Below are 144,179 nucleotides of genomic sequence, written 5' to 3' on the forward strand. Positions count from 1 at the left end.
CTTTATTTCTGATGCAGGTTAAAAAAAAAGAAATAGTGCAACTTTAAAATAGATTCACATTAGATACATTCTTTATACGCCAACACTGCTACATTAAGTATTTCTGAGTGATCTGGAGTCATTTGGGTAACATTTTTAGCACAGTGTTTTGATGCCGGGATTCTGAAACTTTTTCTATAATACCCGAGCTAGGGCTAGGGTTAGGGTTTAAACACTCCTGGAAATGTTTTGATGCATTTTCTGTGCTTTCAGATGCGTTTAAATTCCAGGAAAGGTGTTGTTTTGTTGTTTCCTCAACAAATACATTTTGCCAAATTTTGCAGTTTTTGCTTAGCCATGTACCTGTCAATCAAAAATGGTCAAAAATCCAAAGTTTGCAAACACACTTTCTGCATGATAATCTCACTTATTTTTTCATTTCAGTCTATATAAAATGATGCTTTGCGGTAAGATTTAGTGGCAATTGTAATACGAACCTTTACATGGAACAATATATGCTTATTGTATACTTTATTTCTGATGCAGGTTAAAAAAGAAGAAATAGTGCAAATTTAAAACAGATTCACATTAGATACATTTATTATACTCCAAAACTGCTACATTAAGTATTTCTGAGTGATCTGGAGTCATTTGGGTAACATTTTTAGCACAGTGTTTTGATGCTGGGATTTAGAAACTTTTTCTATAAGTACCCGAGCTAGGGTTAGGGTTAGGGTTTAAACACTCCTGGAAATGTTTTGATGCATTTTCTGTGGTTTCAGATGCATTTAAATTCCAGGAAAGGTGTTGTTTTGTTGTTTCCTCAACAAATACATTTTGCCCAATTTTGCAGTTTTTGCTTAGCCATGTACCTGTCAATCAAAAATGGTTAAAAATCCAAAATTTGCAAATACACTTTCTGCATGATAATCTCACTTATTTTTGCATTTCAGTCTATATAAAATGATGTTTTGCGGTAAGATTTAGTGGCAATTGTAATACGAACCTTTACATGGAACAATATATGCTTATTGTATACTTTATTTCTGATGCAGGTTAAAAAAGAAGAAATAGTGCAAATTTAAAACAGATTCACATTAGATACATTCTTTATACGCCAACACTGCTACATTAAGTATTTCTGAGTGATCTGGAGTCATTTGGGTAACATTTTTAGCACAGTGTTTTGATGCCGGGATTTTGAAACTTTTTCTATAAGTACCCGAGCTAGGGTTAGGGTTAGGGTTTAAACACTCCTGGAAATGTTTTGATGCATTTTCTGTGGTTTCAGATGCATATAAATTCCAGGAAAGGTGTTGTTTTGTTGTTTCCTCAACAAATACATTTTGCCCAATTTTGCAGTTTTTGCTTAGCCATGTACTTGTCAATCAAAAATGGTCAAAATTCCAAAGTTTGCAAACACACTTTGTGCATGATAATGTCACTTATTTTTTCATTTCAGTCTATATAAAATTATGCTTTACGGTAAGATTTAGTGGCAATTGTAATACGAACCTTTACATGGAACAATATATGCTTATTGTATACTTTATTTCTGATGCAGGTTAAAAAAGAAGAAATAGTGCAAATTTAAAACAGATTCACATTAGATACATTTATTATACTCCAAAACCGCTACATTAAGTATTTCTGAGTGATCTGGAGTCATTTGGGTAACATTTTTAGCACAGTGTTTTGATGCTGGGATTTAGAAACTTTTTCTATAAGTACCCGAGCTAGGGTTAGGGTTAGGGTTTAAACACTCCTGGAAATGTTTTGATGCATTTTCTGTGGTTTCAGATGCATATAAATTCCAGGAAAGGTGTTGTTTTGTTGTTTCCTCAACAAATACATTTTGCCCAATTTTGCAGTTTTTGCTTAGCCATGTACCTGTCAATCAAAAATGGTCAAAATTCCAAAGTTTGCAAACACACTTTCTGCATGATAATCTCACTTATTTTTGCATTTCAGTCTATATAAAATGATGCTTTGCGGTAAGATTTAGTGGCAATTGTAATACGAACCTTTACATGGAACAATATATGCTTATTGTATACTTTATTTCTGATGCAGGTTAAAAAAGAAGAAATAGTGCAAATTTAAAATAGATTCACATTAGATACATTTATTATACTCCAAAACTGCTACATTAAGTATTTCTGAGTGATCTGGAGTCATTTGGGTAACATTTTTAGCACAGTGTTTTGATGCCGGGATTTTGAAACTTTTTCTATAAGTACCCGAGCTAGGGTTAGGGTTAGGGTTTAAACACTCCTGGAAATGTTTTGATGCATTTTCTGTGGTTTCAGATGCATATAAATTCCAGGAAAGGTGATGTTTTGTTGTTTCCTCAACAAATACATTTTGCCCAATTTTGCAGTTTTTGCTTAGCCATGTACCTGTCAATCAAAAATGGTCAAAAACCCAAAGTTTGCAAACACACTTTCTGCATGATAATCTCACTTATTTTTGCATTTCAGTCTATATAAAATGATGTTTTGCGGTAAGATTTAGTGGCAATTGTAATACGAACCTTTCCATGGAACAATATATGCTTATTGTATACTTTATTTCTGATGCAGGTTAAAAAAGAAGAAATAGTGAAAATTTAAAACAGATTCACATTAGATACATTCTTTATACGCCAACACTGCTACATTAAGTATTTCTGAGTGATCTGGAGTCATTTGGGTAACATTTTTAGCACAGTGTTTTGATGCCGGGATTCTGAAACTTTTTCTATAAGTACCCGAGCTAGGGTTAGGGTTAGGGTTTAAACACTCCTGGAAATGTTTTGATGCATTTTCTGTGGTTTCAGATGCATTTAAATTCCAGGAAAGGTGTTGTTTTGTTTTTTCCTCAACAAATACATTTTGCCCAATTTTGCAGTTTTTGCTTAGCCATGTACCTGTCAATCAAAAATGGTTAAAAATCCAAAATTTGCAAATACACTTTCTGCATGATAATCTCACTTATTTTTGCATTTCAGTCTATATAAAATGATGTTTTGCGGTAAGATTTAGTGGCAATTGTAATACAAACCTTTACATGGAACAATATATGCTTATTGTATACTTTATTTCTGATGCAGGTTAAAAAAGAAGAAATAGTGCAAATTTAAAACAGATTCACATTAGATACATTCTTTATACGCCAACACTGCTACATTAAGTATTTCTGAGTGATCTGGAGTCATTTGGGTAACATTTTTTCACAGTGTTTTGATGCCGGGATTCTGAAACTTTTTCTATAAGTACCCGAGCTAGGGTTAGGGTTAGGGTTTAAACACTCCTGGAAATGTTTTGATGCATTTTCTGTGGTTTCAGATGCATTTAAATTCCAGGAAAGGTGTTGTTTTGTTGTTTCCTCAACAAATAAATTTTGCCCAATTTTGCAGTTTTTGCTTAGCCATGTACCTGTCAATCAAAAATGGTCAAAAATCCAAAGTTTGCAAACACACTTTCTGCATGATAATCTCACTTATTTTTGCATTTCAGTCTATATAAAATGATGCTTTGCGGTAAGATTTAGTGGCAATTGTAATACGAACCTTTACATGGAACAATATATGCTTATTGTATACTTTATTTCTGATGCAGGTTAAAAAAGAAGAAATAGTGCAAATTTAAAATAGATTCACATTAGATACATTTATTATACTCCAAAACTGCTACATTAAGTATTTCTGAGTGATCTGGAGTCATTTGGGTAACATTTTTAGCACAGTGTTTTGATGCTGGGATTTAGAAACTTTTTCTATAAGTACCCGAGCTAGGGTTAGGGTTAGGGTTTAAACACTCCTGGAAATGTTTTGATGCATTTTCTGTGGTTTCAGATGCATTTAAATTCCAGGAAAGGTGTTGTTTTGTTGTTTCTTCAACAAATACATTTTGCCCAATTTTGCAGTTTTTGCTTAGCCATGTACCTGTCAATCAAAAATGGTCAAAAACCCAAAGTTTGCAAACACACTTTCTGCATGATAATCTCACTTATTTTTGCATTTCAGTCTATATAAAATGATGTTTTGCGGTAAGATTTAGTGGCAATTGTAATACGAACCTTTACATGGAACAATATATGCTTATTGTATACTTTATTTCTGATGCAGGTTAAAAAAGAAGAAATAGTGCAAATTTAAAACAGATTCACATTAGATACATTCTTTATACGCCAACACTGCTACATTAAGTATTTCTGAGTGATCTGGAGTCATTTGGGTAACATTTTTAGCACAGTGTTTTGATGCCGGGATTCTGAAACTTTTTCTATAAGTACCCGAGCTAGGGTTAGGGTTAGGGTTTAAACACTCCTGGAAATGTTTTGATGCATTTTCTGTGGTTTCAGATGCATTTAAATTCCAGGAAAGGTGTTGTTTTGTTGTTTCCTCAACAAATAAATTTTGCCCAATTTTGCATTTTTGCTTAGCCATGTACCTGTCAATCAAAAATGGTCAAAAATCCAAAGTTTGCAAACACACTTTCTGCATGATAATCTCACTTATTTTTGCATTTCAGTCTATATAAAATGATGTTTTGCGGTAAGATTTAGTGGCAATTGTAATACGAACCTTTCCATGGAACAATATATGCTTATTGTATACTTTATTTCTGATGCAGGTTAAAAAAGCAACAATAGTGCAAATTTAAAACAGATTCACATTAGATACATTTATTATACTCCAAGACCGCTACATTAAGTATTTCTGAGTGATCTGGAGTCATTTGGGTAACATTTTTAGCACAGTGTTTTGATGCTGGGATTTAGAAACTTTTTCTATATGTACCCGAGCTAGGGTTAGGGTTAGGGTTTAAACAGTCCTGGAAATGTTTTGATGCATTTTCTGTGGTTTCAGATGCATATAAATTCCAGGAAAGGTGTTGTTTTGTTGTTTCCTCAACAAATACATTTTGCCCAATTTTGCAGTTTTTGCTTAGCCATGTACCTGTCAATCAAAAATGGTCAAAATTCCAAAGTTTGCAAACACACTTTCTGCATGATAATCTCACTTATTTTTGCATTTCAGTCTATATAAAATGATGTTTTGCGGTAAGATTTAGTGGCAATTGTAATACGAACCTTTACATGGAACAATATATGCTTATTGTATACTTTATTTCTGATGCAGGTTAAAAAAGAAGAAATAGTGCAAATTTAAAACAGATTCACATTAGATACATTTATTATACTCCAAAACTGCTACATTAAGTATTTCTGAGTGATCTGGAGTCATTTGGGTAACATTTTTAGCACAGTGTTTTGATGCCGGGATTCTGAAACTTTTTCTATAAGTACCCGAGCTAGGGTTAGGGTTAGGGTTTAAACACTCCTGGAAATGTTTTGATGCATTTTCTGTGCTTTCAGATGCGTTTAAATTCCAGGAAAGGTGTTGTTTTGTTGTTTCCTCAACAAATAAATTTTGCCCAATTTTGCAGTTTTTGCTTAGCCATGTACCTGTCAATCAAAAATGGTCAAAAATCCAAAGTTTGCAAACACACTTTGTGCATGATAATCTCACTTATTTTTTCATTTCAGTCTATATAAAATGATGTTTTGCGGTAAGATTTAGTGGCAATTGTAATACGAACCTTTCCATGGAACAATATATGCTTATTGTATACTTTATTTCTGATGCAGGTTACAAAAAGAAGAAAAAGTGCAAATTTAAAACAGATTCACATTAGATACATTTATTATACTCCAAGACTGCTACATTAAGTATTTCTGAGTGATATGGAGTCATTTGGGTAACATTTTTAGCACAGTGTTTTGATGCTGGGATTTAGAAACTTTTTCTATAAGTACCCGAGCTTGGGTTAGGGTTAGGGTTTAAACACTCCTGGAAATGTTTTGATGCATTTTCTGTGGTTTCAGATGCATATAAATTCCAGGAAAGGTGTTGTTTTGTTGTTTCCTCAACAAATACATTTTGCCCAATTTTGCAGTTTTTGCTTAGCCATGTACTTGTCAATCAAAAATGGTCAAAATTCCAAAGTTTGCAAACACACTTTGTGCATGATAATGTCACTTATTTTTTCATTTCAGTCTATATAAAATGATGCTTTGCGGTAAGATTTAGTGGCAATTGTAATACGAACCTTTACATGGAACAATATATGCTTATTGTATACTTTATTTCTGATGCAGGTTAAAAAAGAAGAAATAGTGCAAATTTAAAACAGATTCACATTAGATACATTTATTATACTCCAAAACTGCTACATTAAGTATTTCTGAGTGATCTGGAGTCATTTGGGTAACATTTTTAGCACAGTGTTTTGATGCTGTGATTTAGAAACTTTTTCTATAAGTACCCGAGCTAGGGTTAGGGTTAGGGTTTTAACAATCCTGGAAATGTTTTGATGCATTTTCTGTGGTTTCAGATGCATTTAAATTCCAGGAAAGGTGTTGTTTTGTTGTTTCCTCAACAAATAAATTTTGCCCAATTTTGCAGTTTTTGCTTAGCCATGTACCTGTCAATCAAAAATGGTCAAAAATCCAAAGTTTGCAAACACACTTTCTGCATGATAATCTCACTTATTTTTGCATTTCAGTCTATATAAAATGATGTTTTGCGGTAAGATTTAGTGGCAATTGTAATACGAACCTTTCCATGGAACAATATATGCTTATTGTATACTTTATTTCTGATGCAGGTTAAAAAAGCAAAAATAGTGCAAATTTAAAACAGATTCACATTAGATACATTTATTATACTCCAAGACCGCTACATTAAGTATTTCTGAGTGATCTGGAGTCATTTGGGTAACATTTTTAGCACAGTGTTTTGATGCTGGGATTTAGAAACTTTTTCTATATGTACCCGAGCTAGGGTTAGGGTTAGGGTTTAAACAGTCCTGGAAATGTTTTGATGCATTTTCTGTGGTTTCAGATGCATATAAATTCCAGGAAAGGTGTTGTTTTGTTGTTTCCTCAACAAATACATTTTGCCCAATTTTGCAGTTTTTGCTTAGCCATGTACCTGTCAATCAAAAATGGTCAAAATTCCAAAGTTTGCAAACACACTTTGTGCATGATAATGTCACTTATTTTTTCATTTCAGTCTATATAAAATGATGCTTTGCGGTAAGATTTAGTGGCAATTGTAATACGAACCTTTACATGGAACAATATATGCTTATTGTATACTTTATTTCTGATGCAGGTTAAAAAAGAAGAAATAGTGCAAATTTAAAATAGATTCACATTAGATACATTTATTATACTCCAAAACTGCTACATTAAGTATTTCTGAGTGATCTGGAGTCATTTGGGTAACATTTTTAGCACAGTGTTTTGATGCTGGGATTTAGAAACTTTTTCTATAAGTACCCGAGCTAGGGTTAGGGTTAGGGTTTAAACACTCCTGGAAATGTTTTGATGCATTTTCTGTGGTTTCAGATGCATTTAAATTCCAGGAAAGGTGTTGTTTTGTTGTTTCTTCAACAAATACATTTTGCCCAATTTTGCAGTTTTTGCTTAGCCATGTACCTGTCAATCAAAAATGGTCAAAAACCCAAAGTTTGCAAACACACTTTCTGCATGATAATCTCACTTATTTTTGCATTTCAGTCTATATAAAATGATGTTTTGCGGTAAGATTTAGTGGCAATTGTAATACGAACCTTTACATGGAACAATATATGCTTATTGTATACTTTATTTCTGATGCAGGTTAAAAAAGAAGAAATAGTGCAAATTTAAAACAGATTCACATTAGATACATTCTTTATACGCCAACACTGCTACATTAAGTATTTCTGAGTGATCTGGAGTCATTTGGGTAACATTTTTAGCACAGTGTTTTGATGCCGGGATTCTGAAACTTTTTCTATAAGTACCCGAGCTAGGGTTAGGGTTAGGGTTTAAACACTCCTGGAAATGTTTTGATGCATTTTCTGTGCTTTCAGATGCGTTTAAATTCCAGGAAAGGTGTTGTTTTGTTGTTTCCTCAACAAATAAATTTTGCCCAATTTTGCAGTTTTTGCTTAGCCATGTACCTGTCAATCAAAAATGGTCAAAAATCCAAAGTTTGCAAACACACTTTCTGCATGATAATCTCACTTATTTTTTCATTTCAGTCTATACAAAATGATGTTTTGCGGTAAGATTTAGTGGCAATTGTAATACGAACCTTTCCATGGAACAATATATGCTTATTGTATACTTTATTTCTGATGCAGGTTACAAAAAGAAGAAAAAGTGCAAATTTAAAACAGATTCACATTAGATACATTTATTATACTCCAAAACTGCTACATTAAGTATTTCTGAGTGATCTGGAGTCATTTGGGTAACATTTTTAGCACAGTGTTTTGATGCTGGGATTTAGAAACTTTTTCTATAAGTACCCGAGCTAGGGTTAGGGTTAGGGTTTAAACACTCCTGGAAATGTTTTGATGCATTTTCTGTGGTTTCAGATGCATTTAAATTCCAGGAAAGGTGTTGTTTTGTTGTTTCCTCAACAAATAAATTTTGCCCAATTTTGCAGTTTTTGCTTAGCCATGTACCTGTCAATCAAAAATGGTCAAAAACCCAAAGTTTGCAAACACACTTTCTGCATGATAATCTCACTTATTTTTGCATTTCAGTCTATATAAAATGATGTTTTGCGGTAAGATTTAGTGGCAATTGTAATACGAACCTTTACATGGAACAATATATGCTTATTGTATACTTTATTTCTGATGCAGGTTAAAAAAGAAGAAATAGTGCAAATTTAAAACAGATTCACATTAGATACATTCTTTATACGCCAACACTGCTACATTAAGTATTTCTGAGTGATCTGGAGTCATTTGGGTAACATTTTTAGCACAGTGTTTTGATGCCGGGATTCTGAAACTTTTTCTATAAGTACCCGAGCTAGGGTTAGGGTTAGGGTTTAAACACTCCTGGAAATGTTTTGATGCATTTTCTGTGCTTTCAGATGCGTTTAAATTCCAGGAAAGGTGTTGTTTTGTTGTTTCCTCAACAAATAAATTTTGCCCAATTTTGCAGTTTTTGCTTAGCCATGTACCTGTCAATCAAAAATGGTCAAAAATCCAAAGTTTGCAAACACACTTTCTGCATGATAATCTCACTTATTTTTGCATTTCAGTCTATATAAAATGATGTTTTGCGGTAAGATTTAGTGGCAATTGTAATACGAACCTTTCCATGGAACAATATATGCTTATTGTATACTTTATTTCTGATGCAGGTTACAAAAAGAAGAAAAAGTGCAAATTTAAAACAGATTCACATTAGATACATTTATTATACTCCAAGACTGCTACATTAAGTATTTCTGAGTGATATGGAGTCATTTGGGTAACATTTTTAGCACAGTGTTTTGATGCTGGGATTTAGAAACTTTTTCTATAAGTACCCGAGCTTGGGTTAGGGTTAGGGTTTAAACACTCCTGGAAATGTTTTGATGCATTTTCTGTGGTTTCAGATGCATATAAATTCCAGGAAAGGTGTTGTTTTGTTGTTTCCTCAACAAATACATTTTGCCCAATTTTGCAGTTTTTGCTTAGCCATGTACCTGTCAATCAAAAATGGTCAAAAATCCAAAGTTTGCAAACACACTTTCTGCATGATAATCTCACTTATTTTTGCATTTCAGTCTATATAAAATGATGTTTTGCGGTAAGATTTAGTGGCAATTGTAATACGAACCTTTCCATGGAACAATATATGCTTATTGTATACTTTATTTCTGATGCAGGTTAAAAAAGCAAAAATAGTGCAAATTTAAAACAGATTCACATTAGATACATTTATTATACTCCAAGACCGCTACATTAAGTATTTCTGAGTGATCTGGAGTCATTTGGGTAACATTTTTAGCACAGTGTTTTGATGCTGGGATTTAGAAACTTTTTCTATATGTACCCGAGCTAGGGTTAGGGTTAGGGTTTAAACAGTCCTGGAAATGTTTTGATGCATTTTCTGTGGTTTCAGATGCATATAAATTCCAGGAAAGGTGTTGTTTTGTTGTTTCCTCAACAAATACATTTTGCCCAATTTTGCAGTTTTTGCTTAGCCATGTACCTGTCAATCAAAAATGGTCAAAATTCCAAAGTTTGCAAACACACTTTGTGCATGATAATGTCACTTATTTTTTCATTTCAGTCTATATAAAATGATGCTTTGCGGTAAGATTTAGTGGCAATTGTAATACGAACCTTTACATGGAACAATATATGCTTATTGTATACTTTATTTCTGATGCAGGTTAAAAAAGAAGAAATAGTGCAAATTTAAAATAGATTCACATTAGATACATTTATTATACTCCAAAACTGCTACATTAAGTATTTCTGAGTGATCTGGAGTCATTTGGGTAACATTTTTAGCACAGTGTTTTGATGCTGGGATTTAGAATCTTTTTCTATAAGTACCCGAGCTAGGGTTAGGGTTAGGGTTTAAACACTCCTGGAAATGTTTTGATGCATTTTCTGTGGTTTCAGATGCATTTAAATTCCAGGAAAGGTGTTGTTTTGTTGTTTCCTCAACAAATACATTTTGCCCAATTTTGCAGTTTTGCTTAGCCATGTACCTGTCAATCAAAAATGGTCAAAAATCCAAAGTTTGCAAACACACTTTCTGCATGATAATCTCACTTATTTTTGCATTTCAGTCTATATAAAATGATGTTTTGCGGTAAGATTTAGTGGCAATTGTAATACGAACCTTTCCATGGAACAATATATGCTTATTGTATACTTTATTTCTGATGCAGGTTAAAAAAGAAGAAATAGTGCAAATTTAAAACAGATTCACATTAGATACATTCTTTATACGCCAACACTGCTACATTAAGTATTTCTGAGTGATCTGGAGTCATTTGGGTAACATTTTTAGCACAGTGTTTTGATGCCGGGATTTTGAATCTTTTTCTATAAGTACCCGAGCTAGGGTTAGGGTTAGGGTTTAAACACTCCTGGAAATGTTTTGATGCATTTTCTGTGCTTTCAGATGCGTTTAAATTCCAGGAAAGGTGTTGTTTTGTTGTTTCCTCAACAAATAAATTTTGCCCAATTTTGCAGTTTTTGCTTAGCCATGTACCTGTCAATCAAAAATGGTCAAAAATCCAAAGTTTGCAAACACACTTTCTGCATGATAATCTCACTTATTTTTTCATTTCAGTCTATATAAAATGATGTTTTGCGGTAAGATTTAGTGGCAATTGTAATACGAACCTTTCCATGGAACAATATATGCTTATTGTATACTTTATTTCTGATGCAGGTTACAAAAAGAAGAAAAAGTGCAAATTTAAAACAGATTCACATTAGATACATTTATTATACTCCAAGACTGCTACATTAAGTATTTCTGAGTGATATGGAGTCATTTGGGTAACATTTTTAGCACAGTGTTTTGATGCTGGGATTTAGAAACTTTTTCTATAAGTACCCGAGCCTGGGTTAGGGTTAGGGTTTAAACACTCCTGGAAATGTTTTGATGCATTTTCTGTGGTTTCAGATGCATATAAATTCCAGGAAAGGTGTTGTTTTGTTGTTTCCTCAACAAATACATTTTGCCCAATTTTGCAGTTTTTGCTTAGCCATGTACTTGTCAATCAAAAATGGTCAAAATTCCAAAGTTTGCAAACACACTTTGTGCATGATAATGTCACTTATTTTTTCATTTCAGTCTATATAAAATGATGCTTTGCGGTAAGATTTAGTGGCAATTGTAATACGAACCTTTACATGGAACAATATATGCTTATTGTATACTTTATTTCTGATGCAGGTTAAAAAAGAAGAAATAGTGCAAATTTAAAACAGATTCACATTAGATACATTTATTATACTCCAAAACTGCTACATTAAGTATTTCTGAGTGATCTGGAGTCATTTGGGTAACATTTTTAGCACAGTGTTTTGATGCTGTGATTTAGAAACTTTTTCTATAAGTACCCGAGCTAGGGTTAGGGTTAGGGTTTTAACACTCCTGGAAATGTTTTGATGCATTTTCTGTGGTTTCAGATGCATTTAAATTCCAGGAAAGGTGTTGTTTTGTTGTTTCCTCAACAAATAAATTTTGCCCAATTTTGCAGTTTTTGCTTAGCCATGTACCTGTCAATCAAAAATGGTCAAAAATCCAAAGTTTGCAAACACACTTTCTGCATGATAATCTCACTTATTTTTGCATTTCAGTCTATATAAAATGATGTTTTGCGGTAAGATTTAGTGGCAATTGTAATACGAACCTTTCCATGGAACAATATATGCTTATTGTATACTTTATTTCTGATGCAGGTTAAAAAAGCAAAAATAGTGCAAATTTAAAACAGATTCACATTAGATACATTTATTATACTCCAAGACCGCTACATTAAGTATTTCTGAGTGATCTGGAGTCATTTGGGTAACATTTTTAGCACAGTGTTTTGATGCTGGGATTTAGAAACTTTTTCTATATGTACCCGAGCTAGGGTTAGGGTTAGGGTTTAAACAGTCCTGGAAATGTTTTGATGCATTTTCTGTGGTTTCAGATGCATATAAATTCCAGGAAAGGTGTTGTTTTGTTGTTTCCTCAACAAATACATTTTGCCCAATTTTGCAGTTTTTGCTTAGCCATGTACCTGTCAATCAAAAATGGTCAAAATTCCAAAGTTTGCAAACACACTTTGTGCATGATAATGTCACTTATTTTTTCATTTCAGTCTATATAAAATGATGCTTTGCGGTAAGATTTAGTGGCAATTGTAATACGAACCTTTACATGGAACAATATATGCTTATTGTATACTTTATTTCTGATGCAGGTTAAAAAAGAAGAAATAGTGCAAATTTAAAATAGATTCACATTAGATACATTTATTATACTCCAAAACTGCTACATTAAGTATTTCTGAGTGATCTGGAGTCATTTGGGTAACATTTTTAGCACAGTGTTTTGATGCTGGGATTTAGAATCTTTTTCTATATGTACCCGAGCTAGGGTTAGGGTTAGGGTACATTAGTGCTACAATATATGCTACATTAGTCATTTGGGTAACATTTTTAGCACAGTGTTTTGATGCTGGGATTTAGAAACTTTTTCTATAAGTACCAATCAAAAATGGTCAAAATTCCAAAGTTTGCAAACACACTTTGTGCATGATAATGTCACTTATTTTTTCATTTCAGTCTATATAAAATGATGCTTTGCGGTAAGATTTAGTGGCAATTGTAATACGAACCTTTACATGGAACAATATATGCTTATTGTATACTTTATTTCTGATGCAGGTTAAAAAAGAAGAAATAGTGCAAATTTAAAACAGATTCACATTAGATACATTTATTATACTCCAAAACTGCTACATTAAGTATTTCTGAGTGATCTGGAGTCATTTGGGTAACATTTTTAGCACAGTGTTTTGATGCTGGGATTTAGAAACTTTTTCTATAAGTACCCGAGCTAGGGTTAGGGTTAGGGTTTAAACACTCCTGGAAATGTTTTGATGCATTTTCTGTGGTTTCAGATGCATTTAAATTCCAGGAAAGGTGTTGTTTTGTTGTTTCCTCAACAAATAAATTTTGCCCAATTTTGCAGTTTTTGCTTAGCCATGTACCTGTCAATCAAAAATGGTCAAAAATCCAAAGTTTGCAAACACACTTTCTGCATGATAATCTCACTTATTTTTGCATTTCAGTCTATATAAAATGATGTTTTGCGGTAAAATTTAGTGGCAATTGTAATACGAACCTTTCCATGGAACAATATATGCTTATTGTATACTTTATTTCTGATGCAGGTTAAAAAAGCAAAAATAGTGCAAATTTAAAACAGATTCACATTAGATACATTTATTATACTCCAAGACCGCTACATTAAGTATTTCTGAGTGATCTGGAGTCATTTGGGTAACATTTTTAGCACAGTGTTTTGATGCTGGGATTTAGAAACTTTTTCTATATGTACCCGAGCTAGGGTTAGGGTTAGGGTTTAAACAGTCCTGGAAATGTTTTGATGCATTTTCTGTGGTTTCAGATGCATTTAAATTCCAGGAAAGGTGTTGTTTTGTTGTTTCCTCAACAAATACATTTTGCCCAATTTTGCAGTTTTTGCTTAGCCATGTACCTGTCAATCAAAAATGGTCGAAAATCCAAAATTTGCAAATACACTTTCTGCATGATAATCTCACTTATTTTTGCATTTCAGTCTATACAAAATGATGTTTTGCGGTAAGATTTAGTGGCAATTGTAATACGAACCTTTCCATGGAACAATATATGCTTATTGTATACTTTATTTCTGATGCAGGTTACAAAAAGAAGAAAAAGTGCAAATTTAAAACAGATTCACATTAGATACATTTATTATACTCCAAGACTGCTACATTAAGTATTTCTGAGTGATATGGAGTCATTTGGGTAACATTTTTAGCACAGTGTTTTGATGCTGGGATTTAGAAACTTTTTCTATAAGTACCCGAGCTAGGGTTAGGCTTAGGGTTTAAACACTCCTGGAAATGTTTTGATGCATTTTCTGTGGTTTCAGATGCATATAAATTCCAGGAAAGGTGTTGTTTTGTTGTTTCCTCAACAAATACATTTTGCCCAATTTTGCAGTTTTTGCTTAGCCATGTACCTGTCAATCAAAAATGGTCAAAATTCCAAAGTTTGCAAACACACTTTGTGCATGATAATGTCACTTATTTTTTCATTTCAGTCTATATAAAATTATGCTTTGCGGTAAGATTTAGTGGCAATTGTAATACGAACCTTTCCATGGAACAATATATGCTTATTGTATACTTTATTTCTGATGCAGGTTAAAAAAGCAGAAATAGTGCAAATTTAAAACAGATTCACATTAGATACATTCTTATACGCCAACACTGCTACATTAAATATTTCTGAGTGATCTGGAGTCATTTGGGTAACATTTTTAGCACAGTGTTTTGATGCCGGGATTTTGAAACTTTTTCTATAAGTACCCGAGCTAGGGTTAGGGTTAGGGTTTAAACACTCCTGGAAATGTTTTGATGCATTTTCTGTGCTTTCAGATGCTTTTAAATTCCAGGAAAGGTGTTGTTTTGTTGTTTCCTCAACAAATAAATTTTGCCCAATTTTGCAGTTTTTGCTTAGCCATGTACCTGTCAATCAAAAATGGTCAAAAACCCAAAGTTTGCAAACACACTTTCTGCATGATAATCTCACTTATTTTTGCATTTCAGTCTATATAAAATGATGTTTTGCGGTAAGATTTAGTGGCAATTGTAATACGAACCTTTACATGGAACAATATATGCTTATTGTATACTTTATTTCTGATGCAGGTTAAAAAAGAAGAAATAGTGCAAATTTAAAACAGATTCACATTAGATACATTCTTTATACGCCAACAATGCTACATTAAGTATTTCTGAGTGATCTGGAGTCATTTGGGTAACATTTTTAGCACAGTGTTTTGATGCCGGGATTTTGAAACTTTTTCTATAAGTACCCGAGCTAGGGTTAGGGTTAGGGTTTAAACACTCCTGGAAATGTTTTGATGCATTTTCTGTGCTTTCAGATGCGTTTAAATTCCAGGAAAGGTGTTGTTTTGTTGTTTCCTCAACAAATAAATTTTGCCCAATTTTGCAGTTTTTGCTTAGCCATGTACCTGTCAATCAAAAATGGTCAAAAATCCAAAGTTTGCAAACACACTTTCTGCATGATAATCTCACTTATTTTTGCATTTCAGTCTATATAAAATGATGTTTTGCGGTAAGATTTAGTGGCAATTGTAATACGAACCTTTCCATGGAACAATATATGCTTATTGTATACTTTATTTCTGATGCAGGTTACAAAAAGAAGAAAAAGTGCAAATTTAAAACAGATTCACATTAGATACATTTATTATACTCCAAGACTGCTACATTAAGTATTTCTGAGTGATCTGGAGTCATTTGGGTAACATTTTTAGCACAGTGTTTTGATGCTGGGATTTAGAAACTTTTTCTATAAGTACCCGAGCTAGGGTTAGGGTTAGGGTTTAAACACTCCTGGAAATGTTTTGATGCATTTTCTGTGGTTTCAGATGCATATAAATTCCAGGAAAGGTGTTGTTTTGTTGTTTCGTCAACAAATACATTTTGCCCAATTTTGCAGTTTTTGCTTAGCCATGTACCTGTCAATCAAAAATGGTCAAAAGTCCAAAGTTTGCAAACACACTTTCTGCATGATAACCTCACTTATTTTTGCATTTCAGTCTATATAAAATGATGCTTTGCGTTAAGATTTAGTGGCAATTGTAATACGAACCTTTACATGGAACAATATATGCTTATTGTATACTTTATTTCTGATGCAGGTTAAAAAAGAAGAAAAAGTGCAAATTTAAAACAGATTCACATTAGATACATTCTTTATACGCCAACACTGCTACATTAAGTATTTCTGAGTGATCTGGAGTCATTTGGGTAACATTTTTAGCACAGTGTTTTGATGCCGGGATTTTGAAACTTTTTCTATAAGTACCCGAGCTAGGGTTAGGGTTAGGGTTTAAACACTCCTGGAAATGTTTTGATGCATTTTCTGTGCTTTCAGATGCGTTTAAATTCCAGGAAAGGTGTTGTTTTGTTGTTTCCTCAACAAATAAATTTTGCCCAATTTTGCAGTTTTTGCTTAGCCATGTACCTGTCAATCAAAAATGGTCAAAAATCCAAAGTTTGCAAACACACTTTCTGCATGATAATCTCACTTATTTTTGCATTTCAGTCTATATAAAATGATGTTTTGCGGTAAGATTTAGTGGCAATTGTAATACGAACCTTTCCATGGAACAATATATGCTTATTGTATACTTTATTTCTGATGCAGGTTACAAAAAGAAGAAAAAGTGCAAATTTAAAACAGATTCACATTAGATACATTTATTATACTCCAAGACTGCTACATTAAGTATTTCTGAGTGATATGGAGTCATTTGGGTAACATTTTTAGCACACTCTTTTGATGCTGGGATTTAGAAACTTTTTCTATAAGTACCCGAGCTAGGGTTAGGGTTAGGGTTTAAACACTCCTGAAAATGTTTTGATGCATTTTCTGTGGTTTCAGATGCATATAAATTCCAGGAAAGGTGTTGTTTTGTTGTTTCCTCAACAAATACATTTTGCCCAATTTTGCAGTTTTTGCTTAGCCATGTACCTGTCAATCAAAAATGGTCAAAATTCCAAAGTTTGCAAACACACTTTCTGCATGATAATCTCACTTGTTTTTGCATTTCAGTCGATATAAAATGATGTTTTGCGGTAAGATTTAGTGGCAATTGTAATACGAACCTTTCCATGGAACAATATATGCTTATTGTATACTTTATTTCTGATGCAGGTTAAAAAAGCAGAAATAGTGCAAATTTAAAACAGATTCACATTAGATACATTTATTATACTCCAAGACCGCTACATTAAGTATTTCTGAGTGATCTGGAGTCATTTGGGTAACATTTTTAGCACAGTGTTTTGATGCCGGGATTTTGAAACTTTTTCTATAAGTACCCGAGCTAGGGTTAGGGTTAGGGTTTATAATATCCTGGAAATGTTTTGATGCATTTTCTTTGGTTTCAGATGCTTTTAAATTCCAGGAAAGGTGTTGTTTTGTTGTTTCGTCAACAAATAAATTTAGCCCAATTTTGCAGTTTTTGCTTAGCCATGTACCTGTCAATCAAAAATGGTCAAAAGTCCAAAGTTTGCAAACACACTTTCTGCATGATAACCTCACTTATTTTTGCATTTCAGTCTATATAAAATGATGCTTTGCGTTAAGATTTAGTGGCAATTGTAATACGAACCTTTACATGGAACAATATATGCTTATTGTATACTTTATTTCTGATGCAGGTTAAAAAAGAAGAAAAAGTGCAAATTTAAAACAGATTCACATTAGATACATTCTTTATACGCCAACACTGCTACATTAAGTATTTCTGAGTGATCTGGAGTCATTTGGGTAACATTTTTAGCACAGTGTTTTGATGCCGGGATTTTGAAACTTTTTCTATAAGTACCCGAGCTAGGGTTAGGGTTAGGGTTTAAACACTCCTGGAAATGTTTTGATGCATTTTCTGTGCTTTCAGATGCGTTTAAATTCCAGGAAAGGTGTTGTTTTGTTGTTTCCTCAACAAATAAATTTTGCCCAATTTTGCAGTTTTTGCTTAGCCATGTACCTACCTGTCAATCAAAAATGGTCAAAAATCCAAAGTTTGCAAACACACTTTCTGCATGATAACCTCACTTATTTTTGCATTTCAGTCTATATAAAATGATGCTTTGCGGTAAGATTTAGTGGCAATTGTAATACGAACCTTTCCATGGAACAATATATGCTTATTGTATACTTTATTTCTGATGCAGGTTACAAAAAGAAGAAATAGTGCAGATTTAAAACAGATTCACATTAGATACATTTATTATAGTCCAAGGCTGCTACATTAAGTATTTCTGAGTGATCTGGAGTCATTTGGGTAACATTTTTAGCACAGTGTTTTGATGCCGGGATTTTGAAACTTTTTCTATAAGTACCCGAGCTAGGGTTAGGGTTAGGGTTGAAACACTCCTGGAAATGTTTTGATGCATTTTCTGTGCTTTCAGATGTGTTTAAATTCCAGGAAAGGTGTTGTTTTCTTTTTTCCTCAACAAATACATTTTGCCCAATTTTGCAGTTTTTGCTTAGCCATGTACCTGTCAATCAAAAATGGTCAAAAACCCAAAGTTTGCAAACACACTTTCTGCATGATAATCTCACTTATTTTTGCATTTCAGTCTATATAAAATGATGTTTTGCGGTAAGATTTAGTGGCAATTGTAATACGAACCTTTCCATGGAACAATATATGCTTATTGTATACTTTATTTCTGATGCAGGTTACAAAAAGAAGAAAAAGTGCAAATTTAAAACAGATTCACATTAGATACATTTATTATACTCCAAGACTGCTACATTAAGTATTTCTGAGTGATCTGGAGTCATTTGGGTAACATTTTTAGCACAGTGTTTTGATGCTGGGATTTAGAAACTTTTTCTATAAGTACCCGAGCTAGGGTTAGGGTTAGGGTTTAAACACTCCTGGAAATGTTTTGATGCATTTTCTGTGCTTTCAGATGCGTTTAAATTCCAGGAAAGGTGTTGTTTTCTTTTTTCCTCAACAAATACATTTTGCCCAATTTTGCAGTTTTTGCTTAGCCATGTACCTGTCAATCAAAAATGGTCAAAAACCCAAAGTTTGCAAACACACTTTCTGCATGATAATCTCACTTATTTTTTCATTTCAGTCTATATAAAATGATGCTTTGCGGTAAGATTTAGTGGCAATTGTAATACGAACCTTTACATGGAACAATATATGCTTATTGTATACTTTATTTCTGATGCACGTTACAAAAAGAAGAAATACTGCAAATTTAAAACAGATTCACATTAGATACATTTATTATACTCCAAGACCGCTACATTAAGTATTTCTGAGTGATCTGGAGTCATTTGGGTAACATTTTTAGCACAGTGTTTTGATGCTGGGATTTAGAAACTTTTTCTATATGTACCCGAGCTAGGGTTAGGGTTAGGGTTTAAACAGTCCTGGAAATGTTTTGATGCATTTTCTGTGGTTTCAGATGCATATAAATTCAAGGAAAGGTGTTGTTTTGTTGTTTCCTCAACAAATACATTTTGCCCAATTTTGCAGTTTTTGCTTAGCCATGTACCTGTCAATCAAAAATGGTCAAAAACCCAAAGTTTGCAAACACACTTTCTGCATGATAATCTCACTTATTTTTGCATTTCAGTCTATATAAAATGATGTTTTGCGGTAAGATTTAGTGGCAATTGTAATACGAACCTTTACATGGAACAATATATGCTTATTGTATACTTTATTTCTGATGCAGGTTAAAAATGAAGAAATAGTGCAAATTTAAAACAGATTCACATTACATACATTCTTTATACGCCAACACTGCTACATTAAGTATTTCTGAGTGATCTGGAGTCATTTGGGTAACATTTTTAGCACAGTGTTTTGATGCCGGGATTCTGAAACTTTTTCTATAAGTACCCGAGCTAGGGTTAGGGTTAGGGTTTAAACACTCCTGGAAATGTTTTGATGCATTTTCTGTGCTTTCAGATGCGTTTAAATTCCAGGAAAGGTGTTGTTTTGTTGTTTCCTCAACAAATAAATTTTGCCCAATTTTGCAGTTTTTGCTTAGCCATGTACCTGTCAATCAAAAATGGTCAAAAATCCAAAGTTTGCAAACACACTTTCTGCATGATAATCTCACTTATTTTTTCATTTCAGTCTATATAAAATGATGTTTTGCGGTAAGATTTAGTGGCAATTGTAATACGAACCTTTCCATGGAACAATATATGCTTATTGTATACTTTATTTCTGATGCAGGTTACAAAAAGAAGAAAAAGTGCAAATTTAAAACAGATTCACATTAGATACATTTATTATACTCCAAGACTGCTACATTAAGTATTTCTGAGTGATATGGAGTCATTTGGGTAACATTTTTAGCACACTCTTTTGATGCTGGGATTTAGAAACTTTTTCTATAAGTACCCGAGCTAGGGTTAGGGTTAGGGTTTAAACACTCCTGGAAATGTTTTGATGCATTTTCTGTGGTTTCAGATGCATATAAATTCCAGGAAAGGTGTTGTTTTGTTGTTTCCTCAACAAATACATTTTGCCCAATTTTGCAGTTTTTGCTTAGCCATGTACTTGTCAATCAAAAATGGTCAAAATTCCAAAGTTTGCAAACACACTTTGTGCATGATAATGTCACTTATTTTTTCATTTCAGTCTATATAAAATGATGCTTTGCGGTAAGATTTAGTGGCAATTGTAATACGAACCTTTCCATGGAACAATATATGCTTATTGTATACTTTATTTCTGATGCAGGTTAAAATAGCAGAAATAGTGCAAATTTAAAACAGATTCACATTAGATACATTCTTATACGCCAACACTGCTACATTAAGTATTTCTGAGTGATCTGGAGTCATTTGGGTAACATTTTTAGCACAGTGTTTTGATGCCGGGATTTTGAAACTTTTTCTATAAGTACCCGAGCTAGGGTTAGGGTTAGGGTTTAAACACTCCTGGAAATGTTTTGATGCATTTTCTGTGCTTTCAGATGCGTTTAAATTCCAGGAAAGGTGTTGTTTTGTTGTTTCCTCAACAAATAAATTTTGCCCAATTTTGCAGTTTTTGCTTAGCCATGTACCTGTCAAACAAAAATGGTCAAAAATCCAAAGTTTGCAAACACACTTTCTGCATGATAATCTCACTTATTTTTGCATTTCAGTCTATATAAAATGATGTTTTGCGGTAAGATTTAGTGGCAATTGTAATACGAACCTTTACATGGAACAATATATGCTTATTATATACTTTATTTCTGATGCAGGTTAAAAAAGAAGAAATAGTGCAAATTTAAAACAGATTCACATTAGATACATTCTTTATACGCCAACACTGCTACATTAAGTATTTCTGAGTGATCTGGAGTCATTTGGGTAACATTTTTAGCACAGTGTTTTGATGCCGGGATTTAGAAACTTTTTCTATAAGTACCCGAGCTAGGGTTAGGGTTAGGGTTTAAACACTCCTGGAAATGTTTTGATGCATTTTCTGTGCTTTCAGATGCGTTTAAATTCCAGGAAAGGTGTTGTTTTGTTGTTTCCTCAACAAATACATTTTGCCAATTTTGCAGTTTTTGCTTAGCCATGTACCTGTCAATCAAAAATGGTCAAAAATCCAAAGTTTGCAAATACACTTTCTGCATGATAATCTTACTTATTTTTTCATTTCAGTCTATATAAAATGATGCTTTGCGGTAAGATTTAGTGGCAATTGTAATACGAACCTTTACATGAAACAATATATGCTTATTGTATACTTTATTTCTGATGCACGTTACAAAAAGAAGAAATACTGCAAATTTAAAACAGATTCACATTAGATACATTTATTATACTCCAAGACTGCTACATTAAGTATTTCTGAGTGATCTGGAGTCATTTGGGTAACATTTTTAGCACAGTGTTTTGATGCTGGGATTTAGAAACTTTTTCTATAAGTACCCGAGCTAGGGTTAGGGTTAGGGTTTAAACACTCCTGGAAATGTTTTGATGCATTTTCTGTGGTTTCAGATGCATATAAATTCCAGGAAAGGTGTTGTTTTGTTGTTTCCTCAACAAATACATTTTGCCCAATTTTGCAGTTTTTGCTTAGCTATGTACCTGTCAATCAAAAATGGTCAAAAACCCAAAGTTTGCAAACACACTTTCTGCATGATAATCTCACTTATTTTTGCTTTTCAGTCTATATAAAATGATGTTTTGCGGTAAGATTTAGTGGCAATTGTAATACGAACCTTTACATGGAACAATATATGCTTATTGTATACTTTATTTCTGATGCAGGTTAAAAAAGAAGAAATAGTGCAAATTTAAAACAGATTCACATTAGATACATTCTTTATACGCCAACACTGCTACATTAAGTATTTCTGAGTGATCTGGAGTCATTTGGGTAACATTTTTAGCACAGTGTTTTGATGCCGGGATTTTGAAACTTTTTCTATAAGTACCCGAGCTAGGGTTAGGGTTAGGGTTTAAACACTCCTGGAAATGTTTTGATGCATTTTCTGTGCTTTCAGATGCGTTTAAATTCCAGGAAAGGTGTTGTTTTGTTGTTTCCTCAACAAATAAATTTTGCCCAATTTTGCAGTTTTTGCTTAGCCATGTACCTGTCAATCAAAAATGGTCAAAAATCCAAAGTTTGCAAACACACTTTCTGCATGATAATCTCACTTATTTTTGCATTTCAGTCTATATAAAATGATGTTTTGCGGTAAGATTTAGTGGCAATTGTAATACGAACCTTTACATGGAACAATATATGCTTATTGTATACTTTATTTCTGATGCACGTTACAAAAAGAAGAAATACTGCAAATTTAAAACAGATTCACATTAGATACATTTATTATACTCCAAGACTCCTACATTAAGTATTTCTGAGTGATCTGGAGTCATTTGGGTAACATTTTTAGCACAGTGTTTTGATGCTGGGATTTAGAAACTTTTTCTATAAGTACCCGAGCTAGGGTTAGGGTTAGGGTTTAAACACTCCTGGAAATGTTTTGATGCATTTTCTGTGGTTTCAGATGCATTTAAATTCCAGGAAAGGTGTTGTTTTGTTGTTTCCTCAACAAATACATTTTGCCCAATTTTGCAGTTTTTGCTTAGCCATGTACCTGTCAATCAAAAATGGTCAAAAATCCAAAATTTGCAAATACACTTTCTGCTTGATAATCTCACTTATTTTTGCATTTCAGTCTATATAAAATGATGTTTTGCGGTAAGATTTAGTGGCAATTGTAATACGAACCTTTACATGGAACAATATATGCTTATTGTATACTTTATTTCTGATGCAGGTTAAAAAAGAAGAAATAGTGCAAATTTAAAACAGATTCACATTAGATACATTCTTTATACGCCAACACTGCTACATTAAGTATTTCTGAGTGATCTGGAGTCATTTGGGTAACATTTTTAGCACACTCTTTTGATGCTGGGATTTAGAAACTTTTTCTATAAGTACCCGAGCTAGGGTTAGGCTTAGGGTTTAAACACTCCTGGAAATGTTTTGATGCATTTTCTGTGGTTTCAGATGCATATAAATTCCAGGAAAGGTGTTGTTTTGTTGTTTCCTCAACAAATACATTTTGCCCAATTTTGCAGTTTTTGCTTAGCCATGTACCTGTCAATCAAAAATGGTCAAAATTCCAAAGTTTGCAAACACACTTTGTGCATGATAATGTCACTTATTTTTTCATTTCAGTCTATATAAAATTATGCTTTGCGGTAAGATTTAGTGGCAATTGTAATACGAACCTTTCCATGGAACAATATATGCTTATTGTATACTTTATTTCTGATGCAGGTTAAAAAAGAAGAAATAGTGCAAATTTAAAATAGATTCACATTAGATACATTTATTATACTCCAAAACTGCTACATTAAGTATTTCTGAGTGATCTGGAGTCATTTGGGTAACATTTTTAGCACAGTGTTTTGATGCTGGGATTTAGAAACTTTTTCTATAAGTACCCGAGCTAGGGTTAGGGTTAGGGTTTAAACACTCCTGGAAATGTTTTGATGCATTTTCTGTGGTTTCAGATGCATTTAAATTCCAGGAAAGGTGTTGTTTTGTTGTTTCCTCAACAAATACATTTTGCCCAATTTTGCAGTTTTTGCTTAGCCATGTACCTGTCAATCAAAAATGGTCGAAAATCCAAAATTTGCAAATACACTTTCTGCATGATAATCTCACTTATTTTTGCATTTCAGTCTATACAAAATGATGTTTTGCAGTAAGATTTAGTGGCAATTGTAATACGAACCTTTCCATGGAACAATATATGCTTATTGTATACTTTATTTCTGATGCAGGTTACAAAAAGAAGAAAAAGTGCAAATTTAAAACAGATTCACATTAGATACATTTATTATACTCCAAGACTGCTACATTAAGTATTTCTGAGTGATATGGAGTCATTTGGGTAACATTTTTAGCACAGTGTTTTGATGCTGGGATTTAGAAACTTTTTCTATAAGTACCCGAGCTAGGGTTAGGCTTAGGGTTTAAACACTCCTGGAAATGTTTTGATGCATTTTCTGTGGTTTCAGATGCATATAAATTCCAGGAAAGGTGTTGTTTTGTTGTTTCCTCAACAAATACATTTTGCCCAATTTTGCAGTTTTTGCTTAGCCATGTACCTGTCAATCAAAAATGGTCGAAAATCCAAAATTTGCAAATACACTTTCTGCATGATAATCTCACTTATTTTTGCATTTCAGTCTATACAAAATGATGTTTTGCAGTAAGATTTAGTGGCAATTGTAATACGAACCTTTCCATGGAACAATATATGCTTATTGTATACTTTATTTCTGATGCAGGTTACAAAAAGAAGAAAAAGTGCAAATTTAAAACAGATTCACATTAGATACATTTATTATACTCCAAGACTGCTACATTAAGTATTTCTGAGTGATATGGAGTCATTTGGGTAACATTTTTAGCACAGTGTTTTGATGCTGGGATTTAGAAACTTTTTCTATAAGTACCCGAGCTAGGGTTAGGCTTAGGGTTTAAACACTCCTGGAAATGTTTTGATGCATTTTCTGTGGTTTCAGATGCATATAAATTCCAGGAAAGGTGTTGTTTTGTTGTTTCCTCAACAAATACATTTTGCCCAATTTTGCAGTTTTTGCTTAGCCATGTACCTGTCAATCAAAAATGGTCAAAATTCCAAAGTTTGCAAACACACTTTGTGCATGATAATGTCACTTATTTTTTCATTTCAGTCTATATAAAATTATGCTTTGCGGTAAGATTTAGTGGCAATTGTAATACGAACCTTTCCATGGAACAATATATGCTTATTGTATACTTTATTTCTGATGCAGGTTAAAAAAGCAGAAATAGTGCAAATTTAAAACAGATTCACATTAGATACATTCTTATACGCCAACACTGCTACATTAAGTATTTCTGAGTGATCTGGAGTCATTTGGGTAACATTTTTAGCACAGTGTTTTGATGCTGGGATTTTGAAACTTTTTCTATATGTACCCGAGCTAGGGTTAGGGTTAGGGTTTAAACAGTCCTGGAAATGTTTTGATGCATTTTCTGTGGTTTCAGATGCATATAAATTCCAGGAAAGGTGTTGTTTTGTTGTTTCCTCAACAAATACATTTTGCCCAATTTTGCAGTTTTTGCTTAGCCATGTACCTGTCAATCAAAAATGGTCAAAATTCCAAAGTTTGCAAACAAACTTTGTGCATGATAATGTCACTTACTTTTTCATTTCAGTCTATATAAAATGATGCTTTGCGGTAAGATTTAGTGGCAATTGTAATACGAACCTTTCCATGGAACAATATATGCTTATTGTATACTTTATTTCTGATGCAGGTTACAAAAAGAAGAAAAAGTGCAAATTTAAAACAGATTCACATTAGATACATTTATTATACTCCAAGACTGCTACATTAAGTATTTCTGAGTGATCTGGAGTCATTTGGGTAACATTTTTAGCACAGTGTTTTGATGCTGGGATTTAGAAACTTTTTCTATAAGTACCCGAGCTAGGGTTAGGCTTAGGGTTTAAACACTCCTGGAAATGTTTTGATGCATTTTCTGTGGTTTCAGATGCATATAAATTCCAGGAAAGGTGTTGTTTTGTTGTTTCCTCAACAAATACATTTTGCCCAATTTTGCAGTTTTTGCTTAGCCATGTACCTGTCAATCAAAAATGGTCAAAAATCCAAAGTTTGCAAACACACTTTCTGCATGATAATCTCACTTATTTTTGCATTTCAGTCTATATAAAATGATGTTTTGCGGTAAGATTTAGTGGCAATTGTAATACGAACCTTTACATGGAACAATATATGCTTATTGTATACTTTATTTCTGATGCAGGTTAAAAAAGAAGAAATAGTGCAAATTTAAAACAGATTCACATTAGATACATTCTTTATACGCCAACACTGCTACATTAAGTATTTCTGAGTGATATGGAGTCATTTAGGTAACATTTTTAGCACAGTGTTTTGATGCCGGGATTTTGAAACTTTTTCTATAAGTACCCGAGCTAGGGTTAGGGTTAGGGTTTAAACACTCCTGGAAATGTTTTGATGCATTTTCTGTGCTTTCAGATGCGTTTAAATTCCAGGAAAGGTGTTGTTTTGTTGTTTCCTCAACAAATAAATTTTGCCCAATTTTGCAGTTTTTGCTTAGCAATGTACCTGTCAATCAAAAATGGTCAAAAATCCAAAGTTTGCAAACACACTTTCTGCATGATAATCTCACTTATTTTTGCATTTCAGTCTATATAAAATGATGTTTTGCGGTAAGATTTAGTGGCAATTGTAATACGAACCTTTCCATGGAACAATATATGCTTATTGTATACTTTATTTCTGATGCAGGTTACAAAAAGAAGAAAAAGTGCAAATTTAAAACAGATTCACATTAGATACATTTATTATACTCCAAGACTGCTACATTAAGTATTTCTGAGTGATATGGAGTCATTTGGGTAACATTTTTAGCACACTCTTTTGATGCTGGGATTTAGAAACTTTTTCTATAAGTACCCGAGCTAGGGTTAGGGTTAGGGTTTAAACACTCCTGGAAATGTTTTGATGCATTTTCTGTGCTTTCAGATGCGTTTAAATTCCAGGAAAGGTGTTGTTTTGTTGTTTCCTCAACAAATACATTTTGCCAATTTTGCAGTTTTTGCTTAGCCATGTACCTGTCAATCAAAAATGGTCAAAAATCCAAAGTTTGCAAATACACTTTCTGCATGATAATCTTACTTATTTTTTCATTTCAGTCTATATAAAATGATGCTTTGCGGTAAGATTTAGTGGCAATTGTAATACGAACCTTTACATGGAACAATATATGCTTATTGTATACTTTATTTCTGATGCACGTTACAAAAAGAAGAAATACTGCAAATGTAAAACAGATTCACATTAGATACATTTATTATACTCCAAGACTGCTACATTAAGTATTTCTGAGTGATCTGGAGTCATTTGGGTAACATTTTTAGCACAGTGTTTTGATGCTGGGATTTAGAAACTTTTTCTATAAGTACCCGAGCTAGGGTTAGGGTTAGGGTTTAAACACTCCTGGAAATGTTTTGATGCATTTTCTGTGGTTTCAGATGCATATAAATTCCAGGAAAGGTGTTGTTTTGTTGTTTCCTCAACAAATACATTTTGCCCAATTTTGCAGTTTTTGCTTAGCCATGTACCTGTCAATCAAAAATGGTCAAAAACCCAAAGTTTGCAAAAACACTTTCTGCATGATAATCTCACTTATTTTTGCTTTTCAGTCTATATAAAATGATGTTTTGCGGTAAGATTTAGTGGCAATTGTAATACGAACCTTTACATGGAACAATATATGCTTATTGTATACTTTATTTCTGATGCAGGTTAAAAAAGAAGAAATAGTGCAAATTTAAAACAGATTCACATTAGATACATTCTTTATACGCCAACACTGCTACATTAAGTATTTCTGAGTGATCTGGAGTCATTTGGGTAACATTTTTAGCACAGTGTTTTGATGCCGGGATTTTGAAACTTTTTCTATAAGTACCCGAGCTAGGGTTAGGGTTAGGGTTTAAACACTCCTGGAAATGTTTTGATGCATTTTCTGTGCTTTCAGATGCGTTTAAATTCCAGGAAAGGTGTTGTTTTGTTGTTTCCTCAACAAATAAATTTTGCCCAATTTTGCAGTTTTTGCTTAGCCATGTACCTGTCAATCAAAAATGGTCAAAAATCCAAAGTTTGCAAACACACTTTCTGCATGATAATCTCACTTATTTTTTCATTTCAGTCTATATAAAATGATGTTTTGCGGTAAGATTTAGTGGCAATTGTAATACGAACCTTTCCATGGAACAATATATGCTTATTGTATACTTTATTTCTGATGCAGGTTACAAAAAGAAGAAAAAGTGCAAATTTAAAACAGATTCACATTAGATACATTTATTATACTCCAAGACTGCTACATTAAGTATTTCTGAGTGATATGGAGTCATTTGGGTAACATTTTTAGCACACTCTTTTGATGCTGGGATTTAGAAACTTTTTCTATAAGTACCCGAGCTAGGGTTAGGGTTAGGGTTTAAACACTCCTGGAAATGTTTTGATGCATTTTCTGTGCTTTCAGATGCGTTTAAATTCCAGGAAAGGTGTTGTTTTGTTGTTTCCTCAACAAATACATTTTGCCAATTTTGCAGTTTTTGCTTAGCCATGTACCTGTCAATCAAAAATGGTCAAGAATCCAAAGTTTGCAAATACACTTTCTGCATGATAATCTCACTTATTTTTGCATTTCAGTCTATATAAAATGATGTTTTGCGGTAAGATTTAGTGGCAATTGTAATACGAACCTTTACATGGAACAATATATGCTTATTGTATACTTTATTTCTGATGCAGGTTAAAAAAGAAGAAATAGTGCAAATTTAAAACAGATTCACATTAGATACATTCTTTATACGCCAACACTGCTACATTAAGTATTTCTGAGTGATCTGGAGTCATTTGGGTAACATTTTTAGCACAGTGTTTTGATGCCGGGATTTTGAAACTTTTTCTATAAGTACTCGAGCTAGGGTTAGGGTTAGGGTTTAAACACTCCTGGAAATGTTTTGATGCATTTTCTGTGGTTTCAGATGCATATAAATTCCAGGAAAGGTGTTGTTTTGTTGTTTCCTCAACAAATACATTTTGCCCAATTTTGCAGTTTTTGCTTAGCCATGTACCTGTCAATCAAAAATGGTCAAAATTCCAAAGTTTGCAAACACACATTGTGCATGATAATGTCACTTATTTTTTCATTTCAATCTATATAAAATGATGCTTTGCGGTAAGATTTAGTGGCAATTGTAATACGAACCTTTACATGGAACAATATATGCTTATTGTATACTTTATTTCTGATGCAGGTTAAAAAAGAAGAAATAGTGCAAATTTAAAACAGATTCACATTAGATACATTTATTATACTCCAAAACTGCTACATTAAGTATTTCTGAGTGATCTGGAGTCATTTGGGTAACATTTTTAGCACAGTGTTTTGATGCTGGGATTTAGAAACTTTTTCTATAAGTACCCGAGCTAGGGTTAGGGTTAGGGTTTAAACACTCCTGGAAATGTTTTGATGCATTTTCTTTGGTTTCAGATGCTTTTAAATTCCAGGAAAGGTGTTGTTTTGTTGTTTCGTCAACAAATAAATTTAGCCCAATTTTGCAGTTTTTGCTTAGCCATGTACCTACCTGTCAATCAAAAATGGTCAAAAATCCAAAGTTTGCAAACACACTTTCTGCATGATAATCTCACTTATTTTTGCATTTCAGTCTATATAAAATGATGTTTTGCGGTAAGATTTAGTGGCAATTGTAATACGAACCTTTCCATGGAACAATATATGCTTATTGTATACTTTATTTCTGATGCAGGTTACAAAAAGAAGAAAAAGTGCAAATTTAAAACAGATTCACATTAGATACATTTATTATACTCCAAGACTGCTACATTAAGTATTTCTGAGTGATATGGAGTCATTTGGGTAACATTTTTAGCACACTCTTTTGATGCTGGGATTTAGAAACTTTTTCTATAAGTACCCGAGCTAGGGTTAGGGTTAGGATTTATACACTCCTGGAAATGTTTTGATGCATTTTCTTTGTTTTTAGATGCTTTTGAATTCCAGGAAAGATGTTGTTTTGTTGTTTCCTCAACAAATAAATTTTGCCCAATTTTGCAGTTTTTGCTTAGCCATGTACCTGTCAATCAAAAATGGTCAAAAATCCAAAGTTTGCAAACACACTTTCTGCATGATAATCTCACTTATTTTTGCATTTCAGTCTATATAAAATGATGTTTTGCGGTAAGATTTAGTGGCAATTGTAATACGAACCTTTCCATGGAACAATATATGCTTATTGTATACTTTATTTCTGATGCAGGTTACAAAAAGAAGAAAAAGTGCAAATTTAAAACAGATTCACATTAGATACATTTATTATACTCCAAGACTGCTACATTAAGTATTTCTGAGTGATCTGGAGTCATTTGGGTAACATTTTTAGCACAGTGTTTTGATGCCGGGATTTAGAAACTTTTTCTATAAGTACCCGAGCTAGGGTTAGGGTTAGGGTTTAAACACTCCTGGAAATGTTTTGATGCATTTTCTGTGCTTTCAGATGCGTTTAAATTCCAGGAAAGGTGTTGTTTTGTTGTTTCCTCAACAAATACATTTTGCCAATTTTGCAGTTTTTGCTTAGCCATGTACCTGTCAATCAAAAATGGTCAAAAATCCAAAGTTTGCAAATACACTTTCTGCATGATTATCTTACTTATTTTTTCATTTCAGTCTATATAAAATGATGCTTTGCGGTAAGATTTAGTGGCAATTGTAATACGAACCTTTACATGGAACAATATATGCTTATTGTATACTTTATTTCTGATGCAGGTTAAAAAAGAAGAAATAGTGCAAATTTAAAACAGATTCACATTAGATACATTTATTATTCTCCAAGACCGCTACATTAAGTATTTCTGAGTGATCTGGAGTCATTTGGGTAACATTTTTAGCACAGTGTTTTGATGCCGGGATTTTGAAACTTTTTCTATAAGTACCCGAGCTAGGGTTAGGGTTAGGGTTTATACAATCCTGGAAATGTTTTGATGCATTTTCTTTGGTTTCAGATGCTTTTAAATTCCAGGAAAGGTGTTGTTTTGTTGTTTCGTCAACAAATAAATTTAGCCCAATTTTGCAGTTTTTGCTTAGCCATGTACCTACCTGTCAATCAAAAATGGTCAAAAATCCAAAGTTTGCAAACACACTTTCTGCATGATAATCTCACTTATTTTTGCATTTCAGTCTATATAAAATGATGTTTTGCGGTAAGATTTAGTGGCAATTGTAATACGAACCTTTCCATGGAACAATATATGCTTATTGTATACTTTATTTCTGATGCAGGTTACAAAAAGAAGAAAAAGTGCAAATTTAAAACAGATTCACATTAGATACATTTATTATACTCCAAGACTGCTACATTAAGTATTTCTGAGTGATATGGAGTCATTTGGGTAACATTTTTAGCACACTCTTTTGATGCTGGGATTTAGAAACTTTTTCTATAAGTACCCGAGCTAGGGTTAGGGTTAGGATTTATACACTCCTGGAAATGTTTTGATGCATTTTCTTTGTTTTTAGATGCTTTTGAATTCCAGGAAAGATGTTGTTTTGTTGTTTCCTCAACAAATAAATTTTGCCCAATTTTGCAGTTTTTGCTTAGCCATGTACCTGTCAATCAAAAATGGTCAAAAATCCAAAGTTTGCAAACACACTTTCTGCATGATAATCTTACTTATTTTTTCATTTCAGTCTATATAAAATGATGTTTTGCGGTAAGATTTAGTGGCAATTGTAATACGAACCTTTCCATGGAACAATATATGCTTATTGTATACTTTATTTCTGATGCAGGTTACAAAAAGAAGAAAAAGTGCAAATTTAAAACAGATTCACATTAGATACATTTATTATACTCCAAGACTGCTACATTAAGTATTTCTGAGTGATCTGGAGTCATTTGGGTAACATTTTTAGCACAGTGTTTTGATGCTGGGATTTAGAAACTTTTTCTATAAGTACCCGAGCTAGGGTTAGGGTTAGGGTTTAAACACTCCTGGAAATGTTTTGATGCATTTTCTGTGGTTTCAGATGCATATAAATTCCAGGAAAGGTGTTGTTTTGTTGTTTCCTCAACAAATACATTTTGCCCAATTTTGCAGTTTTTGCTTAGCCATGTACCTGTCAATCAAAAATGGTCAAAAACCCAAAGTTTGCAAAAACACTTTCTGCATGATAATCTCACTTATTTTTGCTTTTCAGTCTATATAAAATGATGTTTTGCGGTAAGATTTAGTGGCAATTGTAATACGAACCTTTACATGGAACAATATATGCTTATTGTATACTTTATTTCTGATGCAGGTTAAAAAAGAAGAAATAGTGCAAATTTAAAACAGATTCACATTAGATACATTTATTATACTCCAAGACTGCTACATTAAGTATTTCTGAGTGATATGGAGTCATTTGGGTAACATTTTTAGCACACTCTTTTGATGCTGGGATTTAGAAACTTTTTCTATAAGTACCCGAGCTAGGGTTAGGGTTAGGGTTTAAACACTCCTGGAAATGTTTTGATGCATTTTCTGTGCTTTCAGATGCGTTTAAATTCCAGGAAAGGTGTTGTTTTGTTGTTTCCTCAACAAATACATTTTGCCAATTTTGCAGTTTTTGCTTAGCCATGTACCTGTCAATCAAAAATGGTCAAGAATCCAAAGTTTGCAAATACACTTTCTGCATGATAATCTCACTTATTTTTGCATTTCAGTCTATATAAAATGATGTTTTGCGGTAAGATTTAGTGGCAATTGTAATACGAACCTTTCCATGGAACAATATATGCTTATTGTATACTTTATTTCTGATGCAGGTTACAAAAAGAAGAAATAGTGCAAATTTAAAACAGATTCACATTAGATACATTCTTTATACGCCAACACTGCTACATTAAGTATTTCTGAGTGATCTGGAGTCATTTGGGTAACATTTTTAGCACAGTGTTTTGATGCCGGGATTTTGAAACTTTTTCTATAAGTACTCGAGCTAGGGTTAGGGTTAGGGTTTAAACACTCCTGGAAATGTTTTGATGCATTTTCTGTGGTTTCAGATGCATATAAATTCCAGGAAAGGTGTTGTTTTGTTGTTTCCTCAACAAATACATTTTGCCCAATTTTGCAGTTTTTGCTTAGCCATGTACCTGTCAATCAAAAATGGTCAAAATTCCAAAGTTTGCAAACACACATTGTGCATGATAATGTCACTTATTTTTTCATTTCAATCTATATAAAATGATGCTTTGCGGTAAGATTTAGTGGCAATTGTAATACGAACCTTTACATGGAACAATATATGCTTATTGTATACTTTATTTCTGATGCAGGTTAAAAAAGAAGAAATAGTGCAAATTTAAAACAGATTCACATTAGATACATTTATTATACTCCAAAACTGCTACATTAAGTATTTCTGAGTGATCTGGAGTCATTTGGGTAACATTTTTAGCACAGTGTTTTGATGCTGGGATTTAGAAACTTTTTCTATAAGTACCCGAGCTAGGGTTAGGGTTAGGGTTTAAACACTCCTGGAAATGTTTTGATGCATTTTCTGTGGTTTCAGATGCATTTAAATTCCAGGAAAGGTGTTGTTTTGTTGTTTCCTCAACAAATAAATTTTGCCCAATTTTGCATTTTTACTTAGCCATGTACCTGTCAATCAAAAATGGTCAAAAATCCAAAGTTTGCAAACACACTTTCTGCATGATAATCTCACTTATTTTTGCATTTCAGTCGATATAAAATGATGTTTTGCGGTAAGATTTAGTGGCAATTGTAATACGAACCTTTCCATGGAACAATATATGCTTATTGTATACTTTATTTCTGATGCAGGTTACAAAAAGAAGAAATAGTGCAAATTTAAAACAGATTCACATTAGATACATTCTTTATACGCCAACACTGCTACATTAAGTATTTCTGAGTGATCTGGAGTCATTTGGGTAACATTTTTAGCACAGTGTTTTGATGCCGGGATTTTGAAACTTTTTCTATAAGTACTCGAGCTAGGGTTAGGGTTAGGGTTTAAACACTCCTGGAAATGTTTTGATGCATTTTCTGTGGTTTCAGATGCATATAAATTCCAGGAAAGGTGTTGTTTTGTTGTTTCCTCAACAAATACATTTTGCCCAATTTTGCAGTTTTTGCTTAGCCATGTACCTGTCAATCAAAAATGGTCAAAATTCCAAAGTTTGCAAACACACATTGTGCATGATAATGTCACTTATTTTTTCATTTCAATCTATATAAAATGATGCTTTGCGGTAAGATTTAGTGGCAATTGTAATACGAACCTTTACATGGAACAATATATGCTTATTGTATACTTTATTTCTGATGCAGGTTAAAAAAGAAGAAATAGTGCAAATTTAAAACAGATTCACATTAGATACATTTATTATACTCCAAAACTGCTACATTAAGTATTTCTGAGTGATCTGGAGTCATTTGGGTAACATTTTTAGCACAGTGTTTTGATGCTGGGATTTAGAAACTTTTTCTATAAGTACCCGAGCTAGGGTTAGGGTTAGGGTTTAAACACTCCTGGAAATGTTTTGATGCATTTTCTGTGGTTTCAGATGCATTTAAATTCCAGGAAAGGTGTTGTTTTGTTGTTTCCTCAACAAATAAATTTTGCCCAATTTTGCATTTTTACTTAGCCATGTACCTGTCAATCAAAAATGGTCAAAAATCCAAAGTTTGCAAACACACTTTCTGCATGATAATCTCACTTATTTTTGCATTTCAGTCGATATAAAATGATGTTTTGCGGTAAGATTTAGTGGCAATTGTAATACGAACCTTTCCATGGAACAATATATGCTTATTGTATACTTTATTTCTGATGCAGGTTAAAAAAGCAGAAATAGTGCAAATTTAAAACAGATTCACATTAGATACATTTATTATACTCCAAGACCGCTACATTAAGTATTTCTGAGTGATCTGGAGTCATTTGGGTAACATTTTTAGCACAGTGTTTTGATGCCGGGATTTTGAAACTTTTTCTATAATTACCCGAGCTAGGGTTAGGGTTAGGGTTTATACAATCCTGGAAATGTTTTGATGCATTTTCTTTGGTTTCAGATGCTTTTAAATTCCAGGAAAGGTGTTGTTTTGTTGTTTCGTCAACAAATAAATTTAGCCCAATTTTGCAGTTTTTGCTTAGCCATGTACCTACCTGTCAATCAAAAATGGTCAAAAATCCAAAGTTTGCAAACACACTTTCTGCATGATAATCTCACTTATTTTTGCATTTCAGTCTATATAAAATGATGTTTTGCGGTAAGATTTAGTGGCAATTGTAATACGAACCTTTCCATGGAACAATATATGCTTATTGTATACTTTATTTCTGATGCAGGTTACAAAAAGAAGAAAAAGTGCAAATTTAAAACAGATTCACATTAGATACATTTATTATACTCCAAGACTGCTACATTAAGTATTTCTGAGTGATATGGAGTCATTTGGGTAACATTTTTAGCACACTCTTTTGATGCTGGGATTTAGAAACTTTTTCTATAAGTACCCGAGCTAGAGTTAGGGTTAGGATTTATACACTCCTGGAAATGTTTTGATGCATTTTCTTTGTTTTTAGATGCTTTTGAATTCCAGGAAAGATGTTGTTTTGTTGTTTCCTCAACATATAAATTTTGCCCAATTTTGCAGTTTTTGCTTAGCCATGTACCTGTCAATCAAAAATGGTCAAAAATCCAAAGTTTGCAAACACACTTTCTGCATGATAATCTCACTTATTTTTGCATTTCAGTCTATATAAAATGATGTTTTGCGGTAAGATTTAGTGGCAATTGTAATACGAACCTTTCCATGGAACAATATATGCTTATTGTATACTTTATTTCTGATGCAGGTTACAAAAAGAAGAAAAAGTGCAAATTTAAAACAGATTCACATTAGATACATTTATTATACTCCAAGACTGCTACATTAAGTATTTCTGAGTGATCTGGAGTCATTTGGGTAACATTTTTAGCACAGTGTTTTGATGCCGGGATTTAGAAACTTTTTCTATAAGTACCCGAGCTAGGGTTAGGGTTAGGGTTTAAACACTCCTGGAAATGTTTTGATGCATTTTCTGTGCTTTCAGATGCGTTTAAATTCCAGGAAAGGTGTTGTTTTGTTGTTTCCTCAACAAATACATTTTGCCAATTTTGCAGTTTTTGCTTAGCCATGTACCTGTCAATCAAAAATGGTCAAAAATCCAAAGTTTGCAAACACACTTTCTGCATGATAATCTCACTTATTTTTGCATTTCAGTCTATATAAAATGATGTTTTGCGGTAAGATTTAGTGGCAATTGTAATACGAACCTTTCCATGGAACAATATATGCTTATTGTATACTTTATTTCTGATGCAGGTTACAAAAAGAAGAAAAAGTGCAAATTTAAAACAGATTCACATTAGATACATTTATTATACTCCAAGACTGCTACATTAAGTATTTCTGAGTGATATGGAGTCATTTGGGTAACATTTTTAGCACACTCTTTTGATGCTGGGATTTAGAAACTTTTTCTATAAGTACCCGAGCTAGGGTTAGGGTTAGGATTTATACACTCCTGGAAATGTTTTGATGCATTTTCTTTGTTTTTAGATGCTTTTGAATTCCAGGAAAGATGTTGTTTTGTTGTTTCCTCAACAAATAAATTTTGCCCAATTTTGCAGTTTTTGCTTAGCCATGTACCTGTCAATCAAAAATGGTCAAAAATCCAAAGTTTGCAAACACACTTTCTGCATGATAATCTCACTTATTTTTGCATTTCAGTCTATATAAAATGATGTTTTGCGGTAAGATTTAGTGGCAATTGTAATACGAACCTTTCCATGGAACAATGTATGCTTATTGTATACTTTATTTCTGATGCAGGTTACAAAAAGAAGAAAAAGTGCAAATTTAAAACAGATTCACATTAGATACATTTATTATACTCCAAGACTGCTACATTAAGTATTTCTGAGTGATCTGGAGTCATTTGGGTAACATTTTTAGCACAGTGTTTTGATGCTGGGATTTAGAAACTTTTTCTATAAGTACCCGAGCTAGGGTTAGGGTTAGGGTTTAAACACTCCTGGAAATGTTTTGATGCATTTTCTGTGCTTTCAGATGCGTTTAAATTCCAGGAAAGGTGTTGTTTTGTTGTTTCCTCAACAAATACATTTTGCCAATTTTGCAGTTTTTGCTTAGCCATGTACCTGTCAATCAAAAATGGTCAAAAATCCAAAGTTTGCAAATACACTTTCTGCATGATAATCTTACTTATTTTTTCATTTCAGTCTATATAAAATGATGCTTTGCGGTAAGATTTAGTGGCAATTGTAATACGAACCTTTACATGGAACAATATATGCTTATTGTATACTTTATTTCTGATGCACGTTACAAAAAGAAGAAATACTGCAAATTTAAAACAGATTCACATTAGATACATTTATTATACTCCAAGACTGCTACATTAAGTATTTCTGAGTGATCTGGAGTCATTTGGGTAACATTTTTAGCACAGTGTTTTGATGCTGGGATTTAGAAACTTTTTCTATAAGTACCCGAGCTAGGGTTAGGGTTAGGGTTTAAACACTCCTGGAAATGTTTTGATGCATTTTCTGTGGTTTCAGATGCATATAAATTCCAGGAAAGGTGTTGTTTTGTTGTTTCCTCAACAAATACATTTTGCCCAATTTTGCAGTTTTTGCTTAGCCATGTACCTGTCAATCAAAAATGGTCAAAAACCCAAAGTTTGCAAACACACTTTCTGCATGATAATCTCACTTATTTTTGCTTTTCAGTCTATATAAAATGATGTTTTGCGGTAAGATTTAGTGGCAATTGTAATACGAACCTTTACATGGAACAATATATGCTTATTGTATACTTTATTTCTGATGCAGGTTAAAAAAGAAGAAATAGTGCAAATTTAAAACAGATTCACATTAGATACATTCTTTATACGCCAACACTGCTACATTAAGTATTTCTGAGTGATCTGGAGTCATTTGGGTAACATGTTTAGCACAGTGTTTTGATGCCGGGATTTTGAAACTTTTTCTATAAGTACCCGAGCTAGGGTTCGGGTTAGGGTTTAAACACTCCTGGAAATGTTTTGATGCATTTTCTGTGGTTTCAGATGCGTTTAAATTCCAGGAAAGGTGTTGTTTTGTTGTTTCCTCTACAAATAAATTTTGCCCAATTTTGAAGTTTTTGCTAAGCCATGTACCTGTCAGTCAAAAATGGTCAAATTTCAAAAGTTTGCAAACACACTTTCTGCATGATAATCTCACTTATCTTTTCATTTCAGTCTATATAAAATGATGCTTTGCGGAAAGATTTAGTGGCAATTGTAATACGAACCTTTACATGGAACAATATATGCTTATTGTATATTTAATTCTGATGCAGGTTACAAAAAGAAGAAATAGTGCAAATTTAAAACAGATTCACATTAGATACATTCTTTATACGCCAACACTGCTACATTAAGTATTTCTGAGTGATCTGGAGTCATTTGGGTAACATTTTTAGCACAGTGTTTTGATGCCGGGATTTTGAAACTTTTTCTATAAGTACCCGAGCTAGGGTTAGGATTAGGGTTTAAACACTCCTGGAAATGTTTTGATGCATTTTCTGTGGTTTCAGAAGCGTTTAAATTCCAGGAAAGGTGTTGTTTTGTTTCCTCAACAAATACATTTTGCCCAATTTTGCAGTTTTTGCTTAGCCATGTACCTGTCAATCAAAAATGGTCAAAAATCCAAAGTTTGCAAACACACTTTCTGCATGATAATCTCACTTATTTTTGCATTTCAGTCTATATAAAATGATGTTTTGCGTTAAGATTTAGTGGCAATTGTAATACGAACCTTTACATGGAACAATATATGCTTATTGTATATTTAATTCTGATGCAGGTTACAAAAAGAAGAAATAGTGCACATTTAAAACAGATTCGCATTAGATACAATTATTATACACCAACACTGTTACATTAAGTATTTCTGAGTGATCTGGAGTCATTTGAGTAACATTTTTAGCACAGTGTTTTGATGCCGGGATTTTGAAACTTTTTCTATAAGTACCCGAGCTAGGGTTAGGGTTAGGGTTTAAACACTCCTGGAAATGTTTTGATGCATTTTCTGTGGTTTCAGATGCGTTTAAATTCCAGGAAAGGTGTTGTTTTGTTGTTTCCTCAACAAATAAATTTTGCCCAAATTTGCAGTTTTTGCTTAGCCATGTACTTGTCAGTCAAAAATGGTCAAAAATCCAAAGTTTGCAAACACACTTTCTGCATGATAATCTCACTTATTTTTGCATTTCAGTCTATATAAAATGATGTTTTGCGTTAAGATTTAGTGGCAATTGTAATACGAACCTTTACATGGAACAATATATGCTTATTGTATATTTAATTCTGCTGCAGGTTACAAAAAGAAGAAATAGTGCAAATTTAAATCAGATTCACATTAGATACATTACATTATTATACTCCAAGACTGCTACATTAAGTATTTCTGAGTGATCTGGAGTCATTTGGGTAACATTTTTAGCACAGTGTTTTGATGCCGGGATTTTGAAACAGTTTCTATAAGTACCCGAGCTAGGGTTAGGGTTAGGGTTTAAACACTCCTGGAAATGTTTTGATGTATTTTTTTTGCTTTCATATGCGTTTAAATTGCAGGAAAGGTGTTGTTTTGTTGTTTCCTCAACAAATAAATTTTGCCCAATTTTGCAGTTTTGCTAAGCCATGTACCTGTCAGTCAAAAATGGTCAAAACTCAAAAGTTTGCAAACACACTTTCTGCATGATAATCTCACTTATTTTTTCATTTCAGTCTATATAAAATGATGTTTTGCGGTAAGATTTAGTGGCAATTGTAATACGAACCTTTACATGGAACAATATATGCCTATTGTATACTTTATTTCTGATGCAGGTTACAAAAAGAAGAAATAGTGCAAATTTAAAACAGATTCACATTAGATACATTCTTTATACGCCAACACTGCTACATTAAGTATTTCTGAGTGATCTGGAGTCATTTGGGTAACATTTTTAGCACAGTGTTTTGATGCCGGGATTTTGAAACAGTTTCTATAAGTACCCGAGCTAGGGTTAGGGTTAGGGTTTAAACACTCCTGGAAATGTTTTGATGTATTTTTTTTGCTTTCATATGCGTTTAAATTGCAGGAAAGGTGTTGTTTTGTTGTTTCCTCAACAAATAAATTTTGCCCAATTTTTCATTTTTGCTTAGCCATGTACCTGTCAATCAAAAATGGTCTAAAATCCAAAGTTTGCAAACACACTTTCTGCATGATAATCTCACTTATTTTTGCATTTCAGTCTATATAAAATGATACTTTGCGGTAAGATTTAGTGGCAATTGTAATACGAACCTTTACATGGAACTATATATGCTTATTGTATACTTTATTTCTGATGCAGGTTACAAAAAGAAGAAATAGTGCAAATTTAAATCAGATTCACATTAGATACATTTATTATACTCCAAGACTGCTACATTAAGTATTTCTGAGTGATCTGGAGTCATTCGGGTTACATTTTTAGCACAGTGTTTTGATGCCGGGATTTTGAAACTTTTTCTATAAGTACCCGAGCTAGGGTTATGGAAATGTTTTGATGCATTTTCTGTGGTTTCAGAAGCGTTTAAATTCCAGGAAAGGTGTTGTTTTGTTTCCTCAACAAATAAATTTTGCCCAATTTTGCAGTTTTTGCTTAGCCATGTACCTGTCAATCAAAAATGGTCAAAAATCCAAAGTTTGCAAACACACTTTCTGCATGATAATCTCACTTATTTTTGCATTTCAGTCTATATAAAATGATGTTTTGCGTTAAGATTTAGTGGCAATTGTAATACGAACCTTTACATGGAACAATATATGCTTATTGTATACTTTATTTCTGATGCAGGTTACAAAAAGAAGAAATAGTGCAAATTTAAATCTGATTCACATTAGATACATTTATTATAGTCCAAGACTGCTACATTAAGTATTTCTGAGTGATCTGGAGTCATTCGGGTAACATTTTTAGCACAGTGTTTTGATGCCGGGATTTTGAAACTTTTTCTATAAGTACCCGAGCTAGGGTTAGGGTTAGGGTTTAAACACTCCTGGAAATGTTTTGATGCATTTTCTGTGGTTTCAGAAGCGTTTAAATTCCAGGAAAGGTGTTGTTTTGTTTCCTCAACAAATAAATTTTGCCCAATTTTGCAGTTTTTGCTTAGCCGTGTACCTGTCAATCAAAAATGGTCAAAAATCCAAAGTTTGCAAACACACTTTCTGCATGATAATCTCACTTATTTTTTCATTTCAGTCTATATAAAATGATGCTTTGCGGAAAGATTTAGTGGCAATTGTAATACGAACCTTTACATGGAACAATATATGCTTATTGTATAATTAATTCTGATGCAGGTTACAAAAAGAAGAAGTAGTGCACATTCAAAACAGATTCGCATTAGATACAATTATTATACACCAACACTGCTACATTAAGTATTTCTGAGTGATCTGGAGTCATTTGAGTAACATTTTTAGCACAGTGTTTTGATGCCGGGATTTTGAAACTTTTTCTATAAGTACCCGAGCTAGGGTTAGGGTTAGGGTTTAAACACTCCTGGAAATGTTTTGATGCATTTTCTGTGGTTTCAGATGCGTTTAAATTCCAGGAAAGGTGTTGTTTTGTTGTTTCCTCAACAAATACATTTTGCCCAATTTTGCAGTTTTTGCTTAGCCATGTACCTGTCAATCAAAAATGGTCAAAAATCCAAAGTTTGCAAACACACTTTCTGCATGATAATCTCACTTATTTTTGCATTTCAGTCTATATAAAATGATGCTTTGCGGAAAGATTTAGTGGCAATTGTAATACGAACCTTTACATGGAACTATATATGCTTATTGTATACTTTATTTCTGATGCAGGTTACAAAAAGAAGAAATAGTGCAATTTTAAAACAGATTCACATTAGATACTGTAAAACCTGATGTTGCCAAGCATGTGCAGCTACGTTCTCCTGACATTTCGGAGAGTGGAGACAGATTTGATTTAATAACTCGCGAAGCTAGGAAGATAGAGCAAAGCATGTATGCTAAAGTGTGAGCACTGCAAATGGGAGATATGGAAGCTCCCAAAGAGGAGAAAAAGGAACAGCCAGTGTTTCGCTATTGTAATAGACCGGGCCATTTTTATAAAGCCTCTAGACAATTGTTAAAAGCAAAAAGACAGAGTGACAGAGGGGGAAGGGGTCCCCCTCATAACCCTACTGATAGTGAGGGTCAGAAGGGGCTGATATCTCAATTAAAGAACATGTCAGAATCTGAAACGAGAGCCTTGCGTGAAATAATAGATTTAAACTAATAACCCCCTTTGTAGCCTTCCTAAGTTTATCTCAGGATTTAAATAAAAGTGAAATAATCTTACAGTGTGCAGTAACGGCGGGACACAGGAGCAGATTTGTCCTGTTCTTCGACTAAAACAGCATAAAGATGTGATATAAAGTTTTCTAACGGGTAACAGGAGGCTACAGGAGGAGTAGGGGGGCACGGGTTGTGTTTAAAGCAGATACAAGCTGTCACAGTATGCTTGGGAAAAGATGTACAGTTTCAACTACTGATGTGGGTGGGGGACACCCCAGACCTATTGGGCTAGGATGCCCTGCAGCATTTATAAGGAATTTCTGTATGAAATAGCATTTATGTGAACTACCTCAAAAGAGTTATGTGATATTGTGATTGTTTTACCTAATGAGGGAATCCATAAGGCCGGGCTACTCCAAGTATTAGATCTTCGGACGGAAAAAAGGGTATAAAACCAACTACATGATAAAGCCAGGGTGAATGCCTTCTCTGAGCGAGCTCGCCTGGTGACGAACTGGCTTAAGTGGGGTAGTGCAGTCTAAAGACAAAATTGCCTTGACCCCTGCAGTAGAAACTGTTTTTAATGTTTTGAAACAAGCTTTCTTGCAGGCACTGGCCCTGGACTGGATTCCCTCAGACGGATCATCTGTATGTAATCTGTGTGTGAGTGAAAGAAATGGGTTGTGAGCTGCTGTGCTGGCGCAGGAGCATGGAGGTAGGCAGCGTCTGGTGGGTTATTATTCAGGACCCCTCGATGCGGTGGCCAAGGGGCCATGTTTATGTGTTGTGCCTGTATAAACTGTGAATAATCTGGTGTAGAACCAGCAGACCTAATGAAAAGATTTAATTGAAACTTGTAAATATGCTAAATGGAAAATTGTAGCGATTTATATAGACTCTAAATATACATTTGGTGTATGCCACAATTTTGGATGGCGGTGGAGGAATAGGGATTTCCTCAACACGGCAGGGACTCCAGTTAAGAATGTTGGGTTTGTCTCTGAACTGTTAGACGCTTTGCAGCTATTGACTGAAGTAGCTGTGGTAAAGTGTAAATCACATCATAAAGAAATGTTTCCAGTAACTCGCAGATGCAGCTGTCAGGTGAGCAGTCCTGGTAGAGCAGGAGTCTGAGACCTCTGTGAAACCTCTGCTGGTGAAAAGGGGACAGCTACAGGACATTCAGGCTGAGGCCTCTAAAGCAGAGAAATGGACATGGTTAGAAAAGAATGTGGGGCTGCAGGATGATTGGGTATGGTGCTGCCAGCACACTGGACGCCCTGCATGCCCTCACAGCCTAATGCCCTTTGTAGCCCGACAAAGGCACTCTGTCGGACACCCGGGTGTGAGACAAATGGTGTGCTGGTTACCCAAAACTGGGTGGGGACCTGATTTGAAGCAGTAGCCACTTCTGTGATATCTCGATGTGATGCTTATCAAAGGAACTCAACTACAGTTCAGGTGCGGGTGCAACAGCTCAAAAGGCCTGCTCCTGAGGAACCTTTCATGCACTGGCAAGTTGACAATTGTAAAGGGAAACCTGGGCTCTTATAATCTGTTTTCCCGTTGGGCACTGCCCTGCCGCTTGTATTATGATGAAGGGACGCACTTCACAGGGAAAGTGTCAGGCTGTGGCTGCATTGTTTGGGGTGAGATGGACTGAGATCACCCTCAGTCTGCTGGAACAGTGGAACAAAGGAACAGAACTCTGAAAGATCGTCGAAACATCAGACTGAAGGAGCACCTTGGGTAGATGTTCTGCCTGCGGTTCTGTGTAGCCTGCGGGCTGGATCAAACAGAACTGTGTAACAGAGCCTGTTTGAATTCATCACGGGCCAACCAACGAACCTTCCTGGAGGGCCAAATCTGGCTAATGGATCACTGAATTTGCTAATTCTCTATTGTAGTATTGTAGATTGTTAATTGAAGCAGTGCATGAGGCTGGTGAACAGGTGCTGGACGTTTGGAGACCTCCAGTAGAGGGAAGACACGACCTGATACCTCGCGAGTGGTTGTGGGTGAGGAAGATGTACCCTGCCAGATGTTGCATCCCCGCTGGGGAGGGACCAAATCAAGTGCAACTGACAACTGACTCTGCCATCTGAGTGACAGGATGAGATCGCTGGATCTACGCTTCGCACTGCCACCAAGCCACTGCACCAGAGACTGAGTGAACATTAATTATTATGCTGTTACTGTTTCTGTGTTTGATGGGCTTCCTGAGGGGGGCCGACAGTGTGCCTGTTAAGTGTAAGGAGTTTTACTTTGATAAATGGGGATATTGAATCAATACTTTATCAATCAGCCACAAATAATAATCAGAGCTCATGTTGGGTTTGTATTGCTATAAAGGACTGAAGAATGAAGAGATGAGAGATGCCCAGGACGTGAGATAATAATATCATTTTCTTGATTTTGTATGTTTTTGCAAACTATGCAGTCTAGTGGCTTGACGTAGGCTTTGTGCTCAAATGTATATAAAGATGCTGCCTGTCCTTGGTCAGTAAGATTTTGGTAAGCTGTCTGTACGCCCAGAATATGAAAAGAACTAACTGTTGTCTAGTCCGCAACTTAGATATAATTAATTGCCAGGTGTTGCTGTTTCATCATTTGTTTAGAATATGTCATAGTAACTCTTTGTGTTTTAAGGTATAAAGGACCATCTTCAGCTACTTATTTTTTAAGTCTGGTGGTTGCAAGCCGGACTTCCATATGCATATGAATAAAGAGACTTCTGCTTCACAGACACCTGAACTTTGTCATTTGTTTGACACTACAGCCTGTTACTCACCTCCTCAACATAGGGGTGACTGTTGTGTTGGACTGCCTGCCCACAGGTAATTTAGCCTATTTGGTAATTAGTGGCTCATTTGAAACCAGGGTATTGGATTGGATCTGACAACATAGCTGGTTAGCTTGATCCAGACTCCTACAACCTTTTGCATAAAGATGGGCCTCCTGTTCTTGGTTTTAAATGCACTTCCATCTAGCTGCCATTTCTCTCCTTTGGTTCAGTTGGTGAACTCCATCCTATTCAAAGACAACTGCAGCACAGCCCATCACACTGATTTACAAGTTGCAACACTGACAGACTCTAAATCTTAATCGCTACATACTGAACCTTACAAATACAGATTTTCTGTCCCAATTTCAAACAAATCTCATGGAGAAAATACATAGGAGCCTTTTTAAGAAAAACACCCTACCTCTGTGGGCAAAGGAGATACTTGAATTAAAGAAATGAAAGTGGAATGTTTGAGTAAATAAAAAGCAACACAGTAGAAGCAAGTCATGTCATAAGCAATAACAAGAACTAATGTAAATGTTTTGGTTTAAACATTCTCTACAAATTTGTTTCTTAGAAGATACCCTCTATGTACCCAACATAAGAAATGCTCAACATTTCAAAAACAATATTAATAACTGCATCACCTGTTTTATTTTTAAAGTGTAAGTGAGTTGGAAAATATGATTTAAAAGCATGGTCTGACAGGCATCACTGAAATGGACGCAACAAAAATTAAAATAATAATATGGTAATAGCCAGATTAGACTGAAAGCAACTCACCAAATGGTGGCTCAGAAATTACACCAACAAATTGTTATGACTTTAAAAACATCACATCTCTGCCTAGGTTACACATTTGTTGACACAGAGTCTACAAACACTCTATCATCATGATCCAGAGTCCCACTGATTACATTAGATTAGTTAAAACCTGCATTCCCATCTGATATTATCATTCCTCTGTGGGCTAACTATCACATAATGCATAAGGTTGTGTTGATGCATGGAAATTTGACCAATTGGTATGGGATGTCTGTGTTTTTAAATTATTCTTCAGAGCCAGTCCTTGTTATCAGTAGTGACATCTTAACCAATGGTGCAGCCGACTCACATGTGGGGATTCTGGACACTCTGCGGGGGTCTGGCAGCAGAAGGGGACACCACTATCAGCCTGTCCTCCTCAGGCTCAGCAGGCCCGTTACAATAGGTCAGTTGCTGTCTCACTACACTCACATCTGAGGTCACCCCTGCAAAACAAGGTTAACATTTCTCAACACCCTTCACTTATCAAAACCCACAGCAGCATACGCACTGACACACGCACCAACCTTAACACAATGAGGGCAAATGCAAGAACTGACTGAGAAGGAAAATAGGCTGTAACGAACAGTTCTTTCCGGACCCTATGCGGACGACACAGTCCGACGGAGTGGGGAAACACTAGGGAAACGTCATGCAGGAAAACGGGGCTGAAGACAGGGGGGCGTGTCCAAGGTGCGCTGGTGCACGGGGTGTGGCCGAGGCGAACAATCCCAGAGAGTAATCCTTAGAGTATCCAAAAACACAGGAGTAAGTCCAAAACCAGGAGATCCATCAAAAGAAGGGAATTAAAACCACGAAGGCCGGGTCGGAACCGGCGGACAGGGAACAGGAACGGGACCCGAGATTAAAACCTTAACGGGACCAGGCGCTTCCAGGTCCCGGACTCGCATGATATGGAAATCAGATGCAGAGCCCGGATGAGCGTCAGCGCCTGGCTTTTAAGGTGGGCTGGGAATAGGGAGCAGGTGCATAGAATAAAGTCACAAGTGAAAGGGCTGGAGCACCCTTAAGGAGGGGGGACTATAATCGTGACATAGGCAAGGTCTTTATCTTCTTTATCTTTTTAACTCTAAATGAGTCCCAGCAGACAGAAAGTTTCAATCTCTACTGTGCTTTACTGTTCAAACCTAGAGGTACTAATGGAGACAGTGGAGAAAAGTGAAAAAAATGATAAACACTGCTTTGTCATCTTTACAGATGTAGTGTGCTCTCTGAAGGCACCAGTTCTGTAGGGTTTGGGCATTTACGGGGATTTACTGATGAAGCGCTAGTTCACTTTATTTAATTTAGAAGAAGGTGGAGGAGCTGCCACTGCGATGAATGTTTCAGTGAGGAGGAGTGGGAGATTTTTTTCTTTTTGTATTGCTTCTTGACTAAAAAAAATTGCAAATCTGTTATTTCGGCGTAGCACTATCAACGCTCCACCATCATATTTATTCCCGTACTGCCCATTCCACCGCTTCGGAAATGTTAGGTTTGAGCAACTTCTCATCAACACACGACACTGTGCTCACTCATGTCTCCCACCACAACAGAATGACGCGTGAGGACTCCTCAGCTTTTGAGGTGAGAACGGTTGCAAGCTGACCCTTGTGACCCACAAAGTTCCGCATTTGAACATAAAAGTGTCTCCTGTTGGAAGAGGTACTGATGTTTGCAGCCCTAGCAACACTCCATGTTAAAATATGTCCCGTTAAATTCAGTTCAACCATGATCTAAGACTCCACGGTGGAAGTAAGACTGAAAGAAAAAGGCGCTAGCTTTCTTGGGGTAATTTTTAATGCTTCTGAATTTTAAATTTTTATTGATGTGTGTAAAATGTTACTTTGTTCAGTACATCTTAACTTATCCATAACAATCACCTATCCTACTCTTAGTCAGAGGTTTTGTACATAGGTTTTGTTTAGTGTGCTTCCAAGGTTATATCCTGCAGCAAAATGGATGACAACACATGAAAGGAAATGCAGGTTTATTCAACACCTTCTTAAAAGACAAAGCCCATTTTGTATTTTGTTTGAGCCTGGTGCTTTCAAGAGTGAAACAGTTTCTTGTACTTCTTGGTTCAAACAAGTTTGGCTGAAGGCTTCATGCCACTCCCTTCATTCGGCTGAGAAGGGTGTTCTGATCATGGGCAGTCGTGGCTTTGTAGCTGGACAGTTCCAGTGTGAAGGTGGCAGTGCTAGATGGCACAGAGCGAAGGATGGTGGAGTAACCCTGTGAGAAAGATGAACAAAAGAAAAATCATTTTTGTAAAGAAATGCTCACTCCCATCACACTCCATTGTTTCCTGATGAATATTTTGTTAAACATGTTTTTAAACAACAAAGCCCATATTGTAATGAAACCTGAAGGACAGACAAGCTTAAATGTTCTATAAAAAATATTTATTCTGTCACTAAAAACCCTGTCTTTTGCCCCATCTATTTTTCGATAGATTTGAATAGATTAAGACTAAATACAGCAATAAACATTTAATATAGCATTTGATATTTGAGTAGTATTTTTAAATCAAATTGAAAGAAACCAAACTGATTTTGTTGTTAGCATATTGGTTTAACAAAGCCAATTGTAAAAAACAGCACAACACTTCTTCTAACCTCTATGTATTGTGCCCTGGGCTGCTCAGAATATTTAACAATTGCATCTTTAACTTCTGTCTTGCAATAAGCAATGACTTTTCTTTCTACATATATTTCTCTTATGTTTTCTTATATCGGTTTATTCATTTTGGGGACTACTTTCTAGAAATCAGCCTTCCATCAAGGGCGCTTGCTTCCAGTGCACTTAGTCAACAGCTCACATCCAGCTTTTTGTGAACTTTCTGATTTTATTCTCTGTCTAACAGACACAAAAGTGGGAGAGTTGGTAAAGGTGGAAGTTGGCACCAGGATAGACAATGGCTGGGTGATCATGTACATGAAGCATACGGAATACAATACGTCCATCAATCAGTCAAGCAACATCACTGGGAGCCTCAAGCTCCAGCCCATCTACATTTAATTAAGGGTGTACCAGAACAGGCCTGCCACAGTACTTTCATTTTTCATCTTTCACACAATTCAGTTATTGCTTTAATTCATTCACTGATTATGAATAACAGACATTTAAAAAAATAAAGTAGTTTTTAATTAGTGAGCGATACCTTTAAATACATTGGAAGCTAAACATATTCCAGATTAGTACTATGAATGTAAAAGGATAACCTAAAAAATGCATTGGTAGAAATGTATTACAATATTTAATACTCTATAACTTTCTAAAGCACATACTAAATGTAATATTCATTTTAATTAAATAAACAGTCTGACTATTAATGATGTATATTGTCCCCTATTGAATGTGTTTGTGAATGTAGATTGTGATTTTATACATTTTAGACCTACATTTTCAATTAAAAGGAAATGAAATGTTTCTGTTTTAAAATTAGAGCTGTACTATAAAATACAGGACCGCAGACCACAGACAGTACCTCTTGCTCAAAGTCGGTCCTTCAGGGAAGACAGCAACCGCTGTCCAAAGTGTCTGAAATGACAAATCTTTGCATGAGACTCATTGCACCACGGAGTTGCAAAGCTGGCTCCTTGAAGCATATCACCATCTTACCCGTCTAGGAAAAGAGCAAGCTTGTACCTGGTTTCCTGGGAGGCGTCTTGTGCCAGACGAGTGGCAGCAGGCAGGATGCGGTTGGTGATATCCCTGGGGAGGTTATGTGCACCCATCCTCTCCACCAGGTCTGCCAGGTGATGAGCCATACACGCCCTCACTCTGGAGTTCAGGTGACTGTGCACACAGAACATTGTATTGTATATTACTGAGCTGTTACTTTGATTGAAACCATATCAACCTGTCACCTAACCATTGGCAATGTGGACCTCATTTTCCAATGCTTAACCAGATTTCTTTTAAAATGATAAAAAATTATATTTAACTGTCTAATGTTGTTTTTATATTTTTTTAAGTACTGTATGTTAGCATTGTATGGCAGCATGGTGGCGCAGTGGTTAGCATTGCTGCCACGCAGTGTCCAATGGGTTCAATTTCGGACCTGGGGTGCTATCTGCTTGTGTGTTCTCATGTGTTTCTGGTGTGAGTGTGCACGTGTCTGTGTCTGTGTGTCTGTCCTGTGACGGACTGGTGACAAGTCCAAGGTTTGGGCTGATTTACACCCGCTGTTTGCAGAAATAGGCTCCAGCTACCCTATGACCCTAAATTGGAGAAAGTGGTTAGAAAACGAATGGATATTAACATTGTAGTAAACATTCTTTATTACATGCTTTGATTTCAAGCTCCGTGAAAAGTAAATGACCCTTCACAGCTCCTGAAGTCAGACCCAAAGATTCTGGGTATTATTCTATGCTGTATATTTCTGCCCTCACCTCAGACCTCCATTCAGCAGTGCGTTGATTGCACGAGCAGGGGTACATGAAGGATGAATGTGTTGGATTCTCCGGCTTTGTGCAGCAGCACCTTAACTGTGTTGCCCAGTTCCGGGTCCATCCTTCTCTTCAGGAAGGTGAACACGTCTCCCAGACACACCACTGCCATCCTAGACACAGCTGATCGCAAGTTCTTCACCTGGGGAAAGGCAAACCACCGTCAGCACTGAAGAGCCTCGTCTGTGCCCCTCTCTTGAACCATTCTATATGAATGGTTCAGAATGGATACAAAAACAGTGAAAAGCAATCATACAAATGAACAATTAATATTTTGGAGAGATCACACCTCCTGCACGAGCGCCAGGGAGACATCGTGCAGTCTGCTGATCAGGATGACAGGGTGATGCTGGGACAGACGCCTTATAAAGCTCAGTCCATCAACCTTCCTCTCCCTGAATTCAGTGAACGGAAAGAAATACATCAACCAGGACAAGGAAAGAGGTCTAACTGTATAGAGCTATGGGCAACAAGGTCTGTATTTTCACTAGTCAGAATTGTATTCATAGAAAACGGAATAGGTGGATGCTGATTGTACTGCTTTATGCCTACCAGTCGTCAGAGGCCAGAAACTGAAGGCTCTGGGTGAGGGCCAGCTCGGGCCTAGAGAAGGATTGCAGCCCAGGCTGCTCTGGACCATCTCTTCTCTTCCCTTTAAGGGCAGGGGACAGCTCATCTAAAGGTCACAACAGAGTGGGGAAACGTTCTGTGATCAGTTTGGTCACCACTGATTTGACTAAAGCAGATCGTGAAAGGCGTCTGCCTCGGGGCATCAGTAAAAAAGCTCTAGAAGAAGGAAAAAAACCTGACCTTGAAAGAAAGTGGTGGAAGAAAGTGAGAAAGAAAATCAGTGCAGATGTGTGGGAGATGCTGATCTGACCTGCGATATGGGGGGTACTCTTCAGAGGGGGAAAAGAGATGTTATCCCTCTCCTCTGCAGATCCATCCCCCCCTATCATGCGCAGGCGTTTTTTAAGACTCCCCACGCTCCTCCACTGGTCCTGGACGTGCCCCATCTTGTGTGTCTGTAATAACAGAAAAGCACAAGTTAACCCTGGGGAATCCTGGCCCGGCTCAGTTTTGAGACCAGCTGGACTAATCCTGGTAAACTTTTTTACTTTGAGTCCTCTGAAATATTTACTGTTGGACCCCATGACATAAATTGTTTCACAGCACTGAATTGTGATTCATAGTATTCATATACATTTACATATACATTGTGTAGCCAGCAATAAAATCACCCTGGGAACAGGATAGTGAAAGGAAAGGAAAGGATAGTGTTTAGAGTAATCAACTGCTCAGATCTCAGCTAAAACTAAATTGCACAAGAATATATCATCTGTAGCATAAACAACTTGGATTGTAAAAAAAAAATCATACAAATTGACAGAACAGATATGATTTAATTTACTTACGTTTTCTAAAAAGAGAAGAACAAAACATTTTTGTAACTACTTGTCACCCTCAGGACTTGGTTGCTGTTGTGTGTATTTTTGGGGGAGTACAGTATAAAAAAAAATTCTACTATAAAAAAAATTATTATACATACGCATACAGTATATTCAGAGTCTAATCCCAATCATTAAAGACACAAACACAATTTAAAGACATTTCCATAAATTCTATATATATTTTTCTACTGCGTCTTATAAATATTATTATTGGATGCCAGTAGAGTTGTGTTCATAACATTTATTTCACTAGGGACAACAACATCCAAGAACTGAATGTTTTGTGAATGCTAGCAATACCTACCTAGAAAAATTTGGTTTAACCCATCTGGTTAATAGGCAGCCTCCTGGCCATAAGACAAGCAGTCTCGAACCCCAGTCATTTGAGTGAACCGAGGGGTAGCTGCAAGGTGGAGATGGGGCGTAGGAGGAATGTTTGAGATAAATGCGAAGGGAGGTGTTGGAGTTCAGTATACTGTATGTAGCTAGTTTTATAATGCTGGTGATTAGGAACAGCTGTGTGAGATTGACTTGTCATTGTTATCCCTCCCGAACGTCTGTTAATATCTTCCATAGTTTGCTAAAACTAAGGTTGCTGCTGGAAGAGGTGTTAGTGGGGCCAGCAGGGGGCACTCACCCTGTGGTCCAAGTGGGTCCTAATGCCCCAGTATAGTGATGGGGACACTATACTGTAAACAGGCGTCGTCCCTCGGATGAGACGTAAAACCGAGGTCCTGACTCTCTGTGGTCATTAAAAATCCCAGGGCGTTTCTCGAAAAGAGTAGGGGTGTAACCCCGGCGTCCTGGCCAAATTTCCCATTGGCCCTTACCAATCATGGCCTCCTAATAATCCCCATCTATGAATTGCCTTCATTACTCTCTGCTCTTCTCCCCACTGATAGCTGATGTGTGGTGAGCGTTCTGGGGCACTATGGCTGCCGTCGCATCATCCAGGTGGATGCTGCACATTGGTGGTGGTGGAGGGGAGACCCCATTACCTGTAAAGAGCTTTGAGTGGAGTGTCCAGAAAAGCGCTATATAAGTGTAAGCAATTATTATTATTATTATTATTATTATATCTGGCAAGCCTTTTTGCATTTTATTTTGAGTTTCCTCTATATTTTGCTGCCGTAACATAACTTACAGCCATATGACGGCAACTCTATAATGCTGCTGATATAATTAAGTACAGTACATAGATGAAAGTGCCATGCAAGGGATTTGATAGGTGTTTTCTAAAAGCAAGCTAAAGGCTTTCACAAGTTATCCACCAGAGTCTACAAAAATGTAAAAATGTTTTAATTTCTGAGATAAATAACTGCGTCTGATCATTGTAAGCAATCTGGCCGGTCCCAAAATGATCAAATCCCTCAAATACCAAATATACTATAGATGGAAAAAGAAACATATTAGTCCTGTATCATTATTATTTCCTATATAGTGAACCCCTGAAGACATTTTTGCTGTTTGTTATTATTGGGTCAATTCATTTCCAGGCTGTATTTTTTATATCTAAATACTCTAATATTCTATTCCAGAATACTGTCTGTATAGGGCTTCAAATACTGTTGTTGTGAATATTAGGTCAGTACGTAGACAGGACTTGATCATAATATACTGTAGTTACACTTGTGTGCTATGGCATTACAGTATACAGAGTACATATGCTGATGGAGACATTATTACTAATCTTGATTGTTTTTGATGTCTAAATTGTTTTTGATGTCTTGATGTGAAGTGTTTATAAATAAATATACTGTAGAAGGTATTATAAAAAACTAGGACATTGGTGAAACACAAAAATGAAAGACCTACAGAGCATTTTTTGAAACTCAAAAGTTTTGTTTGTAAAAAACTCAAAACAAAAGCAAAGAGAAATAAAGGCCTCTTACTAACCTCCTGGACCTGGGGGTAACTGTTCTGTTGGACTGCCTGCCCATAGACTCGCGCCAGGGGCTCGACACTTGTGTTGCCAGTGCTGATGCCTTGCCCAGGGCACGACATCAGGCTCTGATGAGAAGCAACACGAGTGGAGCTCCCCAACACTCCTATAGAGGCAAAGTGACCAAAGCAATGTTTTAGTGAGTTGGAATATATGATTTAATTACATGGTCTGATAGGCATCACTGAAATGGACACAACAATATTAAAGTAATAATGTGATAATAGCCAGATTAGACTTAAAGCAACACACCAAATTGAGGCTCAGAAATTATACCAACAAATTGTTATGACTTAAAAAACATCACATCTCTCCCAATGTTACACATTTGTTGACACAGAGTCTATCACAGTCTATCATCATGATCCAGAGTCACATTGACTACATTAGATTAGTTAAAGCTTGCATTCCCATCTGATATTATCATTCCTCTGTGGGCTAACTATCACATAATGCATCACATAACGCATAATTTAACAAAGAATCAAAGCTTAATAGTTAATTTTCCTCTGTTTTTCCTCAGAAAATAATAATAGGAGAAGAAATCACGTACAGTAGGTTGTGTTCATGCATGGGAATTTGACCAATTGGAATGGGATGTCTGTGTTTTGAAATTATCCTTCAGAGCCAGTCCTTGTTATCATTAGTGACATCTTAACCAATGGTGCAGCCGACTCACGTCTGGGGATTCTGGACACTCTGCGGGGCACTCGGGCCGGGGGTTTGGCAGCAGGAGGGGACACCACTATCAGCCTGTCCTCCTCAGGCTCACCAGGCCCTGCAAAACAAAGTCCGCATTTCTCAACACCCTTCACCTGTCAAAACCCACAACAGCAGACACACTGACACTCATGCCGAAGTACAAATGCCAAAATCAACTGAGAAAAATGTGGGCAGGTGTTATTCTTTATTTCTTTATCTCTAAATAAGACCCAGTAGGCAGCAATAATGAACAGCTACTGTGTAGGAAATGCAGTAATCTAGTCTAGAAAAGAAAAAACTGAAACAGACTGCCCCATTCAAAACCCAAGCTGTAATGTTTAATTACTGTTCAGTTTTGCCCAGTCTCACGGCTGGTTTCTCAGCACACAATCAAACACATTCAAACAAATGACAGGCCAGCAGCTCCAGCTGTCAGCACCTTGGTTGGGGCTGTCCTCCACTCTGGAAGCAGCCATCAGCTTTCTGGAGGGGATTCCAGCCAAGCGAGGCCTTGCTGCTAAAGGAGGGGAGTTATCGGACCTGCAGGGAAGACACAGAGACATAGAGGAGAAAAGTGAAAAAAATAATAACGATCAGCACTGCTCTGACAGTTATCTTTACAGAGCTGGAACAGAGCTGTCAATTTTGTGATCCCCAACCCCACAGGCAAGAATGTTGTGATGTCCACCGCGCCCTCCACAAAGTTTTATCTGTACAAAAAACATTGTAAATATAGGACACTTTCTGTCAGTGAGACATTAAAAAATCACCATGTTCACAGCCCTGCTGTGGAGCATGTAAAAGCCACTAAAGAAAAAGATGCCAGCATGATCCACAAGCAGACAACTTCATCATTCTGAATATGTTAACTAACTCACACCTGAAGAAGGCTCCACAGCCGAAACTTTGTGTTTTCTTTCTTCTCTTTTCAGCATGGAATAAATCTATTAGTTGTTCCTTTGAAGCCTATGCATGCTGACGCAGCTCAACTATGTTAACTGTTGCTTTTAGTATATTTTGGGTTTTTTTGTCTCAGCTTTTTTTGTAGGCGTTGTTATTTGTAAAGGTGGCGTGTGTCTGTGGGCCATGAGCTGTTGTGGACTGACCCGGCTTTGATGCCATCGAGGAAGTTGTGTGGGGGTGAGCTGAGCAAGTCTTGCTCCTCTGCCACAGTGTACTGCAGGAACCTGAGGGAGTTCGGCCTCTGAAGAACACAAAAGACACAAGCCTTTAACATTCCTTCTCAGTTCCTTACCCAGCTGGGCTCTCACTGCCAGTGCATTCGCACAGCTTATTGTACTTTTTGTGCAAAGCAAAATAGAAAAGACTTGGGAATGAAACCTTGAAACCTCCTGAAGAACATAACCAAATAAAACTACACAAGCAAGCTCTTATCCCTTCCTTTTTCTGCACATTTAAATGATGATATGTGGGTTAGAAAGGCCCTGGTGTGTTCTGACCTCCTCGTAGTCCACTGCCTCCTCTTCTCCATAAACCTGCAGGTTATTTTCCGTTGGGCGCTCCAAGGGGCGCCCTGTCTGGCCGGCCTTTCCGGAGTCCCTGGGCATGCCCTGGTCCCTGTCGGGCAAGGGCTTTGTGCCTCTAGAGATCGGGGGCACGGGTTTAATCCCACTGAATACACAGCGGCAGGTTGTGGAGCACATCTGAGAGGCTCTGAGGAGCTCTGGGAAGGTCCTTCCCTGGGCTTCACCTGGAGAACACAGACAGGGCTTACACATACTGTCTGAACATAACGTTCTGAGAGGAAACTATATTTCCACTTCACCTTTAAGAAGAATAAAGGGTGAGGACTGCTTGTCTACTGTGAAGGCTGTAGTGGTTAGTCAGGATGGCAGTCTTCCTAACAAGTTGCCATTGTTGCTAAAACACTACATCAAGTCCCCTGCTCTTTCACCACATGGAAGTCAAGTTGTGCAAATCAACCTGACTGTAACCACTACCAGTCTTCCACCTCTCTCTCTGTCAGAAGGGTTGGTGGGGCTCAGGAACTGCATGTCCGAGTCCTCTCCACCACTGTTCTGTGACATCCTCAGGAGCCCTTTCTTCCCTGAAACCTGGGGCTGGCAAGGCTCTGGGATAACTGGGTGGGGGAAGCAGAGTTGCTGGGGTTAACAAAAACAAAACCCACCTGTATTCTGGCCAGAATCTACTGCAAATGAGTTTGCTTACTCTGAAGGAGCTCCTTGGGATTTTCTCGGTGAATCTGGAGATATCATCACCTTGTGAGCTTTTGTCACCTGATGATCTACTGCCTTACAGAACCAAAACTTCACACCCAATACTCAAAACTCTGTCACGCCATCTGTTGGTGTGTTGGTACAGCTGGAACTGTAATGTGTACAGTAATGTGAACTGGCATGGCCACACCTCAGAGTTCAATAAATCCTGGGTTGTGCTGTTATCTCTAGCGCGGCTTGATTTGTGCCCATTGTCTACAGATCAGTTCACAAGTCCTTGAGAGTTCTAAAGGTCTTTGAAACAGATTAGTTGTTATTAGTTATAATAACATTTCTTTTCAATGCTGCTGGAGAATCCTGGATCATGGATAAAAAGGTAAGTTTTTTTTATATACAGTTACGAAGGTCGGATGTCTGAAAGAAATAGTATCAGGTCTGTAATAAATCCCTCTTTACAGGCCATGAGAGAGTTTTTGTTACCAGTGAGCTTTTGTACACTATGTAACTCTGGTACCAGTCCCTGTTATCATTAGTGACATCTTAACCAATGGTGCTGCCGACTCACATGTGGGGATTCTGGACACTCTGCGGGGCACTCGGCCCGGGGGTCTGGCAGCAGGAGGGGACACCACTATCTGCCTGTCCTCCTCAGGCTCAGCAGGCCCGTTAGAATAGATCAGTTGCTGTCCCACTTCACTCACATCTGAGGTCACCCCTGCAAAACAAGGTCAAAATTTCTCAACACCCTTCAGAAATGTCACCCTTTTCACCAATCTCACAACACCACAGCCCACAGTAGCAGACACACTGACACTCGCACCAACCTCAACACAAGGAGGGCAAATGCAAGAACCGACCAAGAAGGAAAATAGGCAAGTTCTTTATTTCTTTATCTCTTTAACTCTAAATGAGTCCCAGCAGACAGGAAGTTTCAACCTCTACTGTCCTGTATTGCTCAAACCTAGAGCTGTACTGAATAGGTTACTTTCCATTTTGCCCAGTCCCACAGATGGTTACTCAGCACACACTCATACACACAACCAAACACATTCAAACAAATGACAGGCCAGCAGCTCCAGCTGTCAGCACCTTGGTTGGGGCTGTACTCCACTCTCGAAGCAGCCATCAGCCTTCTGGAGGGGACTCCAGCCAAGCGAGGCCTTGCTACTGATGAAGGGGAGTTATCGGACCTGCAGGCAAGACACAAATGGAGACAGTGGAGAAAAGTGAAAAAATGATAAACACTGCTCTGTCATCTTTACAGAGTTCGAGCAGTGTTGTCAACTGTGTTCACTCCCTTGCCAAGTTCACAGTCCTGCTTTGAAGCACATAAAACCACAAAAGATGCAAGCTTGGACAACAACAAGCTAATTTTATCAACACTCTTCACTCCAGCCCCCACAAAAAAACAGAAAAGATGTTTCTAAAAGTAGTAGGCTACCTGTGTGGCAGTAAGCAAAAACTGAGTAACAAGTTTGGAAAACGAGCTTCAGTGCACTGTTTATGAAAGCCACAACCGTCTTGAGTTGTAAAGGCAGCATTTTAATTGCTCTGAATGTGTCTGCAATGTGTACATTTCTGAGGGCCGTGTGTCATGGACAGACCTGGGTTGGGCGTTCGGCGGCACAGGCTTGATTCCATTGGAGAAGCAGCGAGAACGCACAAGCGTGGCTTTAGTTAGCACAGGGCAATTCTCAAGGGCTTCACCTGAAGGACACAGTAGGAAAGGCATTCATGAAAAATAAAAAAAGCAACTAGATCACATTTATTTTCTAACCACTTTATTTAATTTAGTGTTGCAGATAGCACGCCAGGAAGTGAGCCAGTGCTCACCACTGTACCACCAACTGGAAGGAAAACTAAAAGATACTCCAGAAGCAGGGTTGAGAAACATTGCTTTAATACTGATCAGTTACAAATATCAGTCTCTGAAGAGGAATAATCTTACTCCCTAGCTTGCTGCCAAGTTCAGAACAAGCTGCTACTGTATTTTGCCATGACAGAGTTTGGGACAGGGGAGAAGAAATAGAGGCAGCAGAGGGCAGATGCATTGAAAAGCCAGGAATCAACAAAACAGGTGACCACACAAACACCAATAATGGGAATCAGTGCACATTGGCAAAGCAGGTTAATCCCATCAAAGCTCTGTTAATTTAGTCTTAATTTCAATTTATCTTGATCACATCCTCAGCTCTGACAGGGACAGCAGAAAATCTTTTTGTTCAGCAACTGCTAATCATGCAAGACCTCTCAATGTGCCTGGTGTTTCATGCATATAGCACTGCACACGCACAACCCACTTCACCTCCTCCAGCCCTGCCAACATACTGCATGTTACTGACACAGACTACTCCCTACCAGGAGCACATGTCTTTTTCCTCACACAAGGAGGGAAATGTACTTCACTTTCTTTTACCACACCATGGACAGAAATGTTTGGAATGATTTTGGTGGAGTTAATGCAAGCCTAAATTACTCCTTTTTCTCTGGATTCAGAATTAGCTAAAGAATTCAAAATAGACTGTATACACACTGATAACTACAGTTCTCAACTCATTACTCAGCCTGAAATTAATAGTCTAGAAAGTATAAATCAGGTACTTACCAATGCGTTTGGCACGTTTGGCATTTTTCTGACTTATATTCATTGTTCTAGTGAACTGCAGGTCTTTCTCAGAGGAGCCACTCAGGTGGGGAGACCAGGGATCTCTGTCCATCTGAGAGGCAGGAACAATGAAGTTCTTAGTGCTTGTTAATCCTCAATGTCTTTTGTAGCAAATGCATGTTTTACTAATTTACATATTTTATCATTTCCATGTACTGTAATTGAATCTGAATATCCTTAAATATTTGATGTAGAAAGAGTGCAAGAGACATTTAAAACATGTAGATCAGTTTTAGCTACCATGTTGACAGACAGCTGATATAGTGATAATTTGTATTCAATTTAAGTACAGTTCTCAGCTCATCATCTCTACTTTCATTTCTTTTGAGAACATGAACCTGAGGACTCAAGAACAGTAGTAGCTTATGTAATCTCCTTCTCTTCCAAGGAGTCCAAACAGTAAAATCCTGTTTGCTTCAATAAAATGTCCAAATTTGGACAGTGATATCACTGGATCCAGTCTACTTACTTAACACAGTTTTCATTACAAACTATTCTGATTTGCTACTTTAAAAATGACAAGTATTAAAACTGACACTCAAGCAAAACTCCTCAAAGAGTTGTGATGTGTTATCTGTACTCAACTCAAGCATTACAATAGTAACATCGCATATTGACAGATGTAATGGAATGTATAAATCAAACACGAAAAATATGGGATTACAAACATTCAGACCTGTATAGACTGTCCTAAATCTCTTCTTAATGATTTCATAAACCAAAATGCAGCAAACTCTAAGCAGGCAGTTCTATTCTGTAATTTACAACTGGAGAAACAGTAATAGGGGGCTGTACTTACTGCTAATATTATCTATTTTCTGATTTGTACTTGCAGAGTTTATAAGCAGCATGTTTATAAAAGATGAATGTTAATGCAACTCAGCTCCTTGATGATTTAAAAAAAATATTAGACATACAGATTGTAATCTGAAGAACAAAGAGAAACCACCCCTAACTGTATATAGATCCCATTTCTAGCTGCTACTTCAAGGAGCCCAGATTGGGCCTTAAGACACCTAACTAGGAATCCTGTTAAAAGCACCCACAGCTCTCCAAAGTAACAAGCAGCCCAGCCATTTTATTGAAGCATCAATACCACAGCATGTTTCAAGAATTAATTCTCTTTTAGTTTCAAGTTGTGGCTCTTTTGCTACAAAAACTGCTTATCCCTATCTATCTACACTCCTTGGATTTTTAAAAACTAGAATATCTCTCACATCTTTCATTTTTATGGATTCACCACTGAACTGAACTGAACTGGACTGAACTATAAAAGTCTGAACATTTAATTACCTAATGTAAGTTTAGAGGTATGGTGAATACAAATGAATGCAGTATTATAAATGAGATTTTACTACTGTTGCAAACCTTATGTATTGCTTCAATGCTGAAGGGAGTAAGCTACACACTTTTTGTTTTATACCCAAACATTTTGTTTGTAATTTTATTGTTCTAATTAACATGAAAAAATCATCATAAACACCCAGATGCCTATAGTACAATCCTGTCTGGCGATTGATATTACCTATGTGATATGTATACCGATTATTAATCTTTATTTTACATAGCAGTTTTCAGAAAACATTGTTTCTTAGGAAAGTGCACATTCAGGAGAGATCACTGTACCAAATAAATCAATATACAGAAGACAACATGCAGAATACATCATAAGATCTATGTGACTGCCAGGGTCTTAAGGTCAGATCTGAAAACAGACTACAAGGTGAGACTACCAGAAAGCCTTATCATGCACTGTTCATAATCTGGTAGAAAGGACAAAAACTTGGCAATATCAGAAGAAAAGACAGTGTGATCAGGGAATTAATTTATTGGGACCATAAAACATAAGAAGAAAAAAAGGTACTTTGAAGTCTGAAAGAAATTCAGTAGAGATACGGATTGTGCATACAGAGTATGTAGTGTATTTCATGACATGGGTGACGTTTTGTAGAAGAACTGGCACAAGAAGAACTAGACAGAACTGGCTACTAGATGTTTAACGGGAAAGATTTATTTTCTTAATACGATGTGTGGTTCTGGTGTAAAAAAAACGTCTTACCGTAGGTGAATGAAGTAAGCATACATCCAAAAGTAACAAGACCAGTGCTCGAATTCACACCCCACTGTTTTTTTTATCGTTTTTGGATATTTTTGTATTTCTTATTGATAAAAATATGAATGAAGATACTGCTTGTCTTGAAAAAAACGTTTCTGTTGCTCCGATCCTCGGACAATGATGCGTTTGCGACTCCCATCTCTTACAGGCGGTCGCATCGGTTCACCACGTGCTGGAAAGCGTCGCTACACCCCCATGCCCTCCCACAAGTTTGTACAAATCTTGAACTGTACAAATTTACATCTTCATTGATATACACATCGATTTTTATCAAACGAATTCGTTGCTTTCAGGATAGTTAAACGGGAGCTCATTCTGGTGCTCTCATGCTTCTTCCTCTGCATACCTTCTGCACAAAGTAGCGTGTAGAAGGGCACCGTTTGCACGACATTTTACTGAAGCTGGTCGTAACGGAAAATCGACAGATTTCCGCGGACACCCAATGTAAAAAAACAGTATTTTTAACCACTTTGGTTACACAGTGTAGAAACAAGCAGTCCAATTCAGAAAATACACTTCGCCTGATCTTTACCAAGTTGCAGGGTTGCAGATGCGCAGTAACCGCACAAAAATAAAAGACTGTCGCTGCCATGCAAGTTTTTTTTCTGCACCATAGTTTACTGTTCTTGTGTTACACGCACGTCATATTAATTTACTTTTAAAATATTATACCAGACTATTTCTAACTAATAGAAAAATAGTGAAACACTAATGTTATACCAGATAAAGTCTCAGTGAAAGCAACTTCTCTTAAAGGGTACTGTAACTACTCCTAAAATCTATAGGTACCTTTCTGCTTTGCTGCGGTATTCCTAATCCGGGAAGGTTTTGCTGCAATAGTTTGCCACTCTCTTGACCATTACTACCGGGCGTACAATACGTTTTTTTTATATATGCCCTGACGAAGAGAATGAGCTAAAGCAATAACCTATGAGAAACTACGATCATTTTAACCCCTTGAGCAATCCGTCACTCTCTCAGTAATAATGCAATTGTGAGTTCAGAGATGACGCGCTGATCGCTGCGTGGCGCTTTACAGATTGAGCACGTGACCTATATAAGACGCGATCTGCGAAAATGACGTTCAGGTTAATTGAAAACAAATGCTCCGGTGAAACAAATATTTTACCCGAAGATTAAACATTATTAATAGAAATAAAAATAAATTTGCAACTTTGGAATTTGGAAAATGCAATTCCAATTACAAAATCCGACCTCGTTCATCTTTTTTGTGGAGCTAGAGTCGCGTTTTGAGATGAAGAAGGTGGAGGAGCTGCCACTGCGGTGAATGTTTCAGTGAGGAGGAGTGGGAGATTGTTCTTCTTTGCATTGCTTCTTGACTAAAAAAAAAATTGCAAATCTGTTATCTCGGTGTAACACTATCGATGCTCCACCCTCGTGATTATTCCCGTACTTCAGTTCCACCCCTTCGGAAACGTTAGGTTTGAGCAACTTGCTCATCAACACTGTGCTCACTCATGTCTCCCACCGCAACAGAATGACGCGTGAGGACTCCTTTGCTTTTGAGGCGAATACGGTTGCCAGCCGACCCTTGTGACCCAGAAAGTCCCGCATTTGAACATTAAAGTGTCTCCTGTTGGAAGAGGTACTGATATTTGCAGCCCTGGCAATATTGCATGTTAAAATATGTCCCGTTAAACTCAGTTCAACCATGACCTAAGACTCCACTGTGGAAATAAGACTGAAAGAAGAAGGCACTAGCTTTCTTGGGGTAGTTTTTAATGCTTCTGCATTTTAATTTTTTATTGATGTGTGTAAAATGTTACTTTGTTCAGTACATCTTAATTTATCCATAACAATCACCTATCCTACACTTAGAGCTTTTGTACATAATTTATTAAGAGAATTTTAGCTGGTAATTCCAAACTTTGAAGTCAGTTTAGTGTGTTTCCAAAGTTATATCCTGCAGCAAAATGGATGACAACACATGAAAGGAAATGCAGGTCTTTTCAACCCCTTCTTAAAAGACAAAGCCCAGTTTACATTTTGTATGAGCCTGGTGCTTTCAAGAGTTAAACAGTTTCTTGTACTTCTTGGTTCAAACAAGTTTGGCTGAAGGCTTCATGCCACTCCTGTCATTCAACTGAGAAGGGTGTTCTGATCATGGGCAGTCATGGCTTTGTAGCTGGACAGTTCCAGTGTGAAGGTGGCAGTGCCAGATGTCAGAGCGCAAAGGACTGTGAAGTAACCCTGTGAGAAAGATGAACAAAAGAAAAGTCATTTTTGTAAAGAAATGCTCACTCCCATCACACTCCATTGTTTCCTGATGAATACTTTGTTAAACATGTTTTTAAACAACAAAGCCCATATTGTAATGATACCTGAAGGACAGACAAGCTTAAATGTTCTATAAAAAATATAAACATTTATTCTGTCACTAAAAACCCCGTCTTTTGGCCCGTCTATTCATCGATAAATTTGAATAGATTAAGACTAAATTGCAGCAATAAACATTTAATATAGCATTTGATATTTGAGTTGGATTTTTAAATCAAATTGAAAGAAACCAAACTGATTTTGTTGTTAGCATATTGGTCTAACAAAGCCAATTGTAAAAAACAGCACAACACTTCTAACTTCTATGTATTGTGCCCTGGGCTACTCAGAACATTTAACAATTGCATCTTTAATTTCTGTCTTGCAATAAGCAATGACTTTTCTTTCTACATATATTTCTCTCATGTTTTATTTCATCGGTTTATTCATTTTGGGGACTACTTTCTAGAAATGAGCCTTCCATCATGATTTCAAACGGGTTGAAGAAATTGTATTGTGCTGCATGATTATCCTAGTCTTCATCTTTTCCTTTTGAGCAAATGTTACCTTGTGCATACAGCGAGACACACAGGCTGAGACCATGGCCATTGATGTCCCAGGCTGAATGCTGACAGAGTAAACTGTAGTGACCACATCCTGCACCGGGAACCCCAGCAGTGGACCTGGAATTACTTTGAATGGCATTGAAGAATCAGGAAATGGCTGCATATGTAGAAAGCACATGGAGAAACATGTAAAATTGCAGCTTTTTAGAAGCTTTTTTGACAGTGCACCTACACATCCACATCATCATTTGATGATGATGATGTTATCCGGTCAGTCGGATCCGACTCTAGGCGATTCTATAGGCCATCTCTCGCCACGCTTTCCGGTCTTGGACCTTCCCTTTCAGCTGTTCTATACCTAAACCAGTGTCCGTTTTGTTGGCTTCGAGCCACCGCGTTCTTTGGTGGCCTCGTCTTCTTGTTCCACTGACCATTCCAAGCATATTTGCTTTCTCCAATTGCCGGAGTCTGGTGATCTTTCCCTAAGCAAGATTTCTGGCTTGATGCGCTCCAGAACCTCTTTATTGGTGACCCTTGCTGTCCATGGTATCCGTAACAGTCTTCTCTAGCACCAATAGCTTGAAAGCATCCATCCTCTTTCGGTCAGCTTTTTTCAGGGTCTAGCTTTCACACCCATACATCATCATTTAACACTACCTAATTCAAGCTGAGTAGTTCAGAACCTCTCTTCAGCTGTGTATACACCATAAATATGAAATACTCCTTACCTTAGTTAATTAGACAGCATAACATATGAAAGTATAATTCTAGAGGACTTATAAAATGTACAGAATGTACATCACTATTTCAAACACGTCAGTAAAAATTGACACCGTAGCACCAGAACTTGATCTCCACTACTGACTCTTAAGAAGTTAAATGAAAAGTTGTTCAAAACAAAAGATATGTAAACAATCAGAGTTTATGCAAACTGTAGTGCTTAAAAATAATGCTTCAAGGTGAGCCTTCACATACATGACTTTATTATTGCAATATCAAATGGGATAAACATTTTTTGGACATTTTGTCATGCTATAGTACACATCCTCTATATTGGAAACCATTCTTGGTATCAGAATCTGAAACTGACCCAAATAATGGTGCTTCAATAACCAGAAAAAACTGCCTGTCACTGATAGCCCAAATCCATTTAAGAGCCCCATTACCTTGGAGATAAGCACTTTGTATTCCATTCTCCACTGCCTCTTTCACATCCAAAGGAAGCTGCTCTTCCACACTGTCCTCAAAGCTGATGGCAGGGGCAGCAGTGGAGCTACCCTCTGCGCAGGGGCTCACTCCCAGCTCAACTGTCACCAGGTGTCTCTTGTCTCCAATGCTTCTGTCCAGTGTGTCTGACAGAGGAGAACAACGACACTCAGGAATAGTTTCAGAACAGCAGGCTCTGCAGCAGATTAGAATGGGTCAAGCTTCTGTAGAGGGTAGGGAAATGAAAAAAAAATGAAAGCATTTTCTACTAATAGACACAGAAAAAAGAAACAATCCATACTTTCATAAATATTGGCTGGAATGCACACCAGGCAGAAATGCTGACATGTGATTTGGGACACCTAAAAAAACTGCAGTCATTTTGCAGAACACACATCCTATATCCTTGTGAAGAGGAATTGTGACATGTTATCAATGATGAGCCCTCTAAGAAACTGATGACCACTGATATACAGCACAAGCAATTGTTACCTGTCAAAGTGAAGATATTACTGGCTTATTGTGCCGAGGTGTGAATGTGATACCCGTGGTGGAAACCGACTGCAAGATGGTTTCCCTGTAGGCCACCTGTAGTGGTCCAAGGTGAGTCTCAATGCCATATTCTCTTCTTATTCGATCATGAATGATCTCAATGTGTAGCTCCCCCATTCCACACAGTACAGTCTTTGAAAGAATAAGGCAAATTAATTTGACAAAACAGTAGAAATTAAGGTGCTGAATTACAACAGTTAGCTGTACCAAGGTGCTATTGCTTGCGTTGTAACAACTTTGGAGTCTGCAGGGCACTTGTGTCCTGCTAATGCCTTGCTTTCTAATGCCTTAGCCCTTCCTTAACAACATCAAAAGACTATGGTCGAAAATTAGTTTATGTTTACTAAATAACTAGGCATGAACTCCCATCTCTTCTCACTTATGGTCATAACTGGATCTTAATCCCACTTAGGCTCATATAGATAATAAATTAATCCTTCTGCACATCCAATCACACATTATACAAGGATAGCATACACCCCTGAGTAAGGGCCCCTTAACCCCCACTGCTCCAGAGGTGCTTTATACTGTAAATGGCTGACACTGCGCTCGAGCCTCAAGCTTCTCTCCCAGTCCGTGTCTCATGGAGAGCAAGTTGGAGTATGCAAAAAGACAAATCCCTTATACAAGAAGTTGAATATGGCCAATAAAGTGATCTTTTCTTATAAATGGCCAACCGTAACTGAGTTTGTTAGATGCCCATCTTTTACTGTATCATTGAATTCTGCATCAATTAATCATTCAGGTTTAACTGAGCTATAGAAAGACAGACAACTCCACACTAGACATATCAAAGGAAGGTGTGCACATTATCTTTACTCTTTTTCTACAAGCTGAAAACATGGGAAAATAATGCCTTAACTTTCAGGCTGGGGTCTTCACTTTGCAGGCCAGTCAGGGCATGCTCCAAGTCTTCCAGAGGAGCCAAAACAAAGCCTTTTAGCTGGGTATGAATGCACCTTAAACCCAAACTCTGCTCACTTTATTAGTAGAGGGCAACACAAAAAAAATGTATGTAAATTTGATTAAAAGAGAGCATTTTAATGAAAGTCATTGCTGAGTAGTGTCAGGGAACCAATCAGCAGAATAAGAGGATCCTTATGCAGAACCACAAATCCTGTATAATGTGGAGTAGCACAGGGACAAATCCAAACACATAATCCAGGGACTTAGTCAATTGGAGAAGCACTGAGTCCAGTAACTAGGGAAATCCCGGAAAGACACTCAAAAAAAAAAATCCAAAGAGAATGGTCAAACAGGAAGGAGCGAAGATTAGGAACCAGCAGATCAATCAAAAAATTTAGAAACACACAAGAGGATACTTTGGGAGGCTTCTCAATAGGGAGCATAAATTGGCGTGAGGGAACTTTAAATACTAAAGGGAAAGGGACGTGGTTGGATAATTGGTCTGGGAGTGAGAATTTATGGAACCTGGTGCATGTGGGAATGTGATGGGTTCAATTAGGAATGAGATTGTGAAACAGTGGGTTTGGGAATGTAATGGCCTTTGTGAGGGAGAGTGTGGGGTGTGACATTTAGCATGTCCTCTTTTTGAGACCTAAAACATCGGTCTGACTGGGATTTATTAAATTCCAAAAATTGTCCGGGATTTTGTTTTGCTTGTTACTCAGACTGTGAAAGAAACATAGGTCTACATATTTTCATTAGTTCCATGGATTACCGGTAGATGTTTTGAACTTACACGCAGCGTAGCTTGAAAAGGTTTTTGTGTGTGTGTGGCTGTTTTTATGATAGATAGATACTTTATTGATCCCGTGAGGGAAATTGCAGTGCAACAGCAGCTTTACACAGTCAACACAGCCACAGTGTAACAAATGATACAATAATAATAATAGTACAATACATACAACACAATCAGTACAGTGAGGGTGCACTAAAAGAGCTACTCACAGTCCGGACACACAAAGAACAAACTAGAACAGAACAGTAAGCAGAAAAATTGTATCACACATATGAATATACAGTAAATATAGATGTAAATATAGATATAGATATAAATATAAATGTATTGCACAGGTCCCTGGCATGTATTGCACAAAAAACGAATGTAAACGGGAAAAGAAAAGAAAGAGAACAGATGTAGCAGTAGATGTGTAGATGCGTTCAGTCCAGACACAGGTCACTGTCAATGTTGCCTCTGCTCAGACACAAGGTGGATGCATTGTACAGTCTTATAGCAGAAGGCAAGAATGACCTCCTGTAGCGCTCCCTGTCGCACCGTGGATGAGTCAGTCTATTGCTGAACGTGCTCTTCATTTCTACAAGCCTGTCATAGAGGGGATGGGAGATGTTGTCCATGACAACATGATTCTCCTCTCAGCCACTACTTCCAAGGGGTCCAAGTCAGACCGTATGACAGAGCTTGCTCTCCTGATGAGCTTGTTCAGCCTTTTAGAATCCACTGCTCTAATCCCAGGGCCCCAGCATACCACTGCGTAGAAAATGGCGCTCGCTACCACTGACTGATAGAACATATGTAGCATCTTACTACATACATTGAAGGACCCGAGCTTCCTCAAGAAGTAAAGTCGGCTCTGTCCCTTCTTATAGATGGCCTCGATGTTCTTAGACCATTCCAGTCTATCGTCGATGTGCACTCCCAGGTACTTGTATGAGTCCACCATCTCCACGCCACTCCCATGGATGTAGACAGGAGTAGGTTTGACCTTTTTCCTCCTGAAATCTACCACCAGTTCCTTTGTCTTTGTTACATTCAGTTCCAAGTGGTTCACCCCAGACCACTCCACAAAGCTGCTGACCAGTCCTCTGTACTCCTCCTCCTGCTCACCCTTCATACATCCCACAATTGTAGAGTCATCTGAGAACTTCTGCAGGTGGCATGACTTTGAGTTGTGCTTAAAGTCCGAAGTATAGGAGGGTGAAGAGGAATGGAGAAAGAACTGTCCCTTGAGGTGCCCCTGTGTTACTCACTACCTGTTCAGACACACAGTTCTGAAGTCTCACAGACTGTGGTCTGCCTGTCAGGTAGTCAGTGATCCACGAGGTCATGGAGGCATCGACTTGCATCTCCTCCACCTTCCTCCTTAGAAGTAATGGCTGGATGGTATTGAGGGCACTGGAGAAGTCGAAAAACATGATCCTTACAGTGTTGCCAGCCCTGTCAAGGTGTGAGTAGGCCCTTTGCAGCATGTAGATGATCGCATCCTCCACACCAACTGTGGGCTGGTAGGCGAACTGTAGGGTTTCTCATGGCCATGAGAAATAGCAATGTTTAATTTGTTTCATTTTATTTCAAAATGTTTCGTTAAAATTTATCATTTTTGCAACCAGTGAGGACTTCTCCTAAGTTATGATGTCTTCATTTTTTCCTCAGATGTGAAGACTTCTGTTGTTTTAAAAGGAAAAAAAAACTTTACATTTAAAATAGGGTTATATTTTAGTTTTTTCCATGTTTGCCAATATGGAAGAGAAATAGCAACCCTGCAACTGTTCCATAGTTCAGTATGAAGTTTAAAAATAACTAGAGAGTTTAAATTGGTTTTTTGATAAGAAAAAGTAATAAAGATTCATTACATTGGAGACATGTGTCAAGTGTCGATTCGTTAAAAAAATGAAAAACTTTCACAACCCAAAGCAAGGCTGGGAAAGGTCAGAGGACTTGCCTCGTGTGTAAAACACTTAGTTGCAGCATTCTAGGTATTGTCGTTTAAATGCTATTGGCTTATGAGCAGCATCCCACTGCATAGTGCCACTTTAAATAAAACCAAGAAAAAAGATTCACACCACAAGGCTGTGTCTGTCTGTCAGCAGTATTGTGTACAGTATATAGTTGACTCTTACCTGAATGAAAACAGGACATAAAGAAAGGGTTTCAGAAATCAAAGCTTTATTCCCTGCTTATAGGCTAGATAACTGGAGACTACTTTGAGTTTGTTTCAATGATGTTTTGACTTCCTGTGGTCATATGCGGGTTGTTTGCACGAACCCATATTGACCAGTATTTCTCGCAGTGTGAATGTATGCACACAGCGGTCCCGCAGTGTTCCAGTTAGTTACGCACTATGGTAACAGTCAGGTATACCTTAAAACTCTGGGCTTTATTCCATAAAATACATGTACATTCCATGCAAAATGCAAGGGTTTGATAAGTGTTATCAATTTCTTGCAAACCTTTTCTTTGAGGGCATTTTTGACAACATTCTCCCTCAGGGCAATGCAGTGTATATAACCCAAGCTATAGATCTGCGTTAGGGTTAGGGTTAGGGTTCAGATTGCTTCAGAGTTTCCACAATCTTTCACTCATTTACATGCAAAATATCCTTCACTCAATCAAAATATACTTCTGAAGGGACCACGCATCCAAGCCAAACTGAAGAGAACATACTGTATCAACAATGGTAAGATTCTGTTTTTGGACAAGTATACTGTTATTGGAAAGTTTGTGTTGAATGGTGTTTACACAAGAGATCTATTGAATCAGTCAAAAGAAAATAGCCAGATACTTTCTGGGATTGAAAGGAATTTCCTATGCCGACAGGTTAAAAGAACTCTCGGAAGGACCCATTCAAGTATTCAAAATCTTCAAAGGCATTGATAGACAGAGTTAACGCCATAGACATCTTCATAATAAACAGTAAATCAAACTTGGGAGTAAAAGTAGAAACTAAAAAGGAAGTGCAACTTCAGCAACTTAACTTAGACTGACGTTAGTGGCAGAAATTAGTTCAAGAAATAACTATAACATTACAATACATACAGTACAGAAAGGGTGGGGAATAAATGTAAGTACAGTAATACCACTGCATTTATGTTTCCATGATGTGCTTGAACAAGTACTGGGAGCAACATTCTAAGGCATATGAGCCACAGGCAATACATAAAGAATAGAGAAGCAAGGTCAATTATGATTTCAAAATAACGACTTTATTAAGCACTTGAAACCACCAAGAAACAGCAGAGAATAGTATAAACACAAATAACACAAGTTCTGTCTTTTCTGATGTCTTCACTGTGATGTTTCATTCTCCACCATTAAGTCTCTTCTTCCACTTGGGAGAGTTGGTAAAGGTGGAAGTTGGCACCAGGATAGACAGACGGGCTGGGTGATCATGTGCATGAAGCATACAGAATACAATACGTCCATCAATCAGTCAAGCAACATCACTGGGAGCCTCAAGCTCCAGCCCACCTGCATTTAATTAAGGGTGTACCAGAACAGGCCTGCCACAGTACTTTCATTTTTCATCTTTCACACAATTCAGTAATGACTTTAATTCATTCACTGATTATGAATAACAGACATTGACAAAAATAAAGTAGTTTTTAATTAGTAAGTGATACCTTTAAATACATTGGAAGCTAAATATATTCCAGATTAGTTTTTTGTGCTAAGTACTATAAATTTAAAAAGAATAACCTAAAAAATGCATTGGTAGAAATGTATTACAATATTTAATAATCTGTAAGTTTCTAGAGCACATACTACATGGAATATTCATTTTAACAAAATAAACAGTCCGGCTGTTAATGATGTATATTGTCCCCTGTTAAGTGTTTGTGAATGTATTGTGATTTTATAAATTTTAGACCTACATTTTCAATTTAAAGGAAATGAAATGTTTCTGTTTTAAAATTAGAGCTGTACTGTAAAATACAGGACCGCAGACCACAGACAGTACCTCTTGCTCAAAGTCGGTGCTTCAGGGAAGACAGCAACTGCTGTCCAAAGTGTCTGAAATGACAAATCTCTGCATGAGACTCATTGCACCACGGAGTTGCAAAGCTGGCTCCTTGAAGGAAATCACCATCTTACCCGTCTACGAAAAGAGCAAGCTTGTACCTGGTTTCCTGGGAGGCGTCTTGTGCCAGCCAAGTGGCAGCAGGCAGGATGCAGCTGGTGAGTTCCCTGGGGAGATTACGTGCGCCCATCCTCTCCACCAGGACCTGGGGTGCTATCTGCTTGTGTGTTCTCATGTGTTTCTGGTGTGAGTGTGCACGTGTCCATGTCTGTGTGTCTGTCCTGTGACGGACTGGTGACAAGTCCAAGGTTTGGCCTGATTTACACCCACTGTTTGCAGAAATAGGCTCCAGCTAACTCATGACCCTAAACTGGAGAAAGTGGTTAGAAAATGAATTGATATTAGCATTGTTGTAAACATTCTTTATTACATGCTTTGATTTCAAGCTCCGTGAAAAGTAAATGACCCTTCACAGCTCCTGAAGTCAGACCCAAAGATTCTGGGTATTATTCTATGCTGTATATTTCTGCCCTCACCTCAGACCTCCATTCAGCAGTGCGTTGATTGCACGAGCAGGGGTACATGAAGGATGAATGTGTTGGATTCTCCGGCTTTGTGCAGCAGCACCTTAACTGTGTTGCCCAGTTCCGGGTCCATCCCTCTCTGCAGGAAGGTGAACATGTCTCTCAGACACACCACTGCCATCCTAGACACAGCTGATCGCAAGTTCTTCACCTGGGGAAAGGCAAACCACCGCCAGCACTGCAGAGCCTCGTCTGTACCCCTCTCTTGAACCATTCTCTATAAATGGTTCAGAATGGATACAAAAACAGTGAAAAGCAATCATACAAATGAACAATTAATATTTTGGAGAGATCACACCTCCTGCACGAGCGCCTGGGAGACATTGTGCAGTCTGCTCATCAGGATGGCGGGGTGATGCTGGAACAGACACCTTATGAAGGTCAGTCCGTCAACCTTCCTCTCCCTTAATTCAGTGAAAGGAAAGAAATATATCAACCAGGACAAAGAAAGAGGTCTAACTGTATAAAGCTATGGGCAACAAGGTCTGTATTTTCACTAGTCAGAACTGTATTCAAAGAAAGCGGAATAGTTGGATGCTGATTGTACTGCTTTATGCATACCAGTCGTCAGAGGCCAGAAACTGAAGGCTCTGGGTGAGGGCCAGCTCGAAGATGCTGATCTGACCTGCGATATGGGGGTACTCTTCAGAGGCAGAAAGAGACGTTATCCCTCTCCTCTGCAGATCCATCCCTCCTATCATGCGCAGGCGTTTCTTAACACTCCCCACGCTCCTCTTCTGGTCCTGGACGTGCCCCATCTTGTGGGCTGTTACTGGTAGGTTTGCTTTCTGCTGTAATAACAGACAAGCACAAGTTAACCCTGGGGAATCTAGGCTCAGCACAGTTTTGGGACCAGCTGGACCAGTCCTGGTAAACGTTTTTACTTTCAGTCCTCTGATATATTTACTGTAGGACCCCAAGACATCAATTGTTTCACAGCATTGAATAGTGATTCATAGTATTCTGATACATATACATTTACTTGTACTCCACCTAAAAAAACAGTACTGATGTATTGTCAATATCAATGTCAGTGCCAGTATTAGCAAATTAGAAACAGAAATTGCAATTGCGTAGCCAGCAACAAAATCACCCTGGGAACAGGATAGGATAGGATAGGATAGGATAGTGTTTAGAGTAATCAGCTGCTCAGATCTCAGCTAAAACTAAATTGCACAAGAATATATCATCTGTAGCATAAACAACTTGGATTGTAAAAAAAGCATTCATACAAATTGACAGAACTGATATGATTTAATTTACGTACGCTTTCTAAAAAGAGAAGAACAAAACATTTTGTTTGAAACTACTTGTCACCCTCAGGACTTGGTTGCTGCGGTGTGTATTTTTGGGGGAGTACAGTATAAAACAAATTTCACATACAAATACAGTATATTCAGAGTCTAATCCCAATCATTAAAGACACAAACACAATTTAAAAACACTTCCATAAATTCTATATATTTTTTGGTACTGCATCTTACAAATATTATTATTGGATGCCATTAGAGTTGTGTTCATAACATTTACTTCACTAGGGACAACAACATCCAAGAACTGAATGTTTTGTGAATGCTAGCAATACCTACCTAGAAAAATTTGGTTTAACCCATCTGGTTAATAGGCAGCCTCCTGGCCATAAGACAAGCAGTCTCGAACCCCAGTCATTTGAGTGAACCGAGGGGTAGCTGCAAAGTGGAGATGGGGTGTAGGAGGAATGTTTGAGATAAATGTGAAGGGAGGTGTTGGAGTTCAGTATACTGTATGTAGCTAGTTTTATAATGATGGTGATTTGGAACAGTGTGACATTGACTTGTCATTGTTATCCCTCCCGAACGTCAGTTAATATCTTCCATAGTTTGCTATATCTGGCAAGCCTTTATGCATTTTATTTTGAGTTTCCTCTATATTTTGCTGCTGTAACATAACTTACAGCCATATGACAGCAACTCTATAATGCTGCTGATAAAATTAAGTACAGTACATAAATGAAAGTGCCATGCAAGGGATTTGATAGGTGTTTTCTAAAAGCAAGCTAAAGGCTTTCACAAGTTATCCACCAGAGTCAAAAATGTAAAAATGTTTAGATAAATAACTGTGCCTGATCATTGTAGGAAATCTGGCTGGTCCCAAAATGATCAAATCCCTCAAATACCAAAGATGCAAATACCACTGTAGATGGAAATAGAACATATTGGTCCTGTTTCATTGTTATTTCCTATATACTGAACCCCAAGGTCTACAAAAAAATTAAAAATGTTTTAATTTCTGAGATTTTTTAGATAAATAACTGTGCCTGATCATTGTAAGCAATCTGGCTGGTCCCAAAATGATCAAATCCCTCAAATACCAAATATATTATAGATAGAAAAAGAAACATATAAGTCTTGTATCATTGTTATTTCCTATATAGTGAACCCCTGAACAGATTTTTGCTGTTTGTTATTATTGGGTCAATTCCTTTCCAGGCAGTATTTTTACATCTAAAATACTTTAATATTCTATTCCAGAATACTGTCTGTATAGGGCTTCAAATACTATAGTTGTGAATATTAGGTCAGTACGTAGACAGGACTTGATCATAATATACTGTAGTTACACTTGTGTGCTATGGCATTACAGTATGCAGAGTACACACGTATGCTGATGGAGACATTATTACTAATCTTGATTGTTTTTGATGTCTTGATGTGAAGTGTTTATAAATAAATATACTGTAGAAGGTATTATAAAAAACTAGGACATTGGTGAAACACAAAAATGAAAGACCTACAGAGCATTTTCAAACTCAAAAGTTTTGTTTGTAAAAAACTCAAAACAAAAGCAAAGAGAAATAAAGGCCTCTTACTCACCTCCTCGACCTGGGGGTGACTGTTCTGTTGAACTGCCTTTCCATAGACTCGCGCCAGGGGCTCGACACTTGTGTTGCCAGTGCTGGTGCCTTGCCCTGGGCACGACATCAGGCTCTGCTGAGAAGCAACTCGAGTGGAGCTCCCCAACACTCCTATAGAGACAAAGTGACCAAAGCAATGGCCCTGAGCCTTAGACCTGCACTGAGCTCATGAGAACATATGAACATATTTCAGAACCAATATTAATAACTGCATCACCTGTTTTATTTTTAAAGTGTTAGTGAGTTGGAATATATGATTTAATTACATGGTCTGACAGGCATCACTGAAATGGACGCAACAATATTAAAATAATAATGTGATAATAGCCAGATTCGACTGAAAGCAAGTCACTAAATTGAGGCTCAGAAATTACACCAACAAATTGTTATGACTTTAAAAATATCATATCTCTGCCTATGTTACAAATGTGTTGACTACAAAAACTCTATCATCATGATCCAGAGTCCCATTGACTACATTAGATTAGTTAAAGCCTGCATTCCCATCTGATATTATTATTCCTCTGTGGGCTAAATATCACATAATGCATCACATAATGCATAATTTAACAAAGAATCAAAGCTTAATAGTTAATTTTCCTTTGTTTTTCCTCAGAAAAACAAATTATCCTTCAGAGCCAGTCCTTGTTATCATTAGTGACATCTTAACCAATGGTGCAGCCGACTCACGTCTGGGGATTCTGGACAGTCTGCGGGGCACTCGGCCCGGGGGTGTGGCAGCAGGAGGGGACACCACTATCAACCTGTCCTCCTCAGGCTCACCAGGCCCATTAGAATAGGTCAGCCACTGCCCCACTACACTCACATCTGAGGTCACCCCTGCAAAACAAAGTCCGCATTTCTCAACACCCTCCACCTTTCAAAACCCACAACAGCAGACACACTGACACTCATGCCGAAGTACAAATGCCAAAATCAACTGAGAAAAATGTAGGCAGGTGTTATTCTTTATTTCTTTATCTCTAAATAAGACCCAGTAGGCAGCAATAATGAACAGCTACTGTGTTTTCTGTGGACAAAGACAGTTTTTCACTCAAGAAAATGACTAGGAAATGCAGTAATCTAGTCTAGAAAAGAAAAAACTGAAACAGACTGTGCCCCATTCAAAACCCAAGCTGTAATGTTTAATTACTGTTCAGTTTTGCCCAGTCTCACAGCTGGTTTCTCAGCACACACTCATACACACAAGCAAACACATTCAAACAAATGACAAGACAGCAGCTCCAGCTGTCAGCACCTTCGGTGGGGCTGTCCTCCACTCTAGAAGCAGCCATTAGCTTTTTGGAGGGGATTCCATCTAAGCGAGGCCTTGCTACTAAAGGAGGGGAGTTATCGGACCTGCAGGGAAGACACAGAGACATAGAGGAGAAAAGTGAAAAAAATAATAACAATCAGCACTGCTCTGACAGTTATCTTTACAGAGCTGGAACAGAGCTGTCAATTTTGAGATCCCCAACCCCACAGGCAAGAATGTTGTGATGTCCACCACTGGTGTGTTCTGACCTCCTCGTAGTCCACTGCCTCCTCTTCTCCATAAAGCTGAAGGTTACTTTCCATTGGGCGCTCCAAGGGGCGCCCTGTCTGGCTTGCCTTTCCCGAGTCCCTGGGCATATCCTAGGCCCTGTCGGGCAAGGGCTTGGTGCCTCGAGAGATCGGGAGCACGGGTTTGATTCCATTGAAGACACAGCGGCAGGTTGTGGAGCACATCTGAGAGGCTCTGAGGAGCTCTGGGAAGGTCCTTCCCTGGGCTTCCCCTGAAAAACACAGACAGGGCTTACACATACTGTACTGTCTGAACATAACATTTCCACTTGACCTTTAAGAAGAATAAAGGGTGAGGACTGCTTGTCCATTGTGAAGGCTGTAGTGGTTAGTCAGGATGGCAGTCTTCCTAACAAGTTGCCATTGTTGCTAAAACACTACATCAAGTCCCCTGCTCTTTCACCACATGGAGGTCAAGATTGTGCAAACCAACTTGACTGTAACCACTACCAGTCTTCATTAATAGGCAATCAGTCCTCAGTCTGATACTTAACAGTAATCAATAGTACTACTATCACCAAAATTGGAATCAAAACTGCAGTTGTCAAAAATCATCCAAACTACCATTATCAATGTTCCTCAATTTTTATGATCACCTAATAAAATCTGAACAAGATGAAAGAAAGGAGAAAGAAAAGGAATGGATGTGTATCCTTCCCTGCAGTGTTCTGGGAACTGGGGCAGAGGGATCTGCACAGAAGACTGCTCTCCTTCCTGCTGGATCAGGTGCTGGACATGCCAACATTGGGGTCCACATTCCTGCAAGCTGGCTGAGAGCCCAGACCCCCAGCAGCTCCTGGGGCTGTGAGAAATGTACGCTCTACGCTGGAATGTCCGCAGAGAGGGCAGGAAGTCTTTGTAGGCACATTGTCCCCACCATGGACAGGAGCTGTCAAAACCAGCCAAACATAGCTCATTCCTTGGTTTTCCCAAACATTGAAAGATGTTAAGGATTAATATAATTAACTAGCATAGCATTATCATCACCAGCCCAAGCATCATTTGTATATCACTCACATCTGAGGTCACCCCTACAAAACAAGGTCAAAATTTCTCAACACCCTTCAGAACTGTCACCTTTTTCACCAATCTCACAACACCACAGCCCACAGTAGCAGACACACTGACACACACACCAACCTCAACACAAGGAGGGCAAATGCAAGAACTGACTGAGAAGAATAATTGGCAAGGTCTTTATCTTATTTATCTCTTTAACTCTGAGTCCCAGCAGACAGGGAGTTTCAATCTCTACTGTGCTCTACTGTAAAGCACAGAAACTTACTTTCAGTTTTGCCCAGTCTCACGGCTGGTTTCTCAGCACACACTCATACACACAAGCAAACTCATTCAAACAAATGACAGACCAGCAGCTCCAGCTGTCAGCACCTTGGTTGGGGCTGTACTCCACTCTGGAAGCAGCCATCAGCCTTCTGGAGGGGATTCCAGCCAAGCGAGGTCTTGCTACTAAAGGAGGGGAGTTAACGGACCTGCAGGGAAGACACAAATGGAGACACAGTGGAGAAAAGTGAAAAAATGATAAGCACTGCTCTGTCATCTTTACAGAGTTCGAGCAGTGTTGTCGACTCTGTTCACTCCCTTGCCAAGTTCACAATCCTGCTTTGAAGCACATAAAACCACAAAAGATGCCAGCTTGAACAACAACCTATCTTTATCAACACTCTCCACTCCAGCCCCCACAAAAAAACAGAAAAGATGTTCATAAAAGTAGGAGGCTACCTGTGTGGCAGTAAGCAAAAACAAAGTTACAAGTTTGGAAAACAAGCTTCAGTGCACTGTTTATGAAAGCCACAACCGTCTTGAGCTGTAAGGGCAGCATTTTAATTGCTCTGAATGTGTACATTTCTGAGGGCCGTGTGTCATGGACAGACCTGGGTTGGGCATTCGGCGGCACAGGTTTGATTCCATTGGAGAAATAGCGAGAACGCACAAGCGTGGCTTTAGTTAGCACAGGGCAATTCTCACGGGCTTCACCTGAAGGACAAAGTAGGAAAGGCATTCCTAAAAAATTATAAAAGCAACTAGATCACATTTATTTTCTAACCACTTTATTTAATTTAGTGTTGCAGATAGCACACCAGGAAGTGAGACACCAAGACAGCAATGCTCATCACTGTACCACCATGCTGCCCATCAGATCTACACACTTATCTAGGATCCCCAGTGCAAGAGCAATCTACATATAGTTATTCCTAATAACTGTATATCCCAATGCAGACTTGATCAGTTATTTGGAACTAAACTATGGAAGAACCCAGGAAAATTCTACTGAAGTTTCTACAGATTTTAACTCAGTAAAAACTCATCCCCAGTACTGGAATACCACCGTGCCAGCTGAGCTCTTGATTAAGCTAATTCAAAAGTAGTTGGATACCATCAATGCTCAGTTTTTGAGTTTCACACCTGCCTTCTTTCAAGTAATAGACTGAATGAAGTGACTGGACCTTTTGAGATTAAATTCACATTGCAGTCTACAGTATGATACAATGATTGAAATCACCTGGTTTAAGTCTTTGACAAAGTGGCATCACCAAATACTAATTAACATCATACCATAATTTTGTCTCCTGTTAAGAGATGCTAAGAGACAAATAAGACAACTACCACTTAATAAGAAAACTGAGGGCAGAGTAGGTGGAATTTTATTTGTCAGGTTTTTTGTTGCATAACATGTCCATAGCAGAGTCTTTGAAACCAAAGTCTAAAAGTAGAAACAGGTTGAAGAGGTCAAATCACCAAATAAAAAAAATAATTCAGCCTCAATAATTTAGAGATCAGACAGAAGGAAAAGTAAAAGACACTCCAGAAGCAGGGTTTGCCATGAGAGGGTTTGGGACAGGGGAGAAGAAAGAGAAGCAGAAGAGGACAGATGCATTGAAAAGCCAGGAATCAACACAATAGGTGACCACACAAACACCAATAATGGGAATCAGTGCACTTTGGCAAAGCAGGTTAATCCCATCAAAGCTCTGTTAATATAGTCCTGATTCCAATTTATCTTGATCATGTCCTCAGCTCTGACAGGGACAGCAGAATTTTTTTTTTTATAGCAACTGCTAATCGTGCAGGAGCTCTCAATGTGCCTGGTGTTTCATACATATACTGTAGCACTGCACACACACAGCCCACTTCATCTCCTCAAGCCCTGCCAACATACAGCATGTTACTGACACAGACTACTCCCTACCAGGAGCACATGTCTTTTTCCTCACACAAGGAGGGAAATGTACTTCACTTTCCTTTGCCACACCATGGTCAGAAATGTTTGGAATGATTTTGGTGGAGTAATTGTGAACCTAAATTACTCTTTTTTCTCTGGGTTCAGAATTAGCTAAATAATTCAAAACAGACTGTACACACAGTGATAACTACAGATCTCAACTCATCACTCATCTTGAAATTAAAAGTCTAGGAAGCATAAATCAGGTACTTACCAAAGCATTTGGCACGTTTTGCATTTTCCTGACTTATATTCATTGTTCTAGTGAACTGCAGGTCTTTCTCAGAGGAGCCACTCGGTTGGGGAGACCAGGGATCTCTGTCCATCTGAGAGGCAGGAACAATGAAGTTCTCAGTGCTTGTTAATGCTTAATGTTTGATTTCCAGAAAACTGGCATAGTTTGTGTAGCAAATGCACGTTTTGCTAATTTCCATATCTTATCTTTTCCATGTACTGTAATTGAACCTTAATAATATCCTTACATATTTTATGTGGAAAGACTGCAAGAGACATTTAAATCTGTAGATCATTTTTAGTAAACATGTTGACAGTTAGCTGATATAGTGATCATTTCTATTTAATTTAAGTACAGGTCTTGGGCTCATCAATCCCACTTTCTTTTCTTTGGAGAACATGAACCTAAGGACTGCATGCAGAACAGAAGAAGCTTATGCAATATCCTTTTCTTCCACAGAGTCCAAACAGTAAACTCCTCTTTATTTCAATAAAATGTCAAAATTCAGACAGAGAGATCACTGGTTCCAGTCTACTTACTTAACACAGTTTTCATTACAAACTATTCTGATTTACTTCATTATAAATGACGAGTACTGAAACTGGCACTCAATCAAAACTCCTCAAAGTGTTGTGATGTGTTATCAGTACTCAACTCAAGCATTACAACGGTAACATCGCATATTGACAGATGTAATGGAATGTATAAATCAAACATGAAAAATATGGGATTACAAACAATCAGACCTGCATGGACTGTCCTAAATCTCTTCTTAATGATTTTATAAACCAAAATGCAGCAAACTCTAAGGAGGCAGTTCTATTCTATAATTTACAACTGGAGACACAGTAATAGGGGGCTGTACTTACTGTTAACGTTGTCTATTTGCTGATTGGTAATTGTAGAGTTTATAGGCAGCATTTTTATAAAAGAGGAGTGTTAATTCAAGTCAACTCCTTGATGATTATAAAACAACATGAAGAACAAAGAGAAGCCACCCCTAACTGTATATAGATCCCATTTCTAGCTGCTACTTCAAGGAGCCCAGATTGGGCCTTAAGACACCTAACTAGGAATCCTGTTGAAAGCACCCACAGCTCTCCAAAGTAACAAGCAGCCCAGCCATTTTATTGCAGCATCAATACCACGGCATCTTTCAAGAATTAATTCTCTTTTAGTTTCAAGTTGCGGCTCTTTTGCTACAAAAAAATGGTTGACCCCATCTACACTCCTTGGTTTTTTATAAACTGGAATATCTCTCACTACTTTTGTTTTTGTTTGGTTTTTTCTTTTTTCATTATTATGGATTCACCAATCCACTGAACTTTAAAAGTGTGAACATTTAATTACCTAATGTAATTGTAGAGGTATGGTGAATAAAAATGAATGCAGTATTATAAATGCGATTTTACTAGTGTTGTAAACCTTATGTATAGTCTCAATGCTGAAGGGAGTAAGCTACACACTTCATGTTATACGGTGTACCCAAACATTCCGTTTGTAATTTTATTGTTCTAATTTGACCATTAAAGAATCAACATAAACACCCAGATGCCTATAGTACAATCCTGTCTGGCGATTGATATTGCCCATGTGATATGTATACCAAGGCATTAAAAATCTATCAAAAATAAGTATTGGAATCACTAGCATGATCAATTTGTATAGGATATAGGATATGTTTCTATTTCCTCCATGAACCGCTTTGGACTTGTCTAATACTGGCATCTTAATTTCAAGATTTTTGAGTATGTATTTGAGCTAGAAATGGTGGAAAAACAGTATATGTCGAAATATTTCAGAAATTCCAATAAAAACAAAAAGGCCTAATCAGTGTGATTAAATAATGACTATTTAACCGAAGTGATGATAACTGTGAAGCTGCATTAACAGTATAATGTATATAGCATATAACTGAGAGAACATGTGGAACAAACTTTAGAAGACTCAAGGCCCTCCAGAAACTGAGTCTGACACTCCTGATTTAAAGAACTGTGCAAGTTACAAATTTAGTCTGCAGTTTTATTTTTTTTAAAGAGATTCTCAATTATTAATCTTTATTTTACAAAGCAGTTTTCAGAAGACATTGTTTTCTTAGGAAAGTGCACATTCACAAGAGATAATTTCACCAAATAAATCAATATACAGAAGACAATATACAGAATACATCATAAGATCTACTGTATGTGACTGCCAGGGTCTTAAGGTCAGATCTGAAAACAGACTACAAGGTGAGACTACTAGAAAGCCACTGCAAGTGAATGAAGTAAGCACACATCCAAAAGTAACAAGACCAGTGCTCGAATTCACACCCCACTCTTTACTCGTTATCGTTTTTGGATATGTTTGTATTTAAATTTATAAAAATATGAACGAAGATACTGCTTCGCTTGAAAAAAACGTTTCTGTTGCTCCGATCCTCGGACAATGATGCGCTTGCGACTCCCATCTCTTACCGGCGGTCGCATCGGTTCACCACGTGCTGGAAAGCGTCGCTACACCCCCATGCCCTCACACGAGTTTTTACAAATCTTGAACTGTACAAATTTACATCTTTATTGATATACTCATCGATTTTTATCAAACGAATTAGCTGCTTTCAGGATAGTAAAATGGGAGCACTTAAAAGGGCACCGTTTGCATGATGTTTTACTGAAGCTGGTCTTAATGGAAAATCGACAGAGATTTCTGCTGACACACAATGTAAAAAACAGTATTTTTTACCACTTTGGTTACACAGTGTAGAAAACCGGAATCTAAGTTAGAAAATAGACTTCGCCTGACCTTTACCAGGTTGCAAGGTTGCAGATGCGCAGTAACCACACAAAAATAAAACTCTGTCGCTGCCATGCATGTTTTTTTTAGCTAAAGTAATAACATATGAGAAACTACAATCAATTTAACCCCTTGAGCAATGCGTCACTCTCTCAGTAATAATGCAATTGTGAGTTCAGAGATGAGACTTTGATTGCTGCGTGGCGCTTTACAGATTGAGAACGTGACTTACATGAGACGCGATCTAATACAAAATTAATACAAATTAAAATAAATTTGCAACCTGGGAATTTGGAAAATGCAATTCCAATTACAAGATCCGACCTCGTTCATCTTTTTTGTGGAGTTAGAGTCGCGTTTTGAAATGAAGAAGGTGGAGGAGCTGCCACTGCGATGAATGTTTTAGTGAGGAGGAGTGGGAGATTTTTTCTTTTTTGTATTTCTTCTTGACTAAAAAAAGGTGCAAATCTGTTATTTTGGCGTAACACTATCGATGCTCCACCATCGTAATTATTCCCGTACTGCCCGTTCCACCCCTTAGTGTAATCAATGTAAGTTAATGCTTACGTGGCCTAAAAGAAACAACTAATACATTTTGGCTTTATTTGTTAACATGCCTGTGATTTTAAAGCCCATGGCAAGAGTTTGAAAGTTAAAACAGGTTATTTTGAACTGTTGCTTGTCGGGCAATTCAGACACCGTTCCCTTTTGGGGCAAAGCACTGTATGCAGCCATATAGGTCAGGAAAAAAATGTTTAGAAAACATTGAAAGACCTGTATTCCTAAGTATGCTTTCATCACTAAAACACAGTCATGTCATCAAAAACTGTCTACATTGTATGGGAATAAATCCCTAACCCTGGCTTCGGGTTTTGTTAGTTAGGGTTAGGGTTCAAATATTTCTCAAAGACAATTTTCTCAATATTCCACTCATTTGACTAGAAAATTTGCTTCTCTGAATCAAAATATTAGTCTGAAAAGACAATACAACACTGCCAAAACCAAAAGAGTGTGTCAGGAATGGTCAAATTCATTTTTGAAAGGTATTATTTCAGTGGAAATTTTGTTTTGAACGGAGTGCCGAATGAACGTACGTTAAGGCTTAAGTGGCCTAAAAGTCCAAAACAACTAATAAATTTTGGCTTTATTTGTTAATATGCCAGTGTTTTAAAAGCCCATGGCAAGAGTTTGAAAGTTAAAACAGGTTATTTTGAACTGTTGCTTGTCGGGCAATTCAGACACCATTCCTTTTGGGGGCATAGCACTGTATACAGCCACATAGGTCAGAAAAAAATGTTTAGAAAACATTGAAAGAACGGTATTCCTAAGTATGCTTTCAGCCCTAAAACACAGCCATGCCATCAAAAACTGTCTACATTGTATGGGAATAAAACCCTAACCCTAGTGTCACGCTGGGGCTGACTGCGGAGGATTGGGATCCAATGCGGTGCTCTAGGAAGGGATACCTAGCTTGGGGTTTTGTTAGTTAGGGTTAGGGTTCAAATATTTCTCAAAGGCTTTTCACAATATTCCACTCAAAGAACTATATTCCTACAGATGCAGCCATTCAAAACGAGCGGATTATATTGCGGTAAAACGTGGTGGGAGTGTCCCGGAATAACACGGGTTATCGTATAATACCGCAAGTAAGATATTAGTGTCCGGAATTACCGCCAGGTGGAGCTAATAAAGCTCAACCTCTCATGTACAGCGTTTGAGCTTTCGCCATCAAAGTCTTTACAGAAGATATTACTCATAGTATTAATAATGAATGACCTTGGACAAGCTGTAAACTCAAAGTATTATCCTGGTCCACATTCTTTGTAAATCTAAAAACTAGTTTTTTCTTTGACAAAAAATAACGCCACAGCATTTCATTGATCCAATCACACATTTGTTTCCAATCATACAAAGTAATTCTTGAGAATCTCCGATTCACCATGCCTTTCACATGCTCATTAAAGATATTAATTTAGGAACAAAAATATTACTGTATGTAAACTGTACTGTATATGGATGGTCTTGGTATTTGAAAGAAAAAATGCACACCAGTATTCCATTTCTCCCTAAACATTTTAAGAATCAAAGTCTTACATGTGGTTATTTTGGAAACGTTTTTACTTGCTCCTTGCTCCTTCTGACCATGTTACTGTACGTTTATACAGTATTCAGTACTTTGTGAGAAAAGTGATAGTTTTAAGCTTTTCTGTGAATACGCTCGATACCAGAGTAAACAGAAGCATACTTTTAGAATTTGATTAATAGGGAATATAATATGGAATCGCATATATAAAGAAATTAATAATATAATTATATTCATGTACTGTAGCACAGTAGTATATACACATATCTATTGATGTGTACGGCTGTTTCACCACTTGTTATGTGACTGTCTCAGTAGCGTGATGGTTTAAGTGCCTGACTTATAAGCAAAATAACCCAGCTATCGCAATGAGTTTTCTTTTATCAAACTTTACCTTGAAAAACGAAAATAGCAATATTACGGACACTCTATTGACTTTTTTATATTTCTGAATATCACAACATGTTCGAATCTAAGTCATTTATTAACAACAATGGATAGTTTCAGACTGTTACCGATATCGTTATCATCAATATGTGAAAAAAGTGAATCCTGTTTTTTTATGGTCTGTAGTTCAAATCCTGCTTAACTAAAAATTAGACACAAGAAGCGTATTATTGGACAATGCTGTGAGGCTAAAGAAATCAATAATAATTTTAATTCAAACATCTAAATATATTTAACACATACTGTACGCCTGACTAGAGAGTGTGTCTGCTCGCCTGCACGGTGACGTCACCATCTTTCACGTCACACCGTCTGTGTGGTGTGACGCAGTGGTGGCCGGGCGCGGTGAGGTGCAGGAGAAGGGGTGTGTGCGGGTGGGTTTGTGGGGGTGTGTGCAGATGGGGCTGTGGGGCCCGGCGGGTCCTGGCTGTGGTCTGACCAAAAACTCAAAATAAGATACAATCGACAGACATTCCTAACATAGACATATCATAAAACATTTACATGCTGTGAATGTCTGTCGATTGTACCTGTATCTTATTTTTAGTTTTTGTTTTGTTTCACGTTAATTTTATACGGGAGAGTGTCATAGAGAAGACTCCCTTACCCCCATCTTGATTAAAATCGCAAACGTGTGTTTCATAAAATACTTTTATTTTTCACAATCTGGCAATGCCAGACAGAATCCACATTCGCTGCGGAAAAAAATGCCTTGCAGATCAGAACATCAAGGAAGAAAACAATTATTACACCCGGCTTTTCAACGTAATTGCTTTAACTTTCTAATGTGTTACTGTAACAGTCCGGGTGTGGCAAGCCTCTAATGTCTCCCGATTTGGGCAAAAGGAATAAAGCTTTGTTTGATTTCTGAAACCCTTTCTTTATGTCCTCAGTTTTCTTTTGACATTTCATTTAACATTTATTTGTTTGTTTTGTGGTCTGGGTAATTGGAGGCTACGGTGTTATGCTTCCTATAGTGATATACGGCCGTATTGAGCAGTATTTCTCGCGTTAAGAAAGTTAGGTGTTAGCATAAACTATTAGTAATTAATAATATTAAATTTAGCACTGTAATAAATTGTGCTAATAATAAATTCTATTCTACTCTGAGAACATAGGTGGGAGGAAAAATGCCCGTGGCCTTTTCACTGTTAAACTTGTTAACAAAAACTACACTATGCTTAAGAGTTGTTCAATCGTTTTTTTTCAGCACAGCACAGACTGTGCCTGCTAGAGAACCACAATTCACACTCAACCACATCACAGATCACAGATCAGTCCCAGTGTGTGAGATCCTGCTGTTTGATCTGTGCTTGATCTTTGATCTGAAACAGTTCTAACCATTGACACATTTAGCCAATTTCTGCCTGGAATTTCCTCATCCTTAAACATTTGTTATATCTCTGCAGCAGAACATAGCAAGAGCCTGGTTCGGGTCTTAAATTGAAACTAACCCCCTTGGCTTTGAGTGTGAACAAATCTCTTATATTTCTTAATGTGTCCACTCTGCAGACAAACATATGAAAAAAAAAACAAAAACAGCAGGCAAAAATGTTTTTTTTTGTTGGTATTCAGAGGTCAGAATTTTCAATTCTAGGCCTGTCAGGGCCCTGGGAATGATTTGAAAACCTTGTTCTGGGTGACTACTAGCTTGGATAAAAATCTGGGACAAATTGATCAATAAGAAAAAATTCGACATCATGTTTTGAGAAGATTGGAACTGGAATTAAATTTTTAGGTCTATAATAAAAAATCATAAAAATATTGAAAATAAAAAGAATAAAAAACATTAGACACTGCTAAAGAGCCTTTATCTGCTATTATGTAATGAAGAAAACCTCAGAGTTCACTTCCAGTTTGAAAAAAAGGAGCACTGAGAAGAAACTGATAAAAAACTGATTGATTAGCCCTTCTGAGTCAATGATTGACAGCTAATAGGCAGGCAGAATGAAGCCTGAGGCTTCTAGGGGAAGTCTTACCCCCTAAGGCCTCTGAATGGCTGAAAATACAATGACTGACAGCGCTTTTTACCAATCAGATCGCCTTATTTCTCGCGGTCCTTCTTCACACATTTACTACAAAGTCAATAACGTTCAATAGCCTCCAGGTTTGGAGATAAGATAGTCTGGGTTATTTTGGATATACATCATGCTTCAGAATAAGGTAAAAAAAAATGGGATATATATATATTTTTGCTGGTTTTTGCTTTTGCGGTTTTGTTGGTAAAAAGGTATGATATTGACATGTTGTGCTGGCCGGGTGTTTTTATTGGGGTTCTGCTAGTTCTTTAATTTATTGGTTTACTGCACAATAGTGTCATATCTGTGGAATAAACTTTATGGTTTTGTTGTGATGATATTGGAGAATACGTGCATATGAGAAAATGTGTGGAGCTATTTGAAAAAATCTTGCGTTTGTCTTTTAAAAAAAGAAACGACACGATCCGAAAGCTTACCTCTGTAAATATATTAATATCGAGTGGTATTAAATGCAACTTTTTTGTATAGACGTAGCCTGGCAAAGAATAATTAGCACAGGACACAAATATAATTTGGGGGTTCTTTTTTTCTAGGTGAGTATGTGGTCAGATCTGTTCTTAGTTTTAAAAAATAAAAATAAAAGAAATGACATATAACGATATTTTTATATACACAAAATACGGCGCTGGTTCTTTCACGCAGAGGGGAAAACAAAGAAAACATGTTTAGTTTGACAGTTTTTTACATTCCATCTGCCCGTTACAGAAACGCATCTACACTGAACAACAAAAAAAGAAAGAAATGACATTACAGAAATAGGCAGGTCACCTCCCCGAGAACTACATTACGACAATAATTAGTATAAGACTCACAATTGCGTACACTTAACAAACGGTGCTAAACATAAGTCTCTGTAAAGAATGAAGGAACAGAAAATACAAGGAGCATGTGAAACCCATTACTTACAAATCAATAAACAGATATCCCTAGCCCGAGAAGTTGTCTAAAAACTGGCTACCGCCTCAGTGTACTCCGTTAAAATCTAATACCCCTCTTGCTAATCTTGTCTCAATCCTATGAAATACCGATTAATACTCAATTAGGGTGCAAATAGGGAAACAACACCGTATTTACCGTTACAACTCTCTGGAGTCATTTCGGGTTCTTTTTAACGGTCGCTCACTGCCTCTTAGTCCCTACTGCCCATGCGCAGAACGCTGAACTCAACTGACAGGAGCCGCGAGCTAAGAGGTAGCGCCATCTAGTGGATTTGGCAGAACAGGCCGCTCTTCACCACTGGGTCACATAGATGACACTTTTCTAAAATGTCTTTAAAAATAAAAGCGATTACAATTGGCACGACTGTTGACTTTTCACGATAACTCCTAAAGTTATGAAAACACTTGTGTGCGTACAAAATACATGTGGCTGTTTCCACAGCCTTCACTGTCGTTTTTAAGCCATTTTTTGACCACGCTAGAATATTCTTCTGTCCATATCTTTGGAAGGGAAACGCAGAACCAAATGCATTTTAAAGACCACGACATGTGAAAGTGTTCACAGCCTCCACATAAAACTATCACTGAGCTTATTCTCTTTTTTTAAACCTCTGTATTCTCGTCGATGCACTGTAAAAAACATCCTGTAAAATTTACGGTAAGAAATTGGCAGCTGTGGTTGCCAGAAATCTACCGTAAAAAAATGTTTTTATTTAACATCATACCATCATTTTTTCTCCTGTTAAGAGATGCTTAGACACAAATAAGGCAACCACCACTTAATAAGAAAACTGAGGGCAGAGTAGGTGGAATTTTATTTGTCATTTTTTTTTGTTTGCATAACATGGCCATAGCAGAGTCTTTGAAACCAAAGTCTAAAATTAGAAACAGGTTGAAAAGGTCAAATCACCAAATAAAAAGAATCATTCAGCCTCAATCATTTAGAGATCAGCCAGAAGGAAAAGTAAGACACTCCAGAAGCAGGGTTGAGAAGCATTGCTTTAATAGATCGATCAGTAAATATCAGTCTCTGAAGAGGAACAATCTTACTCTCTAGCTTGATGGCAAGATCAGAACAAGCTGCTGTTTTGCCATGAGAAGGTTTGGGACAGGGGAGAAGAAATAGAAGCAGCAGAGGACAGGTGCATTGAAAAGCCAGGAATGAACACAATAGGTGACCGCACAAACACCAATAATGGGAATCAGTGCACTTTGGCAAAGCAGGTTAATCCCATCGATGCTCTGTTAATTAGTATTTGGTGATGCCACTTTGTCAAAGACTTAAACCAGGTGATTTCAATCATTGTATCATACTGTAGACTGCAATGTGAATTTAATCTCAAAAGGTCCAGTCACTTCATTCAGTCCATTACTTGAAAGAAGGCAGGTGTGAAACTCAAAAACTGAGCATTGATGGTATCCAACTACTTTTGAATTAGCTTAACCAAGAGCTCAGCTGGCATGGTCGTATTCCAGTACTGGGGATGAGTTTTTACAGAGTTAAAATCTGTAGAAACTTCAGTAGAATTTTCCTGGGTTCTTCCATAGTTTAGTTCCAAATAACTGATCAAGTCTGCATTGGGATATACAGTAATTAGGAATAACTATACTGTATGTTTTAATCCACTTGAGCTTCATGAAGCTCCTCTCTGTGCCTGCCGCTGTCACTGGGAGAGAGATTTATTCACCAAATTCTTCACCCAAGGCCGTGGGGTGAGACAGGGCTGCAGCCTGAGCCCAACACTGTTCAATATCTACAGTATATCAACGAATTAGCAGGAATGTTGGAACAGTCTGAAGCTCCTGGTCTCACACTACACGACACAGAAATAAAGTTCCTGCTCTATGCAGATGACCTGGTCCTGCTGTCGCCCACCGAACAGGGGCTGCAGCAGAACCTGGCACTGCTGGAGCAGCACTGCCAGACCTGGGCGCTGACAGTCAATCTGGACAAGACCAGAGTTATGGTTTTCCAGAAGAAAGCCAGACCTCAGGGTAACAGGTACAAATTCACACGCAACAGCAATACATTGGAGCACACATCCAGCTACACATATCTCGTTCTCTCTATCAGCTCATCTGGGAGTTTTGACCTGGCAGTGAAGGCACCGAGGGAGAAGGCACTCAGGGCATTCTACGCAATAAGAAGGAGGCTCTTCAACATCAACCCACCAACAAGAATCTGGCTCCAAATATTTCAAAGTGTAATCCAACCCAGTGCCCTATACGGCAGTGAAGTGTGGGGTCCCCTCACAGACCAGGAGTACACTCAATGGGACAAACTCCCCACAGAAACTCTGCACATGGAGATCTGTAGAAACATCCTCCGTGTGCAGAGAAAAACACCTAACAACGGGTGCAGGGCCGAATTAGGCCAGTACCCACTATTGATAAACATACAGAAAAGAGTATTAAAGTATTGTCTACACCTAAAAAACAGGGACCAAAATTCATAACACCACAAAGCCCTGCTGAGCCAAGAGCAGAGCCCAAAACAGAGCCCCCTGAGCCAGCTGGTCCTGAGGCTCACTGACACAAGCCACACCTACACTAACCAGCATCAGGACAGAACTGCTAGAGCACCACAACTCAGACTCAACCACATCACAGCACAGATCAAACGGCAATATCTCACACACTGGGACACACACATACAAACACAACATAAACTGGAATGCTACAGAACCCTAAACAGACAATACACACTAGCTGAATATTTGACCAAGATAAGAAACACCTAAAAGAAACAGACCCTGACCAAGTACAGGCTCAGTGACCACAGTGACACAGGCAGACCTGGCTGCCCAGTGAGGACAGGCTGTGCTCCCACTGCCAGCGGGGAGAAATAGAGACAGAGGTGCACTTCCTATTGCACTGTGACATATACTCTGGGATTTGAGAAAACATTCTTCCCTAAATTCAGAAATCTAGTCCCAGAGTTCCCACACCTGCCAGAATCACAACGGGTCCCAATCCTACTGGGAGAGGTAGCAGGGAACTCAGTTGTACTGGCAGCCCAGTATGTGATCTCCTGTCACAGCCTGAGGAACAGTGAGCCTGTCTCCCAATAATGCTCCATCTGTCTACAGTATCTGTAAATATTTTATGACATGTCTCTGTTGTAAATGTCTGTAGATTTTATTTTACTTTATTTTATGTTTTGTTCCATGTTAATTTTATCATTTTTATTTGCTTTGGCAACACTGATTGTACCCAACGGTCATGGATATAAAGCAGCATGAATTGAATTGATTGCCATACGAAGGGCCCCAGGTTGGGCTCACAATACCCCCAAGTTAACTAAATACAGCAGAAACCGCAAGGAAAACAATGTGTTTTAAAGACGATTACGTATAACCACTGAACAGGCTTTTGTACTGTTCATTCCTTTCACGCTTTTGTTTCGCTGGGTAGCAACGATTTTTAGCAGTCGACTCACACGGCGTGTGTACAAGTATGGGAAACCTGAATCGTTAACTTCTAGTAAAAAAAAACATTTCAAATTAGGATACGTGTCTAGCCTGAAAATGTGCATCTGACATACTAGAAACCAAATGAAATCTTGTTATATTGATTACATTAAATTCTTACATTATTATACATATTAAGTACTGTCATAATTACTTGATTTAATGTACCTCTGTTTTGAGATCGCTTATGCCACTCTTCTTTTCTGCGCTTCGGAAACTTTACGTCTTTGATTATGATCGGTCGTTTGTTTTGACTGGGCTTCCGTTAGGATAATCCACAGCACCGACAGAAAGAACCGTTATAGAGAATGTTTCGCTCCCAGATGAACGTGCCAATTCAAACTGATCTGTTGTACATTGAGGGGCCCCCTGGCGGCCTCGTCTACATTCCTCTAGTTCGCCTGTGTCCAGGGCCGGCTCTGAGTGATCTTCTGCTGAAACGTCAAGTATTTTAAGAGAAGGATTAATAATGATAGAACCGAGTTTTGCAGTGTACAAAGCCTTTCAGTTGAACAGAGAGGATGAGCAGATGTTAATGACATAAACAACCTGACAGTCAATTAGATATGGCTGATCAATGTGATGAGTTATGCAATATTACATGTTGACTGCTTGTACTGTATATAGTTTTCGAATTGTTGTGATAAAGCTAAGATAACCAGTGTGAATGTAATATTGCATAACATTCAATATTAAACTAACCCATATTAAAATCATTTAAAGTTGTTATAATGTAAAAAATTACTTATGAAGAATTTGTGTAAAGTTGGCTCATAACAGAGATTTATTGTGACACCTTTGTCCAAGATATTTTAAATTTCTGAACAAGTGATTTTCAAAAATGTAATTACAATTAACACATAATGTTCAATAACAACTATCATTACACCCCACGTGAAGTTACCAGAAACAACAACAATTTCCTCTAAAAGATTTCTAGTACAATTTGGGCAGGTTTGCACTATTAATACTGCTGCCTCACTGCACTGTGTTCAGTTCGGGAGTCTGTACACTACACTGCGTTGCCATAAAAAAGAAGTTCGCCTAATTTGCCCTAAAACCAAAAGTTTGGAAGAAAGTGATTATACTTTTCAAAGTCCTGCATTTGGCATTGAATGCACAGGCAGATTGACTCATGAGACCACAATGGATTGGGTATTCCTGACTCTTACCCTATTTACACCTGAAAGCATGCTCATTGAGAACCATTCAACACAAAATTTCCAATAACAGAATACTTGATAAAAAATGGAATTTTACCATTGTTAATACATACTCATTGGTCTGGATTGGTGACTTAGTCATTTCCGACTAATATTCTAATTCGGTGAAGTATACTGTACAGTATGTAGATCGCTATTCACTGGGGTTCCTAGATAAGTGTGTAGATCTGATGGGCAGCATGGTGGTACAGTGATGAGCATTGCTGTCTTGCAGCACTGGGGCTCTTGGCTCACTTCCTGGTGTGCTATCTGCAACACTAAATTAAATAAAGTGGTTAGAAAATAAATGTGATCTAGTTGCTTTTAAAATTTTATAGGAATGCCTCCTACTGTGTCCTTCAGGCGAAGCCCGTGAGAATTGCCCTATGCTAACTAAAGCCACGCTTGTGCGTTCTCGCTGTTTCTCCAATGGAATCAAGCCTGTGCCGCCGAACACCCAACCCAGGCCTGTCCATGACACACGGCCCTCAGAAATGTACACATTGCAGACACATTCAGAGCAATTAAAATGCTGCCCTTACAGCTCAAGACGGTTGTTGCTTTCATAAACGGTGCACTGAAGCTCGTTTTCCAAACTTGTAACTTTTGTTTTTGCCTACTGCCACACAGGTAGCCTCCTACTTTTATGAACATCTTTTCTGTTTTTTTGTGGGGGCTGGAGTGGAGAGTGTTGATAAAGTTAGGTTGTTGTTCAAGCTGGCATATTTTGTGGTTTTATGTGCAAAAGTTTGGAAGAAAGTGATTATACTTTTCAAAGTCCTGCATTTGGCATTGAATATACAAGCAGATTGACTCATGAGGCCAAGATGTATTGTGTATTCCTGACTCCTACCCTATTTACACCTGAAAGCATGCTCATTGAGAACCATTCAACACAAAATGTCCAAACTCTTGCATTTGGCATTGAACACACAGGCATATTAATAAATTAAGCCAGCATTTATTGTGTTTTGCTGACTGTCAGCCTAGGTAAGCCTGAAACTAAGCTCACTGAGAAAACCATTTAACAAGACATTTTTTTATTACAGTCAAGATTTTACAATTGTTGATACATGCTCTCTGGTTTGACGATGTTTCTTCGTCATACCCAACTAAAATTCTCAAAGTTAAAGCAGGGTAGCCATTTGTTTTATAAATGCTACTAGATTTATTAGGTTTGTATCGCACATGACAACATCACTGCAGTGAAGCTTTGTCTTGACTGCTTTGTCATCTGATTCAGCTGACGGCTCCAGTTATTGATAAGAATGATGGTGTTATTTCAAGGTGGTGCACTAACAGAAGAACACCATGTGAAATAGCTACAGGAGTCAACATGAATTAATATGACTGAATTATACACCATAAATAATAGAAACATTGCATACTTTGCTATTTTGGGGACACATTTTAACAATACCAATGAGAATGTTTTTGGAGTTACAGTCTAGATGTGTTATACTTGATTCTATCAATCCTTGAAGTACCTGATCATTGACAATATACTGAAATACACTGAAAAGACTAATCTCCGCCACATGTTTCGTTCTATGTCTCTGTATTAATCAGTATGAGGTAAAAGACCAACAGGCACCCTGGAAAGACTCAAGCTACTGGCCAGAGCTGGTAGTGGACACCAGGCCCTGCAGCTCTGCAGTCAGTGAAGTGTAGATATCTTTCAATATTGCTCACCCAAGCACAAGTGCTGGAAATTCCTGAATATTGAGCAGACAATGGAACTATACTCCTATGATTTGAAGAAAATCAAAATACTAGAGCAAGAAAAACTAGATTTAACAACAGAAAATTGGGTATCGCACTGATCAAATGGGGCAAAAAAACAAATCATGATCATACATTTACAAAGCAAAAAAATATCACAAAGCAGGTAATGAAGGGTATTGATATGTGTATAACAATACAATTCCACATTTAACTGAATAGATTTAATTCTTAAATGTGCACATGTACATTCATTTTGTATTCAAAGTTCATCACTGTAATCACAAAGCAAGTCACTGTTATGCTTCTGCTGATGTCACAGAATCTATGATGTCATCAAGCTGCACTAAGTTCCAAAGAAAATCCATCCAGCAGTCAGTGCAGGTATCTTGCTAAGGTGACACAATGCCAGGAGTTCTCTGCTGCTGGCCAAACTGCCTAAAACCAAATGGCCACAAAGAGGGAAAGAAGAAGAAGAAGAAGAAAAGAGTGAAACAGAAAGATTGTAAAGAAAGTCCAGCAAAGTCTGACCAACATGAACAGACCGTGCATTTCAGTGAGAGAGATGAAGCAAATGAGGAAGCCAGCCAGAAACATCAGCTGATGGAGAACAATCTTAAGCACAATGGACAGACAACAGACACTGTGAAGACAGAGGAAGAGACAAAAGACACAATCACATCAGACACATTGACAGTGAATAGAGAGCAGGTTATGATGAATGAGGAAGTGAAAATGGACACCATCAGTGAACAGAAGGAAGAGAGAGGAACGGTCAATCAGATTGAGGACAATAAAGATGAAACACCAACCCTAGACCAAACATTGGAAGAAAATCTCAGCATGAACGATGAAATGAAAGACCATCAATTTAAACAACATGAACGGCTGATTGTCCCAAGCAGCATAAAGGAGGAAGGAAAGAGAAATTACAAAGAGGACAAAGACAAAGGAAAAGGTTACAGAGAGCCTGAAGCTCAGGAAGAGACAGAAGTAGCAGAAAAGGCAGATGGAGAGAAAGAGAAAAGCAATAGCCCTCAAAGGCATGAGAGGGGAGCTGGAAGCATGATGATCACAGATGACGAGGATGAAGGCAATGCCCCTGCAGAAATGCAGATACTTCTAAGGATGGAGAAGAGTTCCCTCTTTGCCAAGAACAACCCTTCACCTCAAACAGAGAGCTGTACAGGGGAGACAAATTCTGAAACTGAGACCAAAATCAACTGTCCCAGACCCTGGGAGCCCCTCCCTCAAAGGAAGAGACAGGCCCGTGAGACAAGACAGAAAAACAAACTGCCAACAAATTGGTACGACCCTCCTAGCTCTGACAGCCAGCCACTACCATCAAGAGACACAGTCTGGAGAGAGAGGAAAATCTCCTCATCTACAAGAGTCGAGGGTCGCCCTGCTTTATATTCCCAGCCCCATCAGAGGACTGAGGATATGAGGAGAGACAGGAGGGATTCGCATCCGCACTCTCTCCCCTTTACACCTCCACAAGACTCCTGGAAAAGGAACAGGGAGGAGAGAGAGATAGTCAGAGGGTCCAGGTTTCCAGAAGGAAACAGAAGGATTTGCTGTGGATCCCAAGGCTACAGCCATCAGAGACAGCAGGATGTGTCCAGGAGACAGACACAGTCTTACCATCCAGGTGAGGCCAGAATCCCCTACCATACAGACGTTGCAGCCAGGAAACAGAACAAGTGGGAGAATGAACAGAAATTCCCCCAAATCAGGCAGAACAGGGAAGAAACCTCAGAGAAGCAGAGGGGATGTGAGAGGAGGAGGCCTCAACTGGCTTTCCTCCAGACAGGATCAGAAGCTGAAGAAGAGCCTGTCCATCCACAAGCTCCCCCCAAAAGACAGGCCTGTGCAAGGCTATGGGAACAGAGAGCCCAAGGACAAGGAGCCGGTCAAAATCCACAGGACCTGCTGTGCAAGAAAATATGGACCCTCATGGGCTATGGCCACAGGAACAAGTAACTTGTTGAATGAATGTTCTCTCTGAACTCTGAGTTAACAAAAAAAGAGAGCCTTAGGAGAAAGTATTTATACCACCTTTACAGCAACAAAATTCTGTTGTGTTAATTATTTTTGAGAAAATAAATGGGTATTATTGAATTAACCTTTGCAAGTGTATTTATTAAAATACTATAGGTAAGAGGATGGTATACTAAGTGTTTGAGACTGCTTGGTCTTTTTAAGCCAATGTTTTTTAACTGGTGTTGAATCAAGAATACAATAATGGCAGCTTATAACATTTTCTATCTAGGGGTTAAGTATATTAAGAGAAGGATTAATAATGATAGAACCGAGTTTTGCAGTGTACAAAGCAGCCTTTCAGTTGAACAGAGAGGATGAGCAGATGTTAATGACATGAACCACCTGACAGTCAATTAGATGTGGCTGATCAATGTGATGAGTTATGCAATATTACATGTTGACTGCTTGTACATTGTTTATCGAATTGTTGGGATAAAGCTAAGATAACCAGTGTGACTTTGATGACGAAGAACATTCAATATTAAACGAACCCATATTAAAATCATTTGAAAGTTGTTATAATGTTAAAAATTACTTATGAAGAATTTGTGTAAAGTTGACTTTAATGATTAATGCAAATTATTTTTGGTGACACCTTTGTCCAAGATATTTTAGATTTCTGAACAAGTGGTTTTCAAAAATGTCATTACATTTAACACATAATGTTCAATAACAACTATCATTACACCCCACGTGAAGTTACCAGAAACAACAACAATTTTCTCTAAAAGATTTCTAGTACAATTTGGGCAGGTTTGCACTATTAATACTGCTGCCTCACTGCACTGTGTTCAGTTCGGGAGTCTGTACACTACACTGCGTTGCCATAAAAAAGAAGTTCGCCTAATTTGCCCTAAAACCAAAAGTTTGGAAGAAAGTGATTATACTTTTCAAAGTCCTGCATTTGGCATTGAATGCACAGGCAGATTGACTCATGAGACCACAATGGATTGGGTATTCCTGACTCTTACCCTATTTACACCTGAAAACATGCTCATTGAGAACCATTCAACACAAAATTTCCAATAACAGAATACTTGATAAAAAATAGAATTTTACCATTGTTGATACATACTCATTGGTCTGGATTGGTGGCTTAGTCATTTCCGACTAATATTCTAATTCGGTGAAGTATACTGTACAGTATGTAGATCGCTATTGCACTGGGGTTCCTAGATAAGTGTGTAGATCTGATGGGCAGCATGGTGGTACAGTGATGAGCATTGCTGTCTTGCAGCACTGGGGCTCTTGGCTCACTTCCTGGTGTGCTATCTGCAACACTAAATTAAATAAAGTGGTTAGAAAATAAATGTGATCTAGTTGCTTTTATAATTTTATAGGAATGCCTCCTACTGTGTCCTTCAGGTGAAGCCCGTGTGAATTGCCCTGTTATAACTAAAGCCAAGCTTGTGCGTTCTCGCTGTTTCTCCAATGGAATCAAGCCTGTGCCGCTCAACACCCAACCCAGGCCTGTCCATGACACACGGCCCTCAGAAATGTACACATTGCAGACACATTCAGAGCAATTAAAATGCTGCCCTTACAGCTCAAGACGGTTGCGGCTTTCATAAACAGTGCACTGAAGCTCGTTTTCCAAACTTGTAACTTTGTTTTTGCTTACTGCCACACAGGTAGCCTCCTACTTTTATGAACATCTTTTCTGTTTTTTTGTGGGGGCTGGAGTGGAGAGTGTTGATAAAGATAGGTTGTTGTTCAAGCTGGCATCTTTTGTGGTTTTATGTGCTTCAAAGCAGGATTGTGAACTTGGCAAGGGAGTGAACAGAGTCGACAACACTGCTCGAACTCTGTAAAGATGACAGAGCAGTGCTTATCATTTTTTCACTTTTCTCCACTGTGTCTCCATTTGTGTCTTCCCTGCAGGTCCGTTAACTCCCCTCCTTTAGTAGCAAGACCTCGCTTGGCTGGAATCCCCTCCAGAAGGCTGATGGCTGCTTCCAGAGTGGAGTACAGCCCCAACCAAGGTGCTGACAGCTGGAGCTGCTGGTCTGTCATTTGTTTGAATGAGTTTGCTTGTGTGTATGAGTGTGTGCTGAGAAACCAGCCGTGAGACTGGGCAAAACTGAAAGTAAGTTTCTGTGCTTTACAGTAGAGCACAGTAGAGATTGAAACTCCCTGTCTGCTGGGACTCAGAGTTAAAGAGATAAATAAGATAAAGACCTTGCCAATTATTCTTCTCAGTCAGTTCTTGCATTTGCCCTCCTTGTGTTGAGGTTGGTGTGTGTGTCAGTGTGTCTGCTACTGTGGGCTGTGGTGTTGTGAGATTGGTGAAAAAGGTGACAGTTCTGAAGGGTGTTGAGAAATTTTGACCTTGTTTTGTAGGGGTGACCTCAGATGTGAGTGATATACAAATGATGCTTGGGCTGGTGATGATAATGCTATGCTAGTTAATTATATTAATCCTTAACATCTTTCAATGTTTGGGAAAACCAAGGAATGAGCTATGTTTGGCTGGTTTTGACAGCTCCTGTCCATGGTGGGGACAATGTGCCTACAAAGACTTCCTGCCCTCTCTGCGGACATTCCAGCGTAGAGCGTACATTTCTCACAGCCCCAGGAGCTGCTGGGGGTCTGGGCTCTCAGCCAGCTTGCAGGAATGTGGACCCCAATGTTGGCATGTCCAGCACCTGATCCAGCAGGAAGGAGAGCAGTCTTCTGTGCAGATCCCTCTGCCCCAGTTCCCAGAACACTGCAGGGAAGGATACACATCCATTCCTTTTCTTTCTCCTTTCTTTCATCTTGCTCTGTTTTTATTAAGTGATCATAAAAATTGAGGAACATTGATAATGGTAGTTTGGATGATTTTTGACAACTGCAGTTTTGATTCCAATTTTGGTGATAGTAGTACTATTGATTACTGTTAAGTATCAGACTGAGGACTGATTGCCTATTAATGAAGACTGGTAGTGGTTACAGTCAAGTTGGTTTGCACAATCTTGACCTCCATGTGGTGAAAGAGCAGGGGACTTGATGTAGTGTTTTAGCAACAATGGCAACTTGTTAGGAAGACTGCCATCCTGACTAACCACTACAGCCTTCACAATGGACAAGCAGTCCTCACCCTTTATTCTTCTTAAAGGTCAAGTGGAAATGTTATGTTCAGACAGTACAGTATGTGTAAGCCCTGTCTGTGTTTTTCAGGGGAAGCCCAGGGAAGGACCTTCCCAGAGCTCCTCAGAGCCTCTCAGATGTGCTCCACAACCTGCCGCTGTGTCTTCAATGGAATCAAACCCGTGCTCCCGATCTCTCGAGGCACCAAGCCCTTGCCCGACAGGGCCTAGGATATGCCCAGGGACTCGGGAAAGGCAAGCCAGACAGGGCGCCCCTTGGAGCGCCCAATGGAAAGTAACCTTCAGCTTTATGGAGAAGAGGAGGCAGTGGACTACGAGGAGGTCAGAACACACCAGTGGTGGACATCACAACATTCTTGCCTGTGGGGTTGGGGATCTCAAAATTGACAGCTCTGTTCCAGCTCTGTAAAGATAACTGTCAGAGCAGTGCTGATTGTTATTATTTTTTTCACTTTTCTCCTCTATGTCTCTGTGTCTTCCCTGCAGGTCCGATAACTCCCCTCCTTTAGTAGCAAGGCCTCGCTTAGATGGAATCCCCTCCAAAAAGCTAATGGCTGCTTCTAGAGTGGAGGACAGCCCCACCGAAGGTGCTGACAGCTGGAGCTGCTGTCTTGTCATTTGTTTGAATGTGTTTGCTTGTGTGTATGAGTGTGTGCTGAGAAACCAGCTGTGAGACTGGGCAAAACTGAACAGTAATTAAACATTACAGCTTGGGTTTTGAATGGGGCACAGTCTGTTTCAGTTTTTTCTTTTCTAGACTAGATTACTGCATTTCCTAGTCATTTTCTTGAGTGAAAAACTGTCTTTGTCCACAGAAAACACAGTAGCTGTTCATTATTGCTGCCTACTGGGTCTTATTTAGAGATAAAGAAATAAAGAATAACACCTGCCTACATTTTTCTCAGTTGATTTTGGCATTTGTACTTCGGCATGAGTGTCAGTGTGTCTGCTGTTGTGGGTTTTGAAAGGTGGAGGGTGTTGAGAAATGCGGACTTTGTTTTGCAGGGGTGACCTCAGATGTGAGTGTAGTGGGGCAGTGGCTGACCTATTCTAATGGGCCTGGTGAGCCTGAGGAGGACAGGTTGATAGTGGTGTCCCCTCCTGCTGCCACACCCCCGGGCCGAGTGCCCCGCAGACTGTCCAGAATCCCCAGACGTGAGTCGGCTGCACCATTGGTTAAGATGTCACTAATGATAACAAGGACTGGCTCTGAAGGATAATTTGTTTTTCTGAGGAAAAACAAAGGAAAATTAACTATTAAGCTTTGATTCTTTGTTAAATTATGCATTATGTGATGCATTATGTGATATTTAGCCCACAGAGGAATAATAATATCAGATGGGAATGCAGGCTTTAACTAATCTAATGTAGTCAATGGGACTCTGGATCATGATGATAGAGTTTTTGTAGTCAACACATTTGTAACATAGGCAGAGATATGATATTTTTAAAGTCATAACAATTTGTTGGTGTAATTTCTGAGCCTCAATTTAGTGACTTGCTTTCAGTCGAATCTGGCTATTATCACATTATTATTTTAATATTGTTGCGTCCATTTCAGTGATGCCTGTCAGACCATGTAATTAAATCATATATTCCAACTCACTAACACTTTAAAAATAAAACAGGTGATGCAGTTATTAATATTGGTTCTGAAATATGTTCATATGTTCTCATGAGCTCAGTGCAGGTCTAAGGCTCAGGGCCATTGCTTTGGTCACTTTGTCTCTATAGGAGTGTTGGGGAGCTCCACTCGAGTTGCTTCTCAGCAGAGCCTGATGTCGTGCCCAGGGCAAGGCACCAGCACTGGCAACACAAGTGTCGAGCCCCTGGCGCGAGTCTATGGAAAGGCAGTTCAACAGAACAGTCACCCCCAGGTCGAGGAGGTGAGTAAGAGGCCTTTATTTCTCTTTGCTTTTGTTTTGAGTTTTTTACAAACAAAACTTTTGAGTTTGAAAATGCTCTGTAGGTCTTTCATTTTTGTGTTTCACCAATGTCCTAGTTTTTTATAATACCTTCTACAGTATATTTATTTATAAACACTTCACATCAAGACATCAAAAACAATCAAGATTAGTAATAATGTCTCCATCAGCATACGTGTGTACTCTGCATACTGTAATGCCATAGCACACAAGTGTAACTACAGTATATTATGATCAAGTCCTGTCTACGTACTGACCTAATATTCACAACTATAGTATTTGAAGCCCTATACAGACAGTATTCTGGAATAGAATATTAAAGTATTTTAGATGTAAAAATACTGCCTGGAAAGGAATTGACCCAATAATAACAAACAGCAAAAATCTGTTCAGGGGTTCACTATATAGGAAATAACAATGATACAAGACTTATATGTTTCTTTTTCTATCTATAATATATTTGGTATTTGAGGGATTTGATCATTTTGGGACCAGCCAGATTGCTTACAATGATCAGGCACAGTTATTTATCTAAAAAATCTCAGAAATTAAAACATTTTTAATTTTTTTGTAGACCTTGGGGTTCAGTATATAGGAAATAACAATGAAACAGGACCAATATGTTCTATTTCCATCTACAGTGGTATTTGCATCTTTGGTATTTGAGGGATTTGATCATTTTGGGACCAGCCAGATTTCCTACAATGATCAGGCACAGTTATTTATCTAAACATTTTTACATTTTTGACTCTGGTGGATAACTTGTGAAAGCCTTTAGCTTGCTTTTAGAAAACACCTATCAAATCCCTTGCATGGCACTTTCATTTATGTACTGTACTTAATTTTATCAGCAGCATTATAGAGTTGCTGTCATATGGCTGTAAGTTATGTTACAGCAGCAAAATATAGAGGAAACTCAAAATAAAATGCATAAAGGCTTGCCAGATATAGCAAACTATGGAAGATATTAACTGACGTTCGGGAGGGATAACAATGACAAGTCAATGTCACACTGTTCCAAATCACCATCATTATAAAACTAGCTACATACAGTATACTGAACTCCAACACCTCCCTTCACATTTATCTCAAACATTCCTCCTACACCCCATCTCCACTTTGCAGCTACCCCTCGGTTCACTCAAATGACTGGGGTTCGAGACTGCTTGTCTTATGGCCAGGAGGCTGCCTATTAACCAGATGGGTTAAACCAAATTTTTCTAGGTAGGTATTGCTAGCATTCACAAAACATTCAGTTCTTGGATGTTGTTGTCCCTAGTGAAGTAAATGTTATGAACACAACTCTAATGGCATCCAATAATAATATTTGTAAGATGCAGTACCAAAAAATATATAGAATTTATGGAAGTGTTTTTAAATTGTGTTTGTGTCTTTAATGATTGGGATTAGACTCTGAATATACTGTATTTGTATGTGAAATTTGTTTTATACTGTACTCCCCCAAAAATACACACCGCAGCAACCAAGTCCTGAGGGTGACAAGTAGTTTCAAACAAAATGTTTTGTTCTTCTCTTTTTAGAAAGCGTACGTAAATTAAATCATATCAGTTCTGTCAATTTGTATGAATGCTTTTTTTACAATCCAAGTTGTTTATGCTACAGATGATATATTCTTGTGCAATTTAGTTTTAGCTGAGATCTGAGCAGCTGATTACTCTAAACACTATCCTATCCTATCCTATCCTATCCTGTTCCCAGGGTGATTTTGTTGCTGGCTACGCAATTGCAATTTCTGTTTCTAATTTGCTAATACTGGCACTGACATTGATATTGACAATACATCAGTACTGTTTTTTTAGGTGGAGTACAAGTAAATGTATATGTATCAGAATACTATGAATCACTATTCAATGCTGTGAAACAATTGATGTCTTGGGGTCCTACAGTAAATATATCAGAGGACTGAAAGTAAAAACGTTTACCAGGACTGGTCCAGCTGGTCCCAAAACTGTGCTGAGCCTAGATTCCCCAGGGTTAACTTGTGCTTGTCTGTTATTACAGCAGAAAGCAAACCTACCAGTAACAGCCCACAAGATGGGGCACGTCCAGGACCAGAAGAGGAGCGTGGGGAGTGTTAAGAAACGCCTGCGCATGATAGGAGGGATGGATCTGCAGAGGAGAGGGATAACGTCTCTTTCTGCCTCTGAAGAGTACCCCCATATCGCAGGTCAGATCAGCATCTTCGAGCTGGCCCTCACCCAGAGCCTTCAGTTTCTGGCCTCTGACGACTGGTATGCATAAAGCAGTACAATCAGCATCCAACTATTCCGCTTTCTTTGAATACAGTTCTGACTAGTGAAAATACAGACCTTGTTGCCCATAGCTTTATACAGTTAGACCTCTTTCTTTGTCCTGGTTGATATATTTCTTTCCTTTCACTGAATTAAGGGAGAGGAAGGTTGACGGACTGACCTTCATAAGGTGTCTGTTCCAGCATCACCCCGCCATCCTGATGAGCAGACTGCACAATGTCTCCCAGGCGCTCGTGCAGGAGGTGTGATCTCTCCAAAATATTAATTGTTCATTTGTATGATTGCTTTTCACTGTTTTTGTATCCATTCTGAACCATTTATAGAGAATGGTTCAAGAGAGGGGTACAGACGAGGCTCTGCAGTGCTGGCGGTGGTTTGCCTTTCCCCAGGTGAAGAACTTGCGATCAGCTGTGTCTAGGATGGCAGTGGTGTGTCTGAGAGACATGTTCACCTTCCTGCAGAGAGGGATGGACCCGGAACTGGGCAACACAGTTAAGGTGCTGCTGCACAAAGCCGGAGAATCCAACACATTCATCCTTCATGTACCCCTGCTCGTGCAATCAACGCACTGCTGAATGGAGGTCTGAGGTGAGGGCAGAAATATACAGCATAGAATAATACCCAGAATCTTTGGGTCTGACTTCAGGAGCTGTGAAGGGTCATTTACTTTTCACGGAGCTTGAAATCAAAGCATGTAATAAAGAATGTTTACAACAATGCTAATATCAATTCATTTTCTAACCACTTTCTCCAGTTTAGGGTCATGAGTTAGCTGGAGCCTATTTCTGCAAACAGTGGGTGTAAATCAGGCCAAACCTTGGACTTGTCACCAGTCCGTCACAGGACAGACACACAGACATGGACACGTGCACACTCACACCAGAAACACATGAGAACACACAAGCAGATAGCACCCCAGGTCCTGGTGGAGAGGATGGGCGCACGTAATCTCCCCAGGGAACTCACCAGCTGCATCCTGCCTGCTGCCACTTGGCTGGCACAAGACGCCTCCCAGGAAACCAGGTACAAGCTTGCTCTTTTCGTAGACGGGTAAGATGGTGATTTCCTTCAAGGAGCCAGCTTTGCAACTCCGTGGTGCAATGAGTCTCATGCAGAGATTTGTCATTTCAGACACTTTGGACAGCAGTTGCTGTCTTCCCTGAAGCACCGACTTTGAGCAAGAGGTACTGTCTGTGGTCTGCGGTCCTGTATTTTACAGTACAGCTCTAATTTTAAAACAGAAACATTTCATTTCCTTTAAATTGAAAATGTAGGTCTAAAATTTATAAAATCACAATACATTCACAAACACTTAACAGGGGACAATATACATCATTAACAGCCGGACTGTTTATTTTGTTAAAATGAATATTCCATGTAGTATGTGCTCTAGAAACTTACAGATTATTAAATATTGTAATACATTTCTACCAATGCATTTTTTAGGTTATTCTTTTTAAATTTATAGTACTTAGCACAAAAAACTAATCTGGAATATATTTAGCTTCCAATGTATTTAAAGGTATCACTTACTAATTAAAAACTACTTTATTTTTGTCAATGTCTGTTATTCATAATCAGTGAATGAATTAAAGTCATTACTGAATTGTGTGAAAGATGAAAAATGAAAGTACTGTGGCAGGCCTGTTCTGGTACACCCTTAATTAAATGCAGGTGGGCTGGAGCTTGAGGCTCCCAGTGATGTTGCTTGACTGATTGATGGACGTATTGTATTCTGTATGCTTCATGCACATGATCACCCAGCCCGTCTGTCTATCCTGGTGCCAACTTCCACCTTTACCAACTCTCCCAAGTGGAAGAAGAGACTTAATGGTGGAGAATGAAACATCACAGTGAAGACATCAGAAAAGACAGAACTTGTGTTATTTGTGTTTATACTATTCTCTGCTGTTTCTTGGTGGTTTCAAGTGCTTAATAAAGTCGTTATTTTGAAATCATAATTGACCTTGCTTCTCTATTCTTTATGTATTGCCTGTGGCTCATATGCCTTAGAATGTTGCTCCCAGTACTTGTTCAAGCACATCATGGAAACATAAATGCAGTGGTATTACTGTACTTACATTTATTCCCCACCCTTTCTGTACTGTATGTATTGTAATGTTATAGTTATTTCTTGAACTAATTTCTGCCACTAACGTCAGTCTAAGTTAAGTTGCTGAAGTTGCACTTCCTTTTTAGTTTCTACTTTTACTCCCAAGTTTGATTTACTGTTTATTATGAAGATGTCTATGGCGTTAACTCTGTCTATCAATGCCTTTGAAGATTTTGAATACTTGAATGGGTCCTTCCGAGAGTTCTTTTAACCTGTCGGCATAGGAAATTCCTTTCAATCCCAGAAAGTATCTGGCTATTTTCTTTTGACTGATTCAATAGATCTCTTGTGTAAACACCATTCAACACAAACTTTCCAATAACAGTATACTTGTCCAAAAACAGAATCTTACCATTGTTGATACAGTATGTTCTCTTCAGTTTGGCTTGGATGCGTGGTCCCTTCAGAAGTATATTTTGATTGAGTGAAGGATATTTTGCATGTAAATGAGTGAAAGATTGTGGAAACTCTGAAGCAATCTGAACCCTAACCCTAACCCTAACGCAGATCTATAGCTTGGGTTATATACACTGCATTGCCCTGAGGGAGAATGTTGTCAAAAATGCCCTCAAAGAAAAGGTTTGCAAGAAATTGATAACACTTATCAAACCCTTGCATTTTGCATGGAATGTACATGTATTTTATGGAATAAAGCCCAGAGTTTTAAGGTATACCTGACTGTTACCATAGTGCGTAACTAACTGGAACACTGCGGGACCGCTGTGTGCATACATTCACACTGCGAGAAATACTGGTCAATATGGGTTCGTGCAAACAACCCGCATATGACCACAGGAAGTCAAAACATCATTGAAACAAACTCAAAGTAGTCTCCAGTTATCTAGCCTATAAGCAGGGAATAAAGCTTTGATTTCTGAAACCCTTTCTTTATGTCCTGTTTTCATTCAGGTAAGAGTCAACTATATACTGTACACAATACTGCTGACAGACAGACACAGCCTTGTGGTGTGAATCTTTTTTCTTGGTTTTATTTAAAGTGGCACTATGCAGTGGGATGCTGCTCATAAGCCAATAGCATTTAAACGACAATACCTAGAATGCTGCAACTAAGTGTTTTACACACGAGGCAAGTCCTCTGACCTTTCCCAGCCTTGCTTTGGGTTGTGAAAGTTTTTCATTTTTTTAACGAATCGACACTTGACACATGTCTCCAATGTAATGAATCTTTATTACTTTTTCTTATCAAAAAACCAATTTAAACTCTCTAGTTATTTTTAAACTTCATACTGAACTATGGAACAGTTGCAGGGTTGCTATTTCTCTTCCATATTGGCAAACATGGAAAAAACTAAAATATAACCCTATTTTAAATGTAAAGTTTTTTTTTCCTTTTAAAACAACAGAAGTCTTCACATCTGAGGAAAAAATGAAGACATCATAACTTAGGAGAAGTCCTCACTGGTTGCAAAAATGATAAATTTTAACGAAACATTTTGAAATAAAATGAAACAAATTAAACATTGCTATTTCTCATGGCCATGAGAAACCCTACAGTTCGCCTACCAGCCCACAGTTGGTGTGGAGGATGCGATCATCTACATGCTGCAAAGGGCCTACTCACACCTTGACAGGGCTGGCAACACTGTAAGGATCATGTTTTTCGACTTCTCCAGTGCCCTCAATACCATCCAGCCATTACTTCTAAGGAGGAAGGTGGAGGAGATGCAAGTCGATGCCTCCATGACCTCGTGGATCACTGACTACCTGACAGGCAGACCACAGTCTGTGAGACTTCAGAACTGTGTGTCTGAACAGGTAGTGAGTAACACAGGGGCACCTCAAGGGACAGTTCTTTCTCCATTCCTCTTCACCCTCCTATACTTCGGACTTTAAGCACAACTCAAAGTCATGCCACCTGCAGAAGTTCTCAGATGACTCTACAATTGTGGGATGTATGAAGGGTGAGCAGGAGGAGGAGTACAGAGGACTGGTCAGCAGCTTTGTGGAGTGGTCTGGGGTGAACCACTTGGAACTGAATGTAACAAAGACAAAGGAACTGGTGGTAGATTTCAGGAGGAAAAAGGTCAAACCTACTCCTGTCTACATCCATGGGAGTGGCGTGGAGATGGTGGACTCATACAAGTACCTGGGAGTGCACATCGACGATAGACTGGAATGGTCTAAGAACATCGAGGCCATCTATAAGAAGGGACAGAGCCGACTTTACTTCTTGAGGAAGCTCGGGTCCTTCAATGTATGTAGTAAGATGCTACATATGTTCTATCAGTCAGTGGTAGCGAGCGCCATTTTCTACGCAGTGGTATGCTGGGGCCCTGGGATTAGAGCAGTGGATTCTAAAAGGCTGAACAAGCTCATCAGGAGAGCAAGCTCTGTCATACGGTCTGACTTGGACCCCTTGGAAGTAGTGGCTGAGAGGAGAATCATGTTGTCATGGACAACATCTCCCATCCCCTCTATGACAGGCTTGTAGAAATGAAGAGCACGTTCAGCAATAGACTGACTCATCCACGGTGCGACAGGGAGCGCTACAGGAGGTCATTCTTGCCTTCTGCTATAAGACTGTACAATGCATCCACCTTGTGTCTGAGCAGAGGCAACATTGACAGTGACCTGTGTCTGGACTGAACGCATCTACACATCTACTGCTACATCTGTTCTCTTTCTTTTCTTTTCCCGTTTACATTCGTTTTTTGTGCAATACATGCCAGGGACCTGTGCAATACATTTATATTTATATCTATATCTATATTTACATCTATATTTACTGTATATTCATATGTGTGATACAATTTTTCTGCTTACTGTTCTGTTCTAGTTTGTTCTTTGTGTGTCCGGACTGTGAGTAGCTCTTTTAGTGCACCCTCACTGTACTGATTGTATTGTATGTATTGTACTATTATTATTATTGTATCATTTGTTACACTGTGGCTGTGTTGACTGTGTAAAGCTGCTGTTGCACTGCAATTTCCCTCACGGGATCAATAAAGTATCTATCTATCATAAAAACAGCCACACACACACAAAAACCTTTTCAAGCTACGCTGCGTGTAAGTTCAAAACATCTACCGGTAATCCATGGAACTAATGAAAATATGTAGACCTATGTTTCTTTCACAGTCTGAGTAACAAGCAAAACAAAATCCCGGACAATTTTTGGAATTTAATAAATCCCAGTCAGACCGATGTTTTAGGTCTCAAAAAGAGGACATGCTAAATGTCACACCCCACACTCTCCCTCACAAAGGCCATTACATTCCCAAACCCACTGTTTCACAATCTCATTCCTAATTGAACCCATCACATTCCCACATGCACCAGGTTCCATAAATTCTCACTCCCAGACCAATTATCCAACCACGTCCCTTTCCCTTTAGTATTTAAAGTTCCCTCACGCCAATTTATGCTCCCTATTGAGAAGCCTCCCAAAGTATCCTCTTGTGTGTTTCTAAATTTTTTGATTGATCTGCTGGTTCCTAATCTTCGCTCCTTCCTGTTTGACCATTCTCTTTGGATTTTTTTTTTTGAGTGTCTTTCCGGGATTTCCCTAGTTACTGGACTCAGTGCTTCTCCAATTGACTAAGTCCCTGGATTATGTGTTTGGATTTGTCCCTGTGCTACTCCACATTATACAGGATTTGTGGTTCTGCATAAGGATCCTCTTATTCTGCTGATTGGTTCCCTGACACTACTCAGCAATGACTTTCATTAAAATGCTCTCTTTTAATCAAATTTACATACATTTTTTTTGTGTTGCCCTCTACTAATAAAGTGAGCAGAGTTTGGGTTTAAGGTGCATTCATACCCAGCTAAAAGGCTTTGTTTTGGCTCCTCTGGAAGACTTGGAGCATGCCCTGACTGGCCTGCAAAGTGAAGACCCCAGCCTGAAAGTTAAGGCATTATTTTCCCATGTTTTCAGCTTGTAGAAAAAGAATAAAGATAATGTGCACACCTTCCTTTGATATGTCTAGTGTGGAGTTGTCTGTCTTTCTATAGCTCAGTTAAACCTGAATGATTAATTGATGCAGAATTCAATGATACAGTAAAAGATGGGCATCTAACAAACTCAGTTACGGTTGGCCATTTATAAGAAAAGATCACTTTATTGGCCATATTCAACTTCTTGTATAAGGGATTTGTCTTTTTGCATACTCCAACTTGCTCTCCATGAGACACGGACTGGGAGAGAAGCTTGAGGCTCGAGCGCAGTGTCAGCCATTTACAGTATAAAGCACCTCTGGAGCAGTGGGGGTTAAGGGGCCCTTACTCAGGGGTGTATGCTATCCTTGTATAATGTGTGATTGGATGTGCAGAAGGATTAATTTATTATCTATATGAGCCTAAGTGGGATTAAGATCCAGTTATGACCATAAGTGAGAAGAGATGGGAGTTCATGCCTAGTTATTTAGTAAACATAAACTAATTTTCGACCATAGTCTTTTGATGTTGTTAAGGAAGGGCTAAGGTATTAGAAAGCAAGGCATTAGCAGGACACAAGTGCCCTGCAGACTCCAAAGTTGTTACAACGCAAGCAATAGCACCTTGGTACAGCTAACTGTTGTAATTCAGCACCTTAATTTCTACTGTTTTGTCAAATTAATTTGCCTTATTCTTTCAAAGACTGTACTGTGTGGAATGGGGGAGCTACACATTGAGATCATTCATGATCGAATAAGAAGAGAATATGGCATTGAGACTCACCTTGGACCACTACAGGTGGCCTACAGGGAAACCATCTTGCAGTCGGTTTCCACCACGGGTATCACATTCACACCTCGGCACAATAAGCCAGTAATATCTTCACTTTGACAGGTAACAATTGCTTGTGCTGTATATCAGTGGTCATCAGTTTCTTAGAGGGCTCATCATTGATAACATGTCACAATTCCTCTTCACAAGGATATAGGATGTGTGTTCTGCAAAATGACTGCAGTTTTTTTAGGTGTCCCAAATCACATGTCAGCATTTCTGCCTGGTGTGCATTCCAGCCAATATTTATGAAAGTATGGATTGTTTCTTTTTTCTGTGTCTATTAGTAGAAAATGCTTTCATTTTTTTTTCATTTCCCTACCCTCTACAGAAGCTTGACCCATTCTAATCTGCTGCAGAGCCTGCTGTTCTGAAACTATTCCTGAGTGTCGTTGTTCTCCTCTGTCAGACACACTGGACAGAAGCATTGGAGACAAGAGACACCTGGTGACAGTTGAGCTGGGAGTGAGCCCCTGCGCAGAGGGTAGCTCCACTGCTGCCCCTGCCATCAGCTTTGAGGACAGTGTGGAAGAGCAGCTTCCTTTGGATGTGAAAGAGGCAGTGGAGAATGGAATACAAAGTGCTTATCTCCAAGGTAATGGGGCTCTTAAATGGATTTGGGCTATCAGTGACAGGCAGTTTTTTCTGGTTATTGAAGCACCATTATTTGGGTCAGTTTCAGATTCTGATACCAAGAATGGTTTCCAATATAGAGGATGTGTACTATAGCATGACAAAATGTCCAAAAAATGTTTATCCCATTTGATATTGCAATAATAAAGTCATGTATGTGAAGGCTCACCTTGAAGCATTATTTTTAAGCACTACAGTTTGCATAAACTCTGATTGTTTACATATCTTTTAACTTCTTAAGAGTCAGTAGTGGAGATCAAGTTCTGGTGCTACGGTGTCAATTTTTACTGACGTGTTTGAAATAGTGATGTACATTCTGTACATTTTATAAGTCCTCTAGAATTATACTTTCATATGTTATGCTGTCTAATTAACTAAGGTAAGGAGTATTTCATATTTATGGTGTATACACAGCTGAAGAGAGGTTCTGAACTACTCAGCTTGAATTAGGTAGTGTTAAATGATGATGTATGGGTGTGAAAGCTGGACCCTGAAAAAAGCTGACCGAAAGAGGATGGATGCTTTCAAGCTATTGGTGCTAGAGAAGACTGTTACGGATACCATGGACAGCAAGGGTCACCAATAAAGAGGTTCTGGAGCGCATCAAGCCAGAAATCTTGCTTAGGGAAAGATCACCAGGCTCCGGCAATTGGAGAAAGCAAATATGCTTGGAATGGTCAGTGGAACAAGAAGACGAGGCCACCAAAGAACGCGGTGGCTCGAAGCCAACAAAACGGACACTGGTTTAGGTATAGAACAGCTGAAAGGGAAGGTCCAAGACCGGAAAGCGTGGCGAGAGATGGCCTATAGAATCGCCTAGAGTCGGATCCGACTGACCGGATAACATCATCATCATCAAATGATGATGTGGATGTGTAGGTGCACTGTCAAAAAAGCTTCTAAAAAGCTGCAATTTTACATGTTTCTCCATGTGCTTTCTACATATGCAGCCATTTCCTGATTCTTCAATGCCATTCAAAGTAATTCCAGGTCCACTGCTGGGGTTCCCGGTGCAGGATGTGGTCACTACAGTTTACTCTGTCAGCATTCAGCCTGGGACATCAATGGCCATGGTCTCAGCCTGTGTGTCTCGCTGTATGCACAAGGTAACATTTGCTCAAAAGGAAAAGATGAAGACTAGGATAATCATGCAGCACAATACAATTTCTTCAACCCGTTTGAAATCATGATGGAAGGCTCATTTCTAGAAAGTAGTCCCCAAAATGAATAAACCGATGAAATAAAACATGAGAGAAATATATGTAGAAAGAAAAGTCATTGCTTATTGCAAGACAGAAATTAAAGATGCAATTGTTAAATGTTCTGAGTAGCCCAGGGCACAATACATAGAAGTTAGAAGTGTTGTGCTGTTTTTTACAATTGGCTTTGTTAGACCAATATGCTAACAACAAAATCAGTTTGGTTTCTTTCAATTTGATTTAAAAATCCAACTCAAATATCAAATGCTATATTAAATGTTTATTGCTGCAATTTAGTCTTAATCTATTCAAATTTATCGATGAATAGACGGGCCAAAAGACGGGGTTTTTAGTGACAGAATAAATGTTTATATTTTTTATAGAACATTTAAGCTTGTCTGTCCTTCAGGTATCATTACAATATGGGCTTTGTTGTTTAAAAACATGTTTAACAAAGTATTCATCAGGAAACAATGGAGTGTGATGGGAGTGAGCATTTCTTTACAAAAATGACTTTTCTTTTGTTCATCTTTCTCACAGGGTTACTTCACAGTCCTTTGCGCTCTGACATCTGGCACTGCCACCTTCACACTGGAACTGTCCAGCTACAAAGCCATGACTGCCCATGATCAGAACACCCTTCTCAGTTGAATGACAGGAGTGGCATGAAGCCTTCAGCCAAACTTGTTTGAACCAAGAAGTACAAGAAACTGTTTAACTCTTGAAAGCACCAGGCTCATACAAAATGTAAACTGGGCTTTGTCTTTTAAGAAGGGGTTGAAAAGACCTGCATTTCCTTTCATGTGTTGTCATCCATTTTGCTGCAGGATATAACTTTGGAAACACACTAAACTGACTTCAAAGTTTGGAATTACCAGCTAAAATTCTCTTAATAAATTATGTACAAAAGCTCTAAGTGTAGGATAGGTGATTGTTATGGATAAATTAAGATGTACTGAACAAAGTAACATTTTACACACATCAATAAAAAATTAAAATGCAGAAGCATTAAAAACTACCCCAAGAAAGCTAGTGCCTTCTTCTTTCAGTCTTATTTCCACAGTGGAGTCTTAGGTCATGGTTGAACTGAGTTTAACGGGACATATTTTAACATGCAATATTGCCAGGGCTGCAAATATCAGTACCTCTTCCAACAGGAGACACTTTAATGTTCAAATGCGGGACTTTCTGGGTCACAAGGGTCGGCTGGCAACCGTATTCGCCTCAAAAGCAAAGGAGTCCTCACGCGTCATTCTGTTGCGGTGGGAGACATGAGTGAGCACAGTGTTGATGAGCAAGTTGCTCAAACCTAACGTTTCCGAAGGGGTGGAACTGAAGTACGGGAATAATCACGAGGGTGGAGCATCGATAGTGTTACACCGAGATAACAGATTTGCAATTTTTTTTTTAGTCAAGAAGCAATGCAAAGAAGAACAATCTCCCACTCCTCCTCACTGAAACATTCACCGCAGTGGCAGCTCCTCCACCTTCTTCATCTCAAAACGCGACTCTAGCTCCACAAAAAAGATGAACGAGGTCGGATTTTGTAATTGGAATTGCATTTTCCAAATTCCAAAGTTGCAAATTTATTTTTATTTCTATTAATAATGTTTAATCTTCGGGTAAAATATTTGTTTCACCGGAGCATTTGTTTTCAATTAACCTGAACGTCATTTTCGCAGATCGCGTCTTATATAGGTCACGTGCTCAACCTGTAACGCGCCACGCAGCGATCAGCGCGTCATCTCTGAACTCACAATTGCATTATTACTGAGAGAGTGACGGATTGCTCAAGGGGTTAAAATGATCGTAGTTTCTCATAGGTTATTGCTTTAGCTCATTCTCTTCGTCAGGGCATATATAAAAAAAACGTATTGTACGCCCGGTAGTAATGGTCAAGAGAGTGGCAAATTATTGCAGCAAAACCTTCCCGGATTAGGAATACCGCAGCAAAGCAGAAAGGTACCTATAGATTTTAGGAGTAGTTACAGTACCCTTTAAGAGAAGTTGCTTTCACTGAGACTTTATCTGGTATAACATTAGTGTTTCACTATTTTTCTATTAGTTAGAAATAGTCTGGTATAATATTTTAAAAGTAAATTAATATGACGTGCGTGTAACACAAGAACAGTAAACTATGGTGCAGAAAAAAAACTTGCATGGCAGCGACAGTCTTTTATTTTTGTGCGGTTACTGCGCATCTGCAACCCTGCAACTTGGTAAAGATCAGGCGAAGTGTATTTTCTGAATTGGACTGCTTGTTTCTACACTGTGTAACCAAAGTGGTAAAAAATACTGTTTTTTTACATTGGGTGTCCGCGGAAATCTGTCGATTTTCCGTTACGACCAGCTTCAGTAAAATGTCGTGCAAACGGTGCCCTTCTACACGCTACTTTGTGCAGAAGGTATGCAGAGGAAGAAGCATGAGAGCACCAGAATGAGCTCCCGTTTAACTATCCTGAAAGCAACGAATTCGTTTGATAAAAATCGATGTGTATATCAATGAAGATGTAAATTTGTACAGTTCAAGATTTGTAAAAACTCGTGTGAGGGCATGGGGGTGTAGCGACGCTTTCCAGCACGTGGTGAACCGATGCGACCGCCTGTAAGAGATGGAAGTCGCAAACGCATCATTGTCCGAGGATCGGAGCAACAGAAACGTTTTTTTCAAGACAAGCAGTATCTTCATTCATATTTTTATCAATAAGAAATACAAAAATATCCAAAAACGATAAAAAAAAACAGTGGGGTGTGAATTCGAGCACTGGTCTTGTTACTTTTGAATGTGTGCTTACTTCATTCACCTACGGTAAGACGTTTTTTTTACACCAGAACCACACATCGTATTAAGAAAATAAATCTTTCCCGTTAAACATCTAGTAGCCAGTTCTGTCTAGTTCTTCTTGTGCCAGTTCTTCTACAAAACGTCACCCATGTCATGAAATACACTACATACTCTGTATGCACAATCCGTATCTCTACTGAATTTCTTTCAGACTTCAAAGTACCTTTTTTTCTTCTTATGTTTTATGGTCCCAATAAATTAATTCCCTGATCATACTGTCTTTTCTTCTGATATTGCCAAGTTTTTGTCCTTTCTACCAGATTATGAACAGTGCATGATAAGGCTTTCTGGTAGTCTCACCTTGTAGTCTGTTTTCAGATCTGACCTTAAGACCCTGGCAGTCACATAGATCTTATGATGTATTCTGCATGTTGTCTTCTGTATATTGATTTATTTGGTACAGTGATCTCTCCTGAATGTGCACTTTCCTAAGAAACAATGTTTTCTGAAAACTGCTATGTAAAATAAAGATTAATAATCGGTATACATATCACATAGGTAATATCAATCGCCAGACAGGATTGTACTATAGGCATCTGGGTGTTTATGATGATTTTTTCATGTTAATTAGAACAATAAAATTACAAACAAAATGTTTGGGTATAAAACAAAAAGTGTGTAGCTTACTCCCTTCAGCATTGAAGCAATACATAAGGTTTGCAACAGTAGTAAAATCTCATTTATAATACTGCATTCATTTGTATTCACCATACCTCTAAACTTACATTAGGTAATTAAATGTTCAGACTTTTATAGTTCAGTCCAGTTCAGTTCAGTTCAGTGGTGAATCCATAAAAATGAAAGATGTGAGAGATATTCTAGTTTTTAAAAATCCAAGGAGTGTAGATAGATAGGGATAAGCAGTTTTTGTAGCAAAAGAGCCACAACTTGAAACTAAAAGAGAATTAATTCTTGAAACATGCTGTGGTATTGATGCTTCAATAAAATGGCTGGGCTGCTTGTTACTTTGGAGAGCTGTGGGTGCTTTTAACAGGATTCCTAGTTAGGTGTCTTAAGGCCCAATCTGGGCTCCTTGAAGTAGCAGCTAGAAATGGGATCTATATACAGTTAGGGGTGGTTTCTCTTTGTTCTTCAGATTACAATCTGTATGTCTAATATTTTTTTTAAATCATCAAGGAGCTGAGTTGCATTAACATTCATCTTTTATAAACATGCTGCTTATAAACTCTGCAAGTACAAATCAGAAAATAGATAATATTAGCAGTAAGTACAGCCCCCTATTACTGTTTCTCCAGTTGTAAATTACAGAATAGAACTGCCTGCTTAGAGTTTGCTGCATTTTGGTTTATGAAATCATTAAGAAGAGATTTAGGACAGTCTATACAGGTCTGAATGTTTGTAATCCCATATTTTTCGTGTTTGATTTATACATTCCATTACATCTGTCAATATGCGATGTTACTATTGTAATGCTTGAGTTGAGTACAGATAACACATCACAACTCTTTGAGGAGTTTTGCTTGAGTGTCAGTTTTAATACTTGTCATTTTTAAAGTAGCAAATCAGAATAGTTTGTAATGAAAACTGTGTTAAGTAAGTAGACTGGATCCAGTGATATCACTGTCCAAATTTGGACATTTTATTGAAGCAAACAGGATTTTACTGTTTGGACTCCTTGGAAGAGAAGGAGATTACATAAGCTACTACTGTTCTTGAGTCCTCAGGTTCATGTTCTCAAAAGAAATGAAAGTAGAGATGATGAGCTGAGAACTGTACTTAAATTGAATACAAATTATCACTATATCAGCTGTCTGTCAACATGGTAGCTAAGACTGATCTACATGTTTTAAATGTCTCTTGCACTCTTTCTACATCAAATATTTAAGGATATTCAGATTCAATTACAGTACATGGAAATGATAAAATATGTAAATTAGTAAAACATGCATTTGCTACAAAAGACATTGAGGATTAACAAGCACTAAGAACTTCATTGTTCCTGCCTCTCAGATGGACAGAGATCCCTGGTCTCCCCACCTGAGTGGCTCCTCTGAGAAAGACCTGCAGTTCACTAGAACAATGAATATAAGTCAGAAAAATGCCAAACGTGCCAAACGCATTGGTAAGTACCTGATTTATACTTTCTAGACTATTAATTTCAGGCTGAGTAATGAGTTGAGAACTGTAGTTATCAGTGTGTATACAGTCTATTTTGAATTCTTTAGCTAATTCTGAATCCAGAGAAAAAGGAGTAATTTAGGCTTGCATTAACTCCACCAAAATCATTCCAAACATTTCTGTCCATGGTGTGGTAAAAGAAAGTGAAGTACATTTCCCTCCTTGTGTGAGGAAAAAGACATGTGCTCCTGGTAGGGAGTAGTCTGTGTCAGTAACATGCAGTATGTTGGCAGGGCTGGAGGAGGTGAAGTGGGTTGTGCGTGTGCAGTGCTATATGCATGAAACACCAGGCACATTGAGAGGTCTTGCATGATTAGCAGTTGCTGAACAAAAAGATTTTCTGCTGTCCCTGTCAGAGCTGAGGATGTGATCAAGATAAATTGAAATTAAGACTAAATTAACAGAGCTTTGATGGGATTAACCTGCTTTGCCAATGTGCACTGATTCCCATTATTGGTGTTTGTGTGGTCACCTGTTTTGTTGATTCCTGGCTTTTCAATGCATCTGCCCTCTGCTGCCTCTATTTCTTCTCCCCTGTCCCAAACTCTGTCATGGCAAAATACAGTAGCAGCTTGTTCTGAACTTGGCAGCAAGCTAGGGAGTAAGATTATTCCTCTTCAGAGACTGATATTTGTAACTGATCAGTATTAAAGCAATGTTTCTCAACCCTGCTTCTGGAGTATCTTTTAGTTTTCCTTCCAGCTGGTGGTACAGTGGTGAGCACTGGCTCACTTCCTGGCGTGCTATCTGCAACACTAAATTAAATAAAGTGGTTAGAAAATAAATGTGATCTAGTTGCTTTTTTTATTTTTCATGAATGCCTTTCCTACTGTGTCCTTCAGGTGAAGCCCTTGAGAATTGCCCTGTGCTAACTAAAGCCACGCTTGTGCGTTCTCGCTGCTTCTCCAATGGAATCAAGCCTGTGCCGCCGAACGCCCAACCCAGGTCTGTCCATGACACACGGCCCTCAGAAATGTACACATTGCAGACACATTCAGAGCAATTAAAATGCTGCCCTTACAGCTCAAGACGGTTGTGGCTTTCATAAACAGTGCACTGAAGCTTGTTTTCCAAACTTGTAACTTTGTTTTTGCTTACTGCCACACAGGTAGCCTCCTACTTTTATGAACATCTTTTCTGTTTTTTTGTGGGGGCTGGAGTGGAGAGTGTTGATAAAGATAGGTTGTTGTTCAAGCTGGCATCTTTTGTGGTTTTATGTGCTTCAAAGCAGGATTGTGAACTTGGCAAGTGAGTGAACAGAGTTGACAACACTGCTCGAACTCTGTAAAGATGACAGAGCAGTGTTTATTATTTTTTCACTTTTCTCCACTGTGTCTCCATTTGTGTCTTGTCTGCAGGTCCAATATCTCCCCTCCTTTAGTAGCAAGACCTCGCTTGGCTGGAGTCCCCTCCAGAAGGCTGATGGCTGCTTCCAGAGTGGAGGACAGCCCCAACCAAGGTGCTGACAGCTGGAGCTGCTGGCCTGTCATTTGTTTGAATGAGTTTGCTTGTGTGTATGAGTGTGTGCTGAGAAACCAGCCGTGAGAGTAGGCAAAACTGAAAGTAACCTAGTAGCTCTAGGTTTGAACAGTACAGCACAGTAGAGATTGAAACTTCCTGTCTGCTGGGACTCAGTTAGAGTTATAGAGATAAAAAAGATAAAGACCTTGCCGATTATTCTTCTCAGTCTGTTTTTGCATTTGCCCTCCTTGTGTTGAGGTTGCTGTGTGTGTCAGTGCGTCTGCTACTGTGGGCTTTGGTGTTGTGAGATTGGTGAAAAGGGTGACAGTTCTGAAGGGTGTTGAGATATTTTGACCTTGTTTTGTAGGGGTGACCTCACATGTGAGTGTAGTGGGGCAGTGGCTGACCTATTCTAATGGGCCTGGTGAGTCTGAGGAGGACAGGCTGATAGTGGTGTCCCCACCTGCTGCCATACCCCCAGGCCGTGTGCCCCGCAGAGTTTCCAGAATCCCCACATGTGAGTTGGCTGCACCATTGGTTAAGATTTCACTAATGATAATAGGGACTGGTACCAGAGTTACATGCAAAACCTCAGTGGTAACAAAAACTCTCTAATGGCCTGTGAAGAGGGATTTATTACAGACTTGACACTATTCCTTTCTAACATCCCACCTTCATAACTGTACAAAACGAAAAAAAACTTACCTTTTTATCCGTAATACAGGATTCTCCAGCATCAGGGAAAAAAAAATTGTATTACTGTATACTTGGTTCTGCTCTGTCTTTTTAAACTGCCTTGCATCAAGAAAAGGCTCTTCTGCTGCTGCTGATGTGGTAAAAACATTGTTTCTAACATTCGCTTTCTTGAATGTTTTTAGGAGTCCTTTGGTAAAAGTTTAGAGGATAGTAAGACTGGCCTTGGGGATCATTGTATTGTTTTATTTATTTTGAGGATCGTTTTGATTTTGGTGAGTTATTAATGGGCAATAGTATGTTGCCAGGGCTTGAGGAGATGAAGTAGGCTGTGTGTGTGCAGTGCTACAGTATATGTATGAAACACCAGGCACATTGAGAGCTCCTGCACGATTAGCAGTTGCTATAAAAAAGATTTTCTTCTGTCCCTGTCAGAGCTGAGGACATGATCAAGATAAATTGGAATCAGGACTATATTAACTCCAAAGACATCTTCATAATAAACAGTAAATCAGACTTGGGAGTAAAAGTAGAAACGATAAAGGAAGTGCATCTAAAACCATGAAGTAAAGAACAAGCTACAGTACTTCAGCGTTGCTGAAGCTGATAGCCTGCAACAAATATTTGGATGAGATCCTTGTATCATTTAGGTGCAATCTACAAAATGAGCTCTTCACATTGGGAAACCTTATGTTCTTAATTTTTTAACTTAAAAATAACAGAACATCTAGTTAACTTCATACACTGTCTTAAGAGGCAGAAATTAGGTCTAGAAATAACTACAGCATTACAATACATTCAGTACAGAAAGAGTGGAGAAATAAATGCAGTGGTATTGCTGTACTTGCATTTAGTTTCCGTGATGTGCTTGAACAAGTACTGAGCCAACATTCTAAGGCATATGAGCCACAGGCAATACATAAAGAATGGAGAAGCAAGGTCAATTATGATTTCAAAATAACGACTTTATTAAGCACTTGAAACCACCAAGAAACAGCAGAGAATAGTTTAAACACAAATAACGCAAGTTCTGTCTCTTTCTGATGTCTTCACTGTGATGTTTCATTCTTCACCATTAAGTCTCTTCTTCCCCTTGGAAGTCTAACAGACACAAAGGTGGGAGAGTTGGTAAAGGTGGAAGTTGGCACCAGGATAGACAGACGGGCTGGGTGATCATGTGCATGAAGCATACAGAATACAATACATCCATCAATCAGTCAAGCAACATCACTGGGAGCCTCAAGCTCCAGCCCACCTGCATTTAATTAAGGGTGTACCAGAACAGGCCTGCCACAGTACTTTCATTTTTCATCTTTCACACAATTCAGTAATGACTAATTCATTCACTGATTATGAATAACATACATTGACAAAAATAAAGTAGTTTTTAATTAGTGAGTGATACCTTTAAATACATTGGAAGCTAAACATATTCCAAATTAGTTTTTTTGTGCTTAGTACTATAAATGTAAAAAGAATAACCTAAATAATGCATTGGTAGAAAAGTATTACAATATTTAATATCTATAATCTATAAGTTTCTAGAGCACATACTACATGTAATATTCATTTTAACAAAATAAACAGTCTGACTATTAATGATGTATATTGTCCCCTATTAAGTGTTTGTGAATGTAGATTGTGATTTTAGACATTTTAGACCTACATTTTCAATTTAAAGGAAATGAAATGTTTCCGTTTTAAAATTAGAGCTGTACTGTAAAATACAGGACCGCAGACCACAGACAGTACCTTTTGCTCAAAGTCGGTGCTTCAGGGAAGACAGCAACCGCTGTCCAAAGTGTCTGAAATGACAAATCTTTGCATGAGACTCATTGCACTATGGAGTTGCAAAGCTGGCTCCTTGAAGGAAATCACCATCTTACCCATCTTGGAAAAACGTGAGGTTGTACCTGGTTTCCTGGGAGGCATCTTGTGCCAGCCGAGTGGCAGCAGGCAGGATGCGGTTGGTGATATCCCTGGGGAGGTTATGTGCACCCATCCTCTCCACCAGGTCTGCCAGGTGATGTGCCATACACGCCCTCACTCTGGAGTTTAGGTGTATTGTATATTACTGAGCTGTTACTTTGACTGAAACCATATCAGCTTGTGACCTAACCATTGCAAATGAGGACCTCATTTTCCAGTGCTTAACCAGATTTCTTTTAAAATGATAAAAGTTTGTATTTCACCGTCTAATGTTGTTTTTACATTTTTGTTAAGTATTTTAGCATTGTATGGCAGCATGGTGGCGCAGTGGTTAGGATTGCTGCCACGCAGTGTCCAGTGGGTTCAATTTTGGACGTAGGGTGCTATCTGCTTGTGTGTTCTCATGTGTTTCTGGTGTGAGTGTGCACGTGTCTGTGTCCAAGGTTTGGCCGGATTTACATCCGCTGTTTGCAGAAATAGGCTCCAGCTACCCTGTGACCCTGAACTGGAGAAAGTGGTTAGAAAATGAATGGATATTAGCATTGTAGTAAATATTCTTTGTTACATGCTTTGATTTCAAGCTCCATGAAACGTAAATGACCCTTCATAGCTCCTGGAGTCAGACCCTAAGATTCTGGGTATTATTCTATTCTGTATATTTCTGCCCTCACCTCAGACCTCCATTCAGCAGTGTGTTGATTGCACGAGCAGGGGTACAGCTCTGCACCATGCAGTCTAGTGTGCTGTCTACGCCTTGTCGGATGAAGGTGTTGGATTCTCCGGCTTTGTGCAGCAGCACCTTAACTGTGTTGCTCAGTTTCGGGTCCATCCCTCTCTGCAGGTAGGTGAACATGTCTCCCAGACACATCACTGCCATCCTAGACACAACTGATCGCAAGTTCTTCACCTGGGGAATGGCAAACCACTGTTAGCACTGCAGAGCCTCGTCTGTACCCCTCTCTATAAATGGGTCAAATGGATACAAAAACGGTGAAAAGCAATCATCCAAATTAACAATTAATATTTTGGAGAAATCACACCTCCTGCAGAAGCTCTAGGGAGACATCATGCAGTCTGCTGATCAGGATGGCGGGGTGGTGTTGGGACAGACGCCTTATGAAGGTCAGTCCGTCAACCTTCCTCTCCCTGAATTCAGTAAACAGAAAGAAATACATCAACCAGGACAAGGAAAGAGGTCTAACTGTATAGAGCTATGGGCAACAAGGTCTGTATTTTCCCTAGTCAGAATTGTATTCATAGAAAACGGAATAGGTGGATGCTGATTGTACTCTTTTATGCCTACCAGTCGTCAGAGGCCAGAAACTGAAGGCTCTGGGTGAGCGTCAGCTCAGGCCTAGAGAAGCATCGCAGCCCAGGGTGCTCTGGACCATTTCTCCTCTTCCCTTTAAGGGCAGGGGACAGCTCATCTAAAGGTCACAACAGAGTGGGGAAACATTCTGTGATCAGTTTGGTCACCACTGATTTGACTAAACCAGATCGTGAAAGGCTTCTGCCTCAGGGTATCAGTAAAAAAGCTCTAGAAGAAGGAAAAAACCTGACCTTGAAAGAAAGTGGTGGAAGAAGGTGAGAAAATCAGTGCAGATGTGAGGGAGATGCTGATCTGACCTGCAATATGGGGGGTACTGTTCAGAGGCAGAAAAATGACGTTATCCCTCTCCTCTGCAGATCCATCCCTCCTATCATGCGCAGGCGTTTCTTAACACTCCCCGCGCTCCTCTTCTGGTCCTGGACGTGCCCCATCTTGTGGGCTGTTACTGGTAGGTTTGCTTTCTGCTGTAATAACAGACAAGCACAAGTCAACCCTGGGGAATCTAGGCTCAGCACAGTTTTGGGACCAGCTGGACCAGTCCTGGTAAAAGTTTTTACTTTCAGTCCTCTGATATATTTACTGTAGGACCCCAAGACATCAATTGTTTCACAGCATTGAATAGTGATTCATAGTATTCATATACATATACATTTACTTGTACTTGCTCCACCTAAAAAAACAGTACTGATGTATTGTCAATATCAATGTCAGTGCCAGTATTAGCAAATTAGAAACTGAAATTGCAATTGCGTAGCCAGCAAAAAATCACCCTGGGAACAGGATAGTGATAGGATAGGATAGTGTTTAGAGTAATCAGCTGCTCAGATCTCAGCTAAAACTAAATTGCACAAGAATATATCATCTGTAGCATAAACAACTTGGAGTGTAAAAAAAGAATTCATACAAATTGACAGAACAGATCTGATTTAATTCACTTACGTTTTCTAAAAAGAGAAGAACAAAACACTTTTGTAACTACTTGTCACCCTCAGGACTTGGTTGCTGTTGTGTGTATTTTTAGGGGAGTACAGTATAAAACAAATTTCGCGTACAAATACAGTATATTCAGAGTCTAATCACAATCATTAAAGAAACAAACACAATTTAAAAACACTTCCATAAATGCTATATATTTTTGGGTACTGCGTCTTACAATTATTATTATTGGATGCCATTAGAGTTGTTCATAACATTTACTTCACTAGGGACAACAACATCCAAGAACTGAATGTTTTGTGAATGCTAGCACACACAGGGAGGTGTTGGAGTTCAGTATACTGTATGTAGCTAGTTTTATAATGCTGGTGATTAGGAACAGCTGTGTGAGATTGACTTGTCATTGTTATCCCTCCCGAACGTCAGTTAATATCTTCCATAGTTTGCTATATCTGGCAAGCCTTCTTGCATTTTATTTTGAGTTTCCTCTATATTTTGCTGCTGTAACATAACTTACAGCCATATGACAGCAACTTTATAATGCTGCTTTTAAAATTAAGTACAGTACATAGATGAAAGTGCCATGCAAGGGATTTGATAGGTGTTTTCTAAAAGCATGCTAAAGGCTTTCACAAGTTATCCACTAGAGTCTACAAAAAATGTAAAAATGTTTAGATAAATAACTGTGCCTGATCATTGTAGGCAATCTGGCTGGTCCCAAGATGATCAAATCCCTCAAATACCGAAGATGAAAATACCACTGTAGATGAAAATAGAACTTATTAGTCCTGTTTCATTGTTATTTCCTATATACTGAACCCCAAGGTCTACAAAAACATTAAAAATGTTTTAATTTCTGAGCTTTCTGAGATAAATAACTGTGCCTGATCATTGTAAGCAATCTGGCTGGTCCCAAAATGATCAAATCCTTCAAATACCAAATATATTATAGTTGGAAAAGAAACATATTAGTCCTGTATCATTATTATTTCCTTTATAGTGAACCCCTTGAACACATTTTTGCTGTTTGTTATTATTGGGTCAATTCCTTTCCAGGCTGTATTTTTACATCTAAAATACTTTAATATTCTATTCCAGAATACTGTCTGTATAGGGCTTCAAATACTATAGTTGTGAATATTAGGTCAGTACGTAGACAGGACTTGATCATAATATACTGTAGTTACACTTGTGTGCTATGGCATTACAGTATGCAGAGTACACACGTGTGCTGATGGAGACATTATTACTAATCTTGATTGTTTTTGATGTCTTGATGTGAAGTGTTTATAAATAAATATACTGTAGAAGGTATTATAAAAAACTAAGACATTGATGAAACAACAAAATGAAAGACCTACAGAGCATTTTCAAACTCAAAAGTTTTGTTTGTAAAAAACTCAAAACAAAAGCAAAGAGAAATAAAGGCCTCTTACTCACCTCCTCGACCTGGGGGTGACTGTTCTGTTGGACTGCCTGCCCATAGACTCGCGCCAGGGGCTCGACACTTGTGTTGCCAGTGCTGGTGCCTTGCCCAGGGCACGACATCAGGCTCTGCTGAGAAGCAACTCGAGTGGAGCTCCCCAACACTCCTATAGAGACAAAGTGACCAAAGCAATGGCCCTGAGACTTAGACCTGCACTGAGCTCATGAGAACATATGAACATATTTCAGAACCAATATTAATAACTGCATCACCTGTTTTATTTTTAAAGTGTTAGTGAGTTGGAATATATGATTTAATTACATGGTCTGACAGGCATCACTGAAATGGACGCAACAATATTAAAATAATAATGTGATAATAGCCAGATTCGACTGAAAGCAACTCACCAAATTGAGGCTCAGAAATTACACCAACAAATTGTTATGACTTTAAAAATATCACATCTCTGCCTATGTTACACATTTGTTGACTACAAAAACTCTATCATAATGATCCAGAGTCCCATTGACTACATTAGATTAGTTAAAGCCTGCATTCCCATCTGATATTATCATTCCTTTGTGGACTAACTATCACATAATGCATCACATAACACATAATTTAACAAAGAATCAAGGCTTAATAGTCAATTTTCCTTTGTTTTTCCTCAGAAAAACTAATTATCCTTCAGAGCCAGTCCTTGTTATCATTAGTAACATCTTAACCAATGGTGCAGCCGACTCACGTCTGGGGATTCTGGACACTCTGCGGGGCCCTCGGCCCGGGGGTGTGGCAGCAGGAGGGGACACCACTGTCAGCCTTTCCTCCTCAGGCTCACCAGGCCCATTAGAATAGGTCAGCCACTGCCCCACTACACTCACATCCGGGGTCACACCTGCAAAACAAAGTCCGCATTTCTCGACACCCTTCACCTGTCAAAACCCACAGCAGCAGACACACTGACACTCATGCCGAAGTACAAATGCCAAAATGAACTGAGAAAAATGTAGGCAGGTGTTATTCTTTATTTCTTTATCTCTAAATAAGACCCAGTAGGCAGCAATAATGAACAGCTACTGTGTTTTCTGTGGACAAAGACAGTTTTTTCACTCAAGAAAATGACTAGGAAATGCAATAATCTAGTCTAGAAAAGAAAAAACTGAAACAGACTGTGCCCCATTCAAAACCCAAGCTGTAATGTTTAATTACTGTTCAGTTTTGCCCAGTCTCACGGCTGGTTTCTCAGCACACACTCATACACACAAGCAAACACATTCAAACAAATGACAAATGTCAGCACCTTGGTTGGGGCTGTCCTCCACTCTGGAAGCAGCCATCAGCTTTCTGGAGGGGATTCCAGCCAAGCGAGGCCTTGCAACTAAAGGAGGGGAGTTATCGGAACTGCAGACATGAAAAAAATCATAACAATCAGCACTGCTCTGACAGTTATCTTTACAGAGCTGCCAATTTTGTGATCCCCAACCCCACAGGCAAGAATGTTGTGATGTCCACCACTGGTGTATTCTGACCTCCTCGTAGTCCACTGCCTCCTCTTCTCCATAAAGCTGCAGGTTACTTTCCATTGGGCGCTCCAAGGGGCGCCCTGTCTGGCCGGCCCTTCCTGAGTCCCTGTCAGGCAAGGGCTTGGTTCCTTGAGAGATCGGGGGCACGGGTTCAATCCCATTGAAGACACAGCGGCAGGTTGTGGAGCACATCTGAGAAGCTCTGAGGAGCTCTGGGAAGGTCCTTCCCTGGCTTCCCCTGAAGAACACAGACAGGGCTTACACATACTGTCTGAACATAACGTTCTGAGAGGAAACTATATTTCTACTTGACCTTTAAGAAGAAAGGGTGAGGACTGCTTGTCTATTGTGAAGGCTTTAGTGGTTAGACAGGATGGCAGTCTTCCTAACAAGTTGCCATTGTTGCTAAAACACTACATCAAGTCCCCTGCTCTTTCACCACATGGAGGTCAAGATTGTGCAAACCAACTTGACTGTAACTTCTACCAGTCTTCATAATAGCCAATCAGTCCTCAGTCTGATACTTAACAGTAATCAATAGTATCACTATCACCAAAATTGGAATCAAAACTGCAGTTGTCAAAAATCATCCAAACTACCATTATCAATGTTCCTCAATTTTTATGATCACTTAATAAAAACTGAACAAGATGAAAGAAAGGAGAAAGAACAGTGGGGCCAGTCTTACTATCCTCTAAACTTTTACCAAAGGACTTTTAAAAACATTCAAGATAACGAATGTTAGAAACATAATGTTTTTACCACATCAGCAGCAGCAGAAGAGCCTTTTCTTGATGCAAGGCAGTTTAAAAAGACAGAGCAGAACCAAGTATACAGTAATACATTTTTTTTTCCCTGATGCTGGAGAATCCTGGATCATGGATAAAAAGGTAAGTTTATTTTCGTTTTGTACAGTTATGAAGGTGGGTTGTTAGAAAGGAATAGTGTCAAGTCTGTAATAAATTCCTCTTCACAGGCCATTAGACAGTTTTTGTTACAAGTGAGGTTTTGGATGTAACTGGTACCAGTCCCTATTATCATTAGTGACATCTTAACCAATGGTGCAGCCGACTCACATGTGAGGATTCTGGAAACTCTGCGGGGCACACGACCCGGGGGTCTGGCAGCAGGTGGGGACAACACTATCAGCCTGTCCTCCTCAGGCTCAGCAGGCCCGTTACAATAGGTCAGTTGTTGTCCCGCTACATTCACATCTGAGGTCACCCCTACAAAACAAGGTCAAAGTTTCTCAAAACACCCTTCAGAACTGTCACCCTTTTCACCAATCTCACAACACCACAGCCCACAGTAGCAGACGCTCTGACATACACACCAACCTCAACACAAGGAGGGGAAATGCAAGAACTGACTGAGAAGAATAATCGGCAAGGTCTTTATCTTTTTTATCTCTATAACTCTAACTGAGTCCCAGCAGACAGGAAGTTTCAATCTCTACTGTGCTGTACTGTTCAAACCTAGAGCTACTAGGTTACTTTCAGTTTTGCCTACTCTCACGGCTGGTTTCTCAGCACACACTCATACACACAAGCAAACTCATTCAAACAAATGACAGGCCAGCAGCTCCAGCTGTCAGCACCTTGGTTGGGGCTGTCCTCCACTCTGGAAGCAGCCATCAGTTTACTGGAGGGGATTCCAGCCAAGCGAGGTCTTGCTACTAAAGGAGGGGAGTTATTGGACCTGAAGACAAGACACAAAAGGAGACACAGTGGAGGAAAGTGAAAAAATGATAAACACTGCTCTGTCATCTTTATAGAGTTCGAGCAGTGTTGTCAACTCTGTTCACTCCCTTGCCAAGTTCACAATCCTGCTTTGAAGCACATAAAACCACAAAAGATGCCAGCTTGAACAACAACCTATCTTTATCAACACTCTCCACTCCAGCCCCCACAAATAGGAATAGGAATCAGGTGCGCAGAATAAAGTCTTGAGTGAAAGGGCTGGAGCACCCTTAAGGAGGGGGAGCTATAATCGTGACACCCTGTGGTTCAACTGACAGGGAAGAACAGTGAAACATGTATCACCCAGCTAAGAGCTTTGTCTGGGGAGAATAAACAGTCTTGTGAGGGATCTGTTTACCTAAAGATTAGATCCTGTAAATCCCTCATAGCCTCCCTAAGTCTGTCCCAGTCCAGTGCGTAGAAGGGGTTAAACCTAAAGTGAACTGTTAATGGTGTGTTGGTTTCTCTGTTATGGGATACTTGAGCACTTCTGTCATGCTTGTCTCACTTCACAGTGTGCTATAGAGTTACGTATATGGGGAGACGGAAGGAGGCCACAGGACTATTGGGGCAGCGAGTTTTACTTCCTGAGTACCAGATTTTAACATTGATTCTACCATATACGTGCACTTATCATGCGAATGTGGGTGGTTCTATCCCAGATCTGTTGGGTTGGGATGTTATGCAGCATTACAAGTAATGACTATCCAGAACAGGGTATCACGTGGCTTCAACTGACTGTGATCACTCAGTATGTTGATGGTATTCTGAGTGCTTCCCCTGACGAGGAAACCCACAAGTCTGAGTTGCTTCAGGTTTAGAGTGTCTAATATTAAGCAGTTATGATAAGGCCCTTTTGTGTCTAGCATTGTGTAATTTTAACAGGGCCTGGGTGCAATGTTTTTACGGGGTGAGCACAACTTTTAACAGATCTAATTAAGGGGGGAGTGCAGTACAAGGACAGGATTGCCTTGGTTCCAGCAGCAAAAGCCGCCTGTAATAATTTGAAACAAGCTCTCTTACAGGTGCTGAGACTGGGGTTTCCTCAGATGGCCCAACCATTCCTTTGTATGTAAGTGTGGAAAATGGGTTCTGGGCAGCTGTGCTGACGCAGGAGCATGGAGGTAGGCACCATCCGGTGGGATACTATTATACCATTAGATGCTGTAGCCAAAGGGTGGGGGACCGTGAAAATTTAAGAAAATGTAATACTGTTTACTGAAGGGTCTGGCGCATGAGGGAGAACAGAGAACAGGCTGAGCTGTTGCAACAGAATTCGAGGTGCTAACGACCGGAAAATGCCCCTCCACTGCCTCTGCGCAGCAAGCCAGTTTAGAGCACTGATGGAAGATTGTAAAAAGAAAGATGTTAAAGGGTTACTGTATATGTATATAATCTATGTATTTGTTGCATGTAGGCCACAATTCTGGATGGCTATGGAAAAATAGGATTCTCTCACCACGGCAGGGACTCCAGTTAAGAATACTGGGTTTGTCTCTGATCTCATTTGTAGTTTTACAGCTGCCAACTGAAGTAGCTGTAGTAAGGTGTAAATGACACAATAAATAATCCTGGGTCTGAGTCTGAGACCCCTGTGAAACCTCTATTGGGGAAAAGGGAGAATTCAGGTTGAGGCCTCTAATAGATGTGGTTAGAAAAAATGTGAAAAGAATGTGGGGTTGCATGATGATGGGATGTGGGGCCGTCAGCACACCAGATGCCCTGCATGCCCTCACAGCCTAATGCCATTTTGTAGCCAGAAATTCATGCTGGCGGATACCCAGGTGTATGACAAAGATGATCCCGTGGTGCGGACTGCCCTGCCCCTTGGATACTGATCTAGGGGCATACTACACTGGGAAAGTGTGCCAGGTTGTAATCGCATCACTAGGGGTGAGGTGGAAGTTACATTGCCCCCATCACCCACAGTCTGAAAGACCAACTAGGGAAATATCAACCGAAGGAACACCGTGAGTAGATGCTCTACCTGTGGTCCTGTGCAGTTTGAGGGCTGAAGCAAATGGAATTGTGAGACTGAGATCCCATTTGAGATCATCACGGGCAGCCAAAGAAACTCCCTGGAGGGCCAAGTTTGGCTAACGGACTGTTGAATTTACTGACTCTCTATTACAGTATTGTAGGTTTGTTAATTGAAGCATTGCACAGGGCTCGTGAACAGGTGCCGGACGCTTGGGGACCTCCAGTACAGGGAAGACATGACCGGATACTTGGCGAGTGGGTGTGGGTGAAGAAGAGATACCCTGCCAGACGTTGCAACCCTGCTGGGAGGGACCATAACAAGTGCCACTAACTACTGACTCTGCCATCTGAGCGACAGGATGAGATCGCTGGATCCACGCATTGCACTGTCACCGAGCCACTGCACCAGAGACTGAGTGAACAGAAAGAATAATGTTGTTACTGTTTCTGTGTCTGATGCTTCGTAAGGTGAACCAACAGTGTGCTTGTTAGGCCTGAGGAGCATTACTGGGGAATATGTATCAATACATTCCTGGTGTTGTCATATCTACCAGCCAAAAATGATAATCAGAGTTGGGTCAATATTGCTATTCCAAGATCCTGACGATAGATCTCCACATGGCTGAGGTCTGCGTTTGGGTCCTGGGATAGGACTTTATTTATTTGTAGGATTAGGATTGTTTTAAATGTATAATTGTAACTATCACTTGTACAAAAACATCAATCACATCTTGTTGTAACCGTGGAATGCACAATGTCATGGTAATGCATGCCCGTACATCTAGAAAGGAAAGATCTGCCCTGACATTGTATGTGTAAAAAATAGGCAGTACTGACGTATGCCATATTTTATAAGGGGGGAATGAAGTAAGAAACAAGATGTGAAGACGAGGTTTATTTTAAGTCCTTTCTGCATGAAGATTAGACTTCTAAGGCTGGAGTTTATGGCAGGAAGGGGGTTAACTGATAAGGATTCCAGATGCGAGCTAGGAAACTCCCTGGGGACTTAATCCCTGAACATTTGGCCAAAAGGCTGTAAACTGGCCAAACACATGACCTCCCCCCTTTACTATAATAACGAGTGACATCAGAAGTGGCAAGGAAGGGCTACATAAACTAAAAGTTTGTACCGACACTTGGAACAATACTTCTGTTTTGTTGTTTCTTGCGGGAAACAAGACTTCGGCTTTATTGTTCCTTGCATGCAGTAAACACTTCTGTTTAACTTCATCTCGGGATCCAGAACCGTATTCTTTCTGTTAAAACACTACCTAGAAACATTTGGTTTAACCCATTTGGTTAGTAGGCAGCCAGCCTCCTGGCCAAAAGACAAGCAGTCTCAAACCCCAGTCATTTGAGTGAACTGAGGGGTAGCTGCAAGGTGGAGGTTTTAACAAGTTCTTTGGAAAATCCTTGAACAATTAAATACATTTTACAGTCACTGCCTGTGAAAACTGCCTAATACAGCATTAGAACAGAAGAAGATGCTTGGAATAAAAGTTAAATTAATATAAAATACAGTTATATACTGTATACAGAGTACATATGCTGATGAAGACAATTACTAATTATGTTTGATGGTTCTTGATGTCTAAATTGTTTTTGATGTCTTGATGTGAAGCTAAAAGCTTTGGCAGAACGAAATGAAGTTCTATACAGTGAAAAAGAAAAAGCAAAAGAAGAAATAGAACATCTCAAGAACGAATTAGGGAAATGCAGTAATGTGAATGTAACACCTAAATTATATCCAGATCTGAGACCTTTAAAAGGCAAAAATGAGGACTGGGACAGATATCCCGACTGGCCGTATCCAGAAGGGGGGTCGGATTGGGAAGACACTTCATATGATAGAGATAGAGACGGGTCCTGGCAACCCCCAGGTCATAACGTTTTTACAGGGAAAAGACAAGAGTCTCCGAGCCCAGTTAGGGGTATAAGCAGGGCTGAGAGATCTAGTAGTGAAAGATCAGAAGACACAGACGGGTACAAATCCAAACCTGAGGATATAGACCGATGGGCTAAAGAACTGCCTCACCCTAAGTCAGGCATGCAGCAAACCTGGAGTGCACTTCAAGACTGAAAGGATACATATGGGATTAGACCTATAGAAGCGGCAATGATTTTGAGAAGAGTTGGTGAAAGAAAGGCAGGGCAGTTAAAACAGGTGTGTGAAAGAAAGAACCTGGGAGAAGGGTGGGAATTAGTGTGGAGATTTTTGAAAGAACATTACCCACCGAAAACTGATTGGAGAAAAGTAACAGCATGTCAGCAGAAGGAAAGTGAGGATGTTTCAGATTTTACAGAAAGGTTTATAATTCTATGGATAGAATACTCCGGGTTAGCAGATGAAAAGGAAGTGAATGAAGATACTTCCACAGTAATAAAACAAATTTGCTTGAGTAGGTTACTGTACCTGACAATCAAAAATGGTCAAAAATCCAAAGTTTGCAAACACACTTTCTGCATGATGATCTCACTTATTTTTGCATTTCAGTCTATATAAAATGATGTCTTGCGGTAAGATTTAGTGGCAATTGTAATACGAACCTTTACATGGAACAATATATGCCTATTGTATACTTTATTTCTGATGCAGGTTACAAAAAGAAGAAATAGTGCAAATTTAAAACAGATTCACATTAGATACATTCTTTATACGGCAACACTGCTACATTAAGTATTTCTGAGTGATCTGGAGTCATTTGGGTAACATTTTTAGCAGTGTTTTGATGCCGGGATTTTGAAACTTTTTCTATAAGTACCCGAGCTAGGGTTAGGGTTAGGGTTTAAACACTCCTGGAAATGTTTTAATGCATTTTCTGTGCTTTCAGATGCCTTTTAAATTCCAGGAAAGGTGTTTTTTTGTCTCCTCAACAAATAAATTTTCCCAATTTTGCAGTTTTTGCTTAGCCATGTACCTGTCAATCAAAAATGGTCAAAAATTCAAAGTTTGCAAACACACTTTCTGCATGATAATCTCACTTATTTTTGCATTTCAGTCTATATAAAATGATGCTTTGCGGTAAGATTTAGTGGCAATTGTAATACGAACCTTTACATGGAACAAAATATGCTTATTGTATACTTTATTTCTGATGCAGGTTACAAAAAGAAGAAATAGTGCAAATTTAAAACAGATTCACATTAGATACATTTATTATACTCCAAGACTGCTACAGTAAAACCTGATGTTGCCAAGCATGTGCAGCTACGTTCTCCTGACATTGCGGAGAGCGGAGACAGATTTGATTTAATAACTCGCGAAGCTAGGAAGATAGAGCAAAGCATGTATGCTAAAGTGCGAGCACTGCAAATGGGAGATATGGAAGCTCCCAAAGAGGAGAAAAAGGAACAGCCAGTGTGTCGCTATTGTAATAGACCGGGCCATTTTTATAAAGCCTGTAGACAATTGTTAAAAGCAAAAAGACAGAGTGACAGAGGGGCAAGGGGTCCCCCTCATAACCCTACTGATAGTGAGGGTCAGAAGGGGCTGATATCTCAATTAAAGAACATGTCAGAAGCTGAAACGAGAGCCTTGCGTGAAATAATAGATTTAAACTAATAAGCCCCTTTGTAGCCTTCCTAAGTTTATCTCAGGATTTAAATAAAAGTGAAATAATCTTACAGTGTGCAGTAACGGCGGGACACAGAAGCACATTTGTCCTGTTCTTCGACTAAAACAGCATAAAGATGTGATATAAAGTTTTCTAACGGGTAACAGGAGGCTACAGGAGTAGGGGGGCACGGGTTGTGTTTAAAGCAGATACAAGCTGTCACAGTATGCTTGGGAAAAGATGTACAGTTTCAACTACTGATGTGGGTGGGGGACACCACAGACCTATTGGGCTAGGATGCCCTGCAGCATTTATAAGGAATTTCTGTATGAAATAGCATTTATGTGAACTACCTCAAAAGAGTTATGTGATATTGTGATTGTTTTACCTAATGAGGGAATCCATAAGGCCGGGCTACTCCAAGTATTAGATCTTCGGACGGAAAAAAGGGTATAAAACCAACTACATGATAAAGCCAGGGTGAATGCCTTCTCTGAGCGAGCTCGCCTGGTGACGAACTGGCTTAAGTGGGGTAGTGCAGTCTAAAGACAAAATTGCCTTGACCCCTGCAGTAGAAACTGTTTTTAATGTTTTGAAACAAGCAGGCACTGGCCCTGGACTGGATTCCCTCAGACGGATCATCTGTATGTAATCTGTGTGTGAGTGAAAGAAATGGGTTGTGAGCTGCTGTGCTGGCGCAGGAGCATGGAGGTAGCGTCTGGTGGGTTATTATTCAGGACCCCTCGATGCGGTGGCCAAGGGGCCATGTTTATGTGTTGTGCCTGTATAAACTGTAAATTGAAACTTGTAAATATGCTAAATGGAAAATTGTAGCGCTTTATATACACTCTATATATACATTTGGTGTATGCCACAATTTTGGATGGTGGTGGAGGAATAGGGATTTCCTCAACACGGCAGGGACTCCAGTTAAGAATGTTGGGTTTGTCTCTGAACTGTTAGACGCTTTGCAGCTATTGACTGAAGTAGCTGTGGTAAAGTGTAAATCACATCATAAAGAAATGTTTCCAGTAACTCGAGGGAACAACTTTGCAGATGCAGCTGTCAGGTGAGCAGTCCTGGTAGAGCAGGAGTCTGAGACCTCTGTGAAACCTCTGCTGGTGAAAAGGGGACAGCTACAGGACATTCAGGCTGAGGCCTCTAAAGCAGAGAAATGGACATGGTTAGAAAAGAATGTGGGGCTGCAGGATGATTGGGTATGGTGCTGCCAGCACACTGGACGCCCTGCATGCCCTCACAGCCTAATGCCCTTTGTAGCCCGACAAAGGCACTCTGTCGGACACCCGGGTGTGAGACAAATGGTGTGCTGGTTACCCAAAACTGGGTGGGGACCTGATTTGAAGCAGTAGCCACTTCTGTGATATCTCGATGTGATGCTTATCAAAGGAACTCAACTACAGTTCAGGTGCGGGTGCAACAGCTCAAAAGGCCTGCTCCTGAGGAACCTTTCATGCACTGGCAAGTTGACAATTGTAAAGGGAAACCTGGGCTCTTATAATCTGTTTTCCCGTTGGGCAGTGCCCTGCCGCTTGTATTATGATGAAGGGACGCACTTCACAGGGAAAGTGTCAGGCTGTGGCTGCATTGTTTGGGGTGAGATGGACTGAGATCACCCTCAGTCTGCTGGAACAGTGGAACAAAGGAACAGAACTCTGAAAGATCGTCGAAACATCAGACTGAAGGAGCACCTTGGGTAGATGCTCTGCCTGCGGTTCTGTGTAGCCTGCGGGCTGGATCAAACAGAACTGTGTAACAGAGCCTGTTTGAATTCATCACGGGCCAACCAACGAACCTTCCTGGAGGGCCAAATCTGGCTAATGGATCACTGAATTTGCTAATTCTCTATTGTAGTATTGTAGATTGTTAATTGAAGCAGTGCATGAGGCTGGTGAACAGGTGCTGGACGTTTGGAGACCTCCAGTAGAGGGAAGACACGACCTGATACCTCACGAGTGGTTGTGGGTGAGGAAGATGTACCCTGCCAGATGTTGCATCCCCGCTGGGGAGGGACCAAATCAAGTGCAACTGACAACTGACTCTGCCATCTGAGTGACAGGATGAGATCGCTGGATCTACGCTTCGCACTGCCACCAAGCCACTGCACCAGAGACTGAATGAACATTAATTATTATGCTGTTACCGTTTCTGTGTTTGATGGGCTTCCTGAGGGGGGCCGACAGTGTGCCTGTTAAGTGTAAGGAGTTTTACTTTGATAAATGGGGATATTGAATCAATACTTTATCAATCAGCCACAAATAATAATCAGAGCTCATGTTGGGTTTGTATTGCTATAAAGGACTGAAGAATGAAGAGATGAGAGATGCCCAGGACGTGAGATAATAATATCATTTTCTTGATTTTGTATGTTTTTGCAAACTATGCAGTCTAGTGGCTTGACGTAGGCTTTGTGCTCAAATGTATATAAAGATGCTGCCTGTCCTTGGTCAGTAAGATTTTGGTAAGCTGTCTGTACGCCCAGAATATGAAAAGAACTAACTGTTGTCTAGTCCGCAACTTAGATATAATTAATTGCCAGGTGTTGCTGTTTCATCATTTGTTTAGAATATGTCATAGTAACTCTTTGTGTTTTAAGGTATAAAGGACCATCTTCAGCTACTTATTTTTTAAGTCTGGTGGTTGCAAGCCGGACTTCCATATGCATATGAATAAAGAGACTTCTGCTTCACAGACACCTGAACTTTGTCATTTGTTTGACACTACAGCCTCTTACTCACGTCCTCAATGTAGGGTTGACTGTTGTGTTGGACTGCCTGCCCACAGGTAATTTAGCCTATTTGGTAATTAGTGGCTCATTTGAAACCAGGGTATTGGATTGGATCTGACAACATAGCTGGTTAGCTTGATCCAGACTCCTACAACCTTTTGCATAAAGATGGGCCTCCTGTTCTTGGTTTTAAATGCACTTCCATCTAGCTGCCATTTCTCTCCTTTGGTTCAGTTGGTGAACTCCATCCTATTCAAAGACAACTGCAGCACAGCCCATCACACTGATTTACAAGTTGCAACACTGACAGACTCTAAATCTTAATCGCTACATACTGAACCTTACAAATACAGATTTTCTGTCCCAATTTCAAACAAATCTCATGGAGAAAATACATAGGAGCCTTTTTAAGAAAAACACCCTACCTCTGTGGGCAAAGGAGATACTTGAATTAAAGAAATGAAAGTGGAATGTTTGAGTAAATAAAAAGCAACACAGTAGAAGCAAGTCATGTCATAAGCAATAACAAGAACTAATGTAAATGTTTTGGTTTAAACATTCTCTACAAATTTGTTTCTTAGAAGATACCCTCTATGTACCCAACATAAGAAATGCTCAACATTTCAAAAACAATATTAATAACTGCATCACCTGTTTTATTATTTAAAGTGTAAGTGAGTTGGAAAATATGATTTAAAAGCATGGTCTGACAGGCATCACTGAAATGGACGCAACAAAAATTAAAATAATAATATGGTAATAGCCAGATTAGACTGAAAGGAACTCACCAAATTGAGGCTCAGAAATTACACCAACAAATTGTTATGACTTTAATAACATCACATCTCTGCCTAGGTTCCACATTTGTTGACACAGAGTCTACAAACACTCTATCATCATGATCCAGAGTCCCACTGATTACATTAGATTAGTTAAAACCTGCATTCCCATCTGATATTATCATTCCTCTGTGGGCTAACTATCACATAATGCATAAGGTTGTGTTGATGCATGGAAATTTGACCAATTGGTATGGGATGTCTGTGTTTTAAATTATTCTTCAGAGCCAGTCCTTGTTATCAGTAGTGACATCTTAACCAATGGTGCAGCCGACTCACATGTGGGGATTCTGGACACTCTGCGGGGGTCTGGCAGCAGAAGGGGACACCACTATCAGCCTGTCCTCCTCAGGCTCAGCAGGCCCGTTACAATAGGTCAGTTGCTGTCTCACTACACTCACATCTGAGGTCACCCCTGCAAAACAAGGTTAACATTTCTCAACACCCTTCACTTATCAAAACCCACAGCAGCATACGCACTGACACACGCACCAACCTTAACACAATGAGGGCAAATGCAAGAACTGACTGAGAAGGAAAATAGGCTGTAACGAACAGTTCTTTCCGGACCCTATGCGGACGACACAGTCCGACAGAGTGGGGAAACACTAGGGAAACGTCATGCAGGAAAATGGGGCTGAAGACAGGGGGGCGTGTCCAAGGTGCGCTGGTGCACGGGGGAGGTGTGGCCGAGGCGAACAATCCAAAAGAGAAGTCCTTAGGGAATATCCAAAACACACGAGAAAGTCCAAGACCAGGAGATCCATCAGAACAAGGAATAAAAACCACGAAGGCCGGGTCGGAACCGGCGGACGGGGAACAGGAATGGGAACAGATTAAAACCTTAACGGGACCAGGCGCTTCCAGGTCCCGGACTCGCACGATATGGAAATCAGATGCAGAGTCCGGATGAGCGTCAGCGCCTGGCTTTTAAGGTGGGCTGGGAATAGGGAGCAGGTGCATAGAATAAAGTCACAAGTGAAAGGGCTGGAGCACCCTTAAGGAGGGGGGACTATAATCGTGACATAGGCAAGGTCTTTATCTTCTTTATCTTTTTAACTCTAAATGAGTCCCAGCAGACAGAAAGTTTCAATCTCTACTGTGCTTTACTGTTCAAACCTAGAGGTACTAATGGAGACAGTGGAGAAAAGTGAAAAAAATGATAAACACTGCTTTGTCATCTTTACAGATGTAGTGTGCTCTCTGAAGGCACCAGTTCTGTAGGGTTTGGGCATTTACGGGGATTTACTGATGAAGCGCTAGTTCACTTTATTTAATTTAGAAGAAGGTGGAGGAGCTGCCACTGCGATGAATGTTTCAGTGAGGAAGAGTGGGAGATTTTTTTCTTTTTGTATTGCTTCTTGACTAAAAAAAATTGCAAATCTGTTATTTCGGCGTAGCACTATCAACGCTCCACCATCATATTTATTCCCGTACTGCCCATTCCACCGCTTCGGAAACGTTAGGTTTGAGCAACTTCTCATCAACACACGACACTGTGCTCACTCATGTCTCCCACCACAACAGAATGACGCGTGAGGACCCCTCAGCTTTTGAGGTGAGAACGGTTGCAAGCTGACCCTTGTGACCCACAAAGTTCCGCATTTGAACATAAAAGTGTCTCCTGTTGGAAGAGGTACTGATGTTTGCAGCCCTAGCAACACTCCATGTTAAAATATGTCCCGTTAAATTCAGTTCAACCATGATCTAAGACTCCACGGTGGAAGTAAGACTGAAAGAAAAAGGCGCTAGCTTTCTTGGGGTAATTTTTAATGCTTCTGAATTTTAAATTTTTATTGATGTGTGTAAAATGTTACTTTGTTCAGTACATCTTAACTTATCCATAACAATCACCTATCCTACTCTTAGTCAGAGGTTTTGTACATAGGTTTCGTTTAGTGTGCTTCCAAGGTTATATCCTGCAGCAAAATGGATGACAACACATGAAAGGAAATGCAGGTTTATTCAACACCTTCTTAAAAGACAAAGCCCATTTTGTATTTTGTTTGAGCCTGGTGCTTTCAAGAGTGAAACAGTTTCTTGTACTTCTTGGTTCAAACAAGTTTGGCTGAAGGCTTCATGCCACTCCTGTCATTCGGCTGAGAAGGGTGTTCTGATCATGGGCAGTCGTGGCTTTGTAGCTGGACAGTTCCAGTGTGAAGGTGGCAGTGCTAGATGGCAAAGAGCGAAGGATGGTGGAGTAACCCTGTGAGAAAGATGAACAAAAGAAAAATCATTTTTGTAAAGAAATGCTCACTCCCATCACACTCCATTGTTTCCTGATGAATATTTTGTTAAACATGTTTTTAAACAACAAAGCCCATATTGTAATGAAACCTGAAGGACAGACAAGCTTAAATGTTCTATAAAAAATATTTATTCTGTCACTAAAAACCCTGTCTTTTGCCCCATCTATTTTTCGATAGATTTGAATAGATTAAGACTAAATACAGCAATAAACATTTAATATAGCATTTGATATTTGAGTAGTATTTTTAAATCAAATTGAAAGAAACCAAACTGATTTTGTTGTTAGCATATTGGTTTAACAAAGCCAATTGTAAAAAACAGCACAACACTTCTTCTAACCTCTATGTATTGTGCCCTGGGCTGCTCAGAATATTTAACAATTGCATCTTTAACTTCTGTCTTGCAATAAGCAATGACTTTTCTTTCTACATATATTTCTCTTATGTTTTCTTATATCGGTTTATTCATTTTGGGGACTACTTTCTAGAAATCAGCCTTCCATCAAGGGCGCTTGCTTCCAGTGCACTTAGTCAACAGCTCACATCCAGCTTTTTGTGAACTTTCTGATTTTATTCTCTGTGGAAGTCTAACAGACACAAAAGTGGGAGAGTTGGTAAAGGTGGAAGTTGGCACCAGGATAGACAATGGCTGGGTGATCATGTACATGAAGCATACGGAATACAATACGTCCATCAATCAGTCAAGCAACATCACTGGGAGCCTCAAGCTCCAGCCCATCTACATTTAATTAAGGGTGTACCAGAACAGGCCTGCCACAGTACTTTCATTTTTCATCTTTCACACAATTCAGTTATTGCTTTAATTCATTCACTGATTATGAATAACAGACATTAAAAAAAATAAAGTAGTTTTTAATTAGTGAGCGATACCTTTAAATACATTGGAAGCTAAACATATTCCAGATTAGTACTATGAATGTAAGAGGATAACCTAAAAAATGCATTGGTAGAAATGTATTACAATATTTAATACTCTATAACTTTCTAAAGCACATACTAAATGTAATATTAATTTTAATAAAATAAACAGTCTGACTATTAATGATGTATATTGTCCCCTATTAAGTGTTTGTGAATGTAGATTGTGATTTTAGACATTTTAGACCTACATTTTCAATTAAAAGGAAATGAAATGTTTCCGTTTTAAAATTAGAGCTGTACTGTAAAATACAGGACCGCAGAACACAGACAGTACCTTTTGCTCAAAGTCGGTGCTTCAGGGAAGACAGCAACCGCTGTCCAAAGTGTCTGAAATGACAAATCTTTGCATGAGACTCATTGCACCACGGAGTTGCAAAGCTGGCTCCTTGAAGCATATCACCATCTTACCCGTCTAGGAAAAGAGCAAGCTTGTACCTGGTTTCCTGGGAGGCATCTTGTGCCAGCCGAGTGGCAGCAGGCAGGATGCGGTTGGTGATATCCCTGGGGAGGTTATGTGCACCCATCCTCTCCACCAGGTCTGCCAGGTGATGAGCCATACACGCCCTCACTCTGGAGTTCAGGTGACTGTGCACACAGAACATTGTATTGTATATTACTGAGCTGTTACTTTGATTGAAACCATATCAACCTGTCACCTAACCATTGGCAATGTGGACCTCATTTTCCAATGCTTAACCAGATTTCTTTTAAAATGATAAAAAATTATATTTAACCGTCTAATGTTGTTTTTATATTTTTTTAAGTACTGTATGTTAGCATTGTATGGCAGCATGGTGGCGCAGTGGTTAGCATTGCTGCCACGCAGTGTCCAATGGGTTCAATTTCGGACCTGGGGTGCTATCTGCTTGTGTGTTCTCATGTGTTTCTGATGTGAGTGTGCACGTGTCTGTGTCTGTGTGTCTGTCCTGTGACGGACTGGTGACAAGTCCAAGGTTTGGGCTGATTTACACCCGCTGTTTGCAGAAATAGGCTCCAGCTACCCTATGACCCTAAATTGGAGAAAGTGGTTAGAAAACGAATGGATATTAACATTGTAGTAAACATTCTTTATTACATGCTTTGATTTCAAGCTCCATGAAACGTAAATGACCCTTCACAGCTCCTGAAGTCAGACCCTAAGATTCTGGGTATTATTCTATTCTGTATATTTCTGCCCTCACCTCAGACCTCCATTCAGCAGCGCGTTGACTGCACGAGCAGGGGTACAGCTCTGCACCATGCAGTCCAGTGTGCTGTCTACACTTTGTCGGATGAATGTGTTTGATTCTCCGGCTTTCTCTAGCAGCACCTTCACTGTGTTCCCCAGTTCCGGGTCCATCCTTCTCTTCAGGAAGGTGAACATGTCTCCCAGACACACCACTACCATCCTAGACACAGCTGATCGCAAGTTCTTCACCTGGGGAAAGGCAAACCACCGTCAGCACTGCAGAGCCTCGTCTGTGCCCCTCTCTTGAACCATTCTATATGAATGGTTCAGAATGGATACAAAAACAGTGAAAAGCAATCATAAAAATGAACAATTAATATTTTGGAGAGATCACACCTCCTGCACGAGCGCCAGGGAGACATCGTGCAGTCTGCTGATCAGGATGGCAGGGTGATGCTGGGACAGACGCCTTATAAAGCTCAGTCCATCAACCTTCCTCTCCCTGAATTCAGTGAACGGAAAGAAATACATCAACCAGGACAAGGAAAGAGGTCTAACTGTATAGAGATATGGGCAACAAGGTCTGTATTTTCACTAGTCAGAATTGTATTCATAGAAAACGGAATAGGTGGATGCTGATTGTACTGCTTTATGCCTACCAGTCGTCAGAGGCCAGAAACTGAAGGCTCTGGGTGAGGGCCAGCTCGGGCCTAGAGAAGGATTGCAGCCCAGGGTGCTCTGGACCATCTCTAGTCTTCCCTTTAAGGGCAGGGGACAGCTCATCTAAAGGTCACAACAGAGTGGGGAAACGTTCTGTGATCAGTTTGGTCACCACTGATTTGACAAAAGCAGATCGTGAAAGGCTTCTGCCTCGGGGCATCAGTAAAAAAGCTCTAGAAGAAGGAAAAAAACCTGACCTTGAAAGAAAGTGGTGGAAGAAAGTGAGAAAGAAAATCAGTGCAGATGTGTGGGAGATGCTGATCTGACCTGCGATATGGGGGGTACTCTTCAGAGGGGGAAAAGAGATGTTATTCCTCTCCTCTGCAGATCCATCCCCCCCTATCATGCGCAGGCGTTTTTTAAGACTCCCCACGCTCCTCCACCGGTCCTGGACGTGCCCCATCTTGTGTGTCTGTAATAACAGAAAAGCACAAGTCAACCCTGGGGAATCCTGGCCCGGCTCAGTTTTGAGACCAGCTGGACTAATCCTGGTAAACTTTTTTACTTTGAGTCCTCTGAAATATTTACTGTTGGACCCCATGACATAAATTGTTTCACAGCACTGAATTGTGATTCATAGTATTCATATACATTTACTTGTACTTGCTCCACCTAAAAAAACAGTACTGATGTATTGTCAGTATCAGTGTCAGTGCCAGTATTAGC

General features: G+C 38.6%; 1 long non-coding RNA gene across 1 annotated transcript; it reads left to right on the plus strand.

Moving 5' to 3' along the window:
- The first annotated feature begins 104,980 nt into the window (after window positions 1-104,980).
- Window positions 104,981-106,582, plus strand: LOC138237850 (uncharacterized). The gene is made up of 3 exons (XR_011189161.1): window positions 104,981-105,644; window positions 105,753-105,805; window positions 106,386-106,582. It is a non-coding gene; the product is annotated as an uncharacterized lncRNA (long non-coding RNA).
- Window positions 106,583-144,179: the final 37,597 nt, after the last annotated feature.

Source organism: Lepisosteus oculatus, chromosome 3 (genome assembly GCF_040954835.1).
Source record: "Lepisosteus oculatus isolate fLepOcu1 chromosome 3, fLepOcu1.hap2, whole genome shotgun sequence".
Classification (NCBI taxonomy): Eukaryota; Metazoa; Chordata; class Actinopteri; order Semionotiformes; family Lepisosteidae; genus Lepisosteus; species Lepisosteus oculatus.